This window comes from Hyperolius riggenbachi, chromosome 4 (genome assembly GCF_040937935.1).
Source record: "Hyperolius riggenbachi isolate aHypRig1 chromosome 4, aHypRig1.pri, whole genome shotgun sequence".
Classification (NCBI taxonomy): domain Eukaryota; kingdom Metazoa; phylum Chordata; class Amphibia; order Anura; family Hyperoliidae; genus Hyperolius; species Hyperolius riggenbachi.
In genome coordinates, this window is record NC_090649.1 from 398,358,762 (window position 1) to 398,502,940 (window position 144,179).

General features: G+C 46.5%; 1 protein-coding gene across 1 annotated transcript; it reads left to right on the forward strand.

The window, feature by feature from the left end:
* Positions 1 to 44,453: 44,453 nt before the first annotated feature.
* Positions 44,454 to 105,659, forward strand: MAL (mal, T cell differentiation protein). The gene is made up of 4 exons (XM_068232261.1): positions 44,454 to 44,650; positions 80,157 to 80,327; positions 95,315 to 95,461; positions 101,365 to 105,659. Exons 1-4 carry the CDS (start codon positions 44,546 to 44,548, stop codon positions 101,440 to 101,442), a joined length of 501 nt encoding a protein of 166 aa, XP_068088362.1. The 5' UTR covers positions 44,454 to 44,545; the 3' UTR covers positions 101,443 to 105,659.
* Positions 105,660 to 144,179: the final 38,520 nt, after the last annotated feature.

A 144,179-nucleotide genomic window follows, 5' to 3' on the forward strand; every position in this document is an offset into this window, starting at 1 on the left:
GTCCCTGTCACTCACTATCTATCGGGGGTCCCTGTCTCTCACTATCTAACGGGGGTCCCTGTCACTCACTATCTATTGGGGGTCCCTGTCACTCACTATCGGGGGTCCCTGTCACTCACTAGCTAACTGGGGTCCCTGGAGCCAAGGAGACGCGCTGAGGACAGGAAGGAATCACACGCAGCCAAAACCGGAACGCTCCTAGAGGCAACGGTGACTATGTGAGGGGCATTATTTAAAGAATTTTTTATGTACGCATATTGCTTTTTAGCGTGAAGCTTCATATATTAAAACGGTTTTACACATGTTAAGTGTTTACTTTTTTGAGGTGAAGCTAGCCCTGGTGGCAGACGACGGGGAGAGATAAGCAAGCATAAAGAGTGCATCTGGTGAGAGGGGAACCTAGGGGGGAGCGTGGCCCCTGATCCCTGGTGGAAGAGGTTTATTTGCACTACCTACGTGGCTCTTAGTGTGTGGTTGCGGGAACACAGAGGTGTGATTGCAATATATAGACACTCTGCATGATGAGATCTTCTCTTGCTGTTTATATTTAAAGGTGTATACGTGTTCCAGGACTCAAGTATCAACTGATGGTTGTAGCGTTTGGACACTGAGCGCTAGTGAAGTGTCAAACACAATTAGGAATGACAGCTGAATAAATTGTGCGCCCCCTCCTACACTGCGCCCTGAGGCTAGAGCCTCTCCAGCTTATGCCTCGGCCCAGCCATGCCACCAAGGATTATCTTAAAGGGAAAGTGAAGCATTTTTTGGTCCTATGGAGCCTTCCTGTCCTCCTCTCCTCCTCACAGGCTCCGTTCGGTCATGGACCGCTCTCTTCCAGGTTAGGGAGACTTCGAATCGGAAGTCTTCGGAAGCACTCGGGCTTCCGAAGACAGGCCGCTCTGTACTGCGCATGCGCCCTTTCTCGAGCACTCACACGTGTGCAGTACAGAGCCGCCGGTATTCAGGAGCCTGAACACTTTCGAGGACTTCTGAATAGAGTTGGGCCGAACGGTTCGCCGGCGAACGTGGTTCGCGCGAACGTAGGTGGTTCGCGTGCGGGTACCGCACGCGAACCTTTTGCGGAAGAAGTTCGGTTCGCCCCATAATGCACTGAGGGTCAACTTTGACCCTCTACATCACAGTCAGCAGGCCCAGTGTAGCCAATTAGGCTACACTAGCCCCTGGAGCCCCACCCCCCCTTATATAAGGCAGGCAGCGGCGGCCATTACGGCCACTCGTGTGCCTGCATTAGTGAGAGTAGGGCGAGCTGCTGCAGTCTCTCATATAGGGAAAGATTAGTTAGGCTTAACTTCTTCCTGGCTGCATACCTGTTCTGTTCAGTGAGCCCTCAGCCCACTGCATACCTGTACTGTGATCCTGCCACTGCATACCTGTTCAGTGATCCTGCCACTGCATACCTGTTCAGTGATCCTGCCACTGCATACTGTTCTGTTCAGTGAGCCCTCAGCCCACTGCATACCTGTACTGTGATCCTGCCACTGCATACCTGTTCAGTGATCCTGCCACTGCATACCTGTTCAGTGATCCTGCCACTGCATACCTGTTCTGTTCAGTGAGCCCTCAGCCCACTGCATACCTGTACTGTGATCCTGCCACTCCATACCTGTTCAGTGATCCTGCCACTGCATACCTGTTCTGTTCAGTGAGCCCTCAGCCCACTGCATACCTGTACTGTGATCCTGCCACTCCATACCTGTTCAGTGATCCTGCCACTGCATACCTGTTCAGTGATCCTGCCACTGCATACCTGTTCTGTGAACCCGCCACTGTATACCTGTTCTGTTCAGTGGACCCGCCACTGTATACCTGTTCTGTGAACCCGCCACTGTATACCTGTTCTGTTCAGTGGACCCGCCACTGTATACCTGTTCTGTTCAGTGGACCCGCCACTGTATACCTGTTCTGTTCAGTGGACCCGCCACTGTATACCTGTTCAGTGAACCCGCCACTGCATACCTGTTGTGTTCAGTGAACCTGCCACTGCATACCTGTTCTGTGAACCCGCCACTGTATACCTGTTCTGTTCAGTGGACCCGCCACTGTATACCTGTTCAGTGAACCCGCCACTGTATACCTGTTCTGTTCAGTGGACCCGCCACTGTATACCTGTTTAGTGAACACGCCACTGCATACCTATTGTGTTCAGTGATCCTGCCACTGCATACCTGTTCTGTGAACCCGCCACTGTATACCTGTTCTGTTCAGTGGACCCGCCACTGTATACCTGTTCTGTGAACCCGCCACTGTATACCTGTTCTGTTCAGTGGACCCGCCACTGTATACCTGTTCTGTTCAGTGGACCCGCCACTGTATACCTGTTCTGTTCAGTGGACCCGCCACTGTATACCTGTTTAGTGAACACGCCACTGCATACCTATTGTGTTCAGTGATCCTGCCACTGCATACCTGTTCTGTGAACCCGCCACTGTATACCTGTTCTGTTCAGTGGACCCGCCACTGTATACCTGTTCTGTTCAGTGGACCCGCCACTGTATACCTGTTCTGTTCAGTGGACCCGCCACTGTATACCTGTTTAGTGAACACGCCACTGCATACCTATTGTGTTCAGTGATCCTGCCACTGCATACCTGTTCTGTGAACCTTCCCGTGGTATTGTTCGCGGCTGGGGGGAGGAGGTTGACTTACCTGACGTCACTGAGGAAGAGCAAGAGGAGATGGAGGGTACTGGATCCGACTTTGTGCAGATGTCGTCTTTTATGCTGTCCTGCCTGTTGAGGGACCCCCGTATAAAAAACCTCAAGGAGAATGAGCTGTACTGGGTGGCCACACTACTAGACCCTCGGTACAGGCACAAAGTGGCGGACCTGTTACCAACTCACCGGAAGCTGGAAAGGATGCAGCACATGCAGAACCAGCTGTCAACTATGCTTTACAATGCCTTTAAGGGTGATGTGACAGCACAACGCCAGCAAGGTACCACTGCCACTAATCCTCCTCCCGTGTCCACGCAGTCAAAGACAGGACGCTCCAGCGATCTCATGGTGATGTCGGACATGCGGACGTTCTTTAGTCCAACGCCTCGCCGTAGCCCTTCCGGATCCACCCTCCACCAACGCCTCGACCGGCAGGTAGCCGACTACCTGGCCTTAAGTGTGGATGTAGACACTGCTGTGAACAGCGATGAGGAACCCTTGAACTACTGGGTGCGCAGGCTTGACCTGTGGCCAGAGCTGTCCCAATTTGCCATCCAACTTCTCTCCTGCCCTGCCGCAAGCGTCCTCTCAGAAAGGACCTTCAGCGCAGCTGGAGGCATTGTCACAGAGAAGAGAAGTCGCCTAAGTCACAAAAGTGTTAAGTACCTCACCTTTATCAAAATGAATGAGGCATGGATCCCGGAGGGCTGCTGCCCGCCCCAAGACTAAGTCAGTCCCCGCACACACAGCATCTCTGCCTGCACGCCGTGTGACTGGCTGCCTGGCCTGCCCCAAAAAGACTAAGTCGCTCCCAGTCCCTCCACACAGCATGTCTGCCTGCAGGCCGCTTCACTACCTTCTCCGCCACCACCAACAGGGTCCGGGACTCCAGGCGGATTGCTGAATTTTTTAGGCCGCTGCTAGCAGCGGCCGCTGTAATAATTTTTATGGTGCGTGTACATGACTGCCTAATTTTTCTGGCTGCACTGAGGGCAGCTGCAACAACAAAAGAAAAGGCATGTACATGCGCCCATTCCCATTCGTGATCATTACCTTGCCGTGGTGAAGGGGCTTGCGTATCACAATGAAGCAATGACCGGCGCCTAGATGAGTGTCTCGGGGGGCACACAAAAGATAATAAGGTCGTTGCTTCATTGTGGTCAGACCAAATTTGATCAGCTGGACAGTCACTGTTCTGTCATTCAGCTACATCAGCCAGGCCGACCATATGGGCTGTAAAGCCACCAAAACCTGCACTCTCGCCATGGTGCGCACCAGTCCAGCACGGCCGTCACTAGTACAAACAGCTGTTTGCGGTGCGTTACACGGTGAGTTTGGTGTGTCAGTGTGAAGCAGTACCTTAATTACACTACCTGATTGATGTATACACATGCAAGATGTTTTAAAGCACTTTAGGCCTGTCATTTAGCATTCAATGTGATTTCTGCCCTTAAAACGCTGCTTTGCGTCAAATCCAGATTTTTCCCGGGGACTTTTGGCGTGTATCCCACTCCGCCATGCCCCCCTCCAGGTGTTAGACCCCTTGAAACATCTTTTCCATCACTTTTGTGGCCAGCATAATTATTTTTTTTTTTCAAAGTTCGCATCCCCATTGAAGTCTATTGCGGTTCGCGAACTTTAACGCGAACCGAACGTTCCGCGAAAGTTCGCGAACCCGGTTCGCGAACCTAAAATCGGAGGTTCGGCCCAACTCTACTTCTGAAGTCTCCCGTGGTGGGAGATTCAAACAGACACCGTGAGGAAAATGGGAAGGCTATGTAGGACCCAGAGCCTTCCCTCTCATTAGGGGAATATCTGTTTTTTAGTTTAAAAAACACTTCAGACTTGTAATAATCCGCTCAGGCAGTACAGGCAGCCAGCTGTTTGACCATTCCTTATGTCTGAGATGCAGGTCTCTGGAAAAGAGACCTGGCTTCATCTTGCAACTTTCAGAGTTGCTTTGCTGAGGGATTTGCATACATGCAAATCGCTCAGCTGTCTCGTTTGAGGGCGAGCAGTATAAAAGCCTGCTGCTGACCAGAAGGCTTCGCTGGTCATAACGGTTTGTAAACTCACTCCTGGAGTGTCAGCCTTCTCTGTTGGATTGTTAGCTAACTTAGAGTAATTCTGGGCGCTGTATTAGACACCCCTCTAGTTCAGTCAGGTTGTATATTTGTATTGCCTGTTCTGTCTGTCTGTTGGGTGCTAACCAGAGCAGCGGTTGCTACTGGTAGCCCCTTCTGTTGCTTTAATTGGATCGCACTTGCTCTGGCGGAAAGAGCAGTGGATCCTGCAAGCTCTGTTGCTTTACTTGGATTGCACTTGCTCTGGCGGAAAGAGCAGTGGATCCTGCTAGCTCTGTTGCTTTACTTGGATCGCACTTGCTCTGGCGGAAAGAGCAGTGGATCCTGCTTGCTCTGTTGCTTTACTTGGATCACACTTGCTCTGGCGGAAAGAGCAGTGGATCCTGCTAACTCTGTTTCCCTATTTAGATCGCACTTGCTCTGGCGGAAGAGCGGTGGATCGTATCTCTCACTTAATCCTGTTTTCGTTTATCTGTCTTGTCTGATACGAACGCTTGCTGGAGGCTCGGTGAGGTAACTGTTAAGCAAGCGCTCACGTCCTCTGTTTTGTGGTTGTCTGTCGGTGGTTAGTTAGGCGTGCTTGTCTCTGTTGTGCTTAACATGCGGAGACCGCGCTGTAAACGCGTTCGCTGTTTCGAATGAGTGCGGTATTTGCGTTTAGTTAGCGTTTGTTATTTTCCTTATCTTCTCATTGTATGATTTGCTGTGCCTTTGCTACTCTCATGCCCTGTCTTGCTTTAGCCTTGTGTCACCTCTGGCAATCGCCTCTCTCGCGATTGCGTTTCTACTTCGTATCTGCTGCTGTGTGTGCACCGTCGCGAGTTGGCGACTAGATTGGTGCACACACATACATTCTGTCCCTGTGCTCATTCTCATTCGCAATCGCTTCCCTTGCGATTGCGTTCTCACTTGGTTTCCTCTGTTGTGTGTCCACCGTCGCAGGTTGGCGACTAGATTGGTGGACATACATACAATCCTCCTCTGTGCTTATTCAGTCTTGTGTCGCTGTTAGCAATCGCCATCCCTTGCGATTGCCTTCTCTCCTGATTTTCATGGTTGTGTGTTCATTGTCGCTGGGTGGCGACTAGATTGGTGGACACACATACACTCTGTCGCTTACTCTCTCTCTTTAAGGGCTATCTTGCCCTGCATTCTTCCCTTCGTACAATTCCTGTCTGGCGTCTGTGGCAGGGCAGAGGATCTGTTCCTCTGCACTCCACAGCTCCATCTGCCGACAGGAATCTCCCTCTACAGGTGCGTTGCACCTTTTGCTGGGTTCTCTCAAATTATACGCTTGTGGAGGATTTTCCGCAGTGTCAGCGCGCGTCCTGTGCGCTGACCACGGAAAGAATTCCACAATCGTTACAAGACTCACTGTAAATTAGACTTCTGACAGATTCGATCAGAATGATTAAATCTGACAGGAATCGAATGGAAAAATCGATAATCATGTGGGTACCTTTGAGGCATTCTATAGAATGGTTAGGGAAAGTATCTAATATATAGAAATATACTGTATATTACTTTGAAATTACAGTATATGATATGATTTTTAGACAATCTATAGAATGCCTGGATTTGGTACTTTGCCTGTAACATATACACTTGCAACTTGTGCTTTATTTAGTTACGCATCTGTAAAAAAATAAATAAACACAAAACCATAGTGAGATTTCCAAGGTGAATTAGGCCAGAGGTCGCAGATCAGAGCAATTCTCCTCCAGTCCTTTCTGTCCCTGTGCTACAATTATTCTAACTTTGTTAATGGATAACTCCTGTGAACTGCTGTACACTGTAAATCACCAGGAATGACAAGTGGACATGCTGCCTGATCACAGAGAGTCTGGTATTGGCTTGTTCAGCTACTAGTTTAAAGTTTGATGTGCCAGATTTCATTATGAATGTATCTTTTTGTATTTATTATTTTATTGCAGTAAAGCCAGCTGCATGTGATGCAATTATGTTGTTTTATTAAAATAAAGGAAAGGAAAAATGCTAACTTACTGGAACTACATTATGGAACCGTCTTCCATAACCTTCTGATATCAGTAAATCACAGACACCAATTTCATTATGATGTGATGTACTGATAAATCACAAAACACAGACTTTGGTTTAGTGGCACTGAATAGGTAATCCAATTATGAAGAGTTAACTAGACACAAAAAGGTTGCCTTTCCTAGGAGGCATGTATGCGTATTCATTGTTAATGCACTAAAAAGGAGTCCTATAATGCCACAGATTTTTTTTAAAGTGGACCTCCTGCAGGACAGAAGGAAAACATAGAGAAATGCAGCCTGTATGCATGTAGAGAGTTTAGCCCGTCTAACTCCCCCTCGTCATCTGTGACTAAACACAAGTTGTAATTTGATCCCTTAGCTGTGTCAGCTGACTGCCATGGCAGAAAGGCAATTGGAAAACACAGAATGTTAAAAATATGTCTGCTTCCATGAAAGCAGGAAGTAAAAACACTGCAAATTTATTGCAGTATTTGTGTCATCTGTAACAAAGAATTTTTTTTTCTTTTTATAGGTTATTATGTTGTTGAGTATCTTTTAAGGCATAGAGGAAGTTCTGAGTTCAGGTCCACTTTAAGGCCAGTATGATGTTGTCTGGACCTTGACATTGGTAATCCCTTTCCTACTAGCTTTTTTTTGTTTTGTTTTTTTTACAGACAATTTTTTTGAGTTTTAAAATACAAAACATACGAACAATACAAAACATCCGTTCCAACAACCCCCACCCTGCCGTGCTGCTCTAATGCTTCAACCACCTATTTCATACCTATCTTGTTCCACTAGGCAGGCAAACTCTCACTCTGAGGAGCTGTTGAGAACATCGTGCTAGGCTGCAAAATCAACCCATATCTGCCTTACAAGGACAATTTTGGTTATAGTATGTGAGCTTAAACCTCCTGTTTACCACAGTAGCACATCATTTTGACAATGATAATTGGAGGGGAGAAAAGTTTAAAGTCAGTGTATAAACCAAGCAAGAGTTTTTGGGGTTGACCACTACTCTCTCCCATTACCTCTGTCATATACTGGGCCAATCTGGTCCAGTAGTCTAGAAGGATTGGGCAACTCTACTGTCTCCACAGCATGTAAAAGAAGCCCCCCACATTGGCCTTACACTTTGGACAGGTGTTCGGCCTGTACATACGCAGTTGTTGAGTATGGTAAGCACGGAATACCAACTTCAAATGAGCATATCTGTCAGAAGTGGAGATCAGGACCCCACTCATACTATTGAAGTCATCTGCCCATTCCTCTTCAGACAGCTGACCCATGTCAGAAGACCATTAAGTGTGTGCTTTGACCAATCTATGAGTGGATGAGGGTATCAGGCTTGCATAGATCTTTTGTTGAATCAGCAGACTCTCTATAATGTCAGATTCACATGTCTAGTCAACAGGGAACTCGGCAATCCAGGCATGCCGCACCTGCAAGAACTTGAAGAACGTGTTTCTCTGCAACTGCGATCGAGCCCTGAAGTCATTAAAGGCCAACAACTTCCCTGAGGGGCCAGTTTCTCTACTTGTTTGATTTCGTGTCTAGCCCAAGTTTGGGCATTAGGGACCTCCCCAAAGTGGCTGAGTTTCTGATTTCCCCAGAGGGGAGTGTAAGGAGACATGGTATTAGGTATAGCACATTTTGATTTCGCAGTTTCTCAGGCCTTAATTGTAGTATGCATGAGGGGTGCAATGTCAGAGTGTCTATTCATGCCCCTGAAGGGAAGGTTAATGAGGGATTTATATGAGCCTACTACTGCAGCCCAAGCCTGGCCTAAGTATTGCTCTCATCTTGGCCAAACCACCACCTAGTGGTGACCAACACTGATGCCATAAAGTATTTATGTAGATCAGGAAATGTTAGTCCCCCCCCCCCACCCCAACAAATGGAAGCTGTAGAGAGGGAAAATTTAGGGGAGCCCCCTGCCCAGAGGAACCCGAATGTTATAAAGTCCACCTTGCAGAATAGGGCACCCTTAACGAGGACTGACAAAATATGTAGTGGAATCTTGGAAGAAAGAGTATTTCGAACAGTTTCACCCTTCCCATGACTGACAGCAGTAACTTCCTCCACACCTGGCAACTTTGCGAGTAAGGTTAAGGGGAATATATAAGCGAAGCAGGCTATCACGGCGCTGAGCATCTAGAATGGGTACCCCATAGCAACAATGTAATGCTGCGCGGGGCGTGTGTCTTTAATTCAAGACTCCGGTGGATGCCAGACCCGGAATTACATCTCCCTCAGAGTTGCGACAACTCGAAGGGGGAATAGTATTTAAGGCTGCTGGGGAGTTTTGCGGTAGCGGGGAGAGCCGTCACTCAGCTCGACCCGCGCCGAACTGCCCGGCGCCGTAACAATATGTACTCATATATAAGTGCTAAGGTTCAGATATATGTAAATCACAAGATACTTAAATCTGGTCACACATTTCAAACTGGAGGTATTGCCTTGGGTTTGGCTACTATCATCAATGGGGAAAAGAAGGGACTTGTCCCAGTGTATCACAATTCCTGAGAACTTACCAAATTCATTGAGGACAGAGAGAGCCAGCGAATGGGATGGTCCCGGGTCGTGTAGGAATAGCACCATATCATTGGAGTACAATGCAATTTTTTTTCCACCAGCCTCCCTCTGTGCAGCCCTTGGATTCCCCCCTCCTCCTGATCTTAATGGCAATGTGAGCGCAAACAAGAGGGGGATAACGGGCACCCTTAACAAGTACTCTGTACCAGTGAGAAAGAGTTCAACACCTCATTATACATGCAAATGTGTGCTCTCAGTGACGAGTACCTTTCTTACCAGTTTTGGTGCAGTATGTTTGTTTAGATGGGTAAACTTGTCTTACATCCGATATTCATATGAGCCATCTTGGAGGTTTAGTGGTGAGCACTGTTATTCCATTACTGCCATGTCTAGCCTGGACCTGAACTTTAATACTTCCCTACAGATAAGTTCAAGGCCAAATTCATAATTTTTCTGCTTCTAGGGCAAAGTTCTTGTGGCTCCCCATCCATGTGCAGCCCTCTCTTCCATGTACACTCATGTGCAGCAGCTTCTCTCTTTCATGTTCATCTCCCTTGAGCAGTAGGTCCCCTCCCATTCTCAGCCTCCCTTTTATATTTGCGGCCTTCCCTTCTATATGCAGCACAGCAGCAGCCCCTCTTCCATCTTCAACCAACGCCTTTAGCAGCAGCTACCGTAAGCTACAACCTTTGTCACCTTTCCAGAAATGAGGATGTGTTAAAATTGAGGTGCCTGGAGCAGTATTATACAGCAGTATTATAATTTCTAAACAATGCCAGAAGATCTCAGATAAGATGACAACATCCACTTATTGCGGCTGATAACTAATTGTGGCTGATAACTAATTGTGGCTGATAATAATCTATAAGGGATTATTTTATACATCCAAAAAGAACACCTCAAATCCTGTTAGACAACCTATCGTTATTGGCTTTAATGCTGGAAATACAGGGGTCGATTTTGCCGCTCGATTCTCCCGCTCGATCGTTACCCGCTCGATTCCGCAGTAAATTCTCTTATCTTCCGCTCGTTTTTCTTATCTTTTTCCATTCACTTCAATCCGGAATCGAGGGGCGAAACAATCAGGCGGGAGATCGGACATGTCAGAAATTATCTATCGAGCCATCTTAATGGCTTAAAATCGAGCCGTCTATTCCCAGCATTAGGCAACACTGAACAACACTGGAAAGTCTCACTTTATCTTGTTTTTAGCAATAATAAATAGAAAACACATGGAGGTCTGACAAGGATTGACTCCTAATGTGATTGTTCATTCATCTACAGTATGATTGTTGCACATGGCTGGGTGTGGCCACCTTATCACGGATCATGTTCCCATTCTACATGGAGCTTATATTAAACAAAAATTCTAAAGCAGATGTTTGCCTTTGCATTCCTTTGAAAGGTACAGTCTGATGCCAGGGTTGCCCAACAAGAAGATAACATCTGACAGGTATTTCAAAGAGTAAATACCAAAGGCAATAAACGTTTACATGACAGTTTTACACTAGTTTAAAACAAAAAAAGGGGAATTGCCCAGAAAATAGCAACAAGATTGAAGAATAATTCACAATTTTTATTATATCCAAATCGCATTCCATAGGAATACTTACACAATTAAAAACAGCCTCAGTCACTGATCCAAAAATAATAATAAATAGGAATATATTAGTCAAATTGTATAAATGTGTGTGTATATATATATATATATATATATATATATATATATATATATATATATATATATATATATATACACATATATATATATATATATATATATATATATATATATATATATATATATATATATATATATCCTGCACACAGTCTAATTAGACTGTGCCAGTGTATGAACCCAGGTTTAGTCGGGTGCAAAGAGTGCAAATCATGCAAGGAAAAGAGGAAAGAAAAAGCCTCAAGAGTGTTAAATAAAAGCATTTTCCAAGTGATATCATTTATTGCAATATACTTTCAATCAAGTTTTTTTCATTGCTTATGTACTTTGAAAGCTTACTATAGTTCTACTGAGCGCGCTCAAGATGGCAGCCTCTCCTTTTACCTGCTCCACACCTTGTCTCGGCTCTGGGAAGCATTAATCACATATATGCACAGAAGGAACAAAAATATTTACAGATTCTGCACCATGAACTCTCTGGCTACAACTGGAACCTTCTGGGAAACGTGGAAGTTTATGGATGGCTAAGTTACAAGCTGGATTGTACTCACCATGAAAGTCATGTGTAGCTGACCTTGGTTTTGGAGTCCTGCATGGGATTGGGAAGCTGATAATCCACACAAACAAAAAAAAACCTTTTCTACTCCTACAAGGACACACAATGGAATAGGATTTTTCCACCTGGATACTCATGAGGTCAACAGCTTCAAACAAGCAAACACATCAAAAAGCATGTCCATGCAACACAGCAAGCAGATTTCCTACCTTCCCAAGTCCTCTTCCCAAGGTAAGGGAATTCATCCTCCTTCCTCAAACAGCAGTAATATCCTTCAGCTGGCAATCCGTTTTTGCAGACTGTACAAATACTTGAAATGCATTCAGAGGCTGAAATTATATTGACTCCATTGCCTTTCTAAGTAAACCTTAGTAGGCCCCATGCTTCTGCATATCAATGGACTTTTCACACCTCTTGTAGCAGATTCTGAAGGCCAGCATTTGCTTTTGTATACCCCCCACTGATAAACAACAACAATCAAAGGAAGAGCTTACTTAACCCATTCCTTCACAAAGAGCAATGTTAATCTATACAGCCAGCTTCTTACTATCTCTCAGGCCATTGAGAGCTGCATCTCACATTGGAAAAAAACAAGCTAATTTGCTGGAATCTCTAGGGATTTTAAATAAAACGCACAGAGGTAAAAAAAGGCGGCCAGGCCCATAAAAAGTGCCACACTCAGTCTCAGTCCAACTTCAGGGACCCAGGCCCATTCAAAGAAAAGAACTTTCCAGCGATCTCCAGTGATGTTTACTGGAAATCAGAGGCTGAAAGTAGCAGGAGTTACCATGTCCCTAGTCAGAGATGCAGTAACACCCCAGCAGTGAACCCAGTCGCCATTGCTAAGCCCCATGCAGTCACCGCATTGCTCTGCAATGCCCGCTCTATAAACAATAAGACAGCCATTATTGCGGACCTTATTCAGACATGCGATTTTTCATGCATCACTATAACCTGGATTGATGCCAATGCGGGCCCCACACTGGAAGCAACCATCCCATACAATTACTCAGTCCTAAGTGAGGGAAGACGAGACCGCAGAGGAGGGGGTGTAGCAATTTGTGGCAAAACAACTCTGCAGCTCAGAGCCCTGAATGTTGGCTCAACAAAGTCCTTTGAATGTATAGGTGCCCAGATCTCAGCTGGTAAAGGCTTCAAAATTTTAGTGGTTTATCGTCCCCCCGGAGATGCTGACCCTTTCCTACAGGAATTCCCAGAACTTCTGGCCATGCTAACTCTGTCTTATCCGAGATGGATCATCCTTGGTGACTTCAACGTCCGGGCTGATAACACTCAATCACAAGATGCAAATGAACTAATAAATCTCATGGGTGGACTAGGCTTCACACAAGTTGTAAAATCTGCTACCCACAGAGGAGGGCATACGCTAGACTTACTGTCCCACCTCGAAATGGACATTAGTAACATAACAGTAACCCCAGTGGTGTGGTCAGACCATCACATGATGCAGTTTACTATTGAACATCACCCTGTCAAGCAGCTCCCTAAAGAAACAATCAAAACCCGTCCCCTGAGTAAATTAACACCGGAGAGGATAACTGCCAACCTGGATTTTACAAATCTGCTCCACAGCCAAATGGACCCAAACACTCTAGTAACCCAGTACAACACCACGATATATGAAACACTTGACAGTATTGCCCCATGGCGCACCAAATCAGCAACCAAAAAGCAGAAAGCTAATTGGTTTGACAAAACCATCATGGATCTAAAAAAGAAAGGGCGCAGACTAGAAAGACAGTGGCGTAAATCAGGGACTGAGGAGCACAAATCTAGCCTAGTTCAACACCTCAGACAATACCAACAAGCAATAACCAAGAAAAAATCAGACTTTATCTCGCACAAAATATCTACAGCCAACAACAGAGCTGCTCAACTCTTCCACACAGTGGAATCACTCTGCAATCCTTCCTGCCTAAAAGCCCCAACCACATACTCCAGGGAAAGGTGTGAAGAATTCTCTGCCTTCTTCACAAACAAGGTGTCTACCATCCGTGCCAGCATTACACCAACTACATCAATTGACCACTGGACGTTGCATATGCCTACTACCGTACCACCATGGCAAGTCTTTGACACTCTGAGTGTAGAAGATTTTGGAATTCTCATTCAAAGTCTCCGCCCCACTACCTGCGACCTGGATCCTGGCCCAACTGGATCCTTAATGCAGTGCCCAGAGCTGATCAGGCCAGCACTTCACAAAATCACTCAGTGCTCCTTGCAAAGTGGTCTTTTCCCAGAAGAACTAAAGAAAGCAATCATAAAACCCCTCTTGAAGAAACCATCACTAGATCCTGATTCTGTAACCAACTACAGACCTGTGGCGAACTTACCATTCCTATCAAAAGTTATCAAGAAAGCAGTCGCCAACCAGCTAGAAGCCAGGCTTACAGATAACAACATCTTTGATACTTTTCAGTCAGGATTCAGGAAAAGGCACAGCACTGAAACAGCATTAGTCCGAGTAATGAATGATCTACTTACTGCAAGGGACAAGGGTGATTGCTCAATTCTGATTCTTCTTGACTTGTCAGCAGCATTTGATACTGTGGATCATGAAATTCTTATCCAGCGACTGAAGAATTACTGTGGCCTAAGGGGTACTGTTCTTAGATGGTTTCAGACCTTCCTATCTGGCAGGACACAGCAAGTATGTCTGGGCACACACTACTCTAATCCAGTGCCACTTGCCTATGGAGTTCCACAGGGTTCTGTACTATCACCATTACTCTTTGCAGCCTATATGCTCCCACTGGGCAAAATAATCCAGAACTATGGCCTAGGATACCATTGTTATGCAGATGACACACAACTGTATCTGTCCTTCAAGCCTGGCACCCAAGACCCATCAGCATCCATAAATGCGTGTCTAGTGGATTTACAAAATTGGATGAACACCAGCTGGCTGAGGCTGAACTCTGACAAAACAGAGGTGTTGGTGGTAGGTGGTCCACACATGATGGATAAAGTTCAAAACGCTCACCACCTCAAACTAGCAATTGGGGGAGATACTGTACAGTATAAAGACTCTGTGCGAAACCTTGGGGTGATCCTGGATGGAAATCTAAAACTCAGACAGCAGGTATCAGCTGTCGTCAAGTCTTCCTTCTTCCATCTAAGAAATATAGCGAAAATCAAACACCTTATCCCAGCTGAAGACCTACCTGCCCTGGTTCACGCATTTGTATCCTCCCGCCTAGACTACTGCAACGCCCTGTTCATCGGATCTACAGATAAGGCTCTGCGCCCCTTACAGCTAGTACAGAATGCTGCAGCCAGACTCCTAGCCAATGCCCCCCGCAGCTCACACATCACCCCAGTACTGCAAACTCTTCACTGGTTGCCAGTAAAATGGAGAATCAATTTTAAGATCTGCCTGCTGACATTCAAGGCTCTACACTAGTGTTGGGCGAACATCTAGATGTTCGGGTTCGGGCCGAACAGGCCGAACATGGCCGCGATGTTCGGGTGTTCGACCCGAACTCCGAACATAATGGAAGTCAATGGGGACCCGAACTTTTGTGGTTTGTAAAGCCTCCTTGCATGCTACATACCCCAAATTTACAGGGTATGTGCACCTTGGGAGTGGGTACAAGAGGAAAAAAAAATTAGCAAAAAGAGCTTATAGTTTTTGAGAAAATCGATTTTAAAGTTTCAAAGGGAAAACTGTCTTTTAAATGCGGGAAATGTCTGTTTTCTTTGCACAGGTAACATGTTTTTTGTCGGCATGCAGTCATAAATGTAATACATATAAGAGGTTCCAGGAAAAGGGACCGGTAACGCTAACCCAGCAGCAGCACACGTGATGGAACAGGAGGAGGGTGGCGCAGGAGGAGAAGAAGGCCACGCTTTGTGAGACACAACAACCCCGGCCTTGCATGAGGGCAAGAAGCGTGCGGATAGCATGCTTTGTACCGCCATGCAGTCATAAATGTAATAAAGATAAGTGGTTCAATAAACAGGGACCACGCGGCAACGCTAACCCAGCAGCAGCAGACGTGATGGAACAGGAGCAGGCGCAGGAGGAGAAGGCCACGCTTTGTGAGACACAACAACCCAGGCCTTGCATGAGGGCAAGAAGCGTGCGGATAGCATGCTTTGTACCGCCATGCAGTCATAAATGTAATAAAGATAAGTGGTTCAATAAACAGGGACCACGCGGCAACGCTAACCCAGCAGCAGCAGACGTGATGGAACAGGAGGAGGCGCAGGAGGAGAAGGCCACGCTTTGTGAGACACAACAACCCAGGCCTTGCATGAGGGCAAGAAGCGTGCGGATAGCATGCTTTGTACCGCCATGCAGTCATAAATGTAATAAAGATAAGTGGTTCAATAAACAGGGACCACGCGGCAACGCTAACCCAGCAGCAGCAGACGTGATGGAACAGGAGCAGGCGCAGGAGGAGAAGGCCACGCTTTGTGAGACACAACAACCCAGGCCTTGCATGAGGGCAAGAAGCGTGCGGATAGCATGCTTTGTACCGCCATGCAGTCATAAATGTAATAAAGATAAGTGGTTCAATAAACAGGGACCACGCGGCAACGCTAACCCAGCAGCAGCAGACGTGATGGAACAGGAGGAGGCGCAGGAGGAGAAGGCCACGCTTTGTGAGACACAACAACCCAGGCCTTGCATGAGGGCAAGAAGCGTGCGGATAGCATGCTTTGTACCGCCATGCAGTCATAAATGTAATAAAGATAAGTGGTTCAATAAACAGGGACCACGCGGCAACGCTAACCCAGCAGCAGCAGACGTGATGGAACAGGAGCAGGCGCAGGAGGAGAAGGCCACGCTTTGTGAGACACAACAACCCAGGCCTTGCATGAGGGCAAGAAGCGTGCGGATAGCATGCTTTGTACCGCCATGCAGTCATAAATGTAATAAAGATAAGTGGTTCAATAAACAGGGACCACGCGGCAACGCTAACCCAGCAGCAGCAGACGTGATGGAACAGGAGGAGGCGCAGGAGGAGAAGGCCACGCTTTGTGAGACACAACAACCCAGGCCTTGCATGAGGGCAAGAAGCGTGCGGATAGCATGCTTTGTACCGCCATGCAGTCATAAATGTAATAAAGATAAGTGGTTCAATAAACAGGGACCACGCGGCAACGCTAACCCAGCAGCAGCAGACGTGATGGAACAGGAGCAGGCGCAGGAGGAGAAGGCCACGCTTTGTGAGACACAACAACCCAGGCCTTGCATGAGGGCAAGAAGCGTGCGGATAGCATGCTTTGTACCGCCATGCAGTCATAAATGTAATAAAGATAAGTGGTTCAATAAACAGGGACCACGCGGCAACGCTAACCCAGCAGCAGCAGACGTGATGGAACAGGAGCAGGCGCAGGAGGAGAAGGCCACGCTTTGTGAGACACAACAACCCAGGCCTTGCATGTGGACAAAAAGCGTGCGGATATAGCAGCAATGCTTTTTGCCGCCATGCAGTCATAAATGTAATACAGATGAGAGGTTCAATAAACAGGGCCCGGAAACGCAACACCATCCCAGATGTTCATTGGTCATGTTACTTGGTTGGGGTCCTGGAGTGTTGCGTAGTCATTTCCAATCCAGGATTGATTCATTTTAATTTGAGTCAGACGGTCTGCATTTTCTGTAGAGAGGCGGATACGCCGATCTGTGACGATGCCTCCGGCAGCACTGAAACAGCGTTCCGACATAACGCTGGCTGCCGGGCAAGCCAGCACCTCTATTGCGTACATTGCCAGTTCGTGCCAGGTGTCTAGCTTCGATACCCAATAGTTGAAGGGTGCAGATGGATGGTTCGACACAGCTACGCCATCTGACATGTAGTCCTTGACCATCTTCTCCAGGCGATCGGTGTTGGAGGTGGATCTGCACGCTTGCTGTTCAGTGGGCTGCGGCTGCATGGGTGTCAGAAAATTTTCCCACTCCAAGGACACTGCCGATACCATTCCCTTTTGGGTACTAGCTGCGGCTTGCGTTGTTTGCTGCCCTCCTGGTCGTCCTGGGTTTGCGGAAGTCAGTCTGTCTGCGTACAACTGGCTAGAGGAGGGGGAGGATGTCAATCTCCTCTCTAAAGTCTCCACAAGGGCCTGCTGGTATTCTTCCATTTTGACCTGTCTGACTCTTTCTTCAAGCAGTTTTGGAACATTGTGTTTGTACCGTGGATCCAGAAGGGTATAAACCCAGTAATTGGTGTTGTCCAGAATGCGCACAATGCGTGGGTCACGTTCAATGCAGTCTAGCATGAATTGAGCCATGTGTGCCAGAGTCCTACCAGAATCCTCATCATCCTCTTGTGAGCGTTGTGATAGTTGTTGTGATGCATCATAGTCGTCACCTTCCTCCTGGTCTGCTTCTGCTGACCATTCGCGTTGAATTGTGGAAGTCCAACGTGCACCGCTCTGGCCCTCGTCAGTGGTGGCATGAAATTCCTGCTCCAACTCCAGCTGTTCCTCCTCCTCTTCTTCGTCATAGCTGCTGGGGCCAGCGTTCCCTGAGGCGGATGGCCTGATGTTGGTACCATCACGCTGATCGTTTTCTCCTTCAGATTCCCCCAGTTGCATCATGACAGCTGTTTCCTTGATTTTTAACATCGACCTCTTCAGTAAACACAGCAGTGGTATGGTAATGCTGACTGAAGAGTTGTCACTGCTCACAAGCAACGTGGATTGCTCAAAATTTTGGAGGACTTGGCAGAGGTCCAACATGTTGGCCCAATCGGATCCACAGAAGCTTGGCAGCTGGCCGGATGCGCCTCGGTACTGCGCCGTCATGTACTGGACCACTGCACTCTTCTGCTCGCAAAAGCGGGCTAGCATGTGCAGCGTAGAATTCCAGCGCGTAGGGACATCACACAGCAAGCGATGGTGGGGGAGATTGAAGCGCTCCTGCATCTTGGCGAGTGCCCCCGAAGCAGTACTGGAATTTCTACAATGTTTGGACACTCGACGCACCTTCAACAGCAGATCGGGCACGCCTGGGTATGTCCTCAGGAACCGCTGAACTACTAGGTTCATCACGTGCGCCAGGCAAGGGATGTGTGTCAGCTTAGCCAACCTTAAAGCGCGAATGAGATTACTCCCATTATCACACACAACCATGCCCGGTTTCAGGTCCAGCGGTGCCAGCCACAAATCCGTCTGTTCCTTTATTCCCCTCCAAATTTCCTCCCCTGTGTGCTGCTTATCCCCAAGGCAGATTAGCTTCAGCAACGCTTGCTGACGCATGCCAACAGCTGTGCTGCACTGCTTCCACGATCCTACTGCTGCTGGGTTAGCGTTTCCGGATGAGGTACAGCTTTGAGATGCGTTGGAGGAGAAGGAGTCAGAGAGGTAGGTGCTGCTGTTATCCAGTGGGAGGGACGGCGGTGCAGCTGTTTGTGGCGTGGGCAACACCCGTGCCGTAGCAGGTGAGGAATCGCTGCCAGGCTCCACAAGGTTCACCCAGTGCGCGGTAAGGGAGATGTATCGACCCTGGCCGAACGCACTCGTCCAGGTGTCAGTGGTGAGGTGAACCTTGCAGGCAACGGCATTCTTCAAGCTTCGGGTTATTTTGCTGACCACGTGCTCATGCAACTCAGGCACTGCAGAGCGTGCAAAGTGGTAGCGGCTGGGAACCACGTAACGTGGGATGGCCACTGACATCATGCCCTTGAAGCTGTTTGTCTCCACCAATCGATATGGCAGCATTTCGCAGGCCAGAAGCTTGGCTATGCTGGCTGTTACTGCCACGGCCCGGGGGTCATTTGCTGGCAATTTCCTCTTGCGCTCAAACATCTCCGACACAGACAACTGAACCGTAGCGCTGCACACGGAAGGGCTGTTGGTTGTTGTGTTTGATGAACACTGGGAGACCTCAAGAGCACTACTCCGGAAAGTGACAGTGTCAGCGTCGTCTGATGTTTGTGAATGTTGTGAACCACGCAATGGCTGGGCTACTGCTGCTGCTGAGGCGGGTCTGGTGGTGAGTCTGGTGAACCCAAGGGAGGCAGTGTTGTTTCTGGTACCCTGTCCTGACGCGTTTGCCCAAAGAGTGGGATGTTTGGATAGCATGTGACGGCTCATGCTGGTGGTGGAGAGGTTGTTAATATTTTTCCCCCTGCTCAGGCGGGTCTTGCACACCTTGCAAATCGCCATGGTAACATCCTCAGTGCAGTCTTCAAAGAAAGCCCAGACTTTGGAGCACCTGCCTCCTTGCTGGCGATTTCTGTTTGCTCCTCTTTTGCCTCTCACTTGAACTTCCACGCTTGTGGTGCCTGAAATTGCGCGCCGCCTACCTTGTGGCACAAGGCGAACTCGTGCAGCAGTGTGTTCTTCAACAGACTCATCTGTGCTGCTGCTACGACGGCGATGTTCTCGTTCACAAACAAAATCTGGGTCTCTGTCCACATTGTCCATACCCTCCTCTTCCATCTCCTCAAACTCGTCATATGTCATTGTGGGCCACCGCCGTGGAGTAGAGCTCCCCACAACAACCTCTGCGCAGCACACTCCAACGTCGTCTTCCAGATCTTGTCGGCCGACCTCCTGCAATTGCAACCCCTCCTGCCCAAATTGCTCTGGGATTTGGGTTTCCGAGTCCTCTTCGGACTCGCCTTGTATTTCAGTGCGCGGTGCATTTCCCACAGTTAACGGTTGTGAATCCAGGCACAACATTTCTGGCTGTTCCTCCACTGACCTTTGAAAGGTGGAAGTTTGTTGGGCTGGGAATAGCTCCTGCGAATACCCCATTGTGTCCTGAGGTAATTCATCGGACTGGTTATCTGGCAGTTGTGTGCGTGGTGTCGCTGCCGGTTGTGTCAGCTTTGTGCCCACTGGCTCCTTGTAACTGGCTGAGGACTCGGACCTCGTGCGTGATGTGCTGGTGCTGCTTAACCCACTGCTGGACGCTTGAGAGGTCATCCAAGTAATTATCTGGTCCTGTTCTTTTGGATTTGTGAGGGTTGTTGTCCTGGACAACATGGGCGGTATTGAGTGGGTTTTCTTGGGTGCTCCCCTGTGGCCTGTACGTGAACCGTCAGGGGAAACACCTCTTCCCTTGCCCCTCCCTCTTTCACCGGATTTCTTCCTCATTTCACTTATCCTTACAGTACACGCTGACTGGCAGCAGTACAGTGGCAGTACAGAAATGCTATACAGTACCACTATTCCCAGCAGCGACACAGAGCACAATGCTATACAGTGACGGGTGAGCGGTGTACCACTATTCCCAGCAGCGACACAGAGCACAATGCTATACAGTGACGGGTGAGCGGTGTACCACTATTCCCAGCAGCGACACAGAGCACAATGCTATACAGTGGCGAACGAGCGGTGTACCACTATTCCCAGCAGACACAGAACAGTACACAGAATGCTATATAGTGTGGCTGAACGAGCGGTGTACCACTATTCCCAGCAGACACAGAACAGTACACAGAATGCTATATAGTGTGGCTGCACGAGCGGTGTACTACTGTTCCCAGCAGACACAGAACAGTACACAGAATGCTATATAGTGTGGCTGAACGAGCGGTGTACTACTGTTCCCAGCAGACACAGAACAGTACACAGAATGCTATATAGTGTGGCTGAACGAGCGGTGTACTACTGTTCCCAGCAGACACAGAACAGTACACAGAATGCTATATAGTGTGGCTGAACGAGCGGTGTACTACTGTTCCCAGCAGACACAGAACAGTACACAGAATGCTATATAGTGTGGCTGAACGAGCGGTGTACCACTATTCCCAGCAGACACAGAACAGTACACAGAATGCTATATAGTGTGGCTGAACGAGCGGTGTACCACTGTTCCCAGCAGACACAGAACAGTACACAGAATGCTATATAGTGTGGCTGAACGAGCGGTGTACTACTGTTCCCAGCAGACACAGAACAGTACACAGAATGCTATATAGTGTGGCTGAACGAGCGGTGTACTACTGTTCCCAGCAGACACAGAACAGTACACAGAATGCTATATAGTGTGGCTGAACGAGCGGTGTACTACTGTTCCCAGCAGACACAGAACAGTACACAGAATGCTATATAGTGTGGCTGAACGAGCGGTGTACTACTGTTCCCAGCAGACACAGAACAGTACACAGAATGCTATATAGTGTGGCTGAACGAGCGGTGTACCACTATTCCCAGCAGACACAGAACAGTACACAGAATGCTATATAGTGTGGCTGAACGAGCGGTGTACTACTGTTCCCAGCAGACACAGAACAGTACACAGAATGCTATATAGTGTGGCTGAACGAGCGGTGTACTACTGTTCCCAGCAGACACAGAACAGTACACAGAATGCTATATAGTGTGGCTGAACGAGCGGTGTACTACTGTTCCCAGCAGACACAGAACAGTACACAGAATGCTATATAGTGTGGCTGAACGAGCGGTGTACTACTGTTCCCAGCAGACACAGAACAGTACACAGAATGCTATATAGTGTGGCTGAACGAGCGGTGTACCACTATTCCCAGCAGACACAGAACAGTACACAGAATGCTATATAGTGTGGCTGAACGAGCGGTGTACTACTGTTCCCAGCAGACACAGAACAGTACACAGAATGCTATATAGTGTGGCTGAACGAGCGGTGTACTACTGTTCCCAGCAGACACAGAACAGTACACAGAATGCTATATAGTGTGGCTGAACGAGCGGTGTACTACTGTTCCCAGCAGACACAGAACAGTACACAGAATGCTATATAGTGTGGCTGAACGAGCGGTGTACCACTGTTCCCAGCAGACACAGAACAGTACACAGAATGCTATATAGTGTGGCTGAACGAGCGGTGTACCACTGTTCCCAGCAGACACAGAACAGTACACAGAATGCTATATAGTGTGGCTGAACGAGCGGTGTACCACTGTTCCCAGCAGACACAGAACAGTACACAGAATGCTATATAGTGTGGCTGAACGAGCGGTGTACTACTGTTCCCAGCAGTGACACACAATGACTGGGGGGGACCCTGGCTAGCGTGGCTGGAGCGCGAACTACCCTGCCTGCCTACCCAAAGCTAAACCCACAGACAAATGGCGGAGATATGACGTGGTTCGGGTATTTATTTACCCGAACCACGTGACAGTTCGGCCAATCAGAGCGCGTTCGGGTCCGAACCACGTGACCCGTTCGGCCAATCACAGCGCTAGCCGAACGTTCGGGGAACGTTCGGCCATGCGCTCTTAGTTCGGCCATATGGCCGAACGGTTTGGCCGAGCACCGTCAGGTGTTCGGCCGAACTCGAACATCACCCGAACAGGGTGATGTTCTGCAGAACCCGAACAGTGGCGAACACTGTTCGCCCAACACTACTCTACACCACATGGGACCCAAATACATAGCGGATCTATTGGAACTTTATGCCCCTTCACGCATCCTCCGCTCTGCCAACAAGATGAAGCTGGTTATTCCCAGGATACACTTAACATTTGGTGCTCGGGCCTTTTCCTACGCAGCCCCTACTCTATGGAACTCACTTCCACAATCAGTACGAGAGGCTCCTTCTCTGGACAGCTTTAAAAAAAGGCTAAAAACTCACCTCTTTTCCCGAGCCTTTGAGACTGCATAATGCAGGGTCACAGCGCTTTGAGTACTAAGGGAGAAAAGCGCTATATAAATATTATTGTTATTGTTGTTGTTGTTGTTAACCACTTCACCACTGAGGGGTTTTACCCCTTGAGCACCAGAGCAATTGTCACCTTTCAGAGCTCCTTCCATTCATTCTTCTATAACTTTATTATTACTTATCGCAATTAAATGAACTATATCTTGTTTTTTTCGCCACCAATTAGGCTTTCTTTAGGTGGGACATTATGCCAAGAATTATTTTATTCTAAATGTGTTTTAATGGGAAAATAGGAAAAAAATGTGGGGAAAAAATCATCATTTTTCAGTTTTCGGCCATTATAGTTTTTAAATAATGCATGCTACTGTAATTAAAACCCATGAAATGTATTTGCCCATTTGTCCCAGTTATAAAACCGTTCAAATTATGTCCCTATCACAATGGTTGGCGCCAATATTTTATTTGGAAATAAAGGTGCATTTTTTTCAGTTTTGCATCCATCCCTAATTACAAGCCCATAGTTTATAAAATAACAGTGTTATACCCTCTTGACATAAATATTTAAAAAGTTCAGTCCCTAAGGTAACTATTTATATTTTTTTTATTGTATTTTTTATTTTTTTTAATTACAAAAATAAATAAATTTGTGAGTGTGGGAGGTAATGAGTTAGTTTATTTTGTAAAACTAATCTATTTGTATATGTAAAATGCTTTAGGGTGTACTTTTACTATTTGGCCACAAGATGACCACAGTGATGTGGTGTTCATGCGACCTGTAAGCGTCCGGAAGGACGCTTACAGGAAGCACTATGAAGCTGGAAAAATCACAATGATCGCGCTGTTTCTCATAGAAGCAGCAGATCATTGCGGGGGCTTAGATCAACGAACGGGAATGGATTTTCCCGTTCATTGATCGTCGTGCACGAGCGTCGGGAGCACGCGCACGAGCGGCAGGAGCACGGACAGCGGCGGTAGCGCGGGACGTACGGATGGAGAAATCCGTATCGCGGGTGGTAAAGTGGTTAAATATGTTTTTTGTTTCCGCCCCTAAAGAATTTGTGTGTGTTTTTACTTCAGTTTAATGCCAAGTTCACAGTGGCCTTTCTGACTGCAGGAACGCAACAGATCAGGACAGCAGCACCGCATGTTATCCGCATGTTGTGTCGGGTACAGTGAAGCATACAGTCAGTGAAAAGGATGCTTCACTTTTATTGCATGCTTTTAGTGGTAATGCACTGCATGCAGTGTGTTGTCATACCACAACCCGTTATACCTCAATGCACCCCCACAATTGTTGACATCCCATAGGTGGTGCATGGCAGTGTGGTAAGCTGCATTACAAAGCGTTAGTTACGCCACATCACAATGAACTACTGTTAACGTGGTCTAAATAACCTTCCATGGGGTGGTTCCAAACCTCTTGTCGTGCTAACAAAAATAAGCAAGTTATCATCAGGCAGAGTTTTTTTTTGTATGTTCATGGCATTTACTTTGTTGTCAGTCCAGATTTTTATCTTTGGAATTATTTCTCAGACTCATTCACAGGCTTTATAGTCTGAATTATAACTAAAGACAAGGTGTTACATTACATTACGTTATACAAAGGTTTTTTGATTATAAAATGTGAAGGACAAAAAAATAATAGGGCTAAACAGGAGTGGTGCTATATGTCATGGCCCCTCCCCCCAACAAATCTTTGATGGGGTTTCCTCAGCATTTCCATGCACCTCCCCAGCCCCCTGGTGACCTCCATGACTCTGGGAGCATATCTGTTGGGGGTCCACAACAAGCAAGGCCACCATGATACCTTCCCATAACAGTGCATTTACAGTACCTGCTTTAGAAGGAGGTTCTTTATTGAAGGCAGAGAGAATGTGTAAATAGGGACCCTCACAGCACTGGGCTCCATTGTGGTTGCAGAACTTGCAGGAGCATCTACCCCGTAGTTACAAATATCCTTATGCATATGTATGGATAATTATGAATATATTGCATGCTCTCATAGTCTGTTACTGCACTATTACCAAAGCCTTGTGTACCACAATCAATTCCGGGTGTGACTTTGGTTATACTTGGCAGATAAAGTCGATTATGATTATCCTTTTTTTTTTAATTCACAGTCCCTTGACACTACTGGAACCCTCTTTTAATTGTACACATTGCTGTTTTCAATGAAACATACAGTGAGAGTAATACATGTTTGTTCTCTGCTAAATTAGGTAGTTTTCCTACTTTCAAAGAAACAAACAGTAATTTTATGATAGTTTTATTTGTGAACAGAAGTAGAATATCATTCAAAAATCCAGAAAAAAAATATATAAAATTTATACAGTGGGATGCGAAAGTTTGGACAACCCTGTTAATCGTCATGATTTTCCAGTATAAATCGTTGGTTGTTACGATAAAAAATTTCAGTTAAATATATCATATAGGAGACACACACAGTGATATTTGAGAAGAGAAATGTAGTTTATTGGATTTACAGAAAGTGTGCAATAATTGTTTAAACAAAAATAGGCAGGTGCATAAATTTGGGCACCACAAAAAAAGAAATGAAATCAGTATTTAGTAGATCCTCCTTTTGCAAAAATTACAGCTTCTAAATGCTTAGTGTAGGTTGCAATGAGAGTCTGGATTCAGGTTGAAGGTATTTTGGACCATTCCTCTTTACAAAACATCTCTAGTTCTTCCGTGTGTGATGGCTTTCGAGCATGGACAGCTCTCTAACTCACACCACAGAATTTCAATTATATTCAGGTCTGGGGACTAAGGTGGCCATTCCAGAACATTGTACTTGTTCCTCTGCATGAATGCCTTAGTGGATTTTGAGCAGTGTTTAGGGTCGTTGTCTTGTTGAAAGATCAAGCCCCGCCGCAGCTTCAGCTTTGTCACTGATTCTTGGACATTGGTCTCCGGAATCTGCTGATACTGAGTGGAATCCATGCATCCCTCAACTTTGACAAGATTCCTAGTCCCTGCACTGGCCACACGGCCCCACAGCATGATGGAACCACCACCATATTTTACTGTAGGTAGCAGGTGTTTTTCTTGGAATGCTGTGTTCTTTTTCCTCCATGCATAACACCCCTTGTTATGCCCAAATAACACAATTTTAGTTTAATCAGTCCACAGCACCTTATTCCAAAATGAAGCTGGCTTGTCCAAATGTGCTTTAGCATACCTCAAGCAGCTCTGTTTGTGCTGTGGGCGGAGAAAAGGCTTCTTCTGCATCACTCTCGCATACAGCATCTCCTTGTGTAAAGTGTGCCAAATGGTTGAATGATGCACAGTGACTCCATCTGCAGCAAGATGATGTTGTAGGTCTTTGGTGCTGGTCTGTGGGATGATTCTGACTGTTCTCACCATTTGTCACTTCTGTCTATGCGAGATTTTTCTTGGTCTGCCACTTTGAGCCTTAACTTGAACTGAGCCTGCGGTCTTCCATTTCCTCAATATGTTCTTAACTGTGGAAAAAGACAGCTGAAATATCTGAGACAGCTTTCTGTATTTTTCCCCTAAACCATGATGGTGAACAATCTTTGTCTTCAGGTCATTTGAGAGTTGTTTTGAGACCCCCATGCTGGTACTCTTCAGAGAAAATTAAAACAGGAGAGGAAGTTACAGTTGACCCCCTTAAATACTCTCTATCATAATTGGATTCACCTGTGTATGTAGGTCGGGGTCCCTGAGCTTAGCGTTTGAGTTTGAGTTCCAATAATTAGTTCTAAAGGTTTTGGAATCAATAAAATGACAACAGTGCCCACATTTATGCACCTGCCTAATTTTATTTAAACAATGATTGCGCACTTTCTGAAAATCCAATAAACTTAATTTCACTTCTCACATATTACAGTGCGTGTCTCCTTTAATTGAATTTTTTTTTCGTAACAACCAAAGATTTATACAGGAAAATCATGACGAATAACAAGTTTGCCCAAACTTTCGCACCCCACTGTACATTAATTTGCATGTCATTGGGTGAAAGAAGTATTTGATCTCTACAACCCAGTTTGAATTCTGAATTCCACAGATAGGTTATGTGCCCTTGTGGCACATGGATTACACTCAATTAAAACACTAAATCAATTACAGATATGTATATAAAGTACGCCTGTTCACAAAATCAATTTGTTCCATTACAACCTCTCCATCACCACAGGCAAGAACAAAGAGTTCTCAAAGGATGTGTAGGTCAAGATTGTTGACCTTCACAATGCTGTAATGGACTACAAAATCATTAGCAAGATGCTCTATGAGAAGGTTTTGGTTCTCTTGACTATTTGGAAATGGAAGAATGTGTGTTGTTAACTGACCATCAATTGCCCTCCATAGAAAATCTTGCCTCATGGGATGAGGATAATCATGAGGAAGGTAAAGGATCAGTCCACAACTACATGGTTTGAGCTTGTTAATAAACTGAAGGAAGTTAGGAACACAGTCACGAATAACACCATTGGTGACACACATGGGCGTCCACAAAAAAATTTCCGGGGGGGGGGCAAAAAGGCTGGGAAGAAGTGGCGCAGCACACGAAGATTACGGCAAAGTTGTGCGCACCGAAAAATGTGAGGGTTAAGTTGTGCGGCGTGCGTAGCGAGCTGCGCCGGAAAATGGCTGTGGCCATGGACCAGAATGTGGGTGTGGTCACAGGTGGAGACATGAACTTAGCAATGTGGGACATTAGATTAGGACAGTGGTGGCGAACCTTTTGGAGGCCGAGTGCCCAAATCGCAAAGTGTCAACAGCAATTTAAACTAAATACAAATGTTTTAACTCATACATGAACATTATGGAAAATCCAAGTTGAAAATAAACTGTGAAGATAAACAATTTTATCCATCCTACTCCTGAAAAATGTATTCATTTTTTTAGAACCTCACAGTTTTATTTTCTGTTTTAAAAAGCTAAAAAAGTAGGTTTAATGCTATTGTCTCATATGATGATGATTCAGCTTTTCCCATAGTCTCGCAATCATGTGACCCCAACAAGACAAATTCAGCAATCATGAGGCCCTCAACAAGACAAATTCAGCAATCATGAGGCCCCCAACAAGACAAATTCAGCAATCATGAGGCCCCAACAAATCATGAGGCCCCCAACAAGACACATTCAGCAATCTTCAGGCCCCCAACAAGACAAATTCAGCAATCATGAGGCCCCCAACAAGTCATGAGGCTCCCAACAAGACAAATTCAGCAATCTTGAGGCCCCCAACAAATCATGAGGCCCCCAACAAGACAAATTCAGCAATCATGAGGCACATAGACAGCATTTCACATAAATAGGCAGAATGCCCCCTTAATATGGTAGACACGTCTCACCTGGCTTCTGAATTCTCCTCTACTGGCTGCTGTGCCTGGCTGGCCTGGCAATACTGTTTTTTGGCTGGATTGGGGATGATGTGTGGGCTGAAAGGCCTTGTGGTGATGCTGTGGCCTGGCTGGCGGTGATGCTGTGGCTGGGTTGGCTGGCGGTGATGCTGTGGCTGGGTTGGCTGGCGGTGATGCTAGGCTGTGCTTGGCTGGTTGAAGTAAATGCTGGCCTGACTGGTGGTGATGCTGCGGCCTTTTAGACATTGATTCTGGGCTTGTTGGCTGGTGGTGATGCTGGGCTGGCTGGCCTGGATAGTAGTGACAGGTGCCCCCTAGTTTAGGTAGCGCCAGGAGCCCCCCAGTTTAGGTAGTGACAGGAGCCCTCCAGTTCAGGCAGTGACAGGAGCCCCCCAGTTCAGGTAGTGACAGGGAGCCCCAGTGTTTGTAGTGACAGGAGCCCCAGTTTAGGTAGAGACAGGCATACCCCGCAACCGTCCCGTTTTCGTCAGGATCGTCACGGTTTGGAAGGCTTGATCCCCCCTCCCGCGATAGCCTGCTTGAGTCCCGGGCTGAAAGTCAGGATGGAGAGCGGCAGAGTGATTTATTAAGGAAAACAGAGCAGTCACCGCGGGACTTGCTTCCTATACAAAGTAATGACGTCATTTACAAAGCCCCACGGTGACTGCTCTGATCTACACATGTTTCTCCGCACCTCGCTGCCTCTGCTGTCTGTGTCGGACACTCGCATCTCACTCGCTGTCCTCTGCCTGACACAAGCTGTGCCCTCTGACCTTCCCTCCCCCTCCTCATCTACACTCTCTGCACAATCACCGGAGGAGGGGAGGGACACTGCCTGGCTGCAGGGACCCCGTGCTTTGAGGTAAGCAAGGCATGGGGAGATGCTGGGCACACACAGACAGGCTCAGCACTCCTCTCCATTCACATTCCAAACACACCATAAACAAATGGTGAAGTAATATACATAGCTCCCAACTGTCCCTCTGCCCCTCTTCCCTCCTCATTTGTCCCTCTTTCAGGACTTTGTCCCTCTTTCTATATAAATATATATATTTATATACTAAAAATGTGTTGGATTGACTCTAAACTTTATTCCCATCCTTTAAATTGATATGTTACTCATTTAAAAATGTTAATATGACAGAAAATGAACCAGGATAGAAAGGACCAGTGTAGTTTGAATTATATAACAACATATTTTTCTTACTAAATCTTTATGGTATGCGTGACTAGGGTTGTGATGGGGCGTGACCAGGGGTGTGGCATGGGTGTGGCTTAAGTGTCCCTTTTCCTCAGTTCAAAAAGTTGGGAGGTATGAGACAGGGACCCCCAGGTTAGGAAGTGACAGGGACCCCCCAGGTTAGGTAGTGACAGGGACCCCCAGGTTAGGTAGTGACAGGGACCCCCAGGTTAGGTAGTGACAGGGACCCCCAGGTTAGGAAGTTACAGGGACCCCTAGTTAGGTAGTGACAGGGACCCCCAGGTTAGGAAGTGACAGGGACTCCCAGTTTAGGAAGTGACAGGGACCCCAGGTTAGGAAGTGACAGGGACCCCCAGGTTAGGTAGTGACAGGTGCCCCTCACTCACCTCCCAGCAGCCCAGCGTCAGACCTCAGTACCAGCCGGCGATCCGACCAGTTAGAGCGGGGGCACGGACGCACCATGCTCTATATGCGGAAGTGATGTCACTTCCGCATATCAGTGCGGTGTGCTAGGTCCTAGCACCAGCACTATTGGTCGCTGGCTGATCAAGGTTTGATGCTGGTATCGGGGACGGGAGCGGCGGCTGAGGGGGGGGGGGTACAGCAGGCGTCCGTGGTGACACACTACTCCATACCTGTGACAGAAGAAGAAAAGCGTCGGCACTACAGTATTTGCGCTGAATTTGAAGGGATATAGCATATAACACACACCTCTTCATCCCCACTTCTGGTATTTATAGCGTGCTCTGGTTGATTAGAAGTTGCAATACAATAAAGGAGAGGAGAGGGAGACAATCAGCACTGCTTCTATCGCTATTTAATCCAGAGTGCGGTGGAACACATGTAAACAATCCAATACAGTGTATCTTCAAATTGTGGCATCAAAAATATTAATTCAACGTAAACATGCATGAACATACCATTGTCTGAGGTGGTGTGGTGGCGGTGGGTGCTTGGGCACAGATAGCCTTATGGCCGTTTCACGAAAGCGTCTGTTTCACGGCAGCCTCCGTAGAAGCGCAGATTTTGCGTGAAACGGCCGTAAGGCTTTCTGTGCCCAGCAGCCACCGCCACCACACCACCTCAGACTATAGTATGTTCATGCATGTTTACGTTAAATGAATATTTTTGAAGCCACAATTTGAAGATACACTGTTTTGAATTGTTTACATGTGTTCCACCGCACTCTGGATTAAATAGCAATAGAAGCAGTGCCGATTGTCTCCCTCTCCTCTCCTTTATCGTAACACTACTCCATACTATTGAAATCTTCCAGAGCCCACAAAATTCTTCTGCTCAAGAGAGTACATATAAAGTATTAAGCTCAATCTACACGGAGCGATCCGGCGGCTCGATTAGCCCTCGTCCCCGTGCGGGCGCTTATCTTCCGCTCGATTCCCTGCCATTGTCCGCTCGTGGGGGACGAGCAGGGAATCAGCAGCGGCAAGATCGGACCTGTCAGATCTTATCAATCGAGCCGCATCAGCGGCTCGATTGATAAGACACATTGCTACGTGTAGACCAGGCTTACAAGAGGAACTTCAGCTTAAACAAACATACTGTCATTAAGTTACTGTAAGGAAACGCGGAAAAGCCGCCGTCTCTCAAGGTGAGGCGGCTGTTTCCGCGCCAGCAGGGCGTCACAACGCGGAAAAACCGCCGCATGCCGCTTAGGCAGAGCGGCGGAATCCGCATTGGGAACGGCGGAATCCGCATTGAAAACGGCGGAATCCGCATTGGAAGCGGCCCCCACACGTGGTGCTCAAGATACATTGCAAGACAGTTCTGGTGTGGCTGGGACTGATAGTCCACCAGGATTCAGAGTGACGCGCGCGCGCACAGAGACAGAGCTTATATAACAGCCAGAAGTAGTCAGCTGACCAGGCTGGTCAGCTGACATTTTCCACAACTTTCATTGGTCCAGCAATTAGGGAGGTCCTGGAAAGGTCCTTGAGTATATATACTGCTGGCTGTTCACTTGTTCCTTGTCTGGCGTGCGATCACATACGTGGGAGCACTCAGATCCGTAGTCAGATACGCAAGTGTGCTGGGACCAGCTGGAGCTGTAATCCTACACTTAGCTAGATTCTGTTGATAGCTAAAGTACTAGTTTGATTGTGATTATCTGTTATGACCCTTTGCCTGTCTCGACTATCCTCCTGAACTCTGATCTTGTACCTCGATATCTCTGATACTCTGTTGCCGAACCCCGGCTCGTCCTAGACCCTGCTTCTGTCTCCTGATTTTGTACTTTGATATATCTGATACCCTGTTGCCAAACCTTGCCTGTACTTCGACTCTGCTTTTGCCTCCTGATCTTGTACCTTATCTGTCCGTGTGTATCGACCTGGCTTGTCCGACCTCGAGAACCGACCTCACTATTGGAGGCGGTTCCCCGTCCTGTCAGTGGCATCTCCTCCTGAGTGTCACTTTCAGACTAACCTTCCTACTATCAGTCTGACTCCTCCCGTCTTGGAGAGTCCAGATCTGCGGAAGGAATCAGCGCAGTACTTCCGACTGCGCTGAGGCTTGTTACTGTTACACCAAAACACTACACTCTACTCAGGTGAACAGAGGTTAGCTAGTATATTGGATTATCGGTGAGACTGCAGATCACTTATAATCTGGTATACGTCTGTATTCCCCGTGATGCCGCAGATCACCGGTAATCAGACCTCTCTGTGCTTCACCGATCGTTACAGAACGCCAGACCAATAAACTGATGGACGCACCAATAAACTGACCCTCTGACCGTGCTTGCCACTTCGGTGGATACTATCCATCAAGCACTGGGCCAGCACAAAGCTTTGATTTATGCCCTAACAGGCTCTGTGCAAACCCTTCAGACGTCAGTTGATTCGGTGCGATCCCCTCCTAGTGATGACATACGTATGCCCATACCAGATAAATTTTCCGGCCATAAGTCTGACTTCCGGAATTTTAAGAGTAGAGTGTTATCGTATTTCGAGTTGAGACCCCGATCCTCGGGGACTGAGACCCAACGGGTCATCTTTATTAAAACTTTGCTGACTGGCGACTCCCAGTCCTGGGCATATAACCTGTCTCCCACTGATACAGCTCTGACCTCGGTAGAGGAATTCTTTAAGGCCATGGCCGTAATTTACGACGACCCTGACCTTGCTGCGTCCTCTGAACGGAAGCTCAAACTTTTGCGGCAAGGCAGAGGCTCGGTCGAGGATTATGCGGCAGAATTCCGTAGGTGGTCAGTCACCGCCAGATTCGACAACTATACCCTGATGGATTACTTCCTGTCTGGGTTGTCGGAGGAGGTCTCTGACCTAATGCTAACCGTACCCGAGCCCAAAACACTCGATGAGGCCATCTCATCGGCCATTCGAGTTGACCGCAGGCTACGCCATCAGAGGCAGACTAGGGGCAGTCACCGTGTCAGGGTGACATCTTACGCGTCACCGTCCGCTGCACCTCTAGTAGCACCTTCTCCGCCTGTCTCACCCTCTCCGGCCTTGTCTCCGCCCGAACCAATGCAGATTGGTCGATCGAAACTGACCCAGGTGGAGCGAAGGCGGAGAATTATTATTATTATTATTTATTAGATTTATATAGCGCCAACATATTACGCAGCGCTGTACAATAAATAGGGGAGAATGACGGAACAGCTGTGCCTGTATTGTGCAGCAGCAGGGCATAGGGTGCAAAACTGCCCTAACAGGTCGGGAAACGAGTTTGCCTAGGAGTAGTGGGGGGTGACACCCTGGGCACACAATTTTCACCCCTTAAAGAAAGAGAATTGCTTCTCCCTTGTACTGTTACATGGGATGATAAATCTGTAGCCACTGAGGCTTTTATTGACTCTGGCTCAGCGGCCAATTTCATGAACTTTGAATTCGCTCAGGAGTTGGGTCTTCCACTCACTCCCGTGAGACCCCCCATACAGGTCACGGCAGTGGACGATTCCCCTCTGCAACGGAATCGTGCCCTGTCACAGACCCCGGTGGTGAAGCTCACCATAGGGGTATTGCATGGGGAACAATTACAATTTTTTGTGTTACATATGTCAACCTCCACTATCATCCTAGGCATGCCGTGGTTGCAAGTCCATTCACCGCATATTGACTGAGCCACGGGTCAGTTAACCACCTGGTCACCGCATTGTTTTCAGCGGTGTTTGGGGAAGTTAACATTGGGGCAAACCAGAGTCCAGGTGGAGGGTGTACCTGACCATTATTCTGAATATTCTGATGTATTTTGTCCCAAAGCAGCCGATAAATTGCCTCCCCATCGCCCTTTTGACTGTCCCATTGATCTCCGTTCCGGTTGTGTACCCCCCCCCCCCCCGGGGTCATTTGTACAATTTGTCGGGGCCCGAAAAATTGGCTATGCAGGAGTACATCAGGGAGAATTTGGCCAAGGGGTTTATTCGCCCGTCCCGGTCGCCTGCCGGGGCAGGCTTCTTTTTTGTAAAAAAGAAAGACGGAGGCCTGCGGCCCTGCATTGATTACCGCGGTCTTAACAAGATTACAGTGAAGAATCGCTATCCGCTACCTCTGATAGACGATTTGTTCACACAGATCACTGACGCCAAGATCTTTTCTAAGCTGGATTTGCGGGGGGCATACAACCTGATACGCATAAGAAAGGGCGATGAGTGGAAAACGGCCTTCAATACACCAGACGGGCATTATGAGTATCTGGTGATGCCCTTCGGGCTATGTAATGCCCCGGCCGTTTTCCAGGAACTCATCAACGAGGTTTTCAGGGAGGTGTTGGGGAAATTTGTCCTAGTCTACCTAGACGATATCCTTATCTTCTCCAACAACCTCTCTGAACATAGGACCCATGTGAGGTTCGTTTTGAACAAACTAAGGCAGAACTCTTTGTACGCAAAGCTTGAAAAGTGTATATTTGAGGTAACTTCTGTCGCTTTCTTGGGGTACATAGTTTCCACCACAGGCCTGTCTATGGATCCTGCCAAGGTTTCCGCTGTTCTGGAGTGGCCTCAGCCGGTTGGGTTGAAGTCTCTTCAGCGGTTTCTTGGCTTCGCCAACTATTATAGGAGGTTCATAAAGGGGTACTCTACGGTCATTTCTCCCCTTACCAGTCTCACCAAGAAAGGAGCAGATACCACGCACTGGTCTCCTGAGGCGTTACAGGCTTTTTCCACCCTGAAGGGCCTATTTTGTTCAGCACCCATCCTCAGACATGTGGATACGTCTTTTCCGTTTATTGTTGAGGTGGATGCTTCGGAGGTCGGGGTGGGGGCTGTGTTGTCTCAGCGATCTGGCTTGCAGGGCAGAATGCACCCGTGTGCTTACTTCTCCCGTAGGTTCTCTCCTGCGGAGAAGAACTACGATATTGGCAACAGAGAGCTCCTAGCCATTAAACTGGCTTTCGAGGAATGGCGACATTGGTTAGAGGGAGCTGAGCATACGGTCACGGTCTACACTGACCACAAGAACTTAGAGTACATCGAGGGGGCTAAGAGGTTGAGCCCCCGTCAGGCTCGATGGTCGTTGTTTTTCTCTAGGTTCTCTTTCATTATTACGTACACCCCGGGTAGCAAAAATGTCAAGGTGGATGCTTTATCCAGATGCTTCGAGTCAGAGACAGCACAGCCCTCCGTTCCAGAGACCATTATTCCCCAGAGCTTGGTACTGGCCGCAACAGAGACTTGGGAGGATTGGAAGGAGACTTTGATTCCCTTTCAACAAGACATCCCAGAAGGGAAGCCCGCAGGGGTGCTGTTCATTCCTCTGCCATTTTGTCTTCAGGTTCTAGAGATGTTCCATGCGCATAAGAATGCTGGGCATCCTGGGGCATCTAGAACACAGGATTTGGTAGCCAGATGCGCCTGGTGGCCGTCCTTGGCAGCGGATTGCAAGGAGTACGTGAGGGAATGTGCGATTTGTGCCAAGAGTAAACCCTCCCGGCTGGCACCTATCGGTACCCTGCAGCCTTTACCCACCCCGAGTGAACCATGGACTCACCTGTCCATGGATTTTGTAGGGGAGCTTCCCAGATCTGAGGGCATGGCGGTCATTTGGGTGGTAGTCGACCGTTTTAGCAAAATGGCCCATTTCGTGCCATTGAAAGGACTCCCCTCAGCTCAGGAATTGGCCGAGTTATTCATAACTCATATTTTCCGATTACACGGCATTCCTGAAAACATAGTCTCAGACAGGGGAGTCCAATTTGTTTCACGATTTTGGAAGGCTTTTTGCCAGCTCATAGGCATAAAGCAGTCATTTTCATCAGGCTACCATCCACAGACAAATGGCCAGACGGAGAGGATAAACCAGTGCCTAGAACAGTTTTTGAGGTGTTACGTTGCTGAGGCGCAAGACGATTGGATTAGATTCTTGCCCTTCGCAGAATTTGCGCAAAATAATTAAAAAAACTCGTCCTCCGGATTTTCTCCTTTTCAGGTAGTGACGGGGAGATCACCCAAATTTTCCCCATTGCCAGTAGCCTCCACTCCATTCCCAACCCTGGAGACCTGGCAAAGGTCACTTAAGGACCTTTGGGGAACAGTAAAGAGTAACCTGGAAAAGGCTTTTTTGAGTCAGAAGGGTCAAGCTGACAAAAGACGGTCATTGGAGTGGAGGTTCCAACCTGGAGACTTGGTCTGGGTGTCCACACGTCACTTGACCCTGAGACAACCTTCTGACAAGCTAGGTCCCAGGTTTGTGGGTCCATTCCCGGTAGCCAGGAAGATCAACAATGTTACTTATACCGTTGATATCCCCACCAGCATGCGGGGGGTAAGGTCCTTCCACGTGTCCCTTCTTAAACCAGCAGTCCGGGTGGGTCCTACTCCTCCTCCTCCTGTGTTGGTAGATGCCCAACCCGAATATGAGGTGGAGAAGATTTTAGATTCACGCACGGTACAAAACTCGGTACAGTACCTCGTACATTGGAAAGGGTACGGCATTGAGGAGAGGCAATGGGTACCGGGGACACGCATGCATGCAGACGACTTAAGGAGGGAGTTTCATGCCTTACATCCCGAGAAACCTGGTAGGAGCTGTCCGGAGTCCACTCCTCGGGGGGGGGGTACTGTAAGGAAACGCGGAAAAGCCACCGTCTCTCAAGGTGAGGTGGCTGTTTCCGCGTCCAGCAGGGCGTCACAACGCGGAAAAACCGCCGCATGCCGCTTAGGCAGAGCGGCGGAATCCGCATTGGGAATGGCGGAATCCGCATTGAAAACGGCGGAATCCGCATTGGAAGCGGCCCCCACACGTGGTGCTCAAGATACATTGCAAGACAGTTCTGGTGTGGCTGGGACTGATAGTCCACCAGGATTCAGAGTGACACGCGCGCGCGCACAGAGACAGAGCTTATATAACAGCCAGAAGTAGTCAGCTGACCAGGCTAGTCAGCTGACATTTTCCACAACTTTCATTGGTCCAGCAATTAGGGAGGTCCTGGAAAGGTCCTTGAGTATATATACTGCTGGCTGTTCACTTGTTCCTTGTCTGGCGTGCGATCACATACGTGGGAGCACTCAGATCCGTAGTCAGATCCGCAAGTGTGCCGGGACCAGCTGGAGCTGTAATCCTACACTTAGCTAGATTCTGTTGATAGCTAAAGTACTAGTTTGATTGTGATTATCTGTTATGACCCTTTGCCTGTCTCGACTATCCTCCTGAACTCTGATCTTGTACCTCGATATCTCTGATACTCTGTTGCCGAACCCCGGCTCGTCCTAGACCCTGCTTCTGTCTCCTGATTTTGTACCTTGATATATCTGATACCCTGTTGCCAAACCTTGCCTGTACTTCGACTCTGCTTTTTCCTCCTGATCTTGTACCTTATCTGTCCGTGTGTATCGACCTGGCTTGTCCGACCTCGAGAACCGACCTCACTATTGGAGGCGGTTCCCCGTCCTGTCAGTGGCATCTCCTCCTGAGTGTCACTTTCAGACTAACCTTCCTACTATCAGTCTGACTCCTCCCGTCTTGGAGAGTCCAGATCTGCGGAAGGAATCAGCGCAGTACTAAGTTCCGACTGCGCTGAGGCTTGTTACTGTTACACCAAAACACTACACTCTACTCAGGTGAACAGAGGTTAGCTAGTATATTGGATTATCGGTGAGACTGCAGATCACTTATAATCTGGTGTACGTCTGTATTCGCCGTGATGCTGCAGATCACCGGTAATCAGACCTCTCTGTGCTTCACCGATCGTTACAGTTACATTAGTTATGTTAATTAAAATAGATAGGAAATATAATCTCTTACCCACCCTGTTTTAAAAGAACAGGCAAATGTTTGATTTCATGAGGGCAGACATCTTTTTGGTTGAAAGGAGGTGACAGGGAGCATGAGACAAAGTTCCAACTGTCTTATGTGCTGATCACCCCTCCCAGTTGCTAGGCAACGTGAATAACAACATAGGAAATACCATCATGCTTTGCACAGCCCAGGGGAAAAAAGCCCGGGCAGTTTTCTTTGATGGGCGGAGCTTAGCTAAAAATGCAGCTAAAAATGATGCTTGGGAAACAAAAACAAAGTTCTGATGCTGTGAAACTGAAGAAACACCAAGCCTTTTCAGTTTTGCTGAGTAGATTTTTAGTCAGGAGGTTCACTTTAAGTTTGCCAGTAAAAATATACACGGTAAATGATTCGGAGAAGCCTTGGGAGGAAGTGCTGTGTACAGAAGAGACCAAAATTTAGCTTTTTACCATGAGTTCAAACTACCGAGTTTGGAGGAAGAAAAATATGACCCAAAGAACACTATATCAATAGTAAAGCACGGAGGAGGAAAATTTAGCTTCGCAGCTGATTTCTGCTAAAAGTACAAAACAACTTCACCACATTGAGGGGCTAATGGATCATGTACCATAAAAGTTTGAAGGAGAATCTCCTTATCTCAGCCACAATACTGAAGATGGGTCATGGTTGGATCTTCCAGCATGACAATGACCCAGAAAATACAGCTAAGACAACAGAGGAATGGCAAAACATGAAGCAGTTTCACCTCCCTGGCACTATGATTATTTCCAGATTTTAGTGTCTGAAAGCAGTGCAATTTTTTCACATGCTTTTAGACCTTGAAAATCATACCACTAGATAGATCTGCGGCAGCCCTACACATTACTCCACCTCCCATGGATCCAGCACGGGGTAACCGCATTGAGCTGTGGATTTCCGGGCCAAGCCTGACTCGTGGTTACTGCTAAGGAGGTTAAGGTGGCCTCGCAGTATCTAAATTGCAATCCTATAGAAAATCCATGGTAAGAGTTGAAGTTTTGAGTTTCCAAGTGGCAGCCAAGAATCCTAAAGGATTTATAAAGCTTCTGTAAAGAGGGGTGGGTAAAAATCCCTCCGAAAGTTATAATTGTTGTTAGGTATAAACTACAATAAACTGTGTCACCCTCCAAGGGTAATAAACATGTAAAATGAGATGAGGGGAAACATATAGTTTACAAAATATAGAAACAGTGATTTAGGCTAGGTTCACAGTGGCGTGTTGCGGTGTGGCATAACGAATGCTTTGCAACGTGGTTTGCTGCACTGCGATGGACCACCTATGTGACATTCATAGTGTGGCAGGTGCATTGCGGTATAACGGCATGCAGTATCCTAACGCTCTGCATGCATTACATTACCGCAAAATGTGTGACGTCCCGTGCTTGGAGTCATAGGTGCTTTATTTTTGTTGGAATGAAATCTCTGTAGTGGCTTAGGAAAGATGTGTTGCTGCAGCTGCCTTTGTCCATCTGTTTGGATCAGGCCATTATATATGTGGGTGGAGCTAATTGCTGGGAGTATAGGTAGTCGTCCGTGATGGCAGAGTGTATGGACTTGTGGGGTGTCGGAGTCTGTGCATACAATTTCCAACCAGGGACAAAATGCTGCGTTTATCTTCGTTCAGTGTTTAGAAAGTTCTCAGGAAGGATTGGAATTATTGTTTTGTGGTTAATAGAGTTTTTCTTCAATTACAGTACTGACATCAGCAATATGTTATTATATAAATATATTTTAAGTGCCAACCCTAAGGTCCCTTTTCCAATAAGAAATGCAAATGCAATTTATTTTCCACTATTGCGATTCCGCTGCTGTGATGCGTCGTGTATGCAGCGCGAATGCAGTAGGTTTGCGTTTCTGATTTCTGATGGGAGGAAAACAAAAGCCTGGTGTGGAAATTATTTGCATTGCTGCATCGTGAGAAAATCACATACTAATGTGTAGGAGCTGAAGCACAGCCAAAATGCAACAGGACAGCGACTGCGATCTGGTAAAATGCATTACAAAACACATCACACCAATTTTTTTTGCCATGGATTCCATGATTAGTTTGACTGTACCTAGCAGATTGCAATCCACAAAAGGCACTAAGTGTGCCTCCAATTCAGCATCCACTTGAGGGCATCTGCTACTTGCAGTCCTGTCTGCCAGGTCCAGCATATCTACCTGATGCTGTAGTCTAGTGCTGTGATCACATCAATGATGATAATGATGTGACTAAGCTGGTTCAATTGGCGCTTGCCTCCACATGTTTAACCTGCCCCTGAATTGATACTCTGACTGTGTGTATGTTTTGCCTAAGAACAAAAACCAAAATAATCCAGCAAAGCAAGTTTAACAGGAAAACTAGACAATGGAAGATAATAAAGAATGGGGCTGTGCTGTGATACAGTAAAATGATGTGAACAGGCTCGGCTTTTATCACACAGGATAAGTTCATGCTAGTGGGTTTGTAATGCCTGAAAAAACACATAGAGAGGTTTCCTTGGAAGTTGTTAAAGGGAACCTGAACTGAGTAAAATTATTTAAAATAAGCACATGACGTAGCTGCAAATTAATATTACATACTAACCTTACCGTCCGTTCCTCTCAGAAGCTCACCATTTTGTTCTTACAGTGATCCCTTCCAGTTCTGACAATATTTTGTCAGAACTGAAATATAGCAGTTGCTGTCAGTTATATATCAGCTGCTGTTAGTTACAACTGAATGTGCAAGGTAATGTCCATGTTTCCATATGGCTCAAGTGGGTGATTTTACAGTGTAATAGTGTGCTGACCAGGAAGCTGTTATGGGGTAATGGCCATTTTTAAAATGGAGGACAGAGAATTCCATTGATCACAGCGGACAAATGGGACATAGGAGAGGAGAAAGAGAGGGAGGAGTAGACTACACAGGAGGTAAGTATGACCTGTGTATGGTTATTTTGACTTTTTATTTTCAGTTCAGGTTCTCTTTAAAGAGGAGCTGTTAGGTATAAGGTCTCAGAGAAAAAAAAACACATAAATCAGTAGCTAAATATTGGCTGTACTTACATTACATATGCATTTCACTGTTCACGTTTGGATTTCACAGAATTTTTATATAGTATTTGCAGAGAATGATGCTCCTGACAGCTCATGGCAGGTTCCATGTTTGTCTGTCTCCTATGAAGCCAATTGTGTCGTCATGTCATGTCCTCCCTGCTTCCTGATGATTCGACTCACAAAAAATATCCTAATGGACAACACTACTGTGCAGTGAATATTAATTAGCCATGTGGCTAGGAACAATAGCGGACTCATGCAGTACACACTAATGGAACATGTGCCCTGTGATTTTTCAGTGCTGTGAGCTGGGCTGTGTTACAAGCTGCTGTAACTTGAGCCTGTAACTTCTCACTAGCAGCCTTAGGGCGTGATTGGGAAATGAAGTGGATGACCCAAGGTGGGGAGAAGCAGCCCCAGAATGCTTTGCAGTATGTTATGCGGCCTGTCGTCCTACTTAAGAGCTTGGGAATAACCAGCCTTGCTGTTCAGCACACATCAAAAGTAAGAGAGATTTTAAACTTCAGTATTGCCTTTTTGGCTTCCTTCTAAACTGTTTAACACAGGAGAATAGAGGTTTAAATTAGCTTTTGCAGCCTGACAGTTACTCTTTAAAGGGACTCTGAGGAGTAAAAAGAAATTCAATTGGTACTCTCCTGGGGCTTTCTCCAGCCCACCGTAAGTCGGGAGGTCCCTCTGCGTCCTCCTGGCTCTTCTCCCAGTCCCACCGCCACATATCGCACCGGGGACACCCGCGGCAAGTGTTGGGCTCCCACTTCCTGAACGGGGACGCTCTTCGTCATTATGCCGGCCACTTCATCACGGCGGCCGGCGTGGCAGTACTGCACATGCGTGGCAGTTTCGCGCATGCGCAGTACTGTCACGCCGGCCACCGTGATGACACGCAGTGGCCGGCGTAATGACGAAGAGCGTCCCCATTCAGGAAGTGGGAGCCCGACACCCGTCGCGGGTGTCCCAGGTGCTGTATGCGGCAGAGGGACCAGGAGAAGAGCCAGGAGGACGCCGAGGGACCTCCTGACCTACGGTGGGCTGGAGAAAGCCCCAGGCGAGTACCAATTTCATTTATTTTTACTCCTCCGAGTCCCTTTAAGCTGGCCCTAGGCAAGGTAGTAGATTTGGGGTCAGAGAATGTGGCTGGTGGGGCCCTTGACACCCACTAGGCCCCAGGCTGCAGAGTGGATGATCCTGCTTTGCAGTCTACATTTTACACTCAGCCACCTACATTGCATATGTAATATTCACATGATACTGAGTACGAAAACCAGCCTTCCAAACCAGTGTGAGAGAGGATGTAGAAGGCAATCATTTGTTTGATTGCCCAGATGAAGGGGATGGCAATGTAATCAATGCTAGGCTGGTTGCCATGTACATTTCCCACATATTCACCTACCGCTGTCTGTTTGGGGAAATAAATCAATACATTGCAAAGTGAGAAGTTAAAAATGGAAGAGAGATCAACAAAAGATTGATATTCGCCATGCAATTTGTTCATATTGTTTGATCCACAATCAGTCTGCACATCATCATCTTTACTTCTGACAGACATAAAAAAACACAGCACCACCTGCTATTATCTTTAACCACACCCCCTAACAATGTGATAAGCTAAAAGTTTTTTTTTTATAGATATACATATGCTCAGAGGGAGATTCTGGTTGCCTGGAAGTCAGAAACAGCTGTGATTTCCCACAATACAACAAGGCTCCCTCAGAGTGATGTCAGGACCTAGATCCTGACATCACACTGTGGGAGGGGTTTCACCATAATATCAGCCATGCAGAGCCCCCTGGTGATTTATTCGAGAAAAGGTAAAGATTTCTCATGGGAAAAGGGGTACCAGGTACTGATTGTGAGTTCAATCCTTGGTTACAGTTCCTCTTTAAGTTAAACTTAAATAAACAATTGCATGTTTAGTCCTCTTAAATAGGACTTTCCTGAAATCCCATAGTCATATTTAAGTTTAAAAGGTTAAACACCTAAGGTTGCAGTTCTGACTGCCTCAGGTGAATGATAATGATGTATCTTGAACTATTGAAGTTTTCATCTTTTCCCTGCTCTCACAGAGTAATAATTACTTATCAGGGACAATCACTTAGTTTTGGCTGCCACATTAATCCATGCCATGCACTAATGACAACCAACCAATCTAAAACAGTCTCTATGCAAGTTGAATACGTTTGGCTCTGTACACTTAAGCTAACACATCATTGCATTCCAGCAATCTGGAGGTGTGGCTAGCTTACAGGGACAACAAAGGATGATTTGCTTATTCAGCAGTGGTGCATCGTGGGAGACATCATATGCTCACTCCAAGCTGAACAATCACAGAAATCTTCTGTTTTAAGAAGGCACATTTCTGTTTTACATAACATTTTAGTAAGAGTGCTTTTTGGTCCTTTGTAGCCCCTTACACACCCCTAGGAGTTCTAGTAGCCATGACATGTTGAATGATCGCTTACAAACAATTATTCGTATGAATAATCAGAAATGATCTTTTGGGACTATTAACGGACAAAAATCTCCAAACCAAACCAATTAGATTAATTAAATCCATCTGATTTTCAGATCGATTCCATCAATCTGATATGATTGGTTACAAGATTTTTGTCCCTTAGTGGTCCCAAACCACCATTTCAAATCATTGATATGAATAATCGTTCGTAAACGATCATTCAGCAATTTGTATTGTTAGAGAACACCTTAAGGCTGGTTTTACAGTGGGACGTTACAGGCGCACGTTAGAGCAGCCTGTAACACGGCAGCCCACCGCACAGCAATGAAAAATCAATGGGCTGTTCACAGTGCCCACGTTGCGTTACTCAGTAACGCTGCGCCATTAGACAACGTACTGCATGCAGTACTTTATAAGTTAGACTGCTTGCACATGCTCAGTAACGTTGGGGAGGAGCGGAGAGCGGCCAGGCACATGGCTAATTAATATTCACTGCACTCAGTGACGTGCAGTGTTTACTTCCTGTAGTGGCCGCTCTGTGCGGCGATTGGCCGGGCGGGACCACGTGATGCCGCATGCGTCCAAGAGTACGCATCACGGCATCACGGACGCCAGAGTGAGCTGCACAACACGGCTCACTCTGACGTCCACAGCAGAGAGCACCAGGCGTTGCGTTAGGGGCACGTTATGCGACCATAACGTCCCCTAAAACGCACCGTCCTGGTGTGAAACCAGCCTTAGCCATGTTTTACTAGTTCATTTTTAGAACTTAAGGTGGGCACTTTAGTAAGTTTGTTGATACAATTCAGCAAACAATCATTTACGAAGGATTATTCATACGAATGATCGGAAAAGTTTATTTGGGAACACTAACAAGCAAAAATCTCCTAACCAATCCGATGAAATTGTTCCAAACTAAGTAATGCGGATACCATAGTAGAATAGGGAGGCTGTATAGCCACACTGTTGTTACTCTTGTGACATTCCAAAGCACTCTTAACTTACACCTGACATATGTAAATAGCATTCTTTCAATGATCAGGGAGTGGTAGAGTAGGTTTACCATCCCTTCGAGGTGTGGTAAGCAGTCAGTGACTAGCTAGTCTTTCACCTGTTACACCTGCACAGCACAAGCTCTCACAGAGAACACCAGCTTGCATTTAACTGCATCGAGCAGACTAGCAGACCTGACACAATGGCAACAACCAATGCAGCACCAGTCTATGGGGACATCTCTCCCTTGCCATCAGGAGGGAGAACATTCACTTCTTTTCCAGACGTTCTTATGATACTCGAATTTGTAAGTATCAATAGTGCTATTATTGTCATTATTTGATGCATTGATCAATCTTTTCATGATGGTATAGATTCACTGTCTTTGTAAAACTGCAGACTGTTTCACATATCTGCATTTTTGCACATTGTAAACAGACTAATATTGCTACTGTGTAGAAAGCATTAAAGTGGCCACTAACTATACAATTTGTTGAATGATCGCTTACCCACGATTATTCGTATGAATAATCAGAAATTATCTTTTGAGACTACTAACGGAAAAAAATCTCCAAACCAAACCAATTGGATTAATTAAATCCATCGGATTTTCAGATTGATTCCATCAATCTGATAGGATTGGTAAGAAGATTTTTTCCCTTAGTGGTCCCAAACAACCATTTCCGATAATTGAGACAAGTAATCTTTCGTAAACTATCATTCAGCAAATTGTATCATTAGTGGTCACCTTTAGTCATGTTTTACTAGTTCATTTTTATAACTTAAGGTGGCCACTAATGATACAATTCAGCGAGCAATCGTTCACAAACGATTATTCATACCAACGATCAGAAATGTTCTTTTGGGACCACTAACAAGCAGAATTCTCCTAACCAATGCAATGAAATGAATGAAATTGCTCCAATATTTGGATCGATCCCATCAATCTAATTGCATTAGATAGGAGATTTTTGTCCTTTTGTGGTCCCAAATGTTCATTTCTGATCGTTCATACAAATGATCATTTGTAAACGATTGTTCGCTGAATGGTATCATTAGTGGCCACCTTTAGAGTTAAGTATGTTGTTTACTGGATCTGTCTGTGAGTAGAAGAGCTAATTTATCAAAACTTTACAGATCAAGCAAATCTCAAAAATCTGACTGATCAACCTGTAAAATGATGTTCTGTGTGTTTGCGCCACACTACAGACAGTTAATGCAACATGTATTGCTCAATGCTCATTAAGACTTAACAGCAGGCATGATTTCCCAGAGTTTTCCCTCTACTGTGCACTACTTTCCTGGGTGCATTCCAAGACACTTGGCATCACCAGCAGCAACCTCCACAGGGAGGGCAGATCAGATCAGCCACAAGGGAAATCCTCAGGGAAGAGGATGATTGCAGAGTTGGGACTGGCACTGAAACATGCTCCCAGTGCACTACTACAGCAGACTTGGCAGGACCACTATGCCTGACCATCGCTGCCCTGCTGGCAGGACTGTCACTATCCTTCTCAGGTGGTATAAACTAGGAAAACAGTGCTCCACAGTGCTGTCTATCCAGCTGCTGTTCTTTTCATGCCAGGGATTCCTACATTCAATTGAAGCACTGAGATGCGCAGTTATCTCAGCTCTGTTCCTCTTGGTGCTAAAACAACAACAAATAACATTTACTGGATCTGTCTGTGAGTAGAAGAGCTAATTTATCAAAACTTTACAGATCAAGCAAATCTCAAAAATCTGGTGCAGGATTTTCCCAGCTGTAGCACTGGACTTCTGTTTGAGGGAAACATTTTGAAGGTTGTCTTGGCATTTATTCTAGCAAATTAGCAACATTTTGACACTTCTCCGACAGGAACCATGAGCCTAGTTGCCCTTGTGATAAAGCACGAGGCGATAGTGCTGGGTAGCCTTTTAAATAGTATTCTATAGATCGGTAGCATCCATTCACAATTCATATCTCACGGATCTGATTGTCTGCCATGGATTTTGAACTTTGGACATTATAGTTGTATTTTGCAGTGTATCAATGAACAAGCACAGTAAACGGCTATGTCCCACACACTTAGCACCTGACATGTTCATTGAGTTGAAAGTGAGAATGAAGTTTGCAGCCACACCTTTAGCAATCAGTACAGGAGACGTTCTCATTTTCTAAGCTGCTGGAAGGCTTCTTATTTTTATAATCTAGTTAAAAAATCTGACAATTAGATCCTTGCTAATCACTCGAGCTCCCTGCGGTAGCATTGCTTGTACTGCACTGTTGGCAGCCACAGCCTGCCCTGCTCTATATCAAGTGTACATTTTTTTTCAGCATAATATAGCTGAGCCACCAGGGGTATGTTGTCTTTCCATATCATGGTGGAGTTGCATACTGATGGCCTGAACTGGACAGGAGTGCTGGAAATCTCATCTTACAGTAAGTGCACACACGTGATGATTGCCGCCTTTCGAGGATGTGATACAATCCTTTGGGTGATACTTTTGGGACCAATGCTGTACACATCCCTAGCCTTTAGACTAGCGATACATTCTGTTGCTATGGAGGGAGTGGAGGGATGACAATCGGCGCATGATGGAGCGGATTCCTGCAGGTAGGGGGAGCAAAATAAGATTGCATTGGATCAGACACAATGGATCTTCCTATCATATTGTAACTATCAAATATTTTTGGAATGGCATGATCAACTATTTGTTATACTGCAGTTCAATGCATATAGCATCATTTTCACCTTGACTAGCAAGTTTGCTTTTACTTAATTGAGCACTTGTTCACAAAATAGCACCTAAATACTTATGGAATGGGGAGTGGTGTGTCCCAAATGGACATACAGTAGGAGTAAAAGGTCCAGGGAGCAGTAAATAGAATGAGGAGAAATCATAAGATTGCTTTGAACAGTGTATATTGATAGTAGTGATGCAAAGAGTAGGGGCTGTTGGGAGGGCAGTAGGTAGGCTAAGTGTCTGTGTTCTGCTATTTCCGAAAAGTCTATCTTCTGTAAAAAGTGAATGTCAAAACAGATCTTCTAGAAATAGAGACTGATTAAATTTTGTTAAAAATGAAACAGCTTCCATAATAGTCATTAGCAAAGTAGCTCAGTTGGGATCCATTTACCTGGTAGTCATGTAAGTTAATGAGTAACTTGCTTTGCCCGGTTTTCACTTGCTTGAAGGGAATTATTCAGTCTGTCGGAATATTTTACACCCCTCACTGCTGGTAAGCACACTAATAGGATATCAGGGAGCAAGGAGGAATGATTGCAAGTTTGACTATTCTGATAAGATCAGCTACTGATCATTTTGATGTACAGACGCTTATTACACGTAGCAACTAATTATTGTGCTTTCATTATTGATATTGCTTAGATCCCTTAAAGAGAACCAGAGATGAACGATTCACACAAACTAAACATATCAGTTGATAGCTTGTAAAGAATAAATGCTCTACCTGATAATTTCGCCACTCTGGTGTGCCTTTTTGAGTGTTTTTTTATCCATTATTGCTCCAGGAAAAATCCAATAAGGCCACTGGCTCATATCCCTTCTGCTTCCAGGTTATGAGCTGTTCTGGATGTGCTGTCTAGGCTCTATGAAACTATAGTCAAGCAGGGCTGCTGCTGCAGGCTTTCATCTGTGTGCTTTCAACTTTATTATTCTGGTATGCTGTGTGGCTGCCTGTAGGAAGTGTCTCTCATAGAAATGAAACTGCATACAGTAGATAATAATGACTGGCTGCACAGTGTACACAGATCACACAGCCACTTGTCTGTTTCAGAGCTTCTTTCTGCAGGAGCAGCCCCTCCCATGTCATCAGCTCTGAGTATGCAAAGCAGGAAAGCTGAGCCAGGAGGGGGCAGGCTTGAGCTTGAAAAGATTCCACAGAAGAGTGACTCAGCTATAATGATTCCAGGTCAAACCTAGACTGAATGCTCAGTCAGGAATTCTTATCACAGCTGATAACAGACAGATTAAGCAGAGAAGAATGAAACTAAAGGTGGCCATACACTGGTCGATTTGCCATCAGATCAACCAACAGATAGATCCCTCTCTGATCGAATCTGATCAGAGAGGGATCGTATGGCTGCCTTTACTGCAAACAGATTGTGAATCGATTTCAGCATGAAACCGATCACAATCTGTGGAGCCGCCGCCCGCCAGCTATACATTACCTACTCCGGCCGACGTGTATCCCCGCTGTCACCGCTGCTCCTTCTCCTGCTGGGTTCCGGGTTCCGGCTGGCTTCACTTCTTTCTGTCCAGGGAGGTTTAAACAGTAGAGGACGCTCAAGTGTTTATCTCTTCACTTTGTTTTCACGTCAAGGTAGCCATACATCTAGCGATGTATGGGCAGATTTGACCAAGAGACAAATCTCTTGCTTATCAAAAACAAAAGTTTTCTTTCTTAGAACAGAAACAATTTGCGATAATTAAGGTTGGAGTGAGCTTGATATGTCTCTCAGTGCATCACTGCTGAATATATGCAAATTAACCATTGTTGCCCTTAGAAGCTAAACACACCTCCAGAACCGCTGTGATGTGTCAACTTGTTAATTTGTACAGAGCCAGAATAATCCAACATGCATACAGACTCTTTCGGATTGTTTGATCCTCATCAGTGCATGGCATGGATTAATTTGGCTCTATGGAGTAGGGCTTGTAACACCAAGATGTACAGACTAACCAGCAAGCTCATGGTGAACCAGAAATCATTGGAGTGTGTGAGGGGCTACAATGGTCCTAAAAGCCCCCTTACTAAAATGCTATAGAAAACAAAAGTTTGCTTTCTTAGAACAGAAAGAATTTGCGACAATTCAGGTTGGAGTGAGCTTGAGATGTCTCCCAGTGCATCACTGCTGAATATATGCAAATTAACCATTGTTGCCCTTAGAAGCTAAAACACACCTGGAATGCAATGATGTGTCAGCTTGTTCATTTGTACAGAGCCAGAATAATCCAACATGCACACAGACTGTTTCGGATCTGATAATAGAGAGATCTGTCAGCTGCCCCAACGCCACAGGCGAATTCCCGATCAATTTCATGCCAAAATCGATCCGGAATCGGCCTTGTGTGCCACATCCGTTGCCCTGACACTGTGCCCCCCTAATGTAAATGTCCCCCTGTGTAAAGTATGCCTCTGCTTGTCCCCCGCTGGCTTCCAGGCTTCCTCCTCCGGATACACGTGTTTTCCACGCGGTTTCCTACTAAGGGCACACATGTGTGACGCCACACCAATTTTCATCCAATTTGATTATAATAATCAAATTAGATGGTCGATTGGCCGCTAAGTCATGTATGGCCACCTTTAGTATCACTAAATGTTAGTTGTATATTTATCAAACCAGATTTCAAGTGTGAATAAAAACCATCCCTACCACAAACTTACCTATATAAAAAGGAACTGCCCACATTTTTTTTAACTTTGATCTTCATGTTTACATTATTTCCAAATGAAAGATGTGTGATTGGGCAGTGTTCAATAGGACAACTAATTGTCTTAGAAAAGCCAAATTTGGGTAAGATGATTGAGAAAGGAGGAGAAACTTGAACTTGTTCAGTGTAGGACTAAACATGGAAAAGGTTAGTGCTTTACAGATATTAGCTCTGAAAATTACATTAAGCTCTCCACATGTAATGAATGCCGGTACTTCACTTACTCTTCAATTATCAAGTACTACTTGTACTGTGTACAGGGATGGTCACCAGTATGGGTGTGGTGGGAAATGAAATTGGGTGTAAAGGCATTGAGATTGATGAGCTATTGTTAGTTTATGTTGGAACCTCCCCTACTTGGAGCAGCGTCACCCTATATGGTGATTCCTGGGTTCTGTTCACTTTAACTGCAGTCAATATCTGTAATTCTTTTACTATAATAGCAAAGTCCTCATCAAAGCATCATATGCAATGCCTGAGGATATCTGCTTCTGACTGACGGGTAACAAGGAAGCTGCACCTCCGTCAAGAGCCCACACATCTATGAGCATTACACTTACACTTCCTCTGTCCTGCTTCCAGCATATCACCCACCTCGGCCTTCCCTGTCCAAGTCTACCTCCAGCTCTAGCATTCCCCAGCTATAAGTCTTCTCCTCTGCTGCCCCAGTCTGTGCAGTCTAATGTTTTCTCAGTTTTCCCCATATATACTATGCTACTCCTCTGTGACTCCTCTTTCATCTCATCTTCTAGCCTTCCACATTTGTGTCTCTCCCCCATTCACATTTCTCCATTTCTGATTTCCTTGCTCGTTGCAGTCAGAAGTGCAAGTGGTAAGTGGTCAGCCAGCTCTGCACAGGGAGATGGATACATGCAGGGGAAGGTTAAAGCTGATGCACAAACACATATCCGGCCACACCCTTCTGTCTCCGTTCCTGAACCCTATCTACTTACCCACTTCTCATCCAACTTCCTACACCCCATGTCACCTAATCTAACCCCTCTGCTCATCTATCCTTCTATCACTCATGTTATTACTCCTGACCACCACCCACCCACCTAATCGTTATTTATCCATTTACCCCTCCATGCCATGCTGACATCTGTCCTTCAACTCCCCTCCATTTCCCAACTCCGTCATCTCTCCGGATTCTTACCTGTCCAACTCTTGTATAGCCTTCCTTCCCTTATGCCAACACCTCAACTCTCACCTGCCCCACCCCTCATCTAACCTCATATTCTTCTGAGCCTTCTCATATGGAACATGCTTGAAGACCAGAGGCCTACTTATAAAGGGGAAGCAGGCTGTTTTCCAGAAAAATGCAAGGAGCTTTACTGAATTATTGGCACTTTTTCTTATCAACACTTTTTTGAAAAATGCTGATAAGGTTAACATAATGGTATCCTTTGAGAGACTGACAGTTTTTCAAATACTGTTATTTATTGTCACTTTTGTGCTGACTACTATATAAAGAAGTGGACAGACCTGTTCACCATTATGTAAGGGACCATGGAATTTGTCACGTTCATAGCCAGGGGAAATAGTGAAAAGCAGTGGTATTTGCTTAAAGCTTATTATTTACCTTTTTTTTGCCATTTATCAATACCTAAAATAATGATATACGAGGAAGAAGTGTCAGCACTTTACTTCAGTGCAAGTCAATGGGGTCTTCTCCCAACGCTTTAGATACCAATCAGAAGAGCATTTAAAAGAATACTACTATTTTTCAATGTAAGTATGGTAAATGGGACTTCTTGTTGCCACTTTATGGTATACAGTATATGGTTCTGAATCCCTTTTTCAAACCTAGACAGCAAAGGTACAAAACGTATTCCCACTTTACTTTTCCAAAAGTGGTGATCAGACTTTAAAAAGTGTAGAACTAGAAAATAAATAAATAGGCAGGGGACAATCATTTTCAGAAAGAAATCCACACTGGCTGCTGCCACAGCTCTCTCAAATCACGTTTATGTTATATTTCATTTTCAGAAAGTTCTATATATACAGTCTAAGAAGGATTAAGCAATATATGAGTGGCAGAAGACAACAGAGAGGTAAAAGTGTGAGCTGTCCTCCATGCAAACTAGTAAAAAACTGGCATTGTGGAGCTCACTGACCTGAAGCTCTGCCTCCTGAGTTATACCATCTCCTCTTGAGCTATACCATCTTACAGGGCCCAAATGACTAAGAGGCAATCCATGTCCAATATTGTAGAAGAGTGGCTTATCAGCACCTCTTGCAAGGGGGGTGGGGGTGTTTCAAGGTGGGCAATGGGAGAGGCTTATAATGGAATTTGTGTGCACCCTCCACCCAACTTATAACAAAGTTAAATGCAAATATGAACTTAAAGAGAATCTGTACAGTTAAAATCTTAAATAAATAAACGTACCAGCCTGTTTGTTATCTTCTCCTAGCCCCCTCTGTGACATTTTCGCCGCTCCCCGCTGCATTCCTGGTGATAAAATCACTGTTTTATTCATTGTTTTTGTAAACAATGAAAATGGCCGCCAAACAGCATATACATCATCAGAGCAGGTGCCAGTTTGCAGAGGCTCCTCTCAAACCTGACTTGATTGCTGGAATGTTACTCCAAGTGTTGCCTTAGCTGCTTGTCTGAGCTCTGCACTGATCTCTCTGCACTCACAGCTGTTTGGAATATCTCAGCTCCACAAGCCTTGCAGAGATGCTGGCTGTGAGCAGAGACATTGCCTGTGACTCATACAAACACGGGAGAGCCTGCAGGGGGCGTGCAGGGAGTGTGTATAACTTCTTCCTATCACAGCAGAGACAGTGCATTCCTCTTTGGCTCGACATGGCTTGACAAAGGAAAGAAGATTAGATATACTACAGAGAAAGTGCAACTAGAAGAGGCTGCATTAAGCCAGACCACATTAGAACAGGTATAGTAACTTATAGGATAGAAGAAAAAAGGCTGAACATTTTGTTGCAGAGTCTCTTTAAGAAAAAAATAAAACACAACAAAACCCTTTTTTAATCTTTTTTCATCTGTATTGTTATTTTTTTCTATATATCCATCTCTTTATTCATTTTCTTTATACTTCTGAATTCTGTTCTGTATCCTTCTTTCTTGTTGTGTATAATTCCAGGTATTAATGTCATCTTCTCATAATTTTTTCTTTCTGCATTTCTTCTTCTTTGATATTTTGCACTGTCTACGCTCTTCTGTCTTCTTCCTTTTCTACTGATATCTTGATAGTAGCTTGCCATGTACCTTCCATGTCCGATGCTATCCACTGCAGTAGTGATCAGGCCAGTTGGTGGCAATGAGTTTCCTGGTGAGGCTTCTTATTGGTCCAGCTTATGGATCAAGAGGAGGCTCTAGTTTCAAATTCAAATTCCGCCCATAGGGCTCCTGATTCCTGAACATTTCAGTGGAGGGTAATAATGGGCATGGATGGCCGACTACCTTATTTGGTGTGTTTGCCTTACTTTACCTCTGTAAAAGCATGTATACTTCTTGTCTCCCTTTTGAGCAAGCAAGGAAGATGACACTAGATGGGGAGACAAAGGGGATAGCAGATTAGGCAGTGAGCCTTTGAAAGAGGGACTGTGACAGATTATAAGCTTGTCTAAAGAGCTTTATTCAAAGGGTGTGTTTGAAGGTTTTCAGTTTCAGAGCATGATGAACATGCGGTGAAAGAGAATTCCAAAGGAGAGGTGACACTTGTGAGAAGTCGTGTATGTGAGAGAGAGGAAGTGACAAGACTAGAGGACAGTAGGGTTTCATGGGAGTAGTGAAGTTTTCAGGTGGGATAGAATTTGAAGATTAGAGAGGACATTTATGGAGAGGCCAACCTATTGAGAGCTTCGTATTATAGGGCTAGGCGTTTGATGTGCATCCTTTGAGTAACTACCTAACTGGTGCTTTGGCAAAGAAGGGCAGCATCAGTGGAGCGGGGAAGGGGGGGAAGGGGTAGGGAGGTGGTAGCCTGCAATGTAAGATATTGCAGTAATCAAGACACAATGGCCTCAATTCACTAAGATCATGCTGGAGATAATAAGGCAAGAGGAAACTTACCTCCAGTGAGAGAGTTATCTTATCTCTTCATTCCTTAAGTTACCTCCTCTGTAGTTAATTTACCTCCTCTGTAGTTATTTTCACCTGCAGTTAATTAACAGCCTGTCTTTAACTCTGGAGTTATTTTAAGGATTGGAGAGTTAACTTAAAGACAGAAGCGTTAACTTTAGGTTTGCCTGAGGTAAAATGTTGACATGCCTCATCACCATGGTGACCACTCTAGAAACGTTATTAAAGGCAGGAGATAAGCTTAGTGAATTGAGGCCAATATGATTAGAGCATGCTGAAGCATTTTAGTAGCCTCTTGTGTTGCCAATTGCCATAGCATCCAGCACTCTCCCTTAAATACGTTAAAAAGAATCTGTATTGTTAAAATCGCACAAAAGTAAACATACCAGTGCATTAGGGGACATCTCCTATTACCCTCTGGCACAATTTCGCCGCTCCCCGCCGCATTAAAAGTGGTTAAAAACAGTTTTAAAAAGTTTGTTTATAAACAAACAAAATGGCCACCAAAACAGGAAGTAGGTTGATGTACAGTATGTCCACACATACAAAATACATCCATACACAAGCAGGCTGTATACACCCTTCCTTTTGAATCTCAAGAGATCATTTGTGTGTTTCTTTTCCCCTGCATCTCTCATGCACTGAAGTTTCAGGCTGATCTTTTCTTCCTGCAAACAGCTTTGCCCTTGTCTGAATTTCCTCAGTATGTGAATGCCCAGCCAGCTCAGAGGACGATTTATCCAGCTTGTAAAAGATAAGAGAGCAGAGAGAAGCTGCACTAATCTAAATATCACACAGGCAGTGTGCAGAGAGGGGCCTGAAAGGGGGAGTTCATAGCAGAACCACAACACTGAAGAACTTGGCAGCCTTCCAGACACAGGCCGACAAGTCTGACAGGGGAAAGATACATTGATTTATTACAGAGACTGTGATAGCAGAAAGTGTTGCAGTAAGCCAGAAGACATTAGAATAGCTTTTGGAACTTGTAGGATGATAAAAAACAGGATGCAATTTTTGTTACAGAGTCTCTTTAAAGTACCTGCAGACTGAAGTTAAGAGATAATATATAATTACACCCAATTACAACATGCCTTGTATAGTGATAATATATATTATAGATTTTTGTTCTAAAAAAAGGAATTACCCTTAATGGTTGACGATAAATACCTTTTTAAGTAAAAGGAAAAAAGCCAAATGCAGAAGGAAAGATTTATGAAGTGTATGGCTTTGTTGCCCTACATTATGGTACTTAACTTGTTCGGAAGGCTTTAATGATACTTAAATAGTAATAACAACTGACAGGGCTTCTTGAAGAATTTTATAGTCATTTCTGACATGTAAAGTACTGTTTTCACATTGAGTTACAACTACTATTAAGAGTTAATTTTTAACTGTTGTATACACAGAAATCATTCTCTCAAGCAAAACACTTCCTGTGTTACTTTTTATGTCTATATTGGACCACAACAAACATAATGCCTAGTATATGAATGAAATCTACATACTGTCTCAATATAAGTGTGTGTGTGTGTGTGTGTGTGTGTGTGTGTTTGTGTGTGTATGTGTGTGTGTGTGTGTGTGTGTGTGTGTATGATGATCAGATGTGTGTGTGTTGCTGGGTTAGGAAATCCAAACAGCAACAGTACACAAATGCAGTAACACATTGCATAATAACACATTACACATCAATGCTGCAGTGGGAATTGCATACATTTCTGTATCTTATTTCAGTTTGCAAACAGGGAGGCTTTATTAGAAATTAGAAATCATGGGGGTCAAAACTTTCATGGGGTCCCAACACACACACACAATCTCTCTTAGGTCCCATTGTGATTCCCATGGCCAGGAATGTCACCTGCTTCACTTTTGCACCAGTTTTGGTCCTATTTTCCTGGCACTGGTTTAACCACTTCACCCCAAAGGGGTTTTTACCCTAACGGACAAGAGCAATTTTCACCTTTCAGTACTAATCCCTTTCATTTGCCAATAGCTTAATCATTACTAATCACAATGAAATGATCTATATCTTGTTTTTTTCACCACCAATTAGGCTTTTTGGGGTTGATATTTGTTTTCAGTAATTACTTTATTTTCTATGCATTTTTAAGGGAAAAACAAGGGAAAAAAATGAAAAAATACACCATTTCTCCAATTTCATCCCCTATAGTTTTAATATAAACACTGCTACTGTACATAAAACCCACCCATTTTATCTGCCTATTTGTCCTGGTTATTACAAGATTTGAATTATCTCCCTAGTACAAAGTATGGTGAAAATATTTTATTTGGAAATAAAGGTGTATTTTGTTTATGTTGTGTTTTTCGTTTTAATTTTCTCACGTGCACGCGCGCGGGAACGCACGTGCATCCGCAGGAGCGCGCACAGCGGCAGAAGCGCTGCTTGACTTATAAAAACGTCCTGGAGTCGTTAAGATGCTCCTGTAGGACGTTTTAATACGCCTGTTTGTCTTTAAGTGGTTAAATATATCTGCCTCCGTGTTCTGATCAACAATTGTAACCTAAACTCTAATACCAAATAACTATGAAACTATGGATGGCATGATGCATAAGTGGTTAGCACTATCCCCATCCCATGCTAGAGTCTCAAGTTTAAATACAGGTGCTCTGGTCTCTTCCCAGAAGCCTGAGGCCCCTTCCACACTGGGGTGTTTTCATTGCGCTGCATTACAGTATATAGCCGTCTGTTCTATCAGCTTGCATGCAAACAGGATTGAAGCCCGGCGAAGGCTGCAAATCCCGAAAGCTTGCTTACTCATATTCTTTTTAGTTAGCCAATAAATAGTATCATCCTGATTTAAAACTTCTTGATATTATGTTTATGTTACATTGTTTCTCTTCATAATCATTGTATCTTCGAATATGTTAATTATGATAACTTAAAAACGTCCCACCCATTGTCTTCAAAAACAGCTATAGGCTACCAATAAGCGCCCACTATACCCTACCTTCTAAATATATTGTTGACACATTTTTATGCGCTTGTATCAATGGATCAAATAGTTTCTTTAACCACTTGCCGACCGCACACTCATACCGTGCGGCGGCAAAGTGGTAGCTGGAGGCCAGGTGCCTCCCTAATTAATCAGGAAAGGCCGCTCGCGCGAGCGGGCGTTTCCTGTTAGATCACGGAGCGGGTCTCCGTGAATAGCCTGCGAGCCGCTGATCGCGGCTCGCAGACTAAATGTAAACACAGGAGACATTTGTCTCCTTTGTTTACATTGTACGGCGCTGCTGCGCAGCAGCGCCATAAGGCAGATCGGCGATCCCCGGCCAATCAGCGGCCGGGGATCGCCGCCATGTGACAGCGGACATCCTGTCACAGGCTGCACAGGACGGATAGCGTCCTGTGCAGCCCCGATCACTGGGGGGACAGGTAGGAGAGGGAGGGGGGGGGGGAATGTCGCCGCGGAGGGGGGCTTTGAGGTGCCCCCCCCCGCAACATGCCAGCAGCAGGAGCGATCAGACCCCCCCTGCACATCATCCCCATAGGGGGAAAAAAAGGGGGGCGATCTGATCGCTCTGCATGCACCCTGATCTGTGCTGGGGGCTGCAGAGCCCACCCAGCACAGATCACAAAAATCAGTGCTGGTCCTTAAGGGGGGGTAAAGGGTGGGTCCTCAAGTGGTTAAACCTTATGATTTAACAAAGTCAAATAGTCATGTATTTTGTTCAGGGTTTTTTTTGTTCAGATTTGTCTTTGTCAGTACTTTACAGAATAATAATTTCTCAAAAAAAAAAAAAAATTACACTTTGTGTAAAAATAAAGACCACAGTACACAAAATAACATGTGTAACTTCCTCATGGCACACTTAAATGTTTATAAATTCCCAAAAAATCTTTTGCACACAGTCTTCATATTGTTGTTTCCACATTTTGGCCTACACGTTTATACACAACTACACTCCCTCTGCTCTGCTGCCTATATGTCCTACACAACTACTGTTATTACTCTTAATGTGATTTGTAACTAAAACTATGTGCACTGTGATATAAAATAGGTCATGTAGCACTATTGTGCTTCAACAAAATAAACTTCAAACTTGACAAACAAACCTTATTGACCATTGTGCATATGTTAGGAGGTCACATTACATTTCACTCTCTAAACAGATATTCACACATGCTCATTGGCTCACTGTCAGATTCATTTTATAGTGGTCTGTTCTGTCCTCTACCTTGCCTACTTAGGCCTGTAAAGAGTGGTGTGTCAGGATAGGTGTCTAGGGGACTTGCTGGTCTTTTACACATAGCTGATGCTATGTGTGGATAGTATGGTTGTGGATACCTAAGAGAATAGGTAGGATAAGTTGGTACAGAGTAGTTTTGATGGTCATATCTAGGTTCGCCATGAGAAGATGGCTGTAGTGGGGGTCGGTATGGAGCATGAGGATTACGCATATGATTTTGTCTAGAATAGGATGTGTCTTGATGTTCTTTAACCTCTTGAGGAGCGCAGTGCTAAACCCCCCTAGTGACCAGGCCATTTTTAGTGAAATAGGCCACTGCAGCTTTAAGGCCAAGCTGCAGGACCGCACAACACAGCACACAAGTGATCCCCCCCCCCCTTTTCTCCCCACCAACAGAGCTCTCTGTTGGTGGGGTCTGATCGCTCCTCCCATGTTTATTTTTGTTTACATAAATATTTTTATTATTGTTTTTGTAAAAAAAAACACCTGTTTCTTTAAATTCTTTCCCTCCCGCCCCACAGCCGGCCAATCATGGCGATCGGCTGTCATAGGCTTCTGCCTATGAGAGCCGATCACTCTCCAGTGTCCCAGGGGGACAGCCGTGTCACATGGCTGTCCCCAGTACAGCGCTGCTGCTGATCGCAGCGCTGTACAATGTATTTAGACGGCGATTCTGCCGTCTAACGAAACTGAAGGAGGGGCAGAGCTCAGCCCCCCATACAGGAGATGCGCGCGCACCCTGCGCGCGATCTCCTGTACTGCGAGCCCCAAGGACTTTACGCCAATCGGTGTTAGGCGGTCCTGGGGCTGCCGCGGCGGCCACGCCCATCGGCGTGACACGGGCGGCAAGCGGTTAAGTGGATCTGGTTTGACATATTGCTCAAGCTCCTCAATTATAGCACATTGGGCACACAACCTTTTTTCCGGTGGTATTTTGCAGAAAGAGGGAGCTAAACTGAGGAGAAACTGGGCACTAGGGTCACTCAAGTAGGCTCTTTCTTCATCACATTTTTCCATACGGAGGAGAGCCCTCGCCATGGTTGATAGTATGTTATGATCAAGTTCTGCCCTTGTCATTCCTCTACCTGCTCTTCTTAACTCAAAGGGTTGGGTGGACCTATATCTCACATTAGGCATAAATGGGGACTATAAATCGAGGATAGACTCCCTGGTGAGTGCATAGGTATGTTCTCCTCGTCTTCTTGCACAGATGTAACACCACTATCCACTGATGATGGCTCAGTTATGTCCACATCTGTTCTGGTTGTTTGTGTGTGTGTTCTTCATCAGGTAGATTGTCTTCTGTACTGTTAAGAAAGGATAATAATAATACACCTCACCTTAATCTTGAAATGTCTTTTGACTATTTTATTAATCAGTTTCAATACTTAGATCCCAGTCCAAGTATGTGGATTAAAGAGAACCCGAGGTGGGTTTGAAGAATATTATCTGCATACAGAGGCTGGATCTGCCTATACAGCCCAGCCTCTGTTGCTATCCCAAACCCCCCTAAGGTCCCCCTGCACTCTGCAATCCCTCATAAATCACAGCCACGCTGCTGACAAACAGCTTGTCAGAGCTGGCTGTGTTTATCTCTATAGTGTCAGTCTGCTGCTCTCCCCGCCTCCTGCAGAACTCCAGTCCCCGCCTGCATCCCTTCCCTCCCTGCTGATTGGAGGGAAGGGACGGGGGCAGGGACCGGAGCTATGCAGGAGGCGGGAAGCAGCTGAGACTGACACTACAGATGTAAACACAGCTTTACAGCACGGCTGTGATTTATGAGGGATTGCAGAGTGCAGGGGGACCTTAGTGGGGTTTGGGATAGCAACAGAGGCTGGGCTGTATAGGCAGATCCAGCCTTTGTATGCAGATAACATTCTTTAAACACACCTCGGGTTCTCTTTAATAAAGTTCAGAAAGCCTGCATATCTGAATGCTCTCCTGTGTTTGGGCTCTAGAACACTTTCTTGGTAAAGGTTATGTGTCATCAAATCACTTTTGTAGTTATCAAGAATAGATCTCCATAATGCTTTCAACTGGTCATCTGCAAAGAATTTTTTTCCCCAATTGTAAAGGTATTGCAACAGGCCACATGTACACACCTAGACATTTGTAATTGAACTAGTGCAAATCTAGTATAGCAAACATAGTGTTGCATAACTGCAGAACACATCTGTGTGGAAATGAGACTGAGCCAAATTCCCGTCCCTGGACCAGGCCCCTGGCCTAACCCCCAGTCATAGGACTTTCCATTACCCTTCATTGCTACAGAAGCCTTGGCCCTTCCACTAAGTGACATAAATAATGCCTTTTTACCACAGAGCCATGGCAGCGCCAACAATACTGATTTTGACAATGATGATCAATTTTGGGGATGATTTTTAACCACTTGCCGACCGCCCACAGCCCATGGGCGGCGGCAAAGTGGACCCCTAAAGGACCGCAATACGCCTTAGGGCGTTGCGTCCTTTTCCCATGCCGGGGGAGCGATCGCGTCATTGATGAAGCGCGCTTCCCCCCGGCAACTGGCTCCGCCCACCCGCCGCAACATCCCGCCGGCCATACGGAAGCGCCGGTGGGATGTTAACCCCGCGATCGCCACTACAAAGTGTATAATACACTTTGTAATGTATACAAAGTGTATTATACAAGCTGCCTCCTGCCCTGGTGGTCCCAGTGTCCGAGGGACCACCAGGGCAGGCTGCAGCCACCCTAGTCTGCACCCAAACACACTGATCTGCCCCCCCCGCCCACTGATCGCCCACAGCACCCCTCAGACCCCCCCCCTGCCCAGCCCCCAGACCACTGTTTGCACCCAATCACCCCCCTAATAACCCATCAATCACTCCCTGTCACTATCTGTCAACGCTATTTTTTTTATCCCCCCCCTGCCCCCTCCTGATCACCCCCCCACCCCTCAGATTCTCCCCAGACCCCCCCCCAGACCCCCCCCCCTGTGTACTGTATGCATCTATCCCCCCTGATCACCTGTCAATCACCTGTCAATCACCCATCAATCACCCATCAATCACCCCCTGTCACTGCCACCCAACAATTAGCCCCTAACATGCCCCTTGCGGGCAATCTGATCACCCACCCACACCAATAGATCACCCGCAGATCCGACGTCAGATCACCTCCCAAATCCATTGTTTACATCTATTCTCTCCTCTAAACACCCACTAATTACCCATCAATCACCCCCTATCACCACCTGTCACTGTTACCTATCAGATCAGACCCTAATCTGCCCCTTGCGGGCCCCCAATCACCCGCCAACACGCTCAGATTGCCCTCTGACCCCCCCCTTATCAATTCGCCAGTGCATTTATTACATCTGTTCTTCCCTGTAATAACCCACTGATCACCTGTCAATCACCTGCCAATCACCTATCACCCATCAATCACCCCCTGTCACTGCCACCCATCAATCAGCCCCTAACCTGCCCCTTGTGGGCAATCTGATCACCCACCCACACCAATAGATCGCCCGCAGATCCGACATCAGATCACCTCCCAAATCCATTGTTTACATCTATTCTCTCCTCTAAACACCCACTAATTACCCATCAATCACCCATCAATCACCCCCTATCACCACCTGTCACTGTTACCTATCAGATCAGACCCTAATCTGCCCCTTGCGGGCACCCAATCACCCGCCCACACGCTCAGATTGCCCTCAGACCCCCCCCCCTTATCAATTCGCCAGTGCATTAATTACATCTATTCTTCCCTGTAATAACCCACTGATCACCTGTCAATCGCCTGCCAATCACCTATCACCCATCAATCACCCCCTGTCACCCCCTGTCACTGCCACCCATCAATCAGCCCCTAACCTGCCCCTTGTGGGCAATCTGATCACCCACCCACACCAATAGATCGCCCGCAGATCCGACATCAGATCACCTCCCAAATCCATTGTTTACATCTATTCTCTCCTCTAAACACCCACTAATTACCCATCAATCACCCATCAAACACCCCCTATCTCCACCTGTCACTTTTACCTATCAGATCAGACCCTAATCTGCCCCTTGCGGGCACCCAATCACCCGCCCACACGCTCAGATTGCCCTCTGACCCCCCCTTATCAATTCACCAGTGCATTCATTACATCTGTTCTTCCCTGTAATAACCCACTGATCACCTGTCAATCACCTGCCAATCACCTATCACCCATCAATCACCCCCTGTCACCCCCTGTCACTGCCACCCATCAATCAGCCCCTGTCACTGCCACCCATCAATCACCCCCTGTCACTGCCACCCATCAATCAGTCCCTAACCTGCCCCTTGCGGGCAATCTGATCACCCACCCACACCATCCGATCGCCTGCAGACCCGCAGTCAGATCACCTCCCAAGTGCATTGCATCTGTTCTCTCCTCTAAACACCCACTAATTACCCATCAATCACCCCCTGTCACTGCTACCCATCAGATTAGACCCCCATCTGCCCCTAGGGCACCCAATCACCCGCCCACACCCTCAGACCCCAGCCCTGATCACCTCGCCAGTGCATTACTTGCATCTATTCCCCCCACTAATCACACCTTGAGACACCCATCAATCACCTCCTGTCACCACCTGTCACCCCCTAGCACACCTACCCATCAGATCAGGCCCTAATTTGCCCCGTGTGGGCTCCTGATCACTTGGCCAAACCCTCAGATCCCCCTCAGACCCCCTTCCGATCACCTCCCCAGTGCATTGAGTGCATCTATTTTCCCCTCTAATCACCCCCTGAGACACCCATCAATCACCTCCTGTCACCCCCCTAGCACTCCTTTCCATCAGATCAGGCCCAATACAACCTGTCATCTAAAAGGCCACCCTGCTTATGACCGGTTCCACAAAATTCGGCCCCTCATAGACCACCTGTCATCAAAATTTACAGATACTTATACCCCTGACCAGTCATTTTGAGACATTTGGTTTCCAGACTACTCACGGTTTTGGGCCCGTAAAATGCCAGGGCGGTATAGGAACCCCACAAGTGACCCCATTTTAGAAAAAAAGACACCCCAAGGTATTCTGTTAGGTGTATGACGAGTTCATAGAAGATTTTATTTTTTGTCAAAAGTTAGCGGAAATTGATTTTTATTGTTTTTTTTTCACAAAGTGTCATTTTTCACTAACTTGAGACAAAAAATAAAATCTTCTATGAACTCGCCATACACCTAACGGAATACCTTGGGGTGTCTTCTTTCTAAAATGAGGTCACTTGTGGGGTTCCTATACTGCCCTGGCATTTTAGGGGCCCTAAACCGTGAGGAGTAGTCTAGAAAACAAATGCCTCAAAATGACCCGTGAATAGGACGTTGGGCCCCTTAGCGCACCTAGGCTGCAAAAAAAGTGTCACACATGTGGTATCGCCGTACTCAGGAGAAGTAGTATAATGTGTTTTGGGGTGTATTTTTACACATACCCATGCTGGGTGGGAGAAATCTCTCTGTAAATGGACAATTGTGTGTAAAAAAAATCAAACAATTGTCATTTACAGAGATATTTCTCCCACCCAGCATGGGTATGTGTAAAAATACACCACAAAACACATTATACTACTTCTCCTGAGTACGGCGGCACCACATGTGTGGCACTTTTTTACACCCTAAGTGCGCTAAGGGGCCCAAAGTCCAATGAGTACCTTTAGGATTTCACAGGTCATTTTGCGACATTTGGTTTCAAGACTACTCCTCACGGTTTAGGGCCCCTAAAATGCCAGGGCAGTATAGGAACCCCACAAATGACCCCATTCTAGAAAGAAGACACCCAAAGGTATTCCGTTAGGAGTATGGTGAGTTCATAGAAGATATTATTTTTTGTCACAAGTTAGCGGAAAATGACACTTTGTGAAGAAAAACAATTCAAATCAATTTCCGCTAACTTGTGGCAAAAAATAAAATCTTCTATGAACTCACCATACTCCTAACGGAATACCTTGGGGTGTCTTCTTTCTAAAATGGGGTCATTAGTGGGGTTCCTATACTGCCCTGGCATTTTAGGGGCCCTAAACCATGAGGAGTAGTCTTGAAACAAAAATGACCTGTGAAATCCTAAAGGTACTCATTGGACTTTGGGCCCCTTAGCGCAGTTAGGGTGCAAAAAAGTGCCACACATGTGGTATCGCCGTACTCAGGAGAAGTAGTTTAATGTGTTTTGGGGTGTATTTTTACACATACCCATGCTGAGTGGGAGAAATACCTCTGTAAATGGACAATTGTGTGTAAAAAAAATAAAAAAAATTGTCATTTGCAGCCTAACTGCGCTAAGGGGCCCAAAGTCCAATGAGCACCTTTAGGCTTTACAGGGGTGCTTACAATTAGGCACCCCCCAAAATGCCAGGACAGTAAACACACCCCACAAATGACCCCATTTTGGAAAGTAGACCCTTCAAGGTATTCAGAGAGGGGCATGGTGAGTCCGTGGCAGATTTCATTTTTTTTTTGTCGCAAGTTGAAAGAAGTGGAAACTTTTTTTTTTTTTTGTCACAAAGTGTCATTTTCCGCTAACTTGTGACAAAAAATAAAATCTTCTATGAACTCACCATGCCTCTCAGTGAATACTTTGGGATGTCTTCTTTCCAAAATGGGGTCATTTGGGGGGTATTTATACTATCCTGGAATTTTAGCCCCTCTTGAAACATGACAGGTGGGCAGAAAAGTCAGAGATGCTTGAAAATGGGAAAATTCACTTTTGGCACCATAGTTTGTAAACGCTATAACTTTTACCCAATCCAATAAATATACACTGAATGTTTTTTTTTTTAATCAAAGACATGTAGCAGAATAACTTTTGCGCTCAAATGTATAGGAAATTTTACTTTATTTGAAAAATGTCAGCACAGAAAGTTAAAAAAGTCATTTTTTGACAAAATTCATGTCTTTTTTGATGAATATAATAAAAAGTAAAACTCGCAGCAGCAATCAAATAGCACCAAAAGAAAGCTGTATTAGTGACAAGAAAAGGAGGTAAAATTAATTTAGGTGGTAGGTTGTATGACCGAGCAATAAACCGTGAAAGCTGCAGTGGTCTGAATGGAAAAAAAGTGCCTGGTCCTTAAAGGGACACTTAAGTCAAACAAAAAAATGAGTTTTACTCACCTAGGGCTTCCAATAGCCCCCTGCAGCTGTCCAGTACCCTCGCCGTTTCCCTCCGATCCTCCTGGCCCCGCCGGCAGCCACTTCCTGTTTCGGTGACAGGAGCTGACAGCCTGGGGACGCGAGTGATTCTTCGCATTCCCAGACACATTAGCACCCTCTATGCTGCTATATGGTATATGATATATGATATAGCAGCATAGATGGCGCTATTGTGGCCAGGAACACGAAGAATCACTCGCGTCCCCAGCCTGTCAGCTCCTGTCACCGAAACAGGAAGTGGCTGCCGGCGGGGCCAGGAGGATCGGAGGGAGACGGCGAGGGCACGGGACAGCTGCAGGGGGCTATTGGAAGCCCCAGGTGAGTAAAACTCGTTTTTTTTGTTTGACTTAAGTGTCCCTTTAAGGGGTAGAAAGACTGTGGTCCTCAAGTGGTTAATTTCTATAAAGATGGCTACACAAAACATATATTCTTCAACAAAACCTTTACATTTTTAAGCCCAATTCTGAACAAGAACATACTAAATATATGTGTGGCTGCTTGCTAACAATGGTATTAGAAGAAGCATTGATGGAAAAACACACACCACTAGAAGCAGCACGTGACATGTCTGTGTGTGTATGAGGCCCAATTCTGTTTAGATGCCTATTAGAAGCCACCCAGTATTGCCTTCTTCACTGCACACAATGCCATGCTGTAGGTAAGACACATAAACAACAAAATGATGCAAGAACATATCTGAATGATGTCAGCAGAACAGTCAACTTACTTTTATTTGCTTGTGCTGTATGGGTGAAATAGCATAGCCCCCAACCGTCCCGTTTTCGTCAGGACGGTCCCGATTTTGGGGGGCCCTCCCGCTATCCCTCGCTGCCCCTCCTTGGTCCCGACCGCTGGGGAGAGAGGGGGAAAAAAAACGATTGAGGCACCAGCCCGGGATGCGTATGCAGCATGGATGGCCGCCGCCATTTAATTTCTCCCTCCCCCCTAATGTGCCTCCAGTGTCCCCCCTGCCTGCAGAGTAAAAAATGCGCAGCGGAGCGGGCTGTAAATCTTACCACTGCCTCCCCGCTGCGTACCGGGATCTCATTTGGTCTTCTCGCTTCCTGCTTCCTGTGACGTCACAGGAAGCCGGAAGCCGAGAAGACCAGATGAGATCCGGTGCGGAGAGGCAATGGTAAGATTTACAGCCCGCTCCGCTGCGCATTTTTTACTCTGCGGGGGGGGGGGGGGAAGGGGACACTGGGGGCACATTAGGAGGGAGGGAGGGATAAATTAAATGGCGACGGCCATCCATGCCGCACAAACATCCCCGGGCTGGTGCCGCAATCGTTTTTTTCCCCCTCTTTGCCCACCCACTGGCACCCTCACCCTCCTTCCCACCCACTGGCACCCTCACGCGCCTCCCTTTCGGGAGTAATTAATTTTATTAATTAAATAATATTTATTTAAAAAAAATTGGTTGGCATGACTAGGGGGGTTGGGGGTGTGGCCAGGGTTGTGGCCTAAGTGTCCCGCTTTCAATAATTCAAATGTTGGGAGGTATGGAAATAGTCCCAGAACTTCTCAAAGAAGTATGCAGCTATTATAGTCCAGGCCACATTTGTCTTGGAGATGTACTTGTAGTGTGGATGCTTGTTGTCGTCATCAGCTCCTCCGTGGCAATGCAGCTTTTGCCACTCATCCTAGTTTTTTTGACAGCTTCAGCTGTGGCTACAAACAGGAAGTGCAGGCTGACCCGGAAAGACTTCCCATTTAAATATCTGCGGAAGAAAAAACGCGCACGCAATCGCCGCATAACTCATTTTTACAGGTGTTTAGTGTTCTTTCTATACCTTCCAGTATAGCAAAAACGCCCCCAAAATGGTACAAGCACTGCTTTGCCGACCGCAAAGTGGACGTAACACGCTGAACCTTCTCATAGAGATTCATTGCACAAGCATTTTGTGAGCGATTTTGAAAATCACCTGTGCTTGAAAATGTATGATGACAATATTTTATTTGGAAATAAAGGTACATTGTTTTAGTTTTACATCCATTGCTAATTTTTAGCCCATACATTTATAATACTATGCCCTCTTGACATACATATTCATTTTTTTTATTCCCTAAAATCAGTAGGTGTAAATGTACTATTTGGCCACAAGATGTCCGCGCTAAGCAAATCCCTATGTAGCATACAAGTATGCTACATAGCAAACAATGGCCTCGATTCATAAAAATGTGTTCGGAGAAGTAAATCAGTGCGGGGAAACTCCGCGCTCGGTATTTCAGACTTCTGGGTGGGCATTCATAAAATGTTGCCAGTTGCGATAGCAGAGCGGAGATTTCCCGCTGTAGGCAGGCGGTAGGCTGTCGGGAGCCTTGCGGAAACACAGGAGCTGGCTGAGTTCCTCAGTGCGCTGCTCTCTCTGCTGCTGCTTGGGAGGTCTGTCCCATTGACTTACACATACTCCGCACGCTTTTCGCTACATCCGAGCAAGCAGAATTTCCCCTCCGCATACCGCTTGCTCTAATTTTTATGAATGGACATTTTGCTACATTTCCGCCTAGAATTGCCGCATAAGGCGGTGATTTATCACTCTGCTCAGGAATGTCAGCTCTGCATGCGGAAACAGCCTTTATGAATACACATTTTGTTCAGTGTTCGGTAAAGTCGGCTGTTTTCAGCATTTCCGCATGCGGGAATGCTTTATGAATCGATGCCAGTGTATTGCTACATTGTAACTAGGGAAGTGATGCAGGCTTCAATGGATGCCTGTTCACGGATGGCCTGCAGGGAGATTAATGAATAGGAACGAAGATTCATAAATCTAATGATCGGTGGCGGAAAGCAGCGGAAATCCATGGCGGAAGGAAGCGCGGCGGCTCAATTTAAAGAATAAGCACTGTTTTTCAACAAAAACAGTGTTTATTCTCGGCGGACATGTACGGATTGGCACAGGGGACTTTTGTCCCCTGCAGCCAATCCCCCCTGCTAGCAGCAACATCCCAATCGCGGGCATTTGCCCACACGATTGCATGCAAACACCCGCAAACTGCAGGGATGTGACTAGCGTGTCCCTGCGGCTGAAGCAGCTGCTACTGCGGACGTGAGGCTCACGTCTGCGTGGCATAAATGGTTTAACAGAAGACAAAACATGTTATCCTAGGTGAAAACTTGGGAGACAGGAGAAAAAGTGATTTGAATAATTGATCCATTGAAAGCGGCTGTTTCTTTCTGGATGAATACTGTGGTTACCGCTTTCTATTCAGATTCTCATTTAGCTCAGCTACTTTAAAGTGTAACTGTCGGATATAAAAAATAAAGAATTGATTTTTTTATTTATCTGGTAAACAAGTCATAAGGATGACAACCAGGCTATCCAAAAGTTAAAATCACTATTACTTTTCTTGATGAATGATGATAAATGATCATTCCCCAGTTTACCTGACTCTAATTTGGTACACACAAAATTTGGTACGCACAAAGGAAGTTGCAGGGCATGCTGGGTTGTCCTTTTTTGCTTCTCTACTTTCCCCTCAGACTTAACTAATGCAGCCTGATTGGCTGAAATCTCTTTCCCCCCGTTTTCCCCTCCCACACCTCTGTTCCTCTCTGATTGGCCAATATTTCTCATGCTGAGACAATGCACTTTCTATAGTGGAGGGCAGGCAAATGCATCACAAAGCATGGGAAAAGCATTTAAAAAAAAAAAGCTCATTAAATCGCTCAGCGTTTGCGATAGCGCTGGCGATTTATAATGTGAACAAGTTCGTGTTCGCCGTTCGCGAACGGCAAATTCTATGTTTGCGACATCTCTATTGCTTAGTCACCTACACTGCACAGAAGTAGCCAGGTAATCCTAGGTGTCTGTGTTTGCACACAGCTTAATCTGGTGTACGTGCATTGTGCACATGGATACATTCGCTAGCTCCCTTGTGCGATTGGTATGATGCGCTATCTGTCCCATGAGAGGACTTCAGAATGTGTGCTCCTAATCCCTAGATAGGTTTGATGCAATGAATGTTTGCATGTTTGCACTATGCATGTTACAGGGCTAGAGTTAGGACACCTACGATTACCTGGGTACTTCTGCACAGTGTAGGTGACTAAGCAAGAGAATGCATTCTTTTGTGAACAAAGACCCTGGCTTTTAACTTAGCTGTAGGGATAACGGTGGTGCCTGGATGAGTGAATCTGTAAATGGATTTGTTTTAATATTTGCATGCGAGTGTGCGAAGGGTTAATTGTTTTTAGCCTCCATATACCTCTCACCTCGGGTTCCCTTTAAACAGCCATTGTCTAGTATGGCTGTCTCTATAACACACAAGGTAAAACGTAAAAAAAACCTGTACTGAAAAAAGTTCCCCCGGGGGCTTCCCCTAGTAGTTCCCCTATCAAGGCTTCCCCCGTCCTCCTGTGTCCCACGGCGGTCTCGCTGCAGCCCTCGGAACGCACAGGCGACAAATCCGACAGCCTGTGCAATATTTACCTTTTCGGGCTCCAGTGGGGGCGCTGTTGCGGCTCTTCTTATGGAGAAAGGCGAAAATAGCCGATCTCCGTCGGGTCCGCTCTACTACGCAGGCGCAGGAGACTTGCGCCTGCACAGTAGAGCGGCCCAACGGAGATCGGCTATTTTTGCCTATCTCCGTGGGAAAAGCGGATACTGCGCCTGCACTGGAGCCAAAAGGTAAATACTGTATTTACATCGCCGCCGCTCCGGGAGGATTTTCTTCGCCGTGGGACCGAGGAGGACGGGGGAAGCCTCAATAGGATCCAGAGGCTTCCCCCACCCTAGGTGAGTACCCCCCCAGGGGAGTTTTCTTCATTACAGATTTTCTTTAACCTCCTTAGCGGTAACCCCGTGTGTGACACGGGGTAAGCCGCCGGAGGGTGCCGCTCAGGCCCTGCTGGGCCGATTTTAATAATTTTTTTTTTGCTGGACGCAGCTAGCACTTTGCTAGCTGCGCCAGCACTCTGATCGCCGCCGGCCCCTTTGCGATCGCCGCTATCTGCTGCGGCGCGGGCCCCCCCCCCCCTCCAGACCCCAGCGCTGCCTGGCCAATCAGTGCCAGGCAGCGCCGAGGGGTGGCCCGGGACTCCCAATGACGTCCCGACGTCAGTGACGTCGGTGACGTCATCCCGCCCCGTCGCCATGGCGACGGGGGAAGCCCTCCAGGAAATCCCGTTCTTTGAACGGGATTTCCTGATCGCCTATCGCCGGAGGCGATCGGCGGGGCTGGGGGGATGCCGCTGAGCAGCGGCTATCATGTAGCGAGCCCTCGGCTCGCTACATGATAAAAAAAAAAAAAAAAATAAAAAAAACTGTTGCGCTTCCCCCTGGCGGTATTTTTCATACCGCCAAGGGGGTTAAATAACTAAAATATGTATAGTTTTCCTGGGATAATTATTTCTCCCACAAAAAACTACATTTCCTTTAAAGAGAACCCGAGGTGGCTTGTAAGAATCCTATTAGCACACAGAGGTTGGGTCTACATATAATGCCCAGCCTCTGTTGCTATACTGTTTCCCCCCAGGCCCCCCCCCCCCCCCCCCTGCACTCTGCTGTCCCCCATAAATCAAACGGCGGGCTAGCAACACACAGCGTGTCGATAGCAGGCTGTTTACCTCTGCACTGTCACTCTCGCCACTCTCCCGCCTCCTCTATAAAGCCGCTCCCCGCCTGCGTCCCTTCCCTCCAATCAGCGGGGAGGGAAGGGACGCAGGCGGGGAGTGGCGGCATAGAGGAGGCGGATGAGAGGTGAGAATGACAGTGCAGAGGTAAACAGCCAGCTATCGACACTAGAGTTGGGCCGAACGGTTCGCCTGCGAACGGTTCCACGCGAACTTCAGTGGTTCGCGTTCGCGTCCCGCATGCGAACTTTTGCGGAAGTTCGGTTCGCCCCATAATGCACCCTGAGGGTCAACTTTGACCCTCTACATCACAGTCAGCAGGCCCAGTGCAGCCAATTAGGCTACACTAGCCCCTGGAGCCACTCCCCCCCTTATAAAAGGCAGGCAGCGGCGGCCATTACGCTCACTCGTGTGCCTGCGTTAGTGAGAGTAGGGCGAGCTGCTGCAGACTGTCTCTCATAGGTAAAGATTAGTTAGGCTTAGCTTGTTCCTTCCTGGCTGCATACCTGTTCTGTGAACCCACCACTGCATACCTGTACTGTGAACCCACCACTGCATACCTGTTCTGTGAACCCACCACTGCATACCTGTTCAGTGAACCCGCCACTGCATACCTGTTCAGTGAACCCGCCACTGCATACCTGTTCTGTGAACCCACCACTGCATACCTGTTCTGTAAACCCACCACTGCATACCTGTTCAGTGAACCCACCACTGCATACCTGTTCAGTGAACCTGCCACTGCATACCTGTTCTGTGAACCCGCCACTGTATACCTGTTCTGTTCAGTGAACCCGCCACTGTATACCTGTTCAGTGAACCTGCCACTGCATACCTGTTCTCTGAACCCGCCACTGTATACCTGTTCTGTTCAGTGAACCCGCCACTGTATACCTGTTCAGTGAACCCGCCACTGCATACCTGTTCTGTTCAGTGAACCCGCCACTGTATACCTGTTCTGTTCAGTGAACCCGCCACTGTATACCTGTTCTGTTCAGTGAACCCGCCACTGTATACCTGTTCAGTGAACCTGCCACTGCATACCTGTTCTGTGAACCCGCCACTGTATACCTGTTCTGTTCAGTGAACCCACCACTGTATACCTGTTCTGTGAACCCACCACTACATACCTGTTCTGTTCAGTGAACCCGCCACTGTATACCTGTTCTGTTCAGTGAACCCGCCACTGTATAACTGTTCAGTGAACCTGCCACTGCATACCTGTTCTGTTCAGTGAACCCGCCACTGTATACCTGTTCTGTTCAGTGAACCATATGGGCTGTAAAGCCACCAAAACCTGCACTCTCGCCATGGTGCGCACCAGTCCAGCAAGGCCGTCACTACACAAACAGCTGTTTGCGGTGCTTCACACGGTGAGTTTGGTGTGTCAGTGTGAAGCAGTACCTTAATTACACTACCTGATTGATGTATACACATGCAAGATGTTTTAAAGCACTTTAGGCCTGTCATTTAGCATTCAATGTGATTTCTGCCCTTAAAACGCTGCTTTGCGTCAAATCCAGATTTTTTCCCGGGACTTTTGGCATGTATCCCACTCCGCCATGCCCCCCTCCAGGTGTTAGACCCCTTGAAACATCTTTTCCATCAGTTTTGTGGCCAGCATAATTTTTTTTTTTAATGTTCGCATCCCCATTGAAGTCTATTGCGGTTCGCGAACTTTTACGCGAACCGAACCTTCCGCGAAAGTTCGCGAACCCGGTTCGCGAACCTAAAATCGGAGGTTCGGCCCAACTCTAATCGACACTCTGCATGTCGCTAGCATGCCGTTTGATTTATGGAGGACAGCAGAGTGCAGGGGGGATCTGGGGGGAAACAGTATAGTAACAGAGGCTGGGCATTATATGCAGACCCAGCCTCTGTGTGCTAATAGGATTCTTACAAGCCACCTCGGGTTCTCTTTATAGAGCTACAAAACCTAAAAAATTTGCTTGTGCTGATTAGCTCAGCACTGCACGCTTATTCTTACTACTCCTTGTTACTACTTTCTGTTGGCAAAGGTATGTGAAGTGTCAGAATCAGGATCAGTTTTTTTCACCAAGCATGACTGGGTTTCGCCCGGAATTGGTTTTGGCCCAAACAGGAAACATACTGTACAGGGCTGAAAGTAGTAAGACATTACACAATAAGCAGCAAAGTGTCAGTGAAGAGACAGTGAATCAATAATCAGTTAATCATAACAACAGCCAGGGGACAGATTCAATAGTGGCATAATAGAAAGACCTTAGGGGTGTCCTCTTATTGCGAGGTATTTGTCTCTCTTGTCACCCAGGAACCCAGTTCAACTTTCTATTTCCAGTAGATCTGTGGCTCTGGCTCCATACTGACACACACAAGTTGGTGTTTACATAACCCGCTTAACACTTGTAAATAGGGGCATTAAAAATTAATGTGCGTACACATGCACAATTACTATCACCAGCAGGGATTGGAACTTGATCCCTTGGGTGATGGTTTGGGGCTGTATTTTGTTTATTGCTATGGATGGGGGTGCACAGTTGATGGCATGGCGCATGATGCTCTGTCACTTGGGCTGCCATGCAAAGGCTAGATTCTCGTCAGAGGTTCCCCAACCTGCGCCTTGGATGAAAGTCCTCTAGCCTGCAAGCACGGAGCTAGGGGGGTCGGGGTAGGACACATGCCCCCGGGCGCTATGTCCCCAAGGGCGCCCAGCTGAGCTGCTGTTTTTTTGTTTTTTTTTTTGGGAGGGGAGCAGCGCAGAGAAGAGGGAGAGCTATGGGCACAGTGGGGAAGGGCAGACATCTCCCCTCCCTTCCCTCACCTTAGGGGGCTCTCCCTGGCTCGCTCTCCCCTCCAGAAGTAATGTCCGGGTGGCTGGCAGCGGCGGGCGGGACTTACCTCCGTCTCGCTCCAGCGCCGGAAGTTCGGGTGCCGCAGCCGCTGCTCTGGTCTGGACCAGACCAGAGTAGCGGCAAATCCATTCCACGCTGCAACGAGATGCAGGCAAGTTCCGCCCGCCGCTGCCAGCCACCCGGACATTACTTCTGGAGGGGACAGCGAGGGAGGGAGAGCCCCCTAAGGTGAGGGAAGGGGGGGGAGATGGCCCCCCTTCTCTACCGCTGCTCACAGTTCTCCCTCCACTGCACTGCTCCCCTGCTGGGGGACACACCTGACTACCTATTCTGGGGACATATACCCCCTGACTACATATACTGGGCACATATACCCCCTGACTACATATACTGAGCACATATACCACCTGACTACATATACTGGGCACATATACCCCTGGCTACATATACTGGGCACATATACCCCTGGCTACATATATACTGGGCACATATACACCCTGACTACATATACTGGGCACATATACCCCCTGTCTACATATACTGGGCACATATACCCCCTGACTACATATACTGGGCACATATACCCCCTGACTACATATACTGGGCACATATACCCCCTGACTACATATACTGGGCACATATACCCCCTGACTACATATACTGGGCACATATACCCCCTGACTACATATACTGGGCAAATATACCCCCTTACTAAATATACTGGGCACATATACCCCTGGCTACATATATACTGGGCACATATACCCCCTGACTACATATACTGGGCACATATACCCCCTGACTACATATACTGGGCACATATACCTCTGGCTACATATACTGGGCACATATACCCCTGCCTACATATACTGGGCACATATACCCCTGGCTACATATACTGGGCACATATACTTCTGACTACCTATTCTGGAGACATATACCCCTGACTACATACACTGGGGACATATACCCCTGACTACCTATTCTGGGGACATATACCCCTGACTACATACACTGGGGACATATACACCTGACTACATATACTGGGCACATATACCCCTGGCTACATATACTTGCACATATACCCCTGGCTACATACAGTATACTGGGCACATATACCCCTGGCTACATATACTGGGCACATATACCCCTGGCTACATATACTGGGCACATATACCCCTGGCTACATATACTTGGCACATATACCCCTGGCTACATATACAGGGACATATACCTCTGACTACATATACTGGGACATATACCCCTGTCTACATTTACTGGGACATATACCCCTGCCTACATATACTGGGACATATACCCCTGCCTACATATACTGGGACATATACCCCTGCCTACATATACTGGGGACATATAACCCTGCCTACATTTACTGGGCACATATACCCCTGGCTACATATACTGGGCACATATACCCATGGCTACATATACTGGGCACATATAACTCTGACTACATATACTGGGCACATATACCCCCGGTTACATATACTGGGCACATATACCCCTGACTATATATACTGGGCACATATTATACCCCTGGCTACATATACTGGGCACATATACCCCTGGCTACATATACTGGGCACATATACCCCTGGCTACATATACTGGGCACATATACCCCTGACTACATATACTGGGCACATATACCCCTGGTTACATATACTGGGCACATATACCCCTGACTATATATACTGGGCACATATTATACCCCTGGCTACATATACTGGGCACATATACCCCTGGCTTCATATACTGGGCATATATACCCCTGGCTACATATACTGGGTACATATACCCCTGGCTACATATACTGGGCACAAATACCCCTGACTACATATAGAATCAGAATCAGAATTTATTTCGCCAAGTACAACGGTGGGTTGTACCCAGAATTGGTTTTGGCGCATACAGGGTCGTTGATGAAAAACAAGAAAGAGCACGGTTAAGCATGGTACATACGTAGACATGGGACAGGCATACATAAGACAACATTGCAGCTTGTGCGTACAATTAAGCAGAGCGACGTATACAGTTAAGCATGGTACATACATATAAGCAATAGAAGCAAAATAAAAAGCAAAAACAGAGAGCATTTCAGCATTCATAAACAGTTAACAGTTAACGTAATACAAACATAGCAAAAAACATACACTAATAGCAGGAACAGAAAAGAGTGGGACTGGAGGAGCAGCCTGAGAGCTGATATGAGCGCTGCCATTTTCGGCACTGGACGCTACACAGCGACACGCTCCCAACAAGACAGGTGCTACCAATTGTCCACGAAAGTAGAGAGAAAGCTGAGGGGGATCATGATGGAGGCGGACAGCAGAGTTCACTTGAGCCAGGTTGCTTGAGGAGAAGCGCTCCTAATTTCATAGTCCGCACGGCTGAGTAGTGAGGGTGCAGACGCAGTGGGGGGCCCTTTGGTGCCAGTGGGCACCTATGCTGGGCAGCAGTGATGGGCGTGGGGCCTGGGGCCACCGGGCTGGGCAGCAGTGGTGGGCATGGGGCCTCGGCTGGGCAGCATTGGTGGACATAGGGCTGGGGGCACCCTGGCTGGGCAGCAGTGGTGGACAGGCCAGGGGCAGCATACCTCCTCTGTGTCTGCGATGGGGCAGCAACAGGCCCTCCATTTGCATGGTGGCAGCGTGGTCAATTCCATGGTGACTGGGGAAGCCGCTGCAGTCAGGCCTCCTCCGCACGTGAAGTGTGTCCCACGTGCCCTTGCTGGTATCATGGTCACAGCTCCTGGTCTGGGCACATATACCCCTGGCTACATATACTGGGCACATATACCTCTGGCTACATATACTGGGGACATATACCCCTGCCTACATATACTGGGCACATATACCCCTGGCTACCTGTTCTGTGGACATCTCTACCCCTGGCTACCTGTTCTGGGGACATCTATACCGCTGGCCACCTATTCTGGGGACATCTATACTGCTGGCCACCTATTCTGGGGACACCTATAGACCTGGGGGCTACCTATTTTTGGGGAACCACTGCTGTCAGATTGAGTGTATTTTGGGGAACTACTGCCAGGTGAGAGGTGTCTACCATATTAAAGGGACACTTAAGTCAAACAAAAAAAAATGAGTTTTACTCACCTGGGGCTTCCAATAGCCCCCTGCAGCTGTCCGGTGCCCTCGCCATCGCCCTCCGATTTTCCTGGCCTCGCCGGCAGCCACTTCCTGTTTCGGTGACAGGAGCTGACAGGCTGGGGACGTGAGTGATTCTTCGCGTTCCTGACCACAATAGCGCCATCTATGCTGCTATAGCATATATCATATGCCATATAGCAGCATAGAGGGTGCTAATGTGTCTGGGAACGCAAAGAATCACTCGCGTCCCCAGCCTGTCAGCTCCTGTCACCGAAACAGGAAGTGGCTGCCGGCGGGGCCAGGAGGAGCGGAGAGAGACGGCGAGGGTACCGGACAGCTGCAGGGGGCTATTGGAAGCCCTAGGTAGGTAAAACTCATTTTTTTTGTTTGACTTAAGTGTCCCTTTAAGGGGCATCTGCGTATTTATGTGAAATGCTGTTTATGTGCCTCATGACTGCTGAATTTGTCTTGTTGGGGGCCTCATGGTTACTGAATTTGTCTTGTTGGGGGCCTCATGATTTGTTGGGGGCCTCAAGATCGCTGAATTTGTCTTGTTGGGGGCCTCATGATTGCTGAATTTGTCTTGTTGGGGGCCTCATGATTGCTAAATTTGTCTTGTTGGGGGCCTCATGATTGCTGAGTTGGTCATGTTGGGGCCTCATGATTGCTCATGATTGCTCAATTTGTCTTGATGGGGGGGGGGGGCTCATGATTGCTGAATTTGTCTTGGAACATGCTGGAAGGTACATACTGAGGGAGGGTGGGTGAGCGTGAGCCTGCTAACTTCCTGTACATTTGGCTCCACCCATAACCAAGCCCACATTTAATATGTGGCAACGCCCCTTTTTTGGCATGGTGTGCTGTGCGTGCCGCACCCTTCACCTTAGGGGGCGCATTAACAGTATTTGTCCCCGGGCGCTGAAAGCCCTAGCTACGCCTCTGCTAGCCTGCATACTAGACTTTAGAAAGCTTCTCCATAACCTTAGCCAACACTGGAGATGGGCACCTGAGGAGGATGTCACACAGCCCGAATCAGATCAATAGAGCAAGCACTGTGATTACAGCGCAGATTTTGGGTGCAGCCTGTGCCCCCATAGGCCGTAATAGGAATTACGGCTATAGTGGCGCACAGTCAGTAACTTCGGCGCCGTCAGAAGACGGAGCTGAAGTTGCTTCTAAAAAATACTGTAATTTGCCTTCCAGCAATAGCTGGAAGCCGAATTACATTATTCCCCACTATCCACGTGGACCTAGAGGGGGAATAGTATTTAACGCCGCCAGGAACTTGTGCAGCAGTAGGATAAGCCATACCGGCTGTATCCTGCACCCAAGCCTCCCGGCGGCCAATTCATATGTATGCCAACAGAGTGTGGGGATCGTGAGGCATCTAATAAATGCAGGTGCTAATTTCCAGTATTCGGGCAGCCAGGCAGTGAGTTAGGCTCGTAATGCAGTGGTAGTAGCTAATTAGGGTCAGTGTTCAGTTTTAGGAAGGTGTGTTAGTGTTAGGCATCAAGGTGCGGGGGTTTAGTGATAGGCATTAGGTGGGGGGTGGTTAGTGTTAGGCACTAGGAGTGGAGGATTCTGGTGAGAGAGGTGGCTGAGTTAGTCACTAGAAAAATATCAGTAATTTCAGTGGCATAGCTAAAAAGCCGTGGGCCCCAGTGCAGTTTAGCATTGGGACCCCCCAAGCACGCTATAGATAACAATCAATACAACACTCCAAAACCAATCAAGGACGACCACAATGTCAGAGGTGCAAGAAGGGGATGGGAACTGTGTGTTAATGATCACTACTATTCAAATCAACTATATAAGTGAATATTTTCAGCATAGGACCAATAAAAGGCTAATACTGTGTTTGAGGGGTGGACCTCTCGGGGCCCCTCTAGCCCAAGGGCCCCAATGCGGTCGCTACCTCTGCACCCCCTATTGCTACACCACTGAGTAATTTAAATTACCAACATTTTTACTAGCAGCTCCACCTGGCACCCAACTTACGCAGTGGCGTCACAACATGTGTCGAAGTGCGCACAGCCTCCTACAGAAATAGCTATTCCATTATTTATTAAACAGCTATTAATGCAGTCCCATCTGCAGTCCTGAGCTGTTGTAATCTTGGATCTGTCACCGTTTCCTCTTGTGCTACCCGTGATTATGTGGTTCCTTTACCCCTGCTGCAGTCTGCATAACAAGTGAAATGACAGTTAAAGAGTACCTGAGACAAACTAAGTCTCAGGTTTTATACTTAACTGGGGATTCCTCCAGCCCCCTTGAAGCCAATTGATCCCCCGCCGTCTCCCCAGGCCCCTCCTGTCTCCCTGGATGGCCTGAGGGGGCTAGAGGAAGCCTCATGTAAGTTTAAAACCTAAGACATTCAATTCATCAAGCATTACCGCATTCGGTAATGCTGAAAACAGCTGAGTTAACGGAGCACTTAAGAAAATGTTAATTCATCAAAGCTGTTACCGAATGAGAAGCTGAAATGACAGAGCAATGAGATAAATTACCGACTTGTGCTCAACACATGTCAGCAAATGTCAGTAAATGTTAATTCATCAAGGTTACCACATTCGCTAGCACATTCGGTGTTTATCTCCAGTTTTCCCCTGTCGTTACAGGCTTCCAAAGCCTTCTGTGTGAATGTTTTCATGATTAACAGGAGCAGGCAGCCAATAGAAACAGCCCCTGTTCTCCTGCAAGTGCTGCTGATAGGTGCTGATAGGTCACACAGGCTTCTCCACACAAGCTTCCAGACCCCCCAGGCAGTGAGCAGAGAGAATGGGACAAAAGATATCCCCAGATGTCCTTCTGTGGTTTAACCCTTTGAGTCCCTGTTTGAATATGCAAAGATGCAAGTGGTGAAATCACCAAGCATGGCATTTGTAATGTCTCCAGGAAGTTTATCTACGTTGTGGCAAATAAGTAAAATGTTAAGAAACACTGATGGACAGATTCAGAGCAGCAGAGGCAGTATAAGTAACAGTAAATATAACACGTTTACATGTAAAGGGATGTCTGGATGCCTTCTATTGTTATCAGCTTGTAACAACACAGAGACATTCCAAGCTGCTCTGCACCACTCTGCTGTTATCTAACAGCCTTTGATGAACTGAAGCCCTAGTACTTCGGTAACTTAACGAACCTCTACCACATGTGTGAAAATATTGATGAATTAGCACAGTGAAGTGTAAAATACCGAATGCGGTATTTTAAGGACTGGGATTTTGTTATCGAACACCCTTTGATGAATTGAAGCCTTAGTTTGTCTCAGGTTTCCTTTAAAAAGCTACTGAACTGCTCTTTTTGTGTTGCCTACAAAAACTGTCTCTTTTTAAAAGCTTATGTTTTAAATACAGGTATTGGTTTGTTTAATAAACTTTAGTTCTACTTCATTATCAAAACCTCCAAATATTTAAAATATTTTGTTTTTGCATTTCAGGTTTTTGGTGGCCTTGTATGGATTTTGGTAGCTTCTACCAAACTGTATTACTTTGATATCATTCAAGGATGGGTGATGTTTGTCTCGGTTACGCTCTTTGTGACTACAACCCTTCTCTTGTTTCTGTACATTGCTGGTGCACATGGAGGAAAACCCGTCTGGACAACTATAGTAAGCTAAAAACTGATGCATGTTTACTAATACTGTAATAACTTTCATTTTTCCAGGAAACATAACTAGAGGTCAATATACAGCATTTTCAAATTATATTAGTCTTGAAGGCTTTCTCCAGGCACAGGCATTGTACCTAAACATCTAATAATAATAATAATAATAATAATAATAAAAAACATAAAATCTAACAGCCTATTAATCAGAGTTCTGAGCTGTTAGCTTTTTGCGTGAAATTAGGCTTCTGCAGCTACAAATGTTGTCTTGAAATATTGAATACATGGCCAGAATTACTAAGAATTGGAAATCAGTTTTATGGCTTTGTAGGTATGGGTGGGGCTGTTGCTGCTGCCTACATTGCATCATCTGACTGTTCAGATTGCAAAGGTAAGGCACAGTCTGAATCTTTTACAGAAGATTGCAACGTATAGCAATGACAGTCTAAGGGCCTGTTTCCACTAAGAAGTGATGGCTACCTATGTTATCTGGCTAGAGGGGGCTGCTGAAGGTAGATCTGGATATCTTACAAGGGGAGAGGGGCATCTTAGTAGTGGAGGAACATCCGTTATTGGGGCTGCCTAGCACTAGGGGCACATCTGGCTACCTATGCTGAGGGGGCCAACCCGCCTAATAGTGTGCGCACATCTGGCTATCCATACTGGGGGGCAACCTAATACTGGGAGTACATCAAACTACTTATACTGAGGGAGGGACCTACCTTATTCCGGGTGCATGTCTGGCTATGTAAACTGGGAAAAGGGTCTTCCTGATATGGGGGCTCAATTGCTACCTGTAACTATATACTGGGGTGAACACAATTCAAGGGGGAGCACACTTTGGTCTCCGCCTCTAGTGCTGGAGAACCTTGTACTGGCCCTGATCTCAACCGTTTTTCAGAACGACTAAATTGTGGCCTCAACAATAACCTTGGTGTCACAGGAGCCCTAGTGGCTGACCGCACTTAGCCTTCTAAACGGTGCCAGCGCACAGATCGTGCGAACTCTGGTCGCAGTCAATGCGCAGGAACCGTTAAGAATTAGCCGCAAACTCAGAAGGGAGCCTGTGAGACACGGGTGATTACAACTTCACCCACTGGTTCAGAGTAAACTGCCACCACCGCGGTTACCATGGGACCGTGGAGCCCACTAACTGACTGACTAGTCCTGCGAATAAAACGGTTAAACACACGGTATTCTGTCTAGCCAACAACAAACAAACAGTAGCGTATCTTCAGAGACCCGGGATCAGTTCTGTGTGTGCTGATAAGCAGGGTAGCGGACAGTGAATGACTTGGAGAAAGTCGTTTATTCACACAATATAAATAATTAATATATACAGACAATTATTAAAATCAACAATTATTAAAACAGTAATAGCCAGTATAAAAAATAAAAGAAGGGAGAAAAATACTTAGTTCCTGGAAAGATGTCCTTTTTGTGGGAAAATCATAAAGTTCTTGGTTTCAATCAAAGTTCAGCAGAATTCTTTGTTCCAGGTTACAGAAGAGATGGCCAATCAAGATGGCCGCCAGCACATGTGTCCTTTGTTTCAGAGCTTCATTCAAAGTTCAGCAAAATGGCCACCAGCCCTATGTCCTCTGAGCTGGCAGCAGGATGTTCTCATATGGATGGAATGGGAGGACTCAAGCCCGCCTGCTGGCTCTGTGCTTTTGATGAAGCTGGTTTGGGGGTGTGGCAGTGCCAGCCCCCTCTGAGCTACCAGCAAATGACAGTTCATTCCCTCTGAGAGATTTTAGAGCTAAACTTATGAATTGCTGTAACTCCTGAACCATACCCGTTACATTTAGGGGGGTAACAGCTTCATACTTGGAGGAAAATACAGATTAATATGATATCCGACATGGCTAGTGCAGCAGATCAGGGTCCTGGGTAGATTCATACCTGGGTTGTAGGGGCCCCGGGCCCCTCTCAACTGGTATCAAGAGATCCAGCATGACCCTACGGATCCAATGATACCGCTCTCATAACCACCCTATTTATTGTATTCTGTAAATGGGCAAAAGATTATATAGTACATTCATTTCTTCCTGCTAAGGCTGGAGTCAGCCTGACTGGAGTCCAGCTGTGTCTGCTTCTTGGGATCTCCTTTTTTTGAAAGGCCCTGTTGGCTCCTTCAATTAACATCTGAATGTGAGATCAGCTAGGTGTCACCTGGTTCCCAGAACAGAAAGGGGAATTGTGCCTTCCACAGGAATATGTCCAAGCTAATTAACACCTCCCCCACAGCTAAGACAGATCCCCCAGCTGTTCCTAGGCAGAGGGATACTACACATCAAATCTTGGTTCTATTGATCTAAAGCGCAATCGATGCAGGGAATCGAGTGCGATCGTTCTTTTCTTCACGGGCGGTTCCAGGACGTGCCTGCGGCCCCACAACCATCCGTGACAGCCCTCCCCCTTGTCTGCGGCTTAGCCACGCATCCGCAAGATGTGTGGCGGCGCCGCTAACCTGGCTGACGGGCCTCGAGTTGCCGGTACGGCGGGAAAACCTATTGGAGCCTGTGGCTCGGTTCCCCGGGACCGGTCGCGGTCTGCTACCCTCAGGGTTGACCCGACATGGACCGTTCTGGACAGGGCGTTTGCGCCACTGCAGTCGGACGTGGTGTCTGCCGGGACTGCTGACAACGGGCAATGGGTTGGTTAGGTCAACAGCCAGCCCACGCAGGGTTCCCCTGCTAAGTGGCTGTGGACCTAAGGGAACCCCGCGGGAATCCCTTGGCCTTCCCAGCTCCTGACAGACGGCACATGCCCTGCAGTAGTTTGCTACATCCCTGTTCATCCGGGGCCAATAAAACTGGTTCCGAATACCGGCAAGTGTCTTGCGGACACCCGAGTGCCCTTTTTAGAGGATTACCATGTGCGGATTTCAGCACATGTCCCCTGAACGCACTCGGGACCACAAGCCATTTGGTATTCGCGTGGGATCTACCTGTAGGGGGCTGTACAGACTCACTGTACAGTCTCCCACCTTCCCAGTACACCTTGAAAGCGGCCCCGTCTGCGAGGGGCTCAGCGGCTTGCTGCCTGAGCATCTCCAGGCTTGGGTCGCTTTGTAGTGCTGCTGTGAGTACAGCGCTGTCAGTTTCAGCCAACTGGCTCATGTCACACGAGGCCAGCGGCTGAAAGGTCTCATCCCTGCGGTCAGAGGAGGGGGAGGAGGCCGGAACCCCCTCCACCTGTTCTGAGCTCGGGTTCTGAGCAGTGCAGCTGCGCGGTACTGCTAGCACAGGTACACTGTCAGAATGGCACAGACGGACATTACTCAAATCATCATTGCATGCAGTAATGACATTGACAGGTATAGACATTTTTTCATTACAGACAGGTTGTACAGTAAACTCAGGTACAGTTACAGCATCATCACAACAGACAGTCTGTACCTCAAACTCAGGTGCCTTTGAAGCAGGCACTATTGAACCTGGTACCCTTGAACTGGGCACATTCAACCCACCTCCCCCTGGTGCTCCCCCAAGTGTATAAAGTACCTGGTGGTGGGTGGAGAGTCCGTCTCCTTCCGTGAGCGACAAGGCGGTCGGGGCCGGTTCATAGTAGGACACAAGCTTGCCCAAATCAGTCCCCAGCAACACAGGGACTGGGAGATCCTTCATAACCCCAACAACCCTTTCGTGGACCCCTCCTCCCCAATCCAGCTTCACTCTCGCGTGGGCTATGTGAAAAAGGGTGCCCTCTACTCCACTAAGGGCAAGGGATCGGCTGGAGCTGATGCTCTCCTTTGGCACAAGGTGTGAGTGAACTAACGTGATGTCAGCTCCGGTGTCTCGAAATCCGGTGACAACTTTGCCGTTCACTCTAACAAGTTGCTGCTGGTCGGTTCGGTCGCGGATTTCCTTTCCGCGGGCAAACAGGACAAAATCTGATGATCCAGGTTGTGGTTCGCTGGCGGGTTGCCTCTGCTGTGGGTGAGGTACAGGTGATGCAGATGATCCAGGTGCTGGTGGTGTCTGTCTCCGCTCCGGACAGTCGAATTTCATGTGTCCGGGCTGGCGGCAGTAGTGACAGGTGACCTCTCCAGGGGCTGCAGCCCTGGGTGCAGAAGCTGTGCTGGATGGCCTCTGTGGCTGACGGCTCACAGGGGCAGGAGGGTCTGCCGAGGTATTGGGCTGACCTCCTCTCCAGCTGGATGGGACAGTTCTGCGGGTATCAGCCACCCGGGTAGTTGCAAAAGTCTCAGCAAGGTCTGCAGCGACAGTGGCTGAAGCCGGCCTGCGTTCTAACACAAACTGTCGTACATCAGCAGGGCAAATGTTCAGAAATTGTTCCAGGACTATCAAGTCCTCCAGGACATCATAAGACCCTTTGGTGAGGCCTAGAGTCCACTGGCGGAGTGTGGTGAGCAAGCTGCTGACCACATCTCGGTACAAATCAGAAGACTTTTTCTGCCAGGCCCTGAACTTTTTCCGATAGGCTTCTGGCGTCAGCTGGTACTTAGTAATGATAGCGTCTTTTATAGCAGCATAATCATTATCCTTCTCCGCAGGCAATTCTGCGAAGGCATCAAGCGCTTTGTAGCGCAGCAAAGGTGTCAGATGTCTGGCCCACTGGTCTTGGGACAGACGATACTGACGGCATGCTTTTTCAAAAGACCGCAAAAACAAGTCAATGTCTGTGTCTTTTTCAATATTAGCAAATTTAAATTTTGCACTTACGGGTGCTGCAGCTCCTTCAGCAGGGAGGCTGGGCGGTGAACTCCGGTTGGCCTGTTGAACCTTTGCCATGTTGAGCTCATGCTGTCGTCTCTCCCGCGCCTCTGCGGCATCCCTCTCCGCGTGGCGTTCCTCAGCCGCCTTGCGTTCTGCAGATTGGCGCTCCTCACGCATGTTCTGCAGGTACTTATCCAGGTCAGTGTCCATCAGCTTTCGTAATGCCTGCTGCATTAGCGGATCAGTACAACCGGATAGTCCAGTACTGGCCGGTTCCAGGCGAGTACTTTCAGAAACTCTGGGATTGGGGTCCATACTGACAGTCTCTGGCGTAACTGTTGCAACAGGGCCCGCAGGATGCTCAACCTCTGTACGCCTAGGATCTTCAGCCTCTGGTTCCCCTCGATTGTCAGATGGGCTGGTATCCACCTCAGCGGACACTCCCGGCTCCCGCAGTTGCTGGGTATCCCATCTGGACAAGTCTGCTATCAGGTCCTGTTGTTTCCTGCGGCCGACGTCAATGCCTCTCGCTTGGCAAAGATTTTGCAGGTCCGACAGGCACATGTTCTGGTAATTCCCGGACATTTCCATGCCAAATAAAATAAAACTTTTGGGGAGGGGTACTGGCTACACAGTCTCTCTGTATATATAAAAAATATATTGCCTTCCAGCTACACCAACGAATTAGTTCGTTTCTTGATAGCGCTAGCGCTATCTTAGATACTTTCAGCACAACACAGGTCCCAACCGCTGCCTAACACTGTCACAGGAGCCCTAGTGGCTGACCGCACTTAGCCTTCTAAACGGTGCCAGCGCACAGATCGTGCGAACTCTGGTCGCAGTCAATGCGCAGGAACCGTTAAGAATTAGCCGCAAACTCAGAAGGAGCCTGTGAGACACGGGTGATTACAACTTCACCCACTGGTTCAAAGTAAACTGCCACCACCGCGGTTACCATGGGACCGTGGAGCCCACTAACTGACTGACTAGTCCTGCGAATAAAACGGTTAAACACACGGTATTCTGTCTAGCCAACAACAAACAAACAGTAGCGTATCTTCAGAGACCCGGGATCAGTTCTGTGTGTGCTGATAAACAGGGTAGCGGACAGTGAATGACTTAGAGAAAGTCGTTTATTCACACAATATAAATAATTAATATATACAGACAATTATTAAAATCAACAATTATTAAAACAGTAATAGCCAGTATAAAAAATAAAAGAAGGGAGAAAAATTCATGTCCTTTTTGTGGGAAAATCATAAAGTTCTTGGTTTCAATCAAAGTTCAGCAGAATTCTTTGTTCCAGGTTACAGAAGAGATGGCCAATCAAGATGGCCGCCAGCACATGTGTCCTTTGTTTCAGAGCTTCATTCAAAGTTCAGCAAAATGGCCACCAGCCCTATGTCCTCTGAGCTGGCAGCAGGATGTTCTCATATGGATGGAATGGGAGGACTCAAGCCCGCCTGCTGGCTCTGTGCTTTTGATGAAGCTGGTTTGGGGGTGTGGCAGTGCCAGCCCCCTCTGAGCTACCAGCAAATGACAGTTCATTCCCTCTGAGAGATTTTAGAGCTAAACTTATGAATTGCTGTAACTCCTGAACCATACCCGTTACATTTAGGGGGGTAACAGCTTCATACTTGGAGGAAAATACAGATTAATATGATATCCGACATGGCTAGTGCAGCAGATCAGGGTCCTGGGTAGATTCATACCTGGGTTGTAGGGGCCCCGGGCCCCTCTCAACTGGTATCAAGAGATCCAGCATGACCCTACGGATCTAATGATACCGCTCTCATAACCACCCTATTTATTGTATTCTGTAAATGGGCAAAAGATTATTTAGTACATTCATTTTTTCCTGCTAAGGCTGGAGTCAGCCTGACTGGAGTCCAGCTGTGTCTGTTTCTTGGGATCTCCTTTTTTTTTTTTTTTTTTTTAAAGATTCTTTTATTTTCAGAAAGATAAGTAAGGACAGAGGAATTACATGAACATAGGACATACGTGTCATCTGTACCATATCATTACACATCAAGACAAGTGATTAGCTAGCATCGATAAGTCCAATGGCAACACATTATAAGCTTTTATAGAGAGCCATTGGTCAGAATAGCTTCATAGACATAAAAATCAAAAAAGCGAACATGTGTACAGATGCAGCAGGAGGTTGCCGGATTAACAAATATAATTTGTAGGGGGTTAGTTATCAGATCAGTACAGTAGGTCTGTTAAAAGTTTCTGGAAGGACGGCCCTCCTGGGCCCATAAGGGAACATGCACCAGGAAAACCATAATTGCCAACAGTACACAGACCTCTGCAACAAAAACAGGCTTTCCCCTCATGACAAGGTAGTTATATGACAAGGACAAACAAGAAAGAGATGAAAGAAAAAGAAGCAAAAAGACTAAAGTTGCGGGAAGACGTGGCGAGGGCCCAGGGCAGGCCAAGGGGAGCCCCAGCACAAGGGCAAGCATTCCCCACATGCCAGGAGAAAGGGCAAAGGCTGGGGTAGGCCTCCAGTTCTGTCAAATTAAAAACTGTTCCCAAATCCGTTAGCTAATCATGAGTGAGCGGTAACGCTGCGTTTCTTTAAATTCAAACCAGCTAAACCAGGTTTTCCAGTATTGCTCATGCCTGTCATGTATCGTTGCTGTTAAGTCCTCCATTTGCTGAGTCTGCCCCATCAAACTGAGCCATTCTCTAATTGTGGGCGGTTGTACTGATTTCCAGTGCCTGGCAACTAGTGCTCTAGCTGCATTTACCAAATGCCTAGTTAAGGTTTTCTTATATCTTCTGATGGACCACGAGTTATGATGGAGCAGAAAGAAAGCTGGATTGTCAGGAGGAGTAAAATCAGTCAGGTCATGCATAATACTTCTAACTTCAGACCAGAATTGAGTGAGTTTAGGGCAGTGCCAAAATATGTGAAGCAGAGTGCCTATGTCCTGTCCACATCTCCAACAGAGATTAGACGTGTTAGGGAACATGGTGTGTAATCGGGCTGGAGTCAAATACCACCTTGTTAGGATTTTATATCCGGATTCTTGAGACCTAGAAGAGATGGATGACTTATGGGCAAATAACAAAATTTTGTCCCATTGTTTTGTTGTAAATGTAATCCCCAAGTCTTGTTCCCAATTATTTCGAAATGGGGCCGAAGGATCAGGAGGGTCGTTTAACAAAGAATACATTAATGAGATCATTCCTTTTATCTGGCCCTCACTAAAACATGTTCGTTCAAAGACGGTAAGGGGTCTTGTAAAGCTAGATTTGGTACCTTGGGACAGGAGGAAATGTCTAAACTGTGTCCAACTCCAATGGTCTAGTTTCTGTGTACCGAGGATTTGCTCCAATGTTGGGAGGCAGGCCCAGTCCCCATTCAAAAGCAAATGATGGGCACACAGAACAAGTCCTCTCCTCCAACCCGGATAACTCTTTGAAGAAAGGCCTGGTGGGAAGGAGGGGTTATCTAGAATAGGAAGTAGGGGAGAGGGCAAGGGCGATATCTGAGGAAGGTGTCTATATTTAGTAAAAGTATTAATGGTATGTGCAATTAACGAGGCAGCGGGGTCTGGGATTTTACGATTCCTGAAGGCCCAGGGGATAACGACTAAGTTATCTTTTATAAGCTCTCCCTCCAGCCCAACCCATCTCTTATGGTCCCCATGTCGATGCCAATCGATAATGCGTATTAAGATGGCAGCTGTATAGTAGAGTCTAGGATTCGGAATGGCCATCCCCCCCAATTCCTTAGGGGCCGTCTGAATTTGGTACTTTAATCTGGATTTACGGCCGTTCCAAATAAATCTAGAGAAGGTCTGAGAGATTTCTTTATAAAATGAGGATGGAATAAAGATGGGTAGGGCCTGAAACAGATAGAGCAACCGGGGCATGATTGTCATTTTTACAATATTAGACCTTCCAAACCAGGAAAACTGTGGTTTATTCCAGTTTTGAAGATCCTGTTTAATTCTTTCTAGAGCTGGGAGGAAATTGTTAGCGACCAGATCTTTTGGGTCTGGAGTGATGTGAACCCCCAAGTATTTCATATAACTAGAAGGCCAACGAAAAGGGAAGTTATCCCTGCATAAGCAGCCACCTTATGATGGGATCTCGGAAGTTCAACCCCTTTGATATCTACATTATTACGGATTGTGCATAAAAATGGTTCGAGGGAGAGTGCGAATATCAGGGGGGAAAGTGGGCAACCCTGACGGGTGCCGTTTAGAATATTGAATGAGTCCGAGAGAACTCCATTGGCCTTCACCTTTGCATTGGGACAGGAATATAAGGCGAGGATCCTTTTACGCATCATACCACCCAGACCAATATGGCGGAGAGTACCTTCAATGAAGTCTCAGTCCACCCTCTCAAATGCTTTTTCGGCATCGGTAGAAAGAAGGAGAGTAGGAGTGGACCGAGACCTCACCCAGTGCAAAATATCAAGGGTGTGGATAGTGTTATCCCTAGCCTCACGGCCTGGGACGAAGCCCACTTGGTCTAAATGGATGAGCTTAGGGAGTAGGGGGGCTAGTCTATTGGCTAGCATTTTAGAGTGCAGTTTAAGATCCACATTTAGGAGGGAAATTGGCCGGTAGCTTTGACATTGTGCCGGATCCTTGCCTTCTTTATGTATGACAGTAATGTGGGATTCTAGCATCTGAGAGGAAAACCAGTGCTGATCAAGTGGAGGCTCTGTGATTGTGTTAAAGGCTCTCAAAAGGTGAGGTGAAAGCAGATGTCTAAACTTTTTATAGTATTCTGAGGAATACCCGTCTGGGCCTGGTGCTTTGCCTGCAGGCATTTGAGAAAGAGCCATCTCCAACTCATCCCCCGTGAAAGGCTCCTCCAATGATTTAGTATCAATTTGTGATAGCCGAGGCATTTGAGAATCCTTCAAATAGGATTTGATCTTGTCTCGCTTGCTGTCCGTGGAGAGATTGAGCGCCGAGGAGGGGAGATTATATAGCCCAGAATAGTACTCTTTGAATATTCTTGAGATGTTTTTATAATCATGATGCAGAGTAGAGGATTTATCCTTAATACAGGAAATGTAGCTGCTGGATTGCTGGGACCTCAAAGCCTTTGCCAACAGGGACCCACACTTATTTCCCCATTCATAGAAAGTTCGTCTGCATCTCTCTGCAGCAAATTTGGCTCTATGAAACAGTAGAGATCTAAGGCGTTCTCTAGCCTCTGATAAAGCAGACAACGTGGATGAGGTCATGTCCCCCTTATGCTTAGACTCCAAGTCATTAATAAGTGACAAGGTGTCTTGTACATCTTTCTCCCTTTCCCTTTTACGCCTGGCACCTTCTCGTATCAATATACCACGTGCGTAACATTTGTGTGTTTCCCATATGGTCATTGGGGACATGTCCTCAGTCACATTCACCTGAAAAAAAACTCTTCCAGCTCCCGTTTAAGTTTTTGGAGAATTTGCTTATCCTGTATCAGGGAGTTATTAATTCGCCAAGTGGGAGGTCTAGATCTGGTGTCCCCCCAATTCAGCTCAATCCAGACCGGAGCATGGTCTGATAAAGTTATATTACCTATGCCCGGGGAGGTTGAGGTCGATAGTAGATTGTGTGATATAAAAACATAGTCTATTCTGGTATAGGAATTATGCGGGAAGGAGAAAAATGTATAGTCCCTTTGTGCAGGATTATGGAGTCTCCATGCATCCACCAGCTGCATATCATGTAAAAGCGCCTTAAGCAGGCCATACACTGGCTCGATTCACGGCCGTTTCGACAGCAGATCCGATCCTGGGATCGGATCTGCTGCCAATCGCTTGCGCTAAACGCACCCGCCGATCCGATTCCCTCCCGAAATCGGATCGGACCGTCGATCGCGCCGTGCGGGAAATTACCCTCGATCGCCCGGCGGTAGGAGCGCGTCGCTTGCGGCGTACGATTCGGGCCCGATCCGAGCATGTATACATTACCTGAAGCTGGCTCCGGGGTCCTCTTCTCCTCGCTGCACCGCATTTCCGCATGTCCCAGTGTACGCTTATACTTCCTGTGTCACTCCGGTGACCAGGAAGTTGAAATAGAGGGCGCTCTATTTGAACTTCCTGGTCACGGAGTAACACAGGAAGCGCCGGGATGGAGCAAGAACAGCGGTGCGGTGCAGTGCGGAGAAGATGCCCGGGAGCCAGCCTCAGGTAATGTATACGGGGGGGGGGGGGACAGGCGGCAGGAGCAGCTGAACAGATTGTGATCGGTTTCAGGCTGAAATCGATTCACAATCTGTTTGCAGTAAAGGCAGCCATACGATCCCTATCTGATCAGATTCGATCAGATAGGGATCTGTCAGCTGGTCGATCTAATGGCACATCGACCAGTGTATGGCCACCTTTACATTTACGTAGAATTTTATTCGAGAGAGGAGACTTCTGGGAAGACGAGTCCAGAGAGGGCTCCAGGACCATGTTCAAATCTCCCCCCAGAATGATACTGCCTTCTGCAAAGGCGTTTAGCCTGGAGAGAAAGCTCTGGAGAAAAGTTATCTGCTGAGAGTTTGGGGCATAAAATGCGCCTATTGTGACTTTTTGATTTTGAAGTAGGCCTTTAATCAAATTAAAGCGTCCAGACTTATCTCCAAACTCCTCTACAAGGGTAAAAGGGGTATCCTTCGCAATTAATATGGCAGTAGTTTTTGTATCCTGCGTAGTGCTATAGAAGGCAGTTTTGTAATATCTGCTAAATAATTTAGGTGGAGAGGAGCCTTTAAAATGGGTTTCTTGTAGGCACACTATGTTAGCTGTTTCTTTGCGACAAAGATTCAGTACAGCAGACCTTTTCTCTGGTACATTTAGTCCCCTGGCGTTTAGGGACAACACCTTAAGTGACCGCTTGAACCCTGTACAATATTTCAGATGCCCCCCCCAGACCGCCCAGGACCCCCCCCACTCCACCCGCATATGGAGTTGAGAGAACAGAAAAGAGAGAAAGAGAAGAAAAAGGTGAGAAAAAAGGGAAAACTGAAGTGCAGTAACAATTGTGTAACAAACCACAATAAAAGAGTAGGAAGTGTTCTTGACCACATCTCCCTAACGTTAGGCCTAAAGTAGGCCCGTATATAGGTAGTATCTACCATTTTCTCCGGGAGTCTAGATGGCTCTCGGGAACGAGGTGGCAAATCGCCCTGGGGTAAGAGAGTCCACACCACAGATAGGAGTGGAGCCACTGCCCCCGTAACCCCGTGTGCATTCCTTTATTGTAAAAAGCATAACATAAAAAGTAAATTAAAGAATAACTTGATAACAGTGAACACCAGTATTTTCATGCAATCATAGTTACAGTATTGAGTACCTAATTACACCCTGCTTCCTGGCGTAACCTCCCGTCCACATGTATATTTGCCTTATATATTAAGGAAGGGCCCTACACCTCAGGTTTATCTCAAATATACCCCAGAGGGAGTAAAATAAGAAGAAGGGGGTTTGTTAATAATCCTCAGGGCATTCCCCACATAACAGAGTGTTTACTACTATTTTATATGGAACTGAGGTTCTCATGGCAAGGCCCCCCGTCCCCGCCCCCCCCCCCCCCCCAGGCTAAGGGCCCATTTCAGCACTCCCCAAAGCCAGACAACCCCTCTCAAGGCACAACATAAAGCAGAGCACCCCACCTGTAAACATAAACCTGGTAATTAATCATACAAACAGAGTATTATAGTGGACTGGAGTTTAGTAAGGTAGTGCATATGTTGTTAATAACAAGTGAGTGATGAACGGATTGGGCATTGCTGGGAGGGGGGCACCTAGCCCCATCATCGACCCGGGGGGGGGGGGGGGACGGTGGGCGCAGTCCGGCGACACGGAGCCCCACCACCTATTCGCTCACGGAGCACAGTTTCCATTAGAGTACAGTCAAAAGGAGCAATGAACGTAGTTATTCCATGTACCCCGGGGGGTGTCCCGCCTCTAAAGATGCATATAAGCAGCGACTCAGGCGGCTCTGAGGTCCCACATAGGCAGGGGTGCCAGAGAGTAGAGGCATCTTCCATGGGACAAAAAAAAAAAAAAAAAAAAAAAAAAAAGAAGCAGAGAGGGTGGTTCAGGGTGGCCCGAAAGTGCAAAAACGGGGGAAAAGCAGAAGCGGGGCAAAAAAGAGTTCCAGCAAGGATAAAGTACTCACATTATTGTCGTTTAGACCTACGATTCTTTGGTGGGCGAGAAGGGTCGAAGGAGTCCGGGTCCCATTCTGGGAGCTCAACCACCGGCAGGGAGATATATGCAAAAAAGGCAGGAAGCTCACGTGGGTGCCTTAAGATGGCTGTTTTGGCACCTTTCCTCACAACCAGCTGGAAGGGGAAACCCCAGTGATATGTGGCTCCTGCCTGCTGTAATGCCTTGATAAGTGGTCGTAAAGCCCAGCGTTGGGCTAGAGTGGATGGCGCCAGATCCTGGTAAAGTGAGATGGAGGTCCCTTGCCATACCACGTTGTCCTTTCCACGTGCGGCCGCCATTATCTCCTCCTTCTCCTTGTAATTGTAAAGGCGGCAAATGATGTCCCTCGGGGGTTCGTGATTGGAAGGCACAGCCTGTAAGGCTCTATGCGCCCTATCGAATTTGATCTTCCTATCCTCCGGGCGATTCAGCACCCCATTGAAAATGGAGCAGAGAGCAGGAATAATCTCGTCCGTTTGTACTGCTTCGGGAACCCCGCGGACCCTAATGTTGTTCCTCCTTCCCCTGTTTTGGAGGTCCTCTAGCTGCCATCTAAAGGATTGCGAACCGGCCAGGTGCTTCTCATTCGCCGCTTTGAGGGAAGCCACTTCAGCCTGTAATGTGGCGATGTCAGCTTCTGCCGTAGTAACTCGGTCAGACAGGCCTGTTATATCTGCGTGGATCGCTGCGATCTCGGCCTTTGTAGATGTGACAATTCTTTCTGTCTGCTCGTCCAGATCTTGCTTGGTGGGTAAGCTACGAAGGTAGCGCCAAATGTCCTCTAAATTGCAGAGTGCCGACAGGCCCGCCTTCATGGATGTAGATCTAGAGGCCTGCTCCGTCTGTTCTGCCGGATCCGCCATCTTGGAAGGCTCAGCACTGGTGTTAAGAGCTTGAAAGTACCGGGTAACCGGTCTCTGTGTCAAGGGATTTGAGCACCGATCCTTTGCTGGTTGTCTCCCAGATCTCTTCATACCCCTCCGGAGGCTGTTTGGTAAGAAATAGCTTGAATTTAAGCTGAATAAAGCACACAGGGACGGGAGCTCAGCTTCCACACGACCTCACTCCTCCATGGTCGGCTCCGCCCCCCCCCCCCCCCCCCCCCCGGGATCTCCTTTTTTTGAAAGGCCCTGTTGGCTCCTTCAATTAACATCTGAATGTGAGATCAGCTAGGTGTCACCTGGTTCCCAGAACAGAAAGGGGAATTGTGCCTTCCACAGGAATATGTCCAAGCTAATTAACACCTCCCCCACAGCTAAGACAGATCCCCCAGCTGTTCCTAGGCAGAGGAATACTACACATCAAATCTTGGTTCTATTGATCTAAAGCGCAATCGATGCAGGGAATCGAGTGCGATCGTTCTTTTCTTCACGGGCGGTTCCAGGACGCGCCTGCGGCCCCGCAACCGTCCGTGACACTTGGGATATCAACAAGGTTTATTTTTGCCAATCTGATCGCATTTATATGATCGCTTATGCGATTCTTTGCAGAAAATTGTACTGCTAGTGGGCATAGCAGACTTCTGGTTGCCTTAGATCCCTGTTAGTGCTAGGGCGAGAGGGCTAGGGGGAATATATATATATATATATATATATATATATATATATATATATATATATATATATATATATATATTATATATGTGATTTGTAGTTACGCCACTGCTATACAGTGCTGTGTATAGTACATGGACTTAATTGTGCATTTTGCACATCGCATGGTAATGCACTGCATACTGTGTGTCCGCTAAAGTGCCAGTGTGAAAGCCCCAATTAGAATATAATTGCATTCCGTCATGATGTAATTATATTGTCTGTTGTCCAGTGACGTAACGAACGTTGAAAGGAGCCTAAAAGTTCAAACAGTTAAGCTTTTGACCAAACAGATCAGTCTTTTTCAAACTCAGGAATTGGAGCTTGAAAAAAGGTCTATCTATTGGATCACAGCTTACTTTTTGAATCTTTTAAAGTTAGCCAATAAATTTGAACAGCCTGATGCAAATGGAGTTGCTCTCCTATTTGAATATATTTTTGAGATTTTCGGAATAATTACATTAAACATTTAGTTTCTATCATGCCCATTGTGTTATGAGTATGTGTGTGTCTTATTAATACTATTTTCTGTTCTTAGGATGCCTTTTATCATTTTGTTGCTGTTCTGTTCTACCTAAGTGCTTCAGTACTGCAGGCTGCTGCAACCAAACAATCACTTGACCTATATACTCTAACTTTTGGACAAGTACCCTACAAAAATTATCAAGAGAACATCGCTGCTGTGGTAAATACATTTTTTTATTCAAACTATTAGATACAAACTTTTATTTGCGGCATGAATCCTGTATAATAAACTCGGTGTTGCAGCGTCCTCCTGTGTCCCTGTGCCCGTGCCTTTTACCTGGCGTATATGCGTGGCACGTGGGTAGACTTCAGACAGTGGAGGACAATGAGCACAGGAGGACGGGCGCACAGTTGTTTGCGCAAGTGTCCGTGCATGCGTGACTGTGTGTGTGCAAGCGTTCATGGGCTTTGCAGCCATGCATGCCTGCAGGTTACAGCCCTACGTGTGTGTGATTTGCGGCCATGCGCAAATTGCAGGGGGGAGAAGGCTCACGGCCAAGGCCTAGCGCCCGTTTTTTAACGGGAGGGTCTTTTAGCTAGTGTTAGATAAGCATTGTACCAATAATGTAAATATCACATACTGTAAAGATATATGTACTTTTGCTGTGTATCCTCTGGTGGGATTTCCAGTGTTTTGAGCACAACTAGACCAGACACATCCATTATCTCCCCGTGAAACATATTTTCAAGTATTTTGAACATATTTTCACATAAATGAGTATATGTGTAAAAGTTTATGGGCATGCGTGTGAAAATGAATTCCCCCCCCCAAATACAATTAAGTCACTGGGCATGAGAATAGACATCACACAGGAGAATTTTCGCTAAATTACAAGACAATGCAAAATTACGTATTTTAATTAGGTTAACTTGCAAAATCAACTTTTACAATACTTTGAAATTTTGCATTATGATTTTGCATCATAATTGTGATTTTTTTTCTCTGCAAAACTACTAATATGTAAAATTCATGCTTGCCACTACCTGAGAGTGACAGTTTTGTGGACCTATTCACTATATATATATATATATATATATATATATATATATATATATATATATATATATATATATATATATATATATATATATATATATATATATATATATATATATATATATATATATATATATATGTATATATATATATATATATGTTGCATTGTGTTTTTAAGCAAAAAATTAACGTTTACTACCCATCGGTTTGAGTCTTGTCACTCAGACTGAACATTGTAACACCATGCTCTATTCACATTATAATGCAAGCGATTGAAAATATAGCATTACACAATGTGCATAGTGTGAATGGGCCATTTGTTAAGCCATAGCTCAGCAGGAACTGTATACTCACTTTCTGGATGGTGCACTTCATCAGAGTCTGTGTACAGAGAGATTCACTAGTGGTGACACAAAGCAGGGAATGCATTATATGGGAATCTAGAAAGCTGTAAACAGTGTTCCCCAACCCTGTCCTCAAGGCCCACCAACAGTGCATGTTTTGTGGAAATCCACAGAGGGAGTTAATCAGCTCTGCTGAGACACTAATTACCCCATCTGTGCATGTTTGTTGTTTTCCTGCAAAACATGTACTGTTGGTGGGCTCTGGGGACAGGGTTGGGGGACTCTGCTGTAACACACTACTAGTGGTTCAACAAAACTAGCACGCACACATCTAGCGGGACTACAAAACTAGGGACAATGTCGTACGAAAATAATATATCTATGGAGGTATGAGAAATCTGGAACACACTACTAGGCATATTGGAAATATGATACACATTTTGGGATAACTGAAAAGCTAACACACACAGGGCCGGATTTCTGGAAAGTCCACAAAGCTAAGGCCTTGGGCACTGGAAAAGCAGAATGGCAAAAGGGCAGCAGGACTTGGCGCTAGTCTAGACATAAGAGGCCACATGACAAAGTAAATAATTTCCTCTGGTCCAAAGCCTCCCTGCTATGCTGTACACAGCCTTATTTACAGAGCTCCATGCATCTTCCTTACTTCCTGGTGTGCAGTGAGACAGACACAGCTTGCTCTGCTGCATCTGCTGTGTCCTGAATGATCCTGGGACATATACAGGATCTTCTAAAAAAAATTAGCATATTGTGATAAAGTTCATTATTTTCTGTATTGTACTGATAAACATTAGACTTTCATATATTTTAGATTGAAATACACACAACTGAAGTAGTTCAAGCCTTTTATTGTTTTAATATTGATGATTTTGGCATACAGCTCATGAAAACCCAAATTTCCTATCTCAAAAAATTAGCATATTTCATTTGACAAATAAAAGAAAAGTCTTTTTAAAACAAAAAAAGTCAACCTTCAAATAATTATGTTCAGTTATGCACTCAATACTTGGTCGGGAATCATTTTGCAGAAATGACTGCTTCAATGCGGCGTGGCATGGAGGCAATCAGTCTGTGGCACTGCTCAGGTGTTATGGAGGCCCAGGATGCTTCGATAGCGGCCTTAAGCTCATCCAGAGTGTTGGGTCTTGCGTCTCACAACTTTCTCTTCACAATATCCCACAGATTCTCTATGGGGTTCAGGTCAGGAGAGTTGGCAGGCCAATTGAGCACAGTAATACCATGGTCAGTAAACCATTTACCAGTGATTTTTGGCATTGTGAGCAGGAGCCAGGTCGTGCTGAAAAATGAAATCTTCATCTCCATAAAGCTTTTCAGCAGATGGAAGCATGAACCCACTTTTGAACCAGAAACAGCGGCAGAAGTGCCTGACCTGAGCTACAGAGAAGCAGCACTGGACTGTTGCTCAGTGGTCCAAAGTACTTTTTTCGGATGAAAGCAACTTTTACATGTCATTCGGAAATCAAGGTGCCAGAGTCTGGAGGAAGACTGGGGAGAAGGAAATGCCAAAATGCCTGAAGTCCAGTGTCAAGTACCCACAGTCAGTGATGGTCTGGGGTGCCATGTTAGCTGCTGGTGTTGGTCCACTGTGTTTTATCAAGGGCAGGGTCAATGCAGCTAGCTATCAGGAGATTTTGGAGCACTTCATGCTTCCATCTGCTGAAAAGCTTTATGGAGATGAAGATTTCATTTTTCAGCACAACCTGGCACCTGCTCACAGTGCCAAAACCACTGGTAAATGGTTTACTGACCATGGTATTACTGTGCTCAATTGGCCTGCCAACTCTCCTGACCTGAACCCCATAGAGAATCTGTGGGATATTATGAAGAGAAAGTTGAGAGACGCAAGACCCGACACTCTGGATGAGCTTAAGGCCGTTATCGAAGCATCCTGGGCCTCCATAACACCTGAGCAGTGCCACAGGCTGATTGCCTCCATGCCACGCCGCATTGAAGCAGTCATTTCTGCAAAAGGATTCCCGACCAAGTATTGAGTGCATAACTGAACATAATTATTTGAAGGTTGACTTTTTTTGTTTTAAAAATACTTTTCTTTTATTGGTCGGATGAAATATGCTATTTTTTTGAGATAGGACATTTGGGTTTTCATGAGCTGTATGCCAAAATCATCAATATTAAAACAATAAAAGGCTTGAACTACTTCAGTTGTGTGTATTTGAATCTAAAATATATGAAAATCTAATGTTTATCAGTACATTACAGAAAATAATGAACTTTATCACAATATGCTAATTTTTTTGAGAAGATCCTGTATAAAGGGGCCCATACACTGGTCGATTTCAGCCATCGATCAAAAAACGATTCTACTAAATTATCCGATCGATTTGCGGCCGATTTTGATCGATTTGCGGCTGATTTGATCTAACCTGACTGGGTGGAAAATCTACGTCGATCTGCTGCTGGCAGCAGATCGATGGCCCATAGAGTTGCATTGGATCTAATGGTCCAATAATGCATTTAGATCGATTTCCATTAGATTTCATTCTGAAATCTATTGGAAGTCTGTTCCTAGTGTGTGGCACACATCAGATAGATTCCTGTTGGTTTCGACCTGACAGGCATCTGACAGAAATCTATCTGATGGTCGAATCTCCTGCAAATCTAAAAGTGTATGGCCACCTTCACAAAGGCAATTTTCTTATCGGCTAGTTAATGCCTTTTGATAGCTGAGTACAGGTCTCTGATTACAGTAGAACAGAGAGGGAGATGAACACTGATCTACAGTATATGACTTCACCTTTGCTACTAATGCTGGGGATACACAATGAGATTTTTCAGCAGATTTACTGTCCGATCGATTTCCCGATCGCTTTGGTCTAGCCTTTGTGGATGTATGTCTATACTAAATGTGTGCAATAAAGTTTTTGTATTACCAGTTAGAATTGTGACTCGCGTGCAATTGTGTTTTGATCTGACCACTGAACCTAACCTAAACGTTTGAAATAAAAAGGAAGTAAAAGAAAAGCATAAACAGATTGACAAAGAGAAAGCAAGTAAACACATAAATTTCTTAACTATGCATACAACTAGAGTTCCATTGTAACTTTAGATAGCAAGGGGAATAAGTTGAACCCCAGCTAGGTTTGCTTATGCCCAGTGGGGAGACTTCTGTACACGTCCTCTGCTTATGACACTTGTCCTTAGGGCAAGAAGTAAGAGAATGCAGATTCTTCAGCAGTGACAGACAAGAATAGAAATCTAAAAGGAAATCTGAGGAACCCCCCATTACTTTTTATAGGACTTTACTAAAAGGTTTTAAATTATTGTGCTCAATGGGGAGAATTATTCCCAGTTCTTTTCCCATTGATCATTATAGATGCTGTTGATACCACTTGTATTAGTGACATTGGGCTGGATTCACAAAAGCGTGCTAACACTTAGCATTAGCACACCCGTGAAAAGCAGCTTTGCATGTGTTATCATACACGTAAAGCTTTACACGCGCAAACTAATGACTTCACGTGAAGTCATTAGTTTGCACGCATAAAGATTTGCATGCATTACATCGCGTGCAAACCAGCTTAGCACGGGCATGCTAAGCATACATGGCAAGGAAATGAGCAGCGCTACTTAAAGTGAACCTCCAGACTAAAAATCGACTCAGCAGCCCTGAAAAGGCCTGGTGTTTCTTTAACAGTTTCACAGCATCTGAACTTTGTTTCTCTTATACAAGCCTCATTTTTAGCTGCACAGAAGAAAACTGCCTGGGCATTTTTCCCCTGATGCTGTGCAAAGCATGATGGGATTTCTGATGTTGTTGTTCTCGTTCTGCTGTTTTGGTGCAATTTTTTTTTTTTTTACATTTTGAATTTGACATTTGAAGCCTAGCGTGCGCAACTGGGAGGGGTAATCGGGACACAGGACAGTTGGAACTGTGTCTCCTGCTCCCTGTCACCTCCTTCCAACCAAAGAGATGGCTGCCCCCATGACAAAGATGGCAGCCCTCATGAATCACAAACATTTGCCTGTTCTTTTAAAACAGTGTGGGTAAGAGATTATATTACCTATCTATTCTAATTAACATAACTAATGTAACTTAATGACAGTATGTTTGTTTAGGCTGAAGTTCCCCTTTAAAAACAGATAAGTGCCTACCTGCAAGAGAGTGCAAGCGCCACTTGTGGGGTAAAATATACACCTAGCATACACATGACCTGTCTACCACTGGAGGATGTTGGTTTCCTGTAACACTTATCTGTTTTTAAGTAGTGCTGCTCATTTCCATGCCATGTACTAATTTAATTCATTTTTGGTCAGCTGCTCCCTTGCTTTTGGTGTATATGCAGAGCTTCTGTTTGGGTTCAAGGTGCGTTTGCAGTTTCTGGGGGGGCTCAGCGCACCTCTGATAGGAGGCCATTCGGAGGCGGCTTGGTGATGCGCTGATCCACCTTTTATGCTAAGCATACACTCTAATAGGTTAACATGTGAAGCGCCGTAGTTATCACGTGCAAAATGCACTTATCGTGTGTACGGTGTAACGCCTTACGCATGATAAAAGTAAACACGCGGGCGTTAAAACTTTGCACGCGCAACACACACGCAAAATGGCTTGCGCGCACGTTTGCATGTGCAAAGCTTTTAGGCGTGATAACAGTTATCACTGTTTTGTGAATCAAGCCCATTATGTTCTGTTCCCAGATTACTAAACTTTTCTTACTTTTACAGGTTTTTGCCTTTCTTGTAACACTGGTCTACCTGATTCACGCAGTGGCATCTCTCATCAGATGGAAAAGATCTCCTTAAACTGAAAAGAGGGCAACACACATTTTTGGAGTCAAAAGTTGTGTTTTTTTGTTGCATTGTAAACCAAATTGACAAAGTGCTATTTAAACTACAAAACTGAGTTTTCTACTGGGGAGAAGGAAGGTGGAGGGGCTTATTATCCCTGTCGAATTCCTATTGGTTTACATGAATGATTGAATAGGAGTATGAATGGACCAGTTGGAATTCTTTGCGGCAAACAGAAAATTTGAATTCGGACAAAGGGGTTATTTAAGCCTGAGTGTACTGTTTCCCTTTTGAAGATAGTGGAGCCATGCACAGCTCTAAAAGTTCTATAGCTCACACTTCTCGATTTCTTTTGCTGATCACCTGATCAACCTTCGCCTTGGTAAGTCTGGACCATGACAACTCTAAAGATACCACACTATCAGTATAGAGCGGTACAAGGGAATGATTAATGCCACACTTGGTCCTTGCTCTATGTGCACCTAAGTAGGTCTATTATGCAGACACAAAAGTAACTGAATACAGTCAAGGTGAAATAATTTAAACAGGTATTTGATGCTAGTTGTCACAGCTTCAATCTGAAATATACAATTTATTGAAAGGGTTCCTTGCTTGTCCCCCACACCTGCCTATTAATATAGCTGGGATGGCCCTCCAACCTGTATGAGGTTATGCAAGTGTGTCTCAAATTACTGGACACTCGAAGCGTATGGGATAGTGTCACCACCCGCAAGTCAGATGTGGGGACCTATATCTAAATTGCTACTGTGAACACTGTTGGAGGTATAAGTGCATTTGCCTCTCAGAACCAGGTGGATCAATGGACCAGCTCAAGGCTGGTTGTCTCTCAGGGTCCTCCCTGGTTTGCCTCAACCCATTGTTCACAGATACTAGTACCCATCTGCTTCTAGTGTCCAGTAATTTGAGACACGCTTGCAGGTTCGAGGGCTAGCTGCACCCCATCCTAGCCATATCACTAGGTAGGGGTGGGGCGACCAAGGAACCCTTTGAAACTTGTATATTTCGGATTGAGGCTGTGAGATTTTACCTTGCCTGTATTCAGTAACTTATTTGTGTCTGCATAATAGACATACTTGGGTGCACATAGGGCATAGTCCTGTGGACCAAGTATGCCATAGCAAATCTAGAAATATACTTCAGTGTACCCATCCCTCAGTATCACCATTTTCTTCTCTCATTCAAGATTAGTTCAAAGTTGTCAATGTAAAGGTTATGTATATAGTTCATTGCATGTAACTTATTGGTATCTGTTATGTTTCCATACTCATCCTGCAAGTTTTAAAAATAGAAAAAAAACGTGGTTGTATTCATTAGAAGTGCAAAACTATACCAAAAGTATCTTATTCACTGATATAAATTGTGCCAGACAGTTAGAATTATTGCGTGAATTTTTTTTAAAAAGAGGAATCCAACTAAAAATCTATTTATCTAGTTAAACAGAGATTGTAGAATATTTATAAGAGTTCTTATTTAATCTGTGTCACTAGTGGAAAGCATTCATCTTAAAGGGCACCCGAGGTGATATGTGACATGGGGCTTGTTGCACACACTTGCGGTAATATTGCCATGCACAGACATCCCACAGTTAATATTACCCTTACTACTGGCACTGTGTCATACTATTAGAATGAACCACGGGATTCGATTAACGTGATTATCGCTATGGTAATGCACGCTACTAGTGGTAACAGCATCACCATAGCAGTGGTCATGCTGCTCGAGTACCATGGGTTGGGCTAATAGCGTAACTTGTGGTACACAGTGCCGGTAATAAGAGTAATAGTGCAGTGCAATGTCTGTGCACGGCAATAGTACTGCAAGTTCATGCATCAACACCATGATGAGACAAACATACTACGTACAGTGCCAAACATATATAAATAAATGGGTCGTATTGCTTTTTTCTTTTTCTGCCTGAAAGAGTTAACCTTCAGGCATGCAAGTGACAGTCTCTCTCTTGTTGGAACCTTGTTGGTCTACAGCGTAATCCTCACTGATAAGGAATTACAGCTATAAAACTTTTCCCTGCAGAGAACAGCTTCTCAGTACAGATTATGGATAAAAAGCTCAACAGTTCATATAGTTTAACTCTAAGACATTTTATAGACTGCCATTGAGCAGAGACAATAAAACATTAAATCTACTTTGCAAATGTTTAAAAATAAAACTATGGGATATCTAAAAAAAAGTCATTTTTAGGAGCAGGAGGATAAATACAATTGTTTTTCTCATCAGTTTATTTTCACCTTGGGTTCACTTTAACAGCTGTCTAGGGGAACCTGCGTAGAATAAGAGCACACAACAGTTTCACAAAATGAGACTGCAGGGCACCCTGTTGAGTCATGCTGTATTTGTACTTCCTGGTACAAAGCCCCAAATGCAACAACTATAGCCACTCCCCTGTCCACCCACTTAGCTATGCTGATTATAAACCAACCAATACGGAGGCTAGAGTGTGTACAGGAGGCGTGGTTATGGTTATACTTCTATATTCGGAACTACAGATGCAAAAGGGCCCAACACAAAACGTTGCACTGTTTTTTGTTTAAATGCATGACACAAGCTCACATAACCTCAGTCATGTAGACTGAAAGTTCTGTTGGTTACCTGGACATGTTTTGAGAGAAAATACTGTATAGTAATACAATCTAAAGGGCACCTCCAGGCCACTCCCACCAGAACTTCAAAAGTACAATTTTCCATTATTGAAAACACAAATAACAGTTGCACTGATAGATGTTTTAATTGTAAACCATCCCCTCTTAGCTGCAAAAGTGGTTTTAGTTCCTTCTGTGTCTGTGTTGAAAATATTTTTTTAACACTTTCCAACAAGGCAACCTCAAACATTTACACGGGGAGTGAGTGAGAAGAAACTCAAAAGGGACAAAGACATAATAAAAACCTACAGCTGTAACCCTTCTTTGCCTTCATAATAACTGAAAAGTAAATATAGAACAAAAAGTTTTGGTCCAGGTCCTATTTAGATTTTCCTACAAATAAATTTCAGGCTATTGTTCCACCTCACATGACAACCATGATCATTTAGTATAAAGCAAGCATCCAGCAATGAGATAAACATTTGGCTAATGTGCAAATTTGTGTTTAACAGGAACAGCATCTCAAAATGGTTGATTGGTTGATCCGGGAAATGCACACAGGCTAGTCAGATTTGAAAACTGTCAATCAATTAACTAGCAGCTGATTAATAATTTTCTGGTTATGGTAATTTATCATCAATTCAGTATTTGATTTGCCTCTATACATTTCTGGGTCTGCCAATGCAAATTCCCAACTCCTGTCCAATGGAAATTTGCATATTCTGCAAATCTTTCGCTCATCAGTGGGGTACTATCATATTGATATATATACGGTACATATCAGTGGAAATGTAACTACTTGTGGTATAATCATAGTGTTGCTATTACAAATATTGTGAAATATTAAAATTCTTAAACTTGATTAAAAAAAAATATTAGATGATAAAAGATGCCAGAATATATGAGGACTACTTAGAGCAGCTGGAGGAATAGGGTATGTTTTCCATTTGAGTCCATTTTATTGTTCTAGTAGTGTGAAAGTGTTACTGGAGACATTGGTCTAAAGCTGAGATGCCTCTTTTGTATTAAGGACTAACTCCACCCAGAACAATTTGCTTATCAGAAAGACACTGGTGAGTTGAATCCAGGGGAACTACTACTATCCTAAAACACTTGAAACACCCCAAGCATCGCTTCGGGTGTAAATGTCATATGTTGCAGTTAAGTGTGTGTATTATGGTTACATGGTTGCAATGGTTGTACATGGCTTTAAAGTAACTGTGAGGTTGCACCAAAAAGTTAAACTTTGGGATTAAAACACAAAGCAATAACAAACTTGATAAAGTAGAATATCTAAAAAAAAGAAATGATATAAAATATATAGCTAACTGTCAATTCACATCTGTCTAGTTGCGTGTGGTCCAGTATTAGTCATGGAGAAAATCCGAAGACGTAACAAGTTACAAAAGTTGTTTAGGTGATACCTTTAACCTCCCTGGCGGTAACCCCGTGTGTGACACGGGGTAAGCCGCCGGAGGGTGCCGCTCAGGCCCTGCTGGGCCGATTTTCATAATTTTTTTTTTGCTGGACGCAGCTAGCACTTTGCCACCTGCGCCAGCACTCTGATCGCCGCCGGCCCCCGCCCGATCGCCGCTATTTGCTGCGGCGCGCGGCCCCCCCCCCCCCCCAGACCCCAGCGCTGCCTGGCCAATCAGTGCCAGGCAGCGCCGAGGGGTGGCCCGGGACTCCCAATGACGTCCCGACGTCAGTGACGTCGGTGACGTCATCCCGCCCCGTCGCCATGGCGACGGGGGAAGCCCTCCAGGAAATCCCGTTCTATGAACGGGATTTCCTGATCGGAGATCGCCGAAGGCGATCGAAGCGGGCGGGGGGATGCCGCTCAGCAGCGGCTATCATGTAGCGAGCCCTCGGCTCGCTACATGATTAAAAAAAATTTTTTTAAAAAAAAAACTGCTGCGCTCCCTCCTGGCGGTATTTTTCATACCGCCAAGGAGGTTAAGGACTATTGTACAAGATTTCTTTGCAAGCTTTCGAAACTTTACATTTCATCTTCTGTTCTGATCCAGTTCTGATTAAGTTCTGAAATATGCCTGAAGAAGAAACGTAAAGTTTCAAAAGCTTGCAAAGAAGTCTTGTATAGTTAGTCATTAAAGGTATCACCTAAACAACTTTTGTTGTTATGTCTTCAGAATGTTATATCCCTAAAGATTTTTAGACAGATATCAAACTCGCAGATACCCCAGGTTCCTGAAAAGAGGTCATTGAAGGATGGAGCTTAGCTACATTTTTAGTGCAATTTCACAGTAACTTTAAAGTTGGTAGTAAAGAAAACTCTCAGTGAAAGAAAGATGGCGAAAGTTTGCCAGCCTTGTGTGGATTCTGTTGGTTCACAGCAAGTGTTGCTGAGAGGTTAGCGGATTATCAGCTGTACAATAGCAATCACGTTTACTCACCTGCAGCGAGAAAGAAACGACCCCCCGGTCATCCATCTTTATTATAGTTATATCATAGTTATGTATTTTGTATTATTTGTTGTTTGTATGAACCAATGATCAGATTTGATCTGTGACATAGCAATAGTATGTAGTGTTTTATGATGCTGGAAATTTGTGATATAAATAATGTGAAAATAATTGTCAATGTGCTTGATATTGATAATGATGTTTATCATGATCAATGTGATAGGAGTAAACCATTTTGTTGACACAAATGCAACCTTTTAAATGTTCCTAATTTTTTAAACAAAAAATACTTTTATATTACTTGTTATTAAATGTGGAGACCAGGTTGCAGTTTTCTGTGCCATGGATTGTGTTCTCTTTATCTTGGCAGCCAGCAAACCTATGCAGCATCACTATTGTTTATAGCATAGTTTAAACTTACAATAGGGTATGTATTTTGTATTGCATTTAGCCCAGTTATCTTTATATTCACTGTACTGGATTCTTCAAACAACTAACCTGTTATTTTTAATAAATGTTTTGTTATCTTAACGATGCCTGACTAGTCTCAATTATCTCACACAATATTTTCCAGTTTTTGATCAGCCGTATGGCACACGGAGGCATCACTATGGTTGGTGACACCCAGTGAGGCTGTTAATTCATGGTGTCACCCCCACCTTCTCTTACCTCATGAACCAGGCGAAACACAACCAATAATACTTTTTTTGTGGTAACATTGCTTGTTACTGAGATCTGTTAAGAATGGGGTTGGGAAGGGGTTATACTGGATCAATTTGCTATAGGGGAAGAGCAGAGTTCGGGATTGGTATACAGGGCCACACTTTCACCACGTGGCCCTGGTGGCCTCTAGATTCCATTAATCTGCCTAACACAGAGCAGCCAGAAGGGTGATAGGCAAGAGGGAGAAGTACATCAGGCACTAGCTTGGTCTACAAATAGCCTTACTGCACTTTCCCCCTAGCTCTGAGCTTGGTGTTTGTTGCTGTCTGCTGGTGATACTTGGTGCAGTCTGCAGCTACCGCACCCCCAGTGATGCCACTGTTGGCACAATTATAACCTTTTCCAGTTCCATTTGCAGTTTTGCAGTGAAAAATAGACCCAAACTCACAATCACAAAGGCTATGCTAATTATAAATTTCAATAGCCTATATAATTATAAATTTGTCTTCTTAAAACACAAAAGGGGATGATGCGCAAAACAGTGGTAAAATTGGGGTGCCCAGGCACACACTGTAATTTTATGGGTACTAATGGCAGGGAGCAGCATGCGTTACCTTACTTGAGCCATGCATGTTACTGTAGCAATGCATGCTTTACCCTGGTGATGCACATTGCACTAATAAAGTATTGTGTACTGCTCCCCTGCTGTTGGTACCAGTAAAATTGCTGTGCACTGCCTACTCATGGCAGTTTTACAGCTTCTTCATGCATCCGCCAAGACAACGGCCAGAAAGTACAGAGAGTGGAATAACCATAAAGATAAGATCACAGAAGGACAGGACAGCTTATGTGAATCTGGCTGCACAATGTACACCAGAGGATCGTTTCTCTCACAAACACGCTGCTTTCTCCTACTGCAGCTTCTGCTGGTCTCTTGGGGATTGTGTGGGCGGGCTCTCAGCTGGCTGCCTCTGTTTCATTGTATGGAGAGAGGCACCAGCATAGTGAAGGGCTTTAATGATTGGAGGGCGGGAAGAGAAGGGGAAATGCTACTTTCTGCTGTGGCCTGAGATCCCCGCCTGTACCCTGTAGCACAGAGCTTCTCTGGTGAGATCTATCCATTTAATCTACTGTTGCACCAAACACTTTACACCTCTGTTTCTCAGCCGTCTATACTTGCATTATTGGTGATACTGCAGATCACCACATAATCGGGTATAGAGTGTGTATTATTGGTGATTCTGCAGATCACCCAATAATCAGACGTCTGCGTGCTACACCAATTGTTACAGTAAGTATAAATTTTATTCATGCACATAAGACAACGCATTTCACGGGTGCCGGCCTGCTTCCTCAGGTCAATACAAAGTGCATTAGTAGCAGAAAACACGGGTGTGAGCGCCTCTAAGGAGGCAAATAACGACCACCAGGAATCACACTAGAACTTCCCAAGATTTATTATGTATCTTCAAATGTATCTGTAAACTAGTAAAAGAAGATTCATAACCAATTTGTGCCCTTATCTTGCCCTCTGCCTGTCCATTCCTGGGTGACTTGTGATCATGTACTGTTCTCTCATCATGAACTTCTCTCCCTTTTGTTTATCAAGTAAAGGTCACTTACTGTACATCACATGATGATGACGTAAATATGACTTTATTCGTTTTGTGCATATTGACCGAGATTAAAGGTTGTATAAAAATGTCATATGATATGCACAGGCAATTATGAAAGGGCAGGGAGTCATTCAATCATTCATCAGGTGGCCTATGATAGGAGGTTGGCAGGTCATCTGATTTCCTACAACTGAACAAGGCCTGAAGCTGGTGAGAGCATGGCTTATTGCTTTAAGGAAACAGCACAATAATGAACTATTAAGGATCTTTTGCAATTTGTGCAAAAAAAAAATAATAGTGGCTTTAACATACATCATCAATATGTAACATTCCCAAGCCATGGCCCTATAACAGCATGCAAAATGGACAGCAATACTTTTTAAAATCTCAAATGAGTAGTGACTGGTATACAGTTTCCTTATCTGCAGCAGTGCTTTTGCATTTTGGCAAAACCACAAATGCTCTGGTGGGAACGGCTATGATGGGATCTGATGAAGAACCGCAAGCAACTCAGATCACAGCAGCACACAATTACAGGAAAATGCACCCATTTATGTCTTGAGGGACCAAGCTCTAGGCTTATATTTGCAAATTATTTATTTCGACTGATTTGTTTACTTTTGATATATTATTATACTGTATATAGATTAAATTACATTTATTTGGGGTTTTTTTCTGGTACATTCTTAGAAAACTTAGACTTGTGTTGCATGGATCCACATCATTAGAATATCAAAATCTGAATCAGATTCAATTTATTTGGCCAAGTAAGTTTGCAGTTACAAGGAATTTGACTAGGCAGTTGCTTAACAGACAGAAACAAAACAATACAAGGCCAGACAGTATATATGTTACAAGTCAAAGTACAGTGGCTTAGCTAAGGAGCTGTGGGCCCCGATGCAAGTTTTACAAGCACTCTATACATAACAATTGATACGGCGCACCAAAACCTGCCAATGGCAAGTACAGTGTCAGAGGTGCAAGAAGGGGATGGGAAACCGTTTGTTAATGATTACCACAATTCAAAGTATCTATAGAAGTGATTATTATGAGCACAGGACCAATAGAGAGCTAATACTGTAGTTGAGGGAGGGCCCTTCGGGCCCTGATGCAGTTGCAACCTCCGCAACCCCTATTGCTACACCCCTGTCAAAGTCCCATATGTAAGTTATAGTGGCAGTCATTAGTAAGCAGGGTGAGAAGCATTCACTTTCAGTTCTATGCTGTAACGCTTTCAAGTCCTAGCAGATCTAGCACAAACACTATGGGCTTGATTCACTAAGCTGCATTGCTAAAGCAGCTTAGTTTGAGCAGAGCGAGTAAAAATCCTCAGTCAGCGCACGCTACAGGCTGTGTAGCGTGGGCTGCTAACTTACGCGCACTCCCTTGTATTTAGTGGCTGTTCCTTTACTCTTGCCCTGAGCCCTGTCCCATCCTGTAGCTGTTTAGGATGTTATCTCCGCACTTTGATTGGCCCAATAGTCTACCAGTCACTTGACAGGCAGCCTATTGGGCCAATCAAAGTTCAAGGATCACGTCCTAAACAGCTACAGGAAGCGATAGGGCTCAGAGCAGGGGTAAAGGAGCAGCCACTGAACAAGGGAGCATATGTAAGTTAGCAGTGCACGCTACACAGCCTGTAGTGTGCGCTGAGGATTTTAACTTGCACTGCTCAAACTAAGCTGCACGAAACTAACTAAGCATCATGATTTTCCTGCATAAATCGTTGGTTGTTACAATAAAAAATGTCAGTTAAATATATCATATAGGAGACACACACAGTGATATTTGAGAAGTGAAATTAAGTTTTTGGGATTTACAGAAATAGAGCAATAGTTGTTTAAACAAAATTAGGCAGGTGCATAAATTTGGGCAACACAAAAAAGAAATAAAATCAATATTTAGTAGATCCTCCTTTTGCAGAAATTATAGCCTCCAAATGCCTCCTGTTAGGTTTCAATGAGACTCTGGATTCTAGTTGAAGGTATTTTGGACCATTTCTTTCTTTCTTTTCTTTCTTTAGAAAACATCTCTAGTTCATTCAGGTTTGATGGCTTCGAGCATGGACAGCTCTCTTTAACTCACACCACAGATTTTCAATTATATTCAGGTCTGGGTACTGTGATGGCCATTCCAAAATGTTGTACTTGTTCCTCTGCATGAATGCCTTAGTGGATTTTGAGCAGTGTTTAGGATTGTTGTCTTGTTGAAAGATCCAGCCCCGGCTCAGCTTCAGCTTTGTCACTGATTCCTGGACATTGGTCTCCAGAATCTGCTCATACTGAGTGGAATCCATGCATGTGTATTTCTTGGAATGCTGCGTTCTTTTTCCTCCATGCATAACGCCCCATGTTATGCCCAAATAACTAAATTTTAGTTTCATCAGTCCACAGCACCTTATTCCAAAATGAAGCTGGCTTGTCTAAATGTGCTTTAGCATACCCCAAGTGGCTCTGTTCATGCTGTGGGCGGAGAAAAGGCTTCCTCTGCATCACTATCGCATACAGTATCTCCTTGTGTAAAGTGCGCCGAATGGTTGAACGATGCACAGTGACTCCATCTGCAGCAAGACGATGTTGTACGGTCTTTGGTGCTGGTCTGTGGGTTTTCTCTGACTGTTCTCACCATTTGTCGCTTCTGTCTATCTAAGATTTCTCTTGGTCTGCTACTTCGAGCCTGTGGTCTTCCATTTCCTCAATATGTTCCTAACTGTGGAAAAAGACAGCTGAAATCTCTGAGACAGCTTTCTGTATCCTTCCGCTAAACCATGATGGTGAACAATCATTGTCTTCAGGTCATTTGAGACCCTTGTGTTGCTACTCTTCAGAGAAAATTAAAAGAGGAGGGAAACTTACAACTGATCCTCTTAAATACTCTTTCTCATAATTGGATTCACCTGTGTATGTAGGTCAGGGGTCACTGAGCTTACCAAGCCAATTTGAGTTCCAATAATTAGTTCTAAAGGTTTTGGAATCATTAAAATTACAACAGTCCCCAAATATATGCACCTGTCTAATTTTGTTTAAACAATTATTGCGCTCTTTCTGTAAATCCAATAAACTTAATTTCACTTCTCAAATATCTCTGTGTGTGTCTCCTATATGAAATATTTAACTGGCATTTTTTATTGTAACAACCAACGATTTATACAGGAAAATCATGAAGTTAAACAAGGTTGCCCAAACTTTCGCATCCCACTGTATGTGCCACACATACCTAAAGGATTATAAGGAAAATTATGGGTTATGTGAGACACCCAAGGGGACATATGTAGCATTAGTGGCTTTATTATATTTCGCTAGGCTTTCTTAATAAAATGAACATGTGTAATTTTAATAGTGATTAAAGAACAGAACAAAAAGTACAGACGATCAAGGTAATAAAAAACTTCAACAGTGTTCAGTAGTACAATGAGTTCTTTGTTTCACATGTTCAATAATTATAAATCAGCATCCCATCTTCTACACTGAGCATACTTTCATACTATCTCCTCCGCTGAGTCACTTATAGGATATTTTTGACTCTACCCACAGGGAGATGGGGACCATATATAATGATACTCTTAGGTATAAACATAAAAGCACAATAAGTAAATCACAATATTCTTGGCTAAGGCTAGGTTCACAGTGTAAAGGATTGCATTATTCTAACTTGCTGCATGCAGGCTTTGCATTAAAGCCTATGTTTAGTCTCCATTACAGTTCACACACATTTTACATTTTACACTTTACTATTTATTTGTGAGTTATGCAAGTGACTGTGAATACAGCCTTATTTGTGAAACGATCATTCTCTTCATCAGGAGGGTATAAGCTTTAGATCTTTGGCTAACATGTTATTGCCAGAAAACCTTCAAAAGCCTTGTGGAGAACTGTTTTGGCAGCACAAGAGGGGACCTTGAGGACATGAGGAAGAGCATCTTTACAACACTGGTGCAAAGGTGTTTTGCATGGGGAGGAGCTTTGCATCTCCTCCTGCTCTTTTCAAGGTACCCCTTTAATGTAAATTATTTAAGTCTCCCTGCTACATTACTCCCAAATCTTTTTTTGGGGAACAGGAATGTTAGGAACAACCCCGTTCAGCATTGAGTGCTGAGGTAAAGGAAGGATTATCTAACCTCCTGCCCCCCCCCCCAGTTGCCTTCCCAGCAGGGCCGGTTCAAGTAACAATTGGGCCCCTAGGGCAAAATTAGCCTGGGGGCCCACCAACAGATACCCCCCCCCCCCCACCAAAAGCGTCATTAGGGGCATTTTGTTGCAGCCAAATGTCCCTCCTGGGCCCCTGAGCTGGCTGCTGACCCTCCCCCATCACCTCCCAACTTAACTGTGCTCCCTAGGACATCTGCAGGGTCTATGTCAGTGTAGTGCCTCACCGGCCCGCCAGCACAGGTGAGACGCTACTCTGCCAAAGACTCTGCAGAGTCCCTGGGGAGCAACAGTTAAGATGGGGGAGGGACACCTTGGGGGCCCCTACAGGCTCTGGGGCCCTGGGGCAATTGCCTATTTTTTCCTATGGTAGCTCCGGCCCTGCTTCCCAGTGCTGACAGCCATATGGCCCTGGCTGGCTTGGCAGTAAAATAAGCCACATGTTCGCCGGTCCCTTTTACTGGGGCCTTCCAACCTTCATTGGCTGGGCAGGGTTTGTTTTAAATCTTTAAGGGAAACTTAAAAGGCAGCATGGAGTGGTAATGGTTAGCGCTCATGCGCAGCGCTGGGTCCCCGGTTAAAATCCCAGCCAGGGCATTATCTTCATGGAGTTTGTATGTTCTCCCCATGTCTGCGCGGTTTTCCTCTGGCCACTGTGCTTTCCTCCCACATCCAAAAAACATACAGATAAGTTAATTGGCTTCCCCTGAACTGGCCCTGGACTACAATACATACACTACACGATACATACATATGACTCTGGTAGGGATTAGATTGCGAGCTTCTCTGAAGGACAGTTAAGTGACAAGACAATGTACACTGTACAGTGCTGTGAAATATGGCGACTCTATATAAATACTATTATTATTATGAGTGATTTATATAGCACCAGCATCTTCCGTGGTGCTGTACATCAGTGCTGCTCAACAGGATACCGGATATCCGAATAGATTCGGATATCCGAACTTTTTAGGCCTATCCGATCGGATCCGGATTCCGGATAGCTGGTCCAGTATCCGGATAGCTATCTGCGGATAGTTGGCTGGGCTATGCGGATATCCGCGGATAGTACGGATATCCGCGGATATCTGGACCAGTGAAACACTGCATGAGGTCCAGACGTCATGGGAGCCAATCAGAGGGCTCCCAGCAGAAGCACCAGAAACCAATCACAGAGGGGAACCCTGGCCAGCCCCACCTGACCTCATTAAGCCAATCAGAGGCCTCCCAGCCTAAACCCTGGCTCCCAATCAGGGGCGTAGCCAGGGCCGGTTCTCTCATGAAGCAAGGTGAAACATTTGCATCAGGCGGCAGAGATTACAGGGGCAGCATTTTTGTACTGTGTAACACTAACAGCATGTAGTCAGAGTAGGTGGAGATAGGAGACTCACAGACAGCCAGTGTGCTATTGTGTTGAGCTGCAGCATGTCATGTGAAAACATTAAATGAAGCAGAGTAAATTGTCGGGTGCTGTGCGATCATTCCAAATCGGGTGGGATTGGGGGGCGCCTCCTCACAAGTTTGCCTCAGGCAGCAAAATGTCTAGAACCGGCCCTGGGCGTAGCAATAGGGGGTGCAGAGGTTGCGACCGCATCGGGGTCCTAGGGCCAGAGGGGCCCCCGTAGGGCCCTCCCTGAAATGCAGTATTAGCTCTCTATTGGTCCTGTGCTCATAATAATCCCTTCTATAGATACTTTGAATAGTGGTAATCATTAACAAACTGTTCCCCATCCCCTTCTTGCACCTCTGACACTGTAGTTGCCATTGGCAGGTTTTGGTGCGCCGCATCAATTGTTATGAATAGAGTGCTTGGGGGGGCCCCATGTAAAACTTGCATCGGGGCCCACAGCTCCTAAGCTACGCCACTGCTCCCAATCACAGAAAGGAACACTGGCCAGCCCCCCTTGTATAATAAGGAGGGCTGCCATGATGAGACAGATCGTCCTGGCTTGCTGAATGCTTCCTGAGAGACATGCTCCTGCTCCATTGCTGGTGCCCTACAAAGGGCTGTACATAGTTATAAACCTAAGCTGTTCAGTGATTAACCCCTTCACTATCACTACAGTATAGTTAAATCATTCATTTGCTTGATTGATGTCATAAATGTGACATTAAGAGTGTGTGCTGCAGTGCTGCTGCAGCTGCCTGCTATGTGATTGTGTGTGTGTTGTACACACACCAGGCCAGGTGCTGCCTGCCTGCCACGAGCAAACACGTGCAAAATGCCACGTGCAAACACATGCACAGTGCAAACACGTGCAAAGTGCAAACACGTGCAAACTGCAAAAATGTGCAAACACGTGAAAACACGTGCAAAAATGTGCAAACACGTGCAAACACATGCAAAAATGTGCAAACACGTGCAAAAATGTGCAAAGTGCAAACACGCGCAAACACATGCAAAAATGTGCAAACGCGCAAACACGTGCAAACACATGCAAAAATGTGCAAACACGTGCAAAAATGTGCAAAGTGCAAACACGCGCAAACACATGCAAAAATGTGCAAACACGTGCAAAGTGCCACTTTGCACATGGCACTTTGAACGTGTTTGCACGTGTTTGCACTTTCCACATTTTTGCACTTTGCACGTGTTTGCACTTTGCACATTTTTGCACGTGTTTGCACGTGTTTGCACATTTTTGCATGTGTTTGCACGTGTTTGCACGTGTTTGCACATTTTTGCATGTGTTTGCACGTGTTTGCACGTGTTTGCACGTGTTTGCACGTGTTTGCACGTGTTTGCACGTGTTTGCACATTTTTGCACGTGTTTGCACATTTTTGCATGTGTTTGCACGTGTTTGCACATTTTTGCATGTGTTTGCGCGTGTTTGCACTTTGCACATTTTTGCACGTGTTTGCACGTGTTTGCACATTTTTGCATGTGTTTGCGCGTGTTTGCACATTTTTGCATGTGTTTGCGCGTGTTTGCACATTTTTGCATGTGTTTGCGCGTGTTTGCACTTTGCACATTTTTGCACGTGTTTGCACATGTTGGCACTTGGCAATTTGCACATGGCACATGGCACTTTGCCCTTGGCACTTTGCATTTGGCCCTTTGAACTTGGCCCTTTACATTAGGCACTTTGCACTTGGCCCTTTGCACTTGACACTTGGCCCTTTGCACTTGGCCCTTTGCACTTGACACTTGGCCCTTTGAACTTGGCCCTTTGCATTTGGCACTTTGCACTTGGCCCTTTGCACTTGACACTTGGCCCTTTGAACTTGGCCCTTTGCATTTGGCACTTTGCACTTGGCCCTTTGCACTTGACACTTGGCCCTTTGCACTTGGCCCTTTGCACTTGACACTTGGCCCTTTGCACTTGGCCCTTTGCACTTGACACTTGGCCCTTTGCACTTGGCCCTTTGCACTTGACACTTGGCCCTTTGAACTTGGCCCTTTGCATTTGGCACTTTGCACTTGGCCCTTTGCACTTGACACTTGGCCCTTTGCACTTGGCCCTTTGCACTTGACACTTGGCCCTTTGCACTTGGCCCTTTGCATTTGGCACTTTGCACTTGGCCCTTTGCACTTGACACTTGGCCCTTTGAACTTGGCCCTTTGCACTTGACACTTGGCCCTTTGAACTTGACACTTGGCCCTTTGCACTTGGCCCTTTGCACTTGACACTTGGCCCTTTGAACTTGGCCCTTTGCATTTGGCACTTTGCACTTGGCCCTTTGCACTTGGCACTTTGCATTTGGCACTTTGCACTTGGCCCTTTGCACTTGGCCCTTTGCACTTGGCCCTTTGCACTTGGCCCTTTGCACTTGGCCCTTTGCACTTGACACTTGGCCCTTTGAACTTGGCCCTTTGCATTTGGCACTTTGCACTTGGCCCTTTGCACTTGACACTTGGCCCTTTGCACTTGGCCCTTTGCACTTGACACTTGGCCCTTTGCACTTGGCCCTTTGCACTTGACACTTGACACTTGGCCCTTTGAACTTGGCCCTTTGCATTTGGCACTTTGCACTTGGCCCTTTGCACTTGACACTTGGCCCTTTGAACTTGGCACTTTGCATTAGGCACTTGGCCCTTTGCATTTGGCACTTTGCACTTGGCCCTTTGTTGACAGCCTTTTTTTGTGGGGGGGGGGATTTTAAGTCCCCACATCATCAATTAGTGTCCCCCTTTGAAAAAGAATGATGCTACATGCCTAATTGATCCTTAAAAACCTTTTTAAAGCAATTTAAAGGCCACTTCCGGTTTTCAATTCGGATATCCGAATCCGGTCGGATACTAGGGTCGGATATCCGAATCGGATTCGGATCGGAAAATTTTAGATGCGGATATCCGACCCGGATCGGATAGCGGGGTATCCGGATCCGAATCGGATTCGGATTTTGAAAAGGGGTATCCGAGCAGCACTGCTGTACATATAGGGTATAACAATACAAAATAATATACAATACAACAGTTAATACAAGACAAGAGTGGATTACAATTAATGCAGTGAACAAATTACCTACATATTTTACACAGGGGTAGGAGGTATGTACACACATTATACAGCATTGTGAGACAAAGGGGAAGAGAGCCCTGGCCAAAAGGCCTTACAGTCTAAAGGTTTAAGGCAGTGCTGTCCAACTTCATGGGCATGGAGGGCCAGTTTTTTTTCAGACCCCATGGTGGAGGGCCGAAGGTTCTTGCTAGAGTCGCAGACCCCTCCCCCCCCCCCCCCCCCCCCAGGAAAAATGCAATTAAAGGACAATTAGATTGGCAGCACTTTCCACAAAATGCAATTTTGGGTGTGGCCATGGACCAGAATGCGGGTGTGGCCACGGGTGGAGACAAATTTACATGAATTTAGCAATGTGGGACATTAGATTAGGACAGTGGTGGTGAACCTTTTGGAGGCCGAGTGTCCAAACTGCAACCCAAAAGTCACTTATCTATCGCAAAGTGGCAACAGCAATTTAAACTACATACAAAGGTTTTAACTCATACATGAACATTATGGAAAATCCAAGTTGAAAATAAACTGTGAAGATAAACAATTTCATCCATCTACTCCTGAAAAATTTGTTTTTTTGTTAGAACCTCCCAGTTTTATTTTCCGTTTTAAAAAGCTAAAAAAGTAGGTTTAACGCTATTGTTTAATGATGACGATTCAGCATTTCCATAGTCTCGCAGTTCGCAATCATGTGACCCCCAACAAGACAAATTCAGCAATCATGAGGCCCCCAACAAATCATGAGGCCCCCAACAAGACAAATTCAGCAATCATGAGGCCCCCAACAAGACACATTCAGCAATCATGATGCCCCCAACAAGACACATTCAGCAATCATGAGGCCCCCAAAAAATCATGAGGCCCCCAACAAGACACATTCAGCAATCTTGAGGCCCCCAACAAGACAAATTCAGCAATCGTGATGCCCCCAACAAATCATGAGGCCCCCAACAAGACAAATTCAGCAGTCATGAGGCACATAAATAGAAAGCATTTCACATAAATAAGCAGAATGCCCCTTAAATATGGTAGACACCTATCACCTGGCTTCTAAATTCTCCTCTACTCTACTGGCTGCTGTGCCTGGCTGGCCTGGCAATAGTGTTTTGGGCCGGATTGGGGATGATGTGTGGGCTGAAATGCCTTGTGGTGCTGCTGTGGCCGGGCTGGCGGTGATGCTGTGGCCGGATGAGGTAGTGACAGGTGCCCCCCCAGTTAGAGACAGGTGTCCCCCCCCCCTCAGCTGAGGTAGTGACAGGTGCCCCCCCAGCTAGATAGTGACAGGTGCCCCCCCAGCTAGATAGTGACAGGTGCCCCCCCAGCTAGATAGTGACAGGTGTCCCCCCCAGCTAGATAGTGACAGGAGCCCCCCCAGCTAGATAGACAGGTGCCCTCCCAGCTAGTGACAGGTGCCCCCCCAGCTAGATAGTGACAGGCGCCCCCCCCCCAGCTAGATAGTGACAGGAGCCCCCCCCAGCTAGATAGTGACAGGTGCCCCCCCCCAGCTAGATAGTGACAGGTGCCCCCCCCCAGCTATATAGTGACAGGTGCCCCCCCAGCTAGATAGTGACAGGTGCCCCCCCAGCTAGATAGTGACAGGTGTTTCCCCCAGTTAGATAGTGACAGGTGCCCCCCAGCTAGATAGTAACAGGTGTCCCTCCCAGTTAGATAGTGACAGGTGCCTCCCCCAGCTAGATAGTGGCAGGTGCCCCCCCAGTTAGATAGTGACAGGTGCCCCCCCAGTTAGATAGTGACAGGTGCCCCCCCAGCTAGATAGTGACAGGTGCCCCCCCAGTTAGATAGTGACAGGTGCCCCCCCAGTTACATAGTGACGGGTGCCCCCCAGCTAGATAGTGACAGGAGCCCCCCCAGTTAGATAGTGACAGGTGCCCCCCCAGTTAGATAGTGACAGGTGCCCCCCAGCTAGATAGTGACAGGTGCCCCCCCAGTTAGATAGTGACAGGTGCCCCCCCAGTTAGATAGTGACAGGTGCCCCCCCAGTTAGATAGTGACAGGTGCCCCCCCAGTTAGATAGTGACAGGTGCCCCCAGGGGCGTCTCTAGCCATTTTGTCACTCCAGGCGAGAAATCCTGTGGCACCCCCCCCCCCGTGATTGCCCCCAGTCCCATACCCCGCACCCCTCATGGTGAACCCCACCCCCAAGACCCCCGAAAATCATAATGCAGCAGCGGCGTTTCACCAGAAAATGTACTTATTGCGGCATGGGTTCACCAGAAAATAGTTGTTATGCAGCAGAGCGTTTCACCATAAAATATACTTATTGCGGCATGCACTCACACACACCACACACAGTACACACACACACACTATACACACACACACAGTGTACACACACACACACAGTGCACACACTGCACACAACATACACACTATACACAGTACACACACACACACACTTTGGACACGCACAGCACAGCACACACACACACACACACACACACACACACACACCACACTATACACAGCACACAGTAGACATACACTATACACATACAGAGATAGGAGGAGTGGAGTGAGACTGAGAATAGCCTGAGATGGAGCAGTTTATCTGTATTGCAGTCCCACATTACACAGAGACTAGTTGCTGGTAATAGGACTGCTGTCCCTGCCAGTCTCTTACACAAGTCAGCAAGCAGCCCTCCTGGAGTCTAGGGACTGTCAAAACTTTTCAACCTGTTTAAGACCTTATCTGCACTTGCAGTCATTATAACAATGGGGAGAGACCAGACAGATTTTTTCCCACTGACCCTCCAGACGAGTTCTACATCATGCTGTGTATATTTACCAGCTTGCCTGCCCTCTAATTGCACTTTTATCAGCTAGCCTAGTGTTTTACATTGCCTTACATCAACAAACCTGAATACAGCAGACACAGGACCAACCCTAAATCATTGAATGAAAGGCGGCCTGGGGGGAAGTCAATGCCTGGCTGCTACACAGTCTCTACATCCACTCAGTTAGCAGTAGCAGAGAGAGAGGGACTGAATTCTCAGGAGTCGGACTCAGGAGCTGATGATGCTGTACTCCTTGGATCCCTGACTAGGATGAGTGCCTTCTCTCACTGACTCATTCATTACTGTGGTTCTTTGAATCATTGAGCTGAAGTCCAGTCAGCCCCGCTGCTGCTGCTGCTGTGTAAACTGACACCTGAGTCAGCTGAGAGGCATTTCTTCTCTCACTACTCAGTGCAGAAGCGCCCTTGCCTCTTCCTGTCGCCTTAGGCGAAAATTTATAGCTGCCTAATGGCTCGGACGCCTCTGGGTGCCCCCCCCCAGCTAGATAGTGACAGGTGCCCTCACAGTTAGATAGTGACAGGTGCCTCCCCCAGCTAGATAGTGACAGGTGCCCCCCCAGTTAGATAGTGACAGGTGCCCCCCCAGTTAGATAGTGACAGGTGCCCCCCCAGTTAGATAGTGACAGGTGCCCCCCCAGCTAGATAGTGACAGGTGCCCCCCCAGTTAGATAGTGACAGGTGCCCCCCCAGTTACATAGTGACAGGTGCCCCCCCAGCTAGATAGTGACAGGTGCCCCCCCAGTTAGATAGTAACAGGTGCCCCCCCAGTTAGATAGTGACAGGTGCCCCCCCAGTTAGATAGTGACAGGTGCCCCCCCAGTTAGATAGTGACAGGTGCCCCCACCAGTGAGCGAGCCCGTTACCTCTCTCTCCTGTGTCCCCGCTGGCCTCTCCTATGTCCCCGCTGCCGCTGCTGCTGCCCCACAGCTCAGACCTCACAGATCGCGGCGACTGAAGCAAGCAGAGCGCGCGCATGACACCCGCGCGGCAGAACGTCACATGCGGGAGTGACTAATGATTCACTTCCGCATGTGACGTACTCCGTGCGGGTACCATGCGCACTCTGTTTACCTCAGTCGCCGCGATCTGAGGTCTGAGCTGTGGGGCAGCAGCGGCAGCGGGGACATAGGAGAGGCCAGCGGGGACACAGGAGGCCACAATACGAGGGAGCAGGCATGGCGCCCATAGCGCAAGCCATGCCTGCATCCCAGGAAGACGAGCGGGCCGCAGCAGGTGGCCTGGCGGGCCGGATGCGGCCCGCGGGCCGCCAGTTGGACAGCACTGGTTTAAGGTATAGCACAATAGGTAAAGCGAAGCAGTGTATGGGGTGGTAGAAATGGTGGTCAGTGGGCAAAGTGTCCTAGGCAAGAGAGTATGCTTGCCTGAAGAGGTGAGCTTTCAGACTGCGCTTAAAGGGATACTGTAGGGGGGGGTCGGGGGAAAATGAGCTGAACTTACCCGGGGCTTCTAATGGTCCCCCGCAGACATCCTGTGCCCGCGCAGCCGCTCACCGATGCTCCGGCCCCGCCTCCGGTTCACTTCTGGAATTTCTGACTTTAAAGTCAGAAAACCGCTGCGCCTGCGTTGCCGTGTCCTCGATCCTGCTGATGTCATCAAAAGCGCACGGCGCAGGCCCAGTATGGTCTGTGTCTGCGCAGTACACTCCTGGTGACATCAGCAGGAGCGAGGACACGGCAACGCAGGCGCAGTGGTTTTCTGACTTTAAAGTCAGGAATTTCAGAAGTGAACCGGAGGCGGGGCCGAAGCATTGGGGAGTGGCTGCGCCAACACAGGATGTCTGCGGGGGACCATTAGAAGCCCCGGATAAGTTCAGCTCATTTTCCCCCGACCCCCCTACACAGGGCCGGCCCGCTCATGAGGCGGGGTGAAACATTTGCCTCAGGCGGCAAACTTCTAAGGGCGGCACCCGCCCGGGGGGGCGGCCGCCGAGCCGGAGGGGTAGCGGGCAGGTCGGGGGTATTGGGCCTAGCGGTGGGGAGGGGGGTTGGACCCCCCCCCTCCCTCGCCTGGGTCCCCCGATCTGCGCTCCCCTCCAGCCTGTAATTAGGAAGCTGCTGCCAGATCGTAAGAGGCACGGGCGGGGAGGACTCACCTTTTCCACGTTCCAGCGAGCGCTCCACTGACGTCACTTCCTGCATCGCCGCCACTGTATTGTAAGTGGACGGCGATGCAGGAAGTGACGTCAATGGAGTGCACGATGGAACGCGGAAAAGGTGAGTCCTCCCCGCCCGTGCCTCTTACGATCTGGCAGCAGCTTCCTAATGGCGGCAGCGGCAGCAGCTCTGCTAAATTTGCCTCAGGCGGCAAAAAGTGACGGGCCGGCCCTGCCCCTACAGTATCCCTTTAAAAAGAGTAAGTGTGGGTAAGTGGCGGATGTCTTGAGGGAGATTGTTCCAGAGGAGGGGAGAGGAGCGAGAGAAGTCTTGTAAAGTCTTCCTTTAGATTGTAAGCTCACAAGGGCAGGGTTCTCTCCCCCTTTTGTTTCTTGGTAACCATTATACATTTTATTCATCATGTTAATTTTATCACTGTCATTACCAATTCTATAATACGTTTTTGTATCATTCTTTGTATTTTGTCACTAATTATTATGTATCTTGTATTTTGGTGTACACCATTGTCTGTATTATGTACCCCATGTTTGTTTCTTACTTTGTACAGCGCCACGGAATATGGTGGCGCTTTATAAATCAATAATAATAATAATAATAATAATAATAATAAGCGGAAGTAAGAAGAGGTAACCAGGGAAGAAGACAGAAGGATACTGTTAGTAAAGCGGCAATTGCGATTAGGAGGATATCTGGAAAATAGCTGATATTCAGGTGCACTGTGCGACACCTCAAAGGATTGAACCTTATCTTCTTTCTACAATCTCTTAGCTAATATGAAAGCACTTTCATGACTAAGGCCTGTACACATGCCAGATGAAACCCCGCCGTGGTGGCTGATATTGGCTGCCTCTGCCAGCATATCCAGCGTATGTCAGCAGCCCCTGATGCTCCCCAACCCCTGGACCGGAGACTGAGCGATAAGAGATAATTGTTATCCACCACTTACCCCGCCACCCTCAAAGCAAGTGACGAGTCTGCACAGCCTCGGCTCTGCAATGTCGCCCGAGGGACCGGGTCCAGATCCCTGTTGGGCGACATTGATTGTGTCTACAGACCTTTAAGAGATAGGAGAAAACATTGTTCTACTTCACTGAACCTACCACCAACGCCACATCACTCCTATGCCACTCCGCCCTTTTGCATAGAGCAGAACGTGTCACTTTCTTGATCCCTGTTGGGCGACATTGATGGTGAGTGTGTATGGGCCTTTAAAGGATAGCAGATAACATTGTGTTCCCCCACTTACCCTGCTACCCATGTGGCATCACTCCCAGACCACTTCTCCCCCCACCACCACCACCATATAGCAGAACACATCACTTACTTGCATAGCATGTGACGCATCTGCACAGACTTGGCGCTGCAATGTTGCCTAAGGGATTGTGTCATGATCCCCGTCGGATGGCATTGATTGTTAGTGTGTAGGTGCCTGTAAGGTGCATACACACACATGAACTTTTTGGTGGGGACATGGAGACTTAATGGCTCCTGCAACAGTTTGGGAGCCAAGTGCTGTACAAATGTGCATCTGTTGCTATGGGGAGGGGAGGAGGAATGATGGAGTGGCTTCTTGCAGGAGAGGTAAAGAGGGGAACAATGGACTTGGCTGTCAATCTTTGGTTAAAGATCTGACATTCCAGATCATTAAGCAACCTAAGCAGACCTTGTGGGACAACTATGCTAGATTGTAGGCTGAGACAGCCCCAACCGGTTGACTCAGTCAAGAAAAGTCTAATGTGTGTAGGAGGCTTAGAAGTTAATCCTTCAGATAATAAGATGGGACAGAAAGAACACCCCAAATGTTGTCAAGCTATTTATTAAGCACTGACATCACAAGAAAAATGTTAAGCTGAAAACAATAACAGAATAATGAAAACATATTGTGGTAAGCAATGAGCATGTCTTTTTCTTGCAGAGTGTTGCATTTTTAAGTACACATTAAAGCGGAATATAACCCTGCATTTCAACTTTGCTCTAAAACATTATTTACAGTATATTATATGCAACCAGCATTTTTTTTTTTACTAGACCAGCATTGGAAGGGTTAAACACAGAGGTTTTAAGTTCGTGCAGACGTTCAGATAGTTACATTCTATTTAGTTATATGTATTGTGAGGGATCAGCTGCAAATGGTGAGTACTCAGCGGGAGATAGCAGCACAGACAGGTGTATTTTCCAAAACAAACAACAGTTTATTGGACAGCAGGCTTCTTAAACAGCAGTCTTTTGGCAGTTTGTAAAGTACAGTTCAAATGAAAACAAAAAAAAGGCCAGTCCAGGCCAGCAGCTTACATTCAGCTTTCAATATCAGGAACACACCAAACTCCATGTGCAGCCTGCACTTTCTCTCCAGAGCAAAACCAGCTTCCTGGAATCAAACGTGAAGTCTTTCTTAGCAGACTGTCAGACCTTGCTGGTCACACCCACTCTCTCTCCTCCTACTCCAGCCTTTCAAAGCTGCTCTGTTAACCCTGTGTGTCCTGACTCCAGCAGAAGCCCACATACACAGAGCAAACGATCCACCCAGGATCTGGCGACCAGATGCGCCCGCCCACTCTGCATCTGGTCAGCTCCGGACCCAAGTAAGGTTATTAACCTCTGTCCATGTGACAGACAGCCAAAACCTTTTTTCCGGAGCTGCTACTGGATGTAGCGTCTGATCCCAGGTGGAATGTACCTCCCATCCAACACAACCTGGGACAAATCGATTACCTCCTGGGTATCGACTTTGTCACATACTCCCCCCCTCTGTTCGATCCCGTGGGATCGGACACAGTCTGCGGCAAGACAGAATGCCCTTGATAGAGCATCTGCATTGCCATGCAGTCTTCCAGCTCTGTGCTCCACAGAAAAATTAAAGGGCTGTAATGCCAGAAACCAGCGCGTTACCCTTGCATTTTTCTCCTTGTTTTGAGACATCCATGTGAGAGGAGCATGGTCGGTAATGAGGCGAAAGCGACGGCCCAAGAGATAGTACCGTAGAGCCTCGAGTGCCCACTTGATGGCCAGACACTCCCGCTCCACGATACTATATCTTTCTTCGGCTGCGGTCAGCCTTCGACTCAGATACACAACTGGGTGCTCCTCTCCATTGACGATTTGGGATAGGACTGCTCCTAACCCCACAGCTGAAGCATCTGTCTGTACCAGAAACTCTTTTTTAAAATCAGGCGTGACCAAGACTGGACCCCTGCACAATGCCTCCTTAAGACCTTGAAAGGCTTCTTCAGCCTCCTGTCCCCATGGACCCATGGAGGAACTTTTCCCTTTTGTGAGGTTTGTAATGGGAGTGGCCAAAGTGGCAAAATTTGGAATGAACCTCCTATAATAGCCCACCAAACCTAAGAAGGTCCTGACCTGCTTTTTCGTGGTAGGCCTAGGCCAGTCCCTTATGGCCTCCACTTTCTGCACTTGGGGCTTAATCAGACCTCTCCCAATTGTGTACCCCAGGTAACGAGCCTCCTCCAACCCTACTGCACACTTCTTGGGGTTCGCTGTCAGTCCCGCCTTTCTAATGGCATCCAGGACCGCCTGGACTTTCGGAAGGTGGCTTTCCCAATCTGTACTGAAGACGACCACGTCGTCCAAATAAGCCGCAGCATACCGCTGATGCGGCCTGAGGATCTTGTCCATCATCCTTTGAAAGGTGGCTGGGGCCCCTTGCAACCCAAACGGCATCCTGACATACTGAAACAGCCCTTGGGGAGTCGAGAAGGCTGTCTTCTCCTTGGCTGATTCAGTTAAGGGCACCTGCCAATATCCCCGGGTCAGATCTAAGGTGGTGACATATCTTGCGGGGCCCAGCCTTTCGACTAACTCATCTACCCTTGGCATAGGGTAGGCATCAAATTTTGATACCTCATTCAACTTTCTGAAGTCATTACAGAAACGAATGGAACCGTCAGGCTTCGGAACTAGCACTATGGGGCTATTCCATTCGCTGTTGGACTCCTCAATAACCCCCAGTTCCAGCATTCTTTCTACTTCCCCTGCTATGGCCTGTCTGCGAGCTTCAGGTATTCTATAAGGTTTAAGGCGGACCTGTACATGGGGCTCAGTCACAACATCATGCCTGATGACTTGGGTACAACCTGGAAGTTCCGAGAACACCTCTCGATTCCGTAAGAGGAACTCTCGGACCTCCCGTTTCTGTGAAACAGACAGCGTCTCAGCCACCTGTACCAGCTCTATTCCACCCTTGGTGGATTCTTGAGTAACCTGGGAAGCTGCAAGGGCCACCCTCTCTTTCCAGGGTTTCAGTAAATTCACATGATATATCTGTTCTGGCTTCCTCCGGCCAGGCTGGTAAACCCGGTAATTCACCTCCCCGACCTTTTCAATAATCTCATATGGACCTTGCCACTTAGCCAAAAACTTGCTTTCAACCGTGGGAACCAACACCAGGACCCGATCCCCAGGACTGAAAGCTCGAACCTTTGCTGATTTATTATAAACACGAGACTGTGCCTCCTGGGCATGTTGCAAATGCTCTCTGACTAAAGGCATCACCGCTGCAATCCTATCTTGCATACCAGACACATGTTCAACAATACTTCTGTAGGGGGTGGCCTCTTGCTCCCAGGTTTCTTTGGCTATATCCAGAATTCCCCGTGGGCATCGCCCATACAACAACTCAAACGGCGAAAAACCTGTGGAAGACTGAGGGACCTCCCGAATTGCAAACATTAGGTAGGGCAAAAGGCAATCCCAATCTTTGCCATCCTTGTCCACTATTTTCTTTAACATATTTTTTAAGGTTTTGTTGAATCTTTCCACAAGCCCGTCCGTTTGAGGGTGGTACACTGAAGTACGAATCTGATCGATCTTCATCAGTTTACACACTTCTTTCATCAATTTAGACATAAATGGGGTACCCTGGTCTGTCAAAATTTCCTTTGGCAAACCTACTCTGGTGAACATGTGGAACAACTCACGTGCAATCACTTTAGACGACGTATTTCTGAGAGGAACCGCTTCTGGGTAGCGAGTGGCATAGTCCACTACCACCAGAATGTATTGGTGACCACGCGCTGACCGAACCAATGGCCCCACTAGGTCCATGGCTATCCTTTCGAAGGGAACTTCGATAATGGGCAAGGGGACGAGCGGACTTCGAAAATGGGGAGCCGGAGCACATCTTTGGCACTCGGGACAGGATTCACAGTAAGCTTTTACATCTCCATGTACCCCAGGCCAAAAGAATCGCTGCAGGACTCGGTCCCTAGTTTTTTCGGTACCCAAATGTCCCCCCAGGGCATGTTTGTGCGCTAGGTCTAGGACCATTGGGCGATACGACTTGGGGACCACGAGTTGTTCCACAACCTCACCCTGAATTTTACAAACCTGGTACAGCAAGTCTGACTGTACCGCCAAATGAGGAAATACTTTCTCAGCCCCGACCACTTGGGGTTCACCGTTCAACACCTTGACATTTTCCCACGCTTTTGCCAGCGTAGGATCCCTTAACTGGGCAGTCCCAAAGTTATCCCGAGACACCTCCAGCTCTGGTAGGACCGAGCCCTCAGAGGTCTCTGGGGATAACTCAGAGTCCCCAGCAAACACCTCCAAGGGAGAAAACATTTCATTACCATCAATTTCTGTATTATTTTTAGATTCCAGCTCTCTTGAGCCTCCACAGTTATCCCCTTCCCACAAGTTCCAGAACAGTGGAAAGTCCCTCCCCAGGATGACACTATGTGCCAAGTTCGGGCTCATCACTATTTCCTGAGTGGCAGGTCCACAGTTTGTTTCAATGGTGAGAAGGGCGGTGGGGTATTGTTTAGAGTCCCCATGAACACATTGTACTGTGACCCGACGATTCCCCAGCCAGGCCGGGTCCACTAAACTGGAATGCACCAGGGTCACCAAGCTACCAGAGTCTAAGAGAGCCTGGACAGTTTTTCCAGCAATTTTTACCACCGCCAAATGAGAGTCACAGCTTGCGATATACACAGGTCGCGCAAACAAGGACCTGCGACGAGTGTAATCGCACTCCATGGGTTCAACTGCCTGAGGACAGTTAGCAGCAATATGTCCCCACTCTTTACATTGCCAACATTGTACCGGGGATCGACTTCTTACCATTGTGCCTGGTCGACCTCGGCCTGCAGAGCTTGGCTCACTGACCACACCCCCCACAAAGTCAGCTTTTGTCTTACCAGTTCCCTGGGGTGCTGCCAGTCTCCGGGTAGCTGAGCGCTGTCCTGTGGCCCAAGCCAAAGAGTCCTCTGCAGCCAGATAACGTTCCAGCAGCGCAATTAGTTCATCAGCTGACTGTGGATCTGCATGACTCACCCACCTTCGCAAAGCCGGCGGTAGGGAGCGCAAGAAACGGTCAATGGTAACTCTTTCGACGACCTCCGGAGCTGTTAACTTCTCAGGTTCCAACCACTTCTTTACCAAGTGGATTAGATCGTGCATCTGGGACCTTGGAGAGCATCCGGCTGAATAGGACCACTGGTGAACTCGCTGGGCTCGCACCGCCGGGGTGACACCAAGTCTACGCAGGATCTCCTCCTTCAGCTTGTCGTAGTCTTTAGCATCCTCTAGGGCAAGGTCGAAGTAGGCCTTTTGAGCATCCCCAGTCAGGAACGGAGCTACCAATCCTGCCCATTGCGTTTTAGGCCAGGCTTCCCTCTCCGCTGTCCTCTCAAAGGTATGGAGGAACGCCTCGACATCATCATGGGGAGTCAGCTTCTGCAAGAAGTGGCTTGCGCGGATGGTGCCTCCACTGCCAGGTACCAGCAGCTGTCCCTCTTGGTTCCGAGCCACAAGTTGTTGCACCAACTCACTCACTGCTTTCCTGTCAGCCTCAGCAGTCTGACGATCGGCCTCCGCAGCTGCAGCCAGACTCTCACACAGGGCCACCGCTTGCTGCTGTACTGCCTCTGTATGTTGTTGCAGGGCTGTGTTTGTTTTCCGCTGCTCAGCATTAGCCTGTTGCAAGGCCGCATTCGCTAACACCAGCTGCTTCACCATTTCATCCATGCTGCTGTTCAAACTTTTAAATCTTACGCCAAACACACTGTCGCTGTAGGCATGCTAAGTTGCCCGCATCCGAGCACCAATTGTGAGGGATCAGCTGCAAATGGTGAGTACTCAGCGGGAGATAGCAGCACAGACAGGTGTATTTTCCAAAACAAACAACAGTTTATTGGACAGCAGGCTTCTTAAACAGCAGTCTTTTGGCAGTTTGTAAAGTACAGTTCAAATGAAAACAAAAAAAAGGCCAGTCCAGGCCAGCAGCTTACATTCAGCTTTCAATATCAGGAACACACCAAACTCCATGTGCAGCCTGCACTTTCTCTCCAGAGCAAAACCAGCTTCCTGGAATCAAACGTGAAGTCTTTCTTAGCAGACTGTCAGACCTTGCTGGTCACACCCACTCTCTCTCCTCCTACTCCAGCCTTTCAAAGCTGCTCTGTTAACCCTGTGTGTCCTGACTCCAGCAGAAGCCCACATACACAGAGCAAACGATCCACCCAGGATCTGGCGACCAGATGCGCCCGCCCACTCTGCATCTGGTCAGCTCCGGACCCAAGTAAGGTTATTAACCTCTGTCCATGTGACAGACAGCCAAAACCTTTTTTCCGGAGCTGCTACTGGATGTAGCGTCTGATCCCAGGTGGAATATACCTCCCATCCAACACAACCTGGGACAAATCGATTACCTCCTGGGTATCGACTTTGTCACAGTATATATTTAGAAAATGTTACACACTCTTTGGCTGTCCTCCAACTGAGAGAGATGAGTCACAATAAACACTTAGATTAGATACATATTTGTAAACAAAAAGTTTAAAAAAAATCTAACTCAAGTTCGGATGCATCTGCAGAAATCTCTAGGGACTTTAAAGCCCTGTGTAACCCTTCCAATGCTGGTCTAGTAAAAAAAAAAATGCTGGTTGCATATAATATACTGTAAATAATGTTTTAGAGCAAAGTTGAAATGCAGGGTTATATTCCGCTTTAAGGAGAAATTGATTTGAAAAAATGATCACTGTATGTATAAGCTGGTGACTACGCTCACACAATCTTTAACCTTTTAGCAAGTTAGACATCCAGGGTAAGAGTTGCATACTTAAAGTACTCAGGAAACAGGGAAAACAATGACTGAATGAAGCCCATGGCTCGTTGTGCTCAGGGACTCTCCCGTTCCCAGTGCCCAGTCCTCTAAACTCAGCAGCTTCCCAAACGTTCCCCCAAGTGGCTCAGATCGATTCTAAGCTGCACACGTGCAGTGAAAAGAAATGCTTGTGGATGAACGTTTACTTTCGCTGTGCTCGGCGCCACTTGGGGGTACGTCCGGGAAAGTATTAGATTGAGGCATCCAGTGGATTACTTAGGGGACTGGGGGTGGGGTCAGATGGGACAACAAGCAGCATTTGGGCACTCAGAAGGAGGCAATCTAGCCCACCCTGGGCTTCTTTTAGTCCCCCCCCCCCCAATCCTGAGGTACTTTAACAGCAGGAAAAACAATCTATATAGCTTACAGCTGACATTTTAACCGGTTCAGCACTGCAGTGGCGAAAATCTCATGCATCCGAGCAACGTTCACCTCCCATTCATTCGCCTATAACTTTATTGCTACTTATCACAATGAATTGATCTATATCTTGTTTTTTCCACCACTAATTAGGCTTTCTTTGGGTAGTACATTTTGCTAAGAATTATTTTTTCTAAATCCATTTTAACAGGAAGATTAAGAAAGAAATGAAAAAAATTCATTATTTCTCAGTTGTTGGCCATTATAGTTTGAAATTAATATACGCTACTGTAATTAAAACTCAGTGGCGGACATACGGCCGTGCAGGCTGTGCCGCCGCACGAGGGCCCCTGAAGTTCCGTTGCTTCATGGGCCCATTAAGTATTGCTGTTTTTTTTTTTTTATTGTACTTTTTTTTTTACCTGGGGGTCCCCGATTCCTCCCCCCTCACCTCGGGGCCCCCCCCTCATGCCTCGGGGCCCCCCTCATGCGGCGGGAGAGCTGAAAATACAGGAAGTCTCCGGGGCTCCAGCAGACGCTAGAGGCCCAGCCACTTGGTCTCCGATATGTCTCCAAGTTGGAGACATATCGGAGACCAAGCGGCTGGACCTCTAGCGTCTGCTGGAGCCCCGGAGACTTCCTCTATTTTCCTCTCTCCTGCAGCGCATACCGGGAGGGGGGCCCCCCGAGGTGAGGGAGGGAGGGAGGATAGGAGTCGGGCCCCCCACCCGGATAGCTACCCACCCACCCGGCTACCTACCTACCTACCCACCCGGCTACCTACCCGGCTACCTAACCACCCATCCGGCTACCTACCCACTAGGCTACCTAACCACCCTGCCGGCTACCTACCCACCCGGCTACCTACCTACCCGGCTACCTTACCACCCACCCGGCTACCTACCCACCCGGCTACCTACACACCCACCCGGCTACCTACCCGGCTACCTAACCACCCACCCGGCTACCTACACACCCACCCGGCTACCTACCCACCCGGCTACCTACCCACCCGGCTACCTACCCAGCTACCTAACCACCCACCCGGCTACCCACCCACCCGCCTACCTACCCGGCTACCTAACCACCCACCCGGCTACCTACCTACCCAGCTACCTAACCACCCACCCGGCTACCTACCCACCCGGCTACCTACCCGGCTACTTAACCACCCTGCCGGCTACCTACCCACCCAGCTACCTACCCGGCTACCTAACCACCCACCCGGCTACCTACCCACCTGGCTACCTACACACCCACCCGGCTACCTACCCGGCTACCTAACCACCCACCCGGCTACCTACCCACCCGGCTACCTAACCACCCACCCGGCTACCCACCCACCCGGCTACCTAACCACCCACCCGGCTACCTACCTACCCAGCTACCTAACCACCCACTCGGCTACCTACCCACCCGGCTACCTACCCGGCTACCTAACCACCCTGCCGGCTACCTACCCACCCGGCTACCTACCCGGCTACTTAACCACCCATCCGGCTACCTACAAACCCACCCGGCTACCTACCCGGCTACCTAACTACCCACCCGGCTACCTACCCACCCGGCTGCCTACACACCCACCCGGCTACCTACACACCCACCCGGCTACCTACCCGGCTACCTAACCACCCACCCAGCTACCTACACACCCACCCGGCACCTACCCACCCACCAGGCTACCTACCTACCCACCCACCCGGCTACCTACCCACCCGGCTACCTACCTGGCTACCTAACCACCCTGCCGGCTACCTACCCACCCGGCTACCTAAACGGCTACCTAACCACCCACCCGGCTACCTAACCACCCACCCGGCTACCTACCCACCCGGCTACCTACCAACCCACCAGGCTACCTACCTAAAGACCCACCAGGCTACCTACCTAACCACCCACCCACCCGGCTACCTACCCACCCACCCAGCAGTCTACCCACCCACCCGGCAACCCAGCCACCCACCAGGCTACCTACCTACCCGGCTACCCAGCCACCCACCAGGCTACCTACCCACCCGGCTGAGGGCTGCCTACCTACCCACCCACCAGGCTGCCTACCTACCTACCCACCAGGCTACCTACCCACCAGGCTACCTACCTACCCACTCACCCACCAGGCTACCTATCCACCCAACCACCCATGGGAGCTGCGCGCCGGATGGAGGCTGGGACAGGAGGTCTGCTGCTGCAGGTGAGTAAATGTTTTTTTTTATTATCTTTATTAGCAGGTGTATGTTCTGGGCAGGTCTGCCACATGATTGCGTGTATGTTCTGGGCAGGTCTGCCACATGATTGCATGTATGTTCTGGGCAAATTTGCTACATGATTGCATGTGTTTTCTGGGCAAATCTGCCGACATGATTGCACGTATTTTCTGGGCATATCTGCCGACATGATTGCACGTATTTTCTGGGCATATCTGCCGACATGATTGCACGTATTTTCTGGACATATCTGCCGACATGATTGCACGTATTTTCTGGGCATATCTGCCGACATGATTGCACGTATTTTCTGGGCATATCTGCCGACATGATTGCACGTATTTTCTGGGCATATCTGCCGACATGATTGCACGTATTTTCTGGGCATATCTGCCGACATGATTGCACGTATTTTCTGGGCATATCTGCCGACATGATTGAATGTATTTTCTGGGCATATCTGCCGACATGATTGAATGTATTTTCTGGGCATATCTGCCGACATGATTGCATGTATTTTCTGGGCATATCTGCCGACATGATTGAATGTATTTTCTGGGCATAACTGCCGACATGATTTAATGTATTTTCTGGGCATATCTGCCGACATGATTGCACGTATTTTCTGGGCATATCTGCCAACATGATTGAATGTATTTTCTGGGCAAATCTGCTGACATGATTGAATGTATTTTCTGGGCAAATCTGCCGACATGATTGAATGTATTTTCTGGGCAAACATGCTCACATTATGTGTATTTTCTTGAGAAAACCGGCACAATTATGTGAATTTTCTGGGGAAAGGGTCACCAAAACTTGGGCCCACTGTCTTTGCGTTGCACTTTTCAAGGGAACCTGAGGTGAGAATAATATTGAGGCTGCCATATTTCTCTCCTTTTAAGCAATACCAGTTGCCTGGTTGCCGTGCTGGTCCTCTGCCTCTTATTCTTTCAACCATAGACCCTGAACAAGCATGCAGCAGGTCAGGGGTTTCTGACAATATTGCCAGAACTGAGAAGATTAAGCTGCATGCTTGTTGCTGGTGTAATTCAGTTTATTACTGCAGCCAAATAGATCAGCAGGGCCGCCAGGCAACCTGTATTGTTTAAAAGGAAATAAATATGGCAGCCTCCATATCACTCTCACCCCGGGATCACTTTAAATTACAGTTAGCTCCGCCCTTATCCGGTCATTGCCACGCCCATTTTTTGCCACGGCGCTACGCGCCACAGGTTCTATCCACACCAATTTTTAGGTTATAGCCACGCCCATTTCTCACCGCGGCGCGGTCAGGGGGTCCCACAATTGAGATTTTGCACAGGGGCCCACTGCTGGCTGTGTCCGCCACTGTTAAAACTCATGTATTTTATTTGCCCATCTGTCCCGGTTATTACACCGTTTAAACGATGACCCTATCACAATTTATGGTGCCGATATTTCATTTAGAAATAAAGGTGCATTTTTTTTCAATTTGCGTCCATCACTATTTATAAGCTTATAATTTTAAATAATATAATAACATACTCTCTTGACATGCATATTTAAAAAGTTCAGACCCTTGGGTAACTATTTATGTTGTTTTTTTTTAAATTGTATTTAAAAAAAAAAAAAAAAAATTTTAATAAAAAATGTATGTGGGTAATTTTTGGGTAGGGAGGGAAACTACTAATTTCTAATGTAAAATAATGTAATTGTTTAATTAAAAATGTATGTGGGTGCAGTTTACTATTTGGCCACAAGATGGCCACAGTAAAAAAAAAGTCTAAAAGACCAGGGAGAAGTTTCCTGGGGGCAGAAATACCGCACTCTCTGAATAAAAAGCGTCGGTATTTCTGCGGGGAAGTTAGATCAGTGAATGGGAATTATATTCCCATTCACTGCTCGGGGGCTAGCGGCGGGCGGCGGGAGGGCGCGCGGGAGCGTGCCCGATCGCGCGCACCATGCAGCTGCGGCAGCAGTAGTGCCTACCTGGACGAGGAAGCTCGTCCAGATAGGCCGAACTGGTTAATAATAGGAAAACAAGGTCCGGTTTGTGGGAATGCTTATGATCACTGGATATCTACAACCTTGGAGAACTTTAGTAAGTAAGACCAAAGTTGGCTATTTGCTTGAGTATATTTAGTAATCAATAAAAATAGATCTTGCAGCAGCAGCGCCAGAAGCAAAAAAAAAAAAAAAATTGCTACTTTCTTACAAAAAAAAGCTAAAATAGCAAGAATCCATGTATGGTAGATGTGATAATCTGCTGACCACACAGTAATACATTCCAAGCTTGCACCTAGACTAATGACAATTACAAAAAAAACAACATTTTTAACATTCCTTTGCTGGGTGTAACCATATCAGCAGTTTCTATGGGTGTAGTTTCTCTGTCATGATCACAAGTGACATTTAGCAGTAAAAATGTGGCTCGTTCAAGGAGATGGCTTTTGTGATAAGGGGATAACTACTTTCTCTAAGCTATACACACAAGAGCAGTTTTATTCAGCTTATAGATGGAAAAAGGATGTTATGCTCTATTTTTATGCTTTTATATGTTTATATGTATTTATAAGAGTTGCCTTGAGGCCTGGAACCCACTGAAAACAGCAAACGCAAAACGCTACCGCTAGAGTTTTGTCTGAGCGGTTTGCAAGCAGATTCATGCGCGTTTGCGGTCGCGTTTTGCAACATTGTATTTTTTTGCTCAGCGGTTGCGTAGCGTTTTGTGTTTTGCGTTTTTATCCTGATTGGTCCTGTGAATTATTTTTATTTTTGTTACAGTGTGCTGTACCGCAAAACGCTAGCAAAACCGCTCAGCTTAGGTTTTGCTGAGCGTTTCTGCTAGCGTTTCAATACTTTACATTGAAGCACTAACGCTCCCAAAATGCTGCATGTCCTGCGTTTGCGTTTCTGGGAAACGCAAACGCTCCTGTGGAAGTTGCCCCATACATTAACATCAGCTGAGCGTTTTGGCAAAACGCTAGCGTATCGCAGCGCTGCCAAAATGCTCAAAAAACGCTCTTGTGGGTTCCAGCCCTTAAAGTGTACCTAAACTCAGCAAAAAAAACAAAAAAAAAAAAAACAGGCTGATGCATTAACCACTTGACGCCCAAAGTGCTAACCCCCACTAAAGACCAGGCCATTTTATGCAGTATTGGGCTGTGCAGGCTTTTCAGCCTCCTGCACAGCCCAGCTATGGAGCCCAGCGATCGGACTCATCTCCTTTTTTGTCCTTAAGGGGACATGCCGCCGGAGGGGTCCTATCGATGCGGCCGTTTGTTTATTTTTTTTCCCCAGCCTCTATGAGGCTCTCTCTCCCTCCCCTTCCCAACTCCCCTCCGTAATCTTTATGGAACAGGACGGAGATCCGTCCTGTTACGCCTCTCATAGGCATCAGCCTATGAGGGGACAGCGGCCGGGGATCACCGATCTCGTACAGCGCTGCCGGGGACCGCAGGGATTTCTTTCCCCTTTCATTTACAAACAGCCTGCTAGCCGCGATTGGCGGCTAGCAGGCTATTCACGGAACTCCGTTCCGTGAAGTGGCAGGGAACGACCGTCCCAGGACTTGATGCCAATTGGCGTTAGGCGGTCCTGGGGCTGCCGCCACGGTCACGCCCATTGGCGTGAGGCGGTCTTTAAGTAGTTAAACTGCGCTGAACCTACCGTGCACAAAAAGCATGTGATAAAATTAGCGTAAACACACTACATGTGGTCCTGTCAGCATAGCGTGCTCTCTTTAGTTATGGGCGATCCTTTTAAATGACGCTGTAGTGCGAAGCGATACTTCACTAGCACGCCCGCTACTACGTTAATTTTAGCACCGTTCAATGTGGTAGGTTTAGCACAGTTTAATGAATCAACCTTTTTAGATACTTACTTCACTAGAGGAAAGCCTCTGGATAGTCCAGAGACTTTCCTAATCTTCTTATACCCCTCTGATCCAGCACTGGGTTCCTCCAAACATATTCGACAATATTGTTGAATATGTTGATCATGGCTGCGATCCCCCCTGCATACCAGTGCGGCCAGTGGCCTAGCAATAGGGGGTGCAAAGGTTGCACCCACATCGGGGCCCTTGGGCCAGAGGGACCCCCAAGGGGCCCTCCCTCAACCACAGTATTTGCTCTTTATTGGTCCTGTGCTGATAATAATCACTTCTATAGATGCTTTGAATAGTAGTAATCATTAACACACTGTTCCCCATCCCCTTCTTGAACTTCTGACACTGTGGTTGTCCTTTATTGGTTTCGGTGCGCTGTATCAATTGTTATGTACATAGCGCCTGGGGGGGCCCATGTAAAACCTGCATCGGGGCCCAAAGCTTCTTAGCTATGCCACTGAGTGCCGCTATTCTGCGCATGTGCGAGTACCGGCCGCACCTCGACAGTAGCATGTAGCTGCTTGTGCACAGCTTTATTACTCTGTGCACAAGCATTTTTTTTTTTTTGCTACTGTGCAGGCATCGCCTGTACTCACACGTTTGGCCCTGAAGAGCAAAAGGGTTCACACCAGCAGTGGTGGAAGGGGTAAGAAGGATCGAGGAAGCCTCTGGAGCAGTCTTTCTCAACCAGGATTCCTTGAGGATTTTGGAGAGGTTCCCTGGCATTTACCCCCTTGAAGTTCAAGTTAGGGGGGGAAGGGTGTAGGGGGGGGGGTAGGAGGGTGGTAATACTGTACTTGAATAAATCTTTCTAAGATAAAAGCCCCTTGCTAACCTGTGGGTTCTTTTCTTTCATCAGGAGCTGTAAGACACCTCGTTTTATTTTAATTTAATTAATACACTATACCTACAGTATATCCAATTGATGTTTGATCTTTTTTGGGTGCCTCCAACCCCCCCCCCCCCCCGCCCCCACCCCCCTTGTGTTGTCAAGCACACCTCTTTAGAGGTGTTTTGTCCCTAAAAGTTAGTATGGTGCGACTCATGATTGCGAAGCACTCAAGGAGCGCAACCATCCAGTTCCAGCAGGACTTGGGATACCGCTTGGGGATGGTAATTTCCCCACAGGTGATTTACAGTGGTTGCAGGGACTGCAACCCAACTTTGTGAGTATAATCACTGAGGATAAAAAGAGCACACTCTAATGCTAGTTACACACCATACAATAGGTACACACCATACAATTTTCTGTTAGATTTTCTGTTAGAATTACCTGCCAGATAGATTTTTTTCCAACATGTTGGAAAAAAATCTGGTAGGTAAATCTAACATAAAATTGTATGGTTTGTACCTAGCATAACATCCTACAATACTGCGCCATTACACTCCTGGTCTATCCTTATCTATAGGTGACTTTGGATCCTCCCTCAAGGGAAACCATAGTAACCTCTACTATTGTAGCCTCATCTGGCAGATTGAGAAAGTTTCAAAATTACACCCCTAGCTTCTCAATGTCCTCTTCACTCATTTATTGCTAGAGATGGCCCAAACGGTTCGCACGCAAACTTATTCGCGCAAACTTCGCTGGTTCATGTTCGCGATCGAACGCGAACTTTATGCGAGTTCGACCCACCCCCTACACTACATCATTAGGGTCAACTTTGACCCTCTACATCACAGTCAGCCCCCCCCCCCCCCCTTATAAAATGCAGGGAACGTCAGCCATTTCACTCACTCATGTGGCTGCAGTAATTAGAGAAGGGAGAGAACCATGCTGCTGACATAGGGAAAGCTTAGTTAGGCTCTTGTGTTAGGCTTGTTAGGTTGCTCCTTCTTGCTGATCTTATTGCTAAAAAGCATTCCTTATCCTCAACAGCTCTTTTGAAAGCTAATGTTGGTTGTGATCTATTTTTTTTTTTGTGTGTGTCCCACAGACACTTGTGTTGCATACACAGCCTTGGTAATTCCTACTGTGCCACTGCCAGGCCCAGCACATTTAGTGACTACCTGTATGTGTGACAGCTGCACATTTGTAATACCAATCACTGCATACCCACCTGTTCAGTGCACCTACCTACGTGAGCGCACGCAGTGTTATATACCACCAGTCACTGCACCTGTTCACGGTACCTGTGTGTGTGACAGCTGCACATTTGTAATACCAATCACTGCATACTCACCTGTTCAGTGCACCTACCTACCTACCTACCTACGTGACCGCACGCAGTGCCACTGCACCTGTTCACGGTACCTGTGTGTGTGACAGCTGCACATTTGTAATACCAATCACTACATACCCACCTGTTCAGTGCACCTACCTACCTACCTACGTGACCGCACGCAGTGCCACTGCACCTCTTCACGGTACCTGTGTGTGTGACAGCTGCACATTTGTAATACCATTCACTGCATACCCACCTGTTCAGTGCACCTACCTACCTACATGACCGCACGCAGTGTCACTGCACCTGCACCTGCACAGCATTTGAGGAGGAAAGAAAGACAACAGTAACAGCCGGACAACTACTGTATAATAGGGAGTGCAATAATGGAGGGCGTGAAATAGGTGCCCTGCAAAAGGAAAAACATGGACTGGGGACTGTACAGTAACTATTACAGTAATAAAAAGTGTTTAACCTCACCACCCACCTTTAATGACCAATCCTACTAGCAAATACATCCCCTCTTCCTCCATTAATGCAGGGGTTACCTTAATTTCAAAAAATATTTCCAGGGTTCCTCCAGGGTAAAAGAGGTTGAGAAGGGCTGCTCTGGAGCATCCAAATGCTTTTCTCTACTCAAGTAAGTGTCTAGTTTTTTTTTTTCTTTTTAGTGGGCTTCAAGTTTGTTTTAAAGGGAACCTAAAGCAAGGCTTCCATATGTATTTCTTCTTAAGCAATACCATTTGCCTGTCTATCCTGCTGATCTATTTGGCTGCAATAGAGACAACCTGAAACAAGCATGCAGCTAATTCAGTCAGACTTCAGTCAGAGCACCTGATCTGTATGCATGTTCAGGGTCTATGGTTAATATTATTGGAGACAGAGGATCAGCAGGACAGCCAGGAAATGTGACACGTGACATGATGAGATAGACATGTGTATGTACAGTGCCTAGCACACAAATAACTGTACTGTGTTCCTTTTTTTCTTTCTCTGGCTGAAAGAGTTAAACATCAGATATGCAAGTGATGGTTTCTATCTGGGTAGGGACCGGGTCAGACTGGGTCAGACTATAGCATAACCCTCACTGATAAGTAATTACAGCCATAAAACACTTTCCTGTCAGTTAATGGCTTCCTGGAGCAGGAAAGAGATAAAAAGGTTAAATAATTCATACATTTGAGCTCTGGCATACTGCAATGAAAGTATCATTGAGCAGAGATAATAAAACAGTAACAACTTTATAACTAGATTTAAATATAAAATAAAACTATAGGATATCTAAAAAAAAAAGTAATTTTTAGGAGAAGGAGGACAGGTACAATTATTTTTCTCATCAGGTAATTTTCACCTCGGATGTCCTTTAAAGGAAATAAATATGGTATCCTCTATATCACACTTGCTTTAGGTTCCCTGAAACAAGTATGCAGCTAATCTTGTCAGATTTTTGTCAGAAACAACTAATCTGCATGCTTGTTCAGTGTCTAGCCTCACCTATGGTAGCCTAGCCTACATATCCCTCTCACTTCAGGTTCCCTTTAACCATTTAATGACAATGGCACGTATTAAAACGTCATGCTTTAGCCTGTTAACGGCAACCTGACGTTTTAATATGTCGCTCGTTCCTGCTGCCGCTCCTCACGTGTGCGCACCGCTACCGCCGCCGTTTCCATCGGGATCCCATACTAAGTGATTGGGCTAGAGGCCCGAGCGGTCCTTTACCCAATCGCAATGCCTGGAGTGAATGGACGGGACCGCGAACAGCGGCCGCGTCCATTCACAAAAACAGGAAACTGTCACAGTTAACAAAATGTAAAAAAAAAAAAAGTGATCACTTCCTATAACGGGAGAGTGTTTACTAGTGCCATCTTGAGGCCAAAAAATCAGCTTAAAATAAATAAATAAATACGGTAGTTGCCTTATAATAAAGTAAAATTAATTTTACTTTTATATATATATATATATATATACACAAGAGGACAGTCCCGCGGCCCAACTGCAAACGTCCCACGGACCAGCAGAGGGCCGCGGACCACAGGTTGGGGACCCCTGCTTTAGGGTAAAAACCCTTGGGGGTGAACTGGCTAAAGGCTAATGTATGGCCTGCTTGAAGCAGGTGATAAGTAATAACACAGAGGTGAACTGTGAAATTGCTGTGTTATATACAAAACAAACATTTGGTCTGCTCTGATATGTTTGTTTGTCCTAATTGTAGGGATTTAAAATTACACACAGGGGGCAGTGGTTCTCTGCAAGAGGTATGTGGGCAATGTAGCAGAGAACCACTCAGGCCCAGCCGCTGCAACGCACTGCAGCACACAAAATTGTCACATTGTGTCGTAGATGCAGTGATAGTCCTATCACATTGATCACAGTGAGGCATAGAGGGTCCCATCGGGATAACGTAAGGGAACATTTCTCCTTACAGTGCAACATGCATGTTTACATTGGAAGTATACTCATTGTACTGCATGTCTCCTGTATTTCAAACTCACTCTTATTTGAAATGGTGCAGTCGATTAAGGAATAAACACATTGCTCTATTCTGGATTCTCCAAGTGAAGTACGAAAGGAGCCTCAGTTCTAGTTACCAGTGCCCTATGCCTGACCAAGTAGTTTACAGTGGCATACCTGCAATAAGGCTGCAGGTGCTCACAGCACTGGGTGTACCCATGGCTAGGGGTGACACTGTGGAGCTCAGCTACTGTGTTCTTCCACCTTGGACCTTTTCTCATAGTTCGGCAACATTCGGGAAAATAGCAGCAGGCAGTGCAGGGGACAGTACTATTCCCTGCACTACATTTAGCACCCCTACCCCTTTCTGTCCTGTGGGCAATGTGTTTCCTTGCTCTCTATACACAGCCTGCAGTGAGTGGATGTGCAGAGCAGCAGGGTGAGTAGAGAGAACAATTGTTGTGCTGCAGCTGGGACATTAGCAGGGAGAGTTAGCAGGATGCGTTTAGTGCTTCAGAAGTTGCCTGTCATTAACAGTCCTTTTTGTGGTTGCCACAGATGCAGCTAGTTCAGGTGTACTCAACCTGACAATTTGCCGGTGCCAAGTCTCAAACCGGACCACTCACACGGTTTAGGGTAATCTGCAAAACAGAAAGAAAGAGACGGCACTCCACTGGCTGCAATTCATATCGCTATATTCAGGAACAAGACATTACATGTTACGGATAAACTCCTTCATCAGATTGACTGTCATTAGTAGCCATGTGCACTAGCTGATATTACCATAGTGCCCTAGACTATTGATTTTTTATCCTGATCAGAATAATTAATCAATAATACAGGGCAGTCTGCTGTTGCAGAAGCCAGTAATACAGATGCTGACAGACGACTTTTGTAGTGAGCAGAGAAGCAAGCTCCAGGTAGAGATGGGCCGAACCTCCGATTTTCGGTTCGCGAACTTCCGCGAAAGGTTCGGTTAGCGGAAAAGTTCGCGAACCGCAATAGACTTCAATGGGGAGGCGAACTTGTAAAACTAGAAACACTTATGCTGGCCGGAAAAGTGATGGAAAACATGTTTCAAGGGGTCTAACACCTGGACCCCCAGGTGGCGGAGTGGGATACATGCCAAAAGTCCCGGTGAAAAATCAGGATTTGATGCAAAGCAGCGTTTTAAGGTCAGAAATCACATTAAATGCATCTGAATTTCAAACATCTTGCATGTGTATATGTTACGGCCAGAACCTGAAGTGTGGCCACTTCGCGTTCTGGCCGGCCACTTCGGGTTCTGGCCGGTCAATGTGCGAACTGGCCGCTGCGCTGCGGCCAATGTTAGAAATGGAATGTTTCCATCTGAAGATTAATGTGTTTTCTGGCCGTGTCTGGCCAAATGTAGCAAAAGTTAGTTAATTAATGAAGCCGGCGGCTTCCGTTCTCTCTCCTCCCCCCTGCCTCCTCTCCTCCCCAATACTAGCAGCCGGGAGGGGATGGAGGGGGGAGGGAGACATGTGTCCACCAGAGTCGTTCGTCACGGCAGGCAATCCTGCTGTTCCTGCAGAGTGGGTGCTGGCAGAAGCAATGTCTGCAGCCTCCCTGATCTGCTTCCCTGCAGCCACGAATGACTCTGGGGGGATACGCGTACCCCCTGCCCCCCCCCAGCAGCGCCCATAGGAAAGAGAGAGAGGCAGGGGGAGGAAAGATAGCTGAAGCCGGCGGCTTCATCCGTTAATTGCCGCCGCTGCATATCATTAAATTAACTAACTTTTTCTACATTTGGCCAGAGACGGCGAGAAAACACATTAATCTTCAGAGGGAAACATTCCATTTCTAACATTGGCCGCAGCGGCAGTTCGCACATTGACCGGCCAGAACCCGAAGTGGCCGACCAGAACGCGAAGTGGCCACACTTCGGGTTTTGGCCGCAACATATACATCAATCAGGGAGTGTAATTAGTGTACTGCTTCACACTGACACACCAAACTCACTGTGTAATGCACCGCAAACAGCTGTCTGTGTTGTGAAGGCCGTGGTGGACTACTGCGCAGTGCGCACCATGCCGAGATTGCTCTTCCTCACTCAGTGATGTCTGGTTAGGTAATGTCTTTCTGCATTATCAACTTTCGATGGTTCTTTCTCTACCATTGTTAAAGCGTACATCTATTTTTTTTACATTACATTTTCTACTTGCTGTTCAGTACCTGCAACGAGAATCTATTATGGAGGGCAAGTCTGCCATTGTGACCAAGGGTAATGGCGGGGGAACCCTTCCTGGTGTGATTCCAGTCTGGAGTTGTAGCCTAACAAATGGCTAACACCACACATCCAGGCAAGGAGGGCAGCAGGCATGCCCACCCCGAGGTAGTGACCAAAAATAACAATACGGGACTCTGGAGGACCTGCTGTTTTTGAAATGAATTCACTTTAAATCCTTTAACGAGAATCTGTTATGGCGGACAAAGATGACACCACTTGCCTTTCACGAGAATCAGTTATGGAGGGCAAGTCTGCCATTGTCACCACGGGTAATGGCTGGGGAATCAAGGTTCGATTCCGGTCCGAAGTCGGAGCCTGCTGAGACCCATGCTGTTTCTGCCCTGACCGTGCTTTGCAGACCAGGCATCTGTGGTCAGATGGACCCTTGACCCAGTAGAAGACAAACCAACTCGAAAGCATTTGCCAAGAATGTTTTATGGAGGGCGAGTCTGCCATTCCTT

Coding starts and splice junctions, on each gene's coding strand:
- MAL (XM_068232261.1), top strand. CDS start 44,546: ATGGCAACAACCAATGCAGCACCAGTCTATGGGGACATCTCTCCCTTG. Junction 44,651..80,156: donor TTCTTATGATACTCGAATTT/GTAAGTATCAAT, acceptor TTTGCATTTCAG/GTTTTTGGTGGCCTTGTATG. Junction 95,462..101,364: donor AAGAGAACATCGCTGCTGTG/GTAAATACATTT, acceptor TTACTTTTACAG/GTTTTTGCCTTTCTTGTAAC.